We start from the raw sequence: 144,179 nt of genomic DNA, 5'->3' as shown, positions 1-144,179 counted from the left end.
GACTGCAAATACGCTGGATGTATCAACAGTTTCTTTGCACTGTCCTGGTTCCTTCGTCTTATCAGTGGTTTGTAAATCAAGTCATCCAGAAATAGTATATGTACTGCTGTTTACCATCTGTTGTAGCTGAACTGAGTGCTCAGTCTCTGTGAGAACACAATGAAATGGAAGCAGTTCTGTCCCTAGTTCAGGCTTCCAGTCAAGAGTATTGAGATGTATGATTATATAAAAGGAATTTCAAACTTCTAGTTCATTTTGAGGTTAGCTAAGGTAAACGAACCCTCTGTTTACCTAAAATAACTTACGAAGACAGTTCATTCCAATTACGTGCTTACTGTATGTGCAAGGTAGTAGTCCTCTCTGACTTCGCAGTTTGCTTTTCAAACTTCTGGCCAATTAAACAGGTGTCTACAATCATCTGCAAAAATGTACTTTGGTTACATATCACTTTTTTAGGTTTGTTTGTGTCTTTCGGCTTTTCCCAGTTAGGGGTCGCCACAGTGGAACTCCGGTCTGCTAATGATTGGCAGTAGAGTTTTACGTGCTGGCTTGCCGGGCCTAACGCACAACCTTCAACGAATGAACGCCGATTCACGCATGTCGCCACACAGGTAAAAAAGCAATATTAGTCAGCACTGCCTCCATGCTTTTAAGACACATTTCTTTCTTAGTAAAAATGAAGCAAAAATGAAATCCTTTTCACACTAAGTTTACTTTTTTTTGCTTTCATTTCCTTTCTGTTGGTATAGGTGTTCAGTGTCCTAGCAGCGCTGTAGATGCATCATCGCAGTTAATTCTTACTGAGCACCTTTTGTGAAGTCGATCTTTCGTCTGTGCATAGTAACTTAGATTGTGCTCTCAGTTTTCTGAACTGATGCAGTTTAACTTAAATATCGATAACAAAGGATTTCTGTACCTGTATTCCACTCCAGGACTATTGTACCAATATTCCATCATTAGGAGAAGATGCCCTTGAACAGGTGGCATTCTGCCATCATTGCAATATCACTTTGCGTCAGTTTTAATTAAATCAAGTAACAAAAATAACTTTAGAAATCCATTTGTGTGTTGTCCAGTAAGGCGCTCACTACATCTGCTTCCTGAATTAGTGTCATCATCTGCCGCATTTTGATGATGCAAATAAGGATGATGGAAGATTGTTAGCGAGAGAGAGAGAGAGAGAGAGGGAGAGAGAGACAGACTGCACAGCAGCATGGAGACAACTAGGAATGTAAGTGCCAGTAGGAAAAAACATAAAAATATAAAACTCCAAAGTAAAAGTTGTTTGTGATTATTTGTAGAAAAATATGCCTGAATTTTTGGTAGATGTACTTTCTAATTGGCATAGCTCCCCAGAGCCACTCACCGATGTCTATTCTCTGCCTGCTCAATATACCTTAAGTCTCGAGAATACAAGAGAAAATTAAAAAATATATATCTCCCTAGTCTTTAAAAAGACTAACGTGAGAAAACACAGCTTTTTGAAGTAGCACTAAACTAAGATAACACCCACCCAAATCCACAAGTCTGAAAAACAGAAACAAAATTCCTGTGACAGCAGCCATCAGATGTGAATGATTCCGGTAATTATAGTGTACCCAATGACAGTGTGTCGTGAGTGTGACACTGATATGTGTCTGAATGCATGCTTATTCAGAATAGTGCCATAACAAGGGTGAGGTGAACTGCAACTTGTTAAGAATACTGAACTTAAAAAATGTGATAACTTACCAACTGTCAGGTATCTAGTTGTTTCGTTCTCTAAGGGTAGTAAACCAAGTAAGTGATTGCTATCTCTTAATAAACTAACTGTCCAGTTGTTTTCTTTTCTAAGGGTAATAAACTACCTTTAAAAATGGTTGAACAGATAGTTTACAAGTTTTGTAAGTCATCAAAATTGTAATTGATTAATGGCAGCTTGTAAACTATCAGTTTGTTCTTTAAAAAATTTGACAGTTTACAGGCTGTGACAATCGGGGGAGGGGCAAATTGGAGTGCTGCTTAGGGCACAAAATTCTATTATTTCAGCTCTCCTTCAGTATATCGCAAAACACAAGTGTCAAAATAATAAGAAATGCTACCCAGAAATGCTAATTTCTATCTGATTAGTCGGCACGCTGTTTTTTACCCATCAAATAGCAATTTGAAACACTGCTGCATCTATGTGGTTCTCTGCCAGGGTTACATTTTCTTTGTTTGTGTCCTCTACAATCTTGCTAGTTACTGTAATTTTTATCAAAAAGACTCCATGATGATGTACATTAAGCACTCTTAGCTTAATAACTGGCAACCTTGATATGAACAGCTGTACTGGTGCACCCATTTTCCTGTTAGCAGTCACGATAAAGTTGGTTATGGGATTTTCTAAAGTCGTATTTGAGTCCACATGAGCATATGTAGGTCTTTATATTCAGACACCTTGAGAAAAACTTGGCCATTGATGATTAATTGCATTTGTTCAAATCTTCCATTAAAGCTGACTTGCCTGAATTAAAGACTGTCCATATCTGGGCTGTATCTCTCTTGCCTCATCCAACTCCTAGACTGATCCCACAAACTGCCAGTGCTACCTGCGAGTTTTCAAGGCAAAGGGAGGAAGCAGAAGTAGGCTGCTAGGTCTTTCTTACATGTCGCACATGCATGCACTCACACCTGTAGGCAGTTTATTGAGTCTTTTATTCGCATTACTGCATCTATAGCGAACTAAAATTTATTCTTAGTTTATTCTTATTTATTTGATGTGTAGTTACGGTTTAAATTTTTATATTATCAGCATCTGTAGTCTTCCAAAATTCATCAGAACTGTCAAGTTACAAATGTACATGTTTGTAAATAAGATCCCAGTGTGGACTATTGAAGAGCGTCACATCTACATTGTATGTTACCACCTCAAGCTTCATTTAACTTTACAAACCAGAGCATATTCTTCAGATTGTCACAGCTTGTTGCTCCTTTCTAGTAATCTGCTGCTCTTTACTGTTTTTTTTAGTAGTTTGGTTATCAGAGTGCCATGACTAACTGTAGCAAATGGCTGTGACATATATAAAAACAGCAAAATAAGTAAAATAACAGCTCCGGTGCACAAATGAATAATCCACAAAGCTTTATTCCAAACGAAAAGTGAAGTGCTTTTCGTCTACCCTGCCAGTTTGGTAGACTTCATCCAACAAATCAGCACAAGCTTCTGTCATCCTTGTCAGCCATGATGTGTGGGACCTCACATTTGAGGCCCATTCTTTAGCAGATTGCGTTTAATTTAAAGAAAAGCCATGCTAGCAGAGAAGCCTTTGTAATATTTTCACTGGACTTTCACTTCAGCAATAGTACTTATTCAAGTTTGGAGGGTGGGGGGTGCACCTGCAGCCCAAGATGTTTAAACAGAGCACGTACACTTCACGGAGAGGGGAGATGAATGCAGAAGAATAGTATTAGTGTGTTTTCATTTGGAAAAAAGCTTTGTGGATTATTCATTTGTAAAGATGGGTTCTTGTAGTACAAGCATGCTGCTATCAGTCTGTAATACACCTGTCGTTGTAGATGACCTTTTAGTGCTCCTGGTATTATAGGTTTGTATGTAGTAAATAGACATGCATTCCAGAAGAGCACTGAAGAACCCAGAAGACAATTGAAGAACTTAGCCCAGTTTCTTAAATACGACAGAGTGATGTCATATCAGCATCCCACAGCTGGCAAATGAAGGCTAAGGGAGTCAAACCTTAGACTACAGGAGATAGCTCTTTAACATCTCTTAGCCTTAATCCCCCCTGTGCTGACTTCCAGACCTATTAGATTTTCCATGAACATACTGACAGGATTCAACACACGGGCAGGCCTATAACTGATATGATACTACCTGTCACTTTATCTTTTATATATTGACAGAACTAATGCATTCTGTCACTCTGTCAGAATTTAATGTATTTCAGAACAGATCTTGGAAAAATTTGTATTTGTTAAAACGTACATGTATTCAATCATTTCAATAAAGTTAATGTGAAGATTAATCGTCAACCCTCCATTTCCTAAGTGATGAAATGGTCCTTCTCATATGCTTTTCAGTCATGACCCATGCTTACAAGAGCAAAAGTAAATGGAGCACACATATCTGTATCTATAACTTTGTCTATACTTAAACACACTTTAGCTAGTCAGCTAGCATGTTTTTAGGAAGCTGGAAGAAACAAACTGCAGTGCAAGGAGGTACCCCACACTGATATAGGGAGAACATGCAGGCACCACACAAATGATGGCCTCATGTCAGATTTGAACCCAGAAACCTGGAGATGTGAGGTAGAAAGCTTAATACTGTGCTGGCCATGCTGTAAAAGCAGAAAAATAGAAAACAATAGTATATGACTACCACATCTGATCTAGACTTGCATAGGATCTATATATCAGATTGGATCCTAATATGGCTGTTTGCTTTTATCCTTTACTGTTTTGCTTTGTGCTGCTTCAGTATTGTGTTCAGCACTCTCTTCCACCTCTTCTGAAGATGGACCATTCCATGCTCCTGCCACTAATTTATTGGTTCTCTTCTGCAGATTTTTCTTTGTGTGTTATTAAGGTATTTGTGTCATCATCTGGTGTCACAAAGTCTGGAGTAACCTGAAAATTTCAGGTGTATATAGCCACCAACTGTATACATGCAGTACCTGTATGCATCTGAAAAAAACTTTCATAAAGATATGAGTTGTCTCCAATACTCTCTGTTGTAAGCCTTCTCCCTCTGTCATTGTGCTTTTAGTAAAGTCTCCCAAACCAGATGCATTGCCATGATAAATAATCAGTATTTGTATCATCATCCTCTTTTAAGCCATGTGATGTCATTTACTCTGCCCTTCATGTGACACAGCATTCTGATTTGTCATCACTTTTAAGGGCTGCAGTCATACTCCACAGTCTGCCCTCCTTGTGAACTACCCACTTCCCATTTTGATAAAGTCGAATCCCCCCCACCAACTATGACCCTTTACAACTAAATCCTAACCCCATTTCACTGCCATTCTTTACTGTATTTATTCCATGCCTCTAACCTTCCATCACATTCCATCCTTCCACCGATTACATCATCTGTTTCTTTTCTGCTGAATACCTTCAACCCGTGCTACATCCTTTTTTAGGTAAAACGCTCAGAAATGTATACATCAGATCAGGGTTTATCTGAGTCCTGTGCAGACAGGCAAGTAACAGAGACACTGACAGTTCTTTTTTGGGGCACTACATCCCAATAAATAACTTGTGCTAATTCCATTTTGTTTTATTTGCTTGCTGTCAGTTGCTGATTGTGATAGTACAGCTGCAGTTTCCATCTGTTGTACTGCTCCTGAAAGATGTGTTTTAAGTGTTTTATTACTTCACCCTTACCTAATTTAAGCATTGACTGAATAAACCAGATTTCAACACAAGTGCATTTTGACCAATTTCTTTCTCTGAAAGTTATTTATTTATTTATTTTTGTCTTGCATGGATATGCATCCAGAATGCCATTTTTGAATTATGGATGATTTTTCTTATGTCCTTTTAATGAGACTGAGGTGACATTGAGAATCAAGGGGCTTAGCTAGTTGGTCAATGTAAGGCCACATATTTACAGTACAAGTTGGAAGTTGCACTTTATGGAGAGGCAAAGGCCACACGTGTATAACGTCTGCAAATATGATCTTATTCAAAATTGTGTAAAAAAGCATTTTTTTAAGTCAAAAGCTGTGTTTTTGTGGTGTTCTGTGACTGGGTCTAAAGTGTTCATACGTGTGTAAATCCCTTCTGTCAAAAAGCAGTACATAACTAAACTGTTTGCATGGGGATTGTAGTATCTATGTGGTTAGTCAGCTTGAAGGCTGGAGTTTATGGAGGACACTGCCTGAACTGTAACGTAACATGACCCTGGCCTATGTCTGCAAGTTGGAGAGAGTAAAGTTGTTAAGTAACTGCACACTTGTGTTCTTATTGGCAAAGAAAATGTTTAGCATTTATCATCTGTGGAGCTAATAGTGACAGTCAGCTCTTAGCCTAATCGATATATAGACTACAAACCAAGTACATCTGTGGTGGGTAAGTGGATTTTGTTGCCATTATAATGTTGGGATTCTTTTTTTTTCATTTATGTTGTACCTTTTAACCTAACTCCTCAGCATGGACATGAACATACGGTTTAAGCCCAGCCTGAATAATATTTATTGCTAAATCACACAGGGAGACATAATGGAGTTTATCCAGAATGACACATGAGACCTACATCTGTTAAATATGAAACAATATAGCCTTGGGAGGGTAGCTTTCCTTCTGAATCGTGCTTCATTGTTTAAAGCAGTGACAGGAGCGTATAGTGAAGGGCTAACAGCGTGTTTCTGATCCTGACCTTAGTCACTTACTTGGCACTGCTCCACATAAAGAAGTATTTTACAAAATTAAAAGCATTAAATGTCCATCCATGCATAGTTCAGTGAGTAAAACAGGCTGCAACAGTACAGGATGGGGTTACCTGTCATGGGGGGGGGGGGGGCAATAACACTGATATGCTGCATAGCTCCATACTGGAACCTTGTCTTTTTGGATTATGCTTCTCTGTGTACAAGTCGGAAATGGGCTCTGAATAACCAATAATAATCTTCTTCATCTTCTTCTTTTTTCGGCTTTTTCCATTAGGGGTTGTCACAGTGAAACAATGGTCCGCAGAACGATTGGCAGTGGAGTTTTACAGTGTCAAGTTGCCAGCCCACCGCCAAACCTTCCACAGAAGGCACAGACTTGCACACACTCACACATAGGGACAATTTAGAGTGTACAGTCCACCTGCAGCATGTCTTTAGTATGTGGGAGGAAACCAGAGCACCCAGAGGAAACCCATGCGACCGCAGGTAGGATATGCAGACTCCACACAGAAGGCACCCCCAGCCGAGAATCAAACCAGAGAACCTCTTGCTGTGAGGCAGCAAATAACCAATAATAATAATTATAAACTGGATATCACAGTTACTTCAGTGAAAGATGCTGAAGTGTAGGAAATGGGCCCTGAATAACCAATATATTAATAATTATAATTTGGATATCACAGTTACTTCAGTGAAAGACGCTGAAGTTCTCAAAGGCAGTCTACAAAAAATACATACCCGATACAGTACTGTTTTTGTAAACCTTGATGTGGTATCATGGGAATCGTCAAAAAGGACACAAATTGTTTATAAATAAATTGTCAATTCTTAAGAAACAACATTGTCATTAAAGCTGTATGGTCAGTAGTGGACAGCAGTTTAAACTTTGACCTGGATTTATCTGTGAAAATCAGAAAAGCATGTCCTGTACCCCATCTAATTTTAAAGGGCATGTCTTGTCACTCCAGAAAGATAATTGTTACTAGTTTACATTACAACAAGGAAGTATTGAAAACAATGACAGCTACCCAGAACAGCTAGGATTCCTTACTAGAAAAAATCATATGGTTGGAAAACCCAGCTATTTAAAAAAGGCTTCTTTAATTGTTATTATATACTGTTCCTTGGTGATTGCTTAAAGCTGAAACTGTCCTAGTCTGTAAAACTAGTCTGGAATGATTCTGTTTGAAAATATTTGCCTGGAATTCACCAGGAGGGATGTTAAATTCAAAACTGAATCTGGTAATAAAAGTAAAAACCAGTAATACTAATAGAAAAAAATGTGAGAGAGACATTACACAACACCCTCCAAGATTATTGAATAAGCTTCCCCTTACAATCAGAACAAGTTGTGTTCTTAAAAAAATATTCATACAGACATATGTACATACACAGCTTTTGTATACTTGCATGTGTTTGTGAGTTTGTGTCAACAAAGTGTTAGAGCAGTGAAGCCTCTTGAAAGCCAGAAAGGTAGTAAGCTTGGGAGTTAAAACTATGAATGCTGAAGCACGTCACTGCCAATGGATTGCAAGTCATGGCAACATAATTATTAGACACTCTGCCCTGTGCTCCCAGGTCTGGATGAAGCAAGTAAAATCCTGAGGCTATCTCTGTCATGTTAGTGACGGTTCTTGTTAGAGTATACTCCAGCATGCATCAAAGATGGTAGAAACAAGAAACAAATAAAGGTGACCAATTTTTGAAAGCTGCCAGTTGAGAGAGAGAAAGAGATAAATATGATTATTGCTGAGATGACAAACACTGAATAAACTCTATTTCTTTGGGTCTGTTGGTTATTTCCACTGACTGGTCCATTACTTTTTTATTTTCTTAGCTGAAAAAAAAAATCCTAGCCTTTGTATTTTATAGCTTGTCTTATTTCCACTTTTACTGAGACTCCTTCCATAACGAGCAGGAGTTAAGCCTTCATTTTGTACTCTTTATTTTGTAATATTCTTATATTTTGTTATCCATTAGATCTGTGAGCCTTGCTTAATGACAGAGATGTGGTAAGTTCTTTAAAATTGCAGTGTAGTTTAAAGTACATGGTACTCTGGTCTGAACAGACTGTTTTGGCTTCATCTTGTTAGCCTGGATCATATCACCACCTACGGACCCTTGGAGTATATGTCTTTGAGGAGGGGAAAGCTGAACTCATCTTATGTCATTGTTCACTTCTGTCCTTGTTAGTCAATTATTTTTGCCAAGGCCCAAACTCTGGAGCCTGAAGGTGGGGGGTTGTGGTAGTTATTGCTGAGTAGAGTTGGCCCCATAATGTAGATATCCCATGTGACATGGCAGCATAACCAAGACAGTACTCATTTATTTTTGCTGGGAAATTGAACATAAACATCTTTTGTTTTCTGTTTTACTGTATGGCTGTGAGGCAGTCCTTTAAACATCAAAGCTAGGAGTTGGTACCTTTGACAGACATATATTAACTAGGATGGGGTCTCGATTAACTCTTGTTTTTACTGCATATCATTAATAGTTTAGCAGATTGTCAGCATTTTTCCAGTGGAAGGTCATGGTACTGGCTGCTGGGCTGCAGACCCCCTCCCTCAAAAAAAGAAGAATACAAAAAAATGTATATTATTTACTTTTTCTTTTATTACAAAAGAGTAACTTTAGTGTTTCCACTACCATTACCAAGATCTGAACTCAGCACATGCATGAAGTTCTGAGACCTTCTGAGGTCCACTTAAAACAAAAGAACTCTGTTTTCTGCCCAGCACTGTGTCTGCTCCACACTAAGAATAAGGCAGTTGCACTTTATTGCAGTTCTTCCTGCCTTTTGCAGCAGCAGCATCATCAGTAAAAATGACTCAATGGCTTCTGTGTGGAGCAGTGAGAAGCCATTAATATGGGCCCAGCCTACCTTAGGTGACCGATTCAGACTGAGGCATCCTAAAAATAAAAGTAGAAATTACAAGTAATGGATTGCTGCTGCAGTATGAGGGTGGGAAAGAGTGTGTTTTTTAACATATGTGTGTATTTATTTTTAACAAGTTCTCCATGGGCTACTTATCTTGCATGCAAGAAGGTAAGTAATTCATCATGTGTGTTTTTATGTGTATGGGGACATAAATGCTCTGAATTCTCCCTGATTTCACAGAATTTTTCTGATTTAATCTTATATTTTGGGGCTGTTTCTTGCAAAGTTTGTGTTTTTCTGGGTAATCATAGAGGAATGCAGTCACTAGTAATTGATGACAAGCACTAATTTTAAGAGATTCTAGCAGTTTTTTAAATTTGTACGGACAACCTATGTCCCAAATTGTGGTCTCTTGTCACTCATTTTTTTTTTTTTTGGCTTTCTGCTTGATTCTTGAGCTAAGAAGTTGGGAGGTATGTGGAAGAGGAGGGAGTTACAGTAGGTAGATTGCAGTCTGTGTTCTGACTGCAGTAAGCTGAGAAGACACATTTCAGTGTGTCAATTAGTTTATGTATTTATTCATTTGATAACAGTCAAACATCTGGGGTGTACAGTCACAGTCATACTTAAATACATAGCTCTCAACTGTCCAGATTTTCACAGACTGTCCAGATTTTGGCTTTATAGTTTCGATCCTTTCCTCATAAAAAATGTGGTTTTCTGGCAAATCATTGATGATTGAAGTGAGTAAATAATGACATTTAAGTTTCAGCCTTCATATCCTTCAGAAAAATGCATGTTAATACAAAACATGTTAAGCAAGCAAATTTCAAAGTTTGTAAGAGCAATGTTTAAAAATCTGTCCCTATTTTTGGGCCTTTGTCTCCCCATTGTTTTTGGCTAGGCCCAGATTTCTTGCACTAAGATGTTGAGAGATATGCTTAAATACCGTCTCAACTATTGAAGATAAGCTGTTACCTTGTGTATGTAGAAGACATAGGGGACATATATGTCCTTGATTATCAGAAGAATCTTATGAAACAAAGGGACCCAGCATGGAGATATTGGTATCAAATCCAAAGTAATATAAACCTTCACAGAAATTACATTAGTGTAAAGGATCAAGCTAGAATAGCCACTAACTCTGCAAAAGCCAGCTACCTTCAAAATAAACAAGTACCAGCTGGCTTAATCCTAAACAATTCTGGAAACAACTTAAACAAATTACTGGGCATATCCATAGTGGCTTTCACCCCCTTATTATGAACAAATGTAGCAGTTTCAGTAATCATCCTGAAGATTTTAAATCTTTCCATTTTTTTCCCATCCATGAAATCGCTAACTCATTCAGTGCTAACAGTAATAGCTGACAATCTTCACTAAACAACCTTACTGAAATCTGACTGTACCACTTTTGCCGAACTTGCAGCCACTTTCCACATTGAGAAATCACCACAAAGGAACGCAAAAGCGTACTTGATAATCATTCTTCCCTAAACATTCCAAGCTTCACCCCATTTTTCTTAGTTAGTCAGCAAATTGTATTGCTAAATCTCTTACATACTTAAATTTATCACTTAGTACTGGCACACTACCACTTTGCATTAAAGCATGCTATCATTATCTCCCTTCCACAAATACTCTCCTCAAACTCCTACAAAGGCTGCCACCATCTTCATGTCCACTGACTAAAATCTCCGAAAAGCTTCTCTACAAACAATTTCTAGAACATATTAATAGCTATGGTCTCCTATCATACAAGCAACATGGCTTCAGAAATGCTTTCAGCAGCAACACAGCTTTACTTATGGCTGCTAACTATATATACTGTAACATGAATGAAGGCCTCATTATGTGTAGATATGACCAGTGCTTTTGAAAATGTTGGTCAAAATACTGTTAAATGGTTCCAAAGTTATCTCAAAAAGAGAAATTTACAGGACATACAAATAGTCTTGTGTCCACAGTGGATACACTTAACAATAGAATCTCACAAGTGTCCATGCTGGGCCCCTTTTTCATCTATTTTCCTTGTTCATTGGTGACCTTTCAGATAATCTTTCCTCCTTAAACTTTGTACTCTATGTGGATTACATTGTCCTACTTCAAGTAATCAAAATGCCCACATAATTTGCAAATCCATTTACAGCAATCCTTCACCTAACACTGCCACTGGGCCTCAGCTAGCAAACTGCTAATAAACCATAAAAAATGTAATGTTCTTCTCTTCCCCTAGAAATTCCCTCAAATTCCCATATTTTCTATGTCCAACAGTCATAACAATACCATACCTACAGTCACAGAGTATAGATACTTGGGTCTTATTCTGATCAGTTCTCTTACTCTCTCTGACCATTTTGATAACATCGTTCATAAAGTCCACTCCCAACTTAAGCTGTTATAGAATCACTCACCTCCTACAACTTGCTGCTAGACTTGCTATAGCTAAAAATGTCCTATCCCCCAAACTTGAATATTGTCGTCCTCTATCGACTGTTCATTCTTCCCACAAAGCCAACCAGCTTCAGACCGCAGTAAACAAAATCTGTAGATTTGCCCTTCCAGCAGGCAACTCCACTCACCATTGTCATCTTCCACAAAAGCTAAATTGGCTCCCAGTAACTGAAAGATCTACCTACTTAATTGGTTCACTAAAGTATACAATTTTACATAATGGATACTGTCCCCCACACCCCCACCAGCAGTAAAAAGGCACCATCCCATTAGAAAACCAAACTACTTGGTTAGAAATTCACAAGCGAATTAAACTTCCCTTCGTAGACTTCCCTTTAAAGCAGTATTTGCTGAGAGACCCTTTTTAAAGCTTGGTCTTACCATTTGGAACAATCTGCCCACTGACCTTAAGTGGAAAGACATGCGTAACAAATTTCAAAGCAACACTTGCTGAGCAGCTGCATAAAGACACAGCATGTCAGTGTTTCATTGATAATGGCTAAATGGCTAACAATTCTGCCATGTACTCCTCTTTATTCCCTGAAAAGATTTTCACCTGGATTATCTTGTGTGTTATATTCTTTCTGTCATCCAGTACACCTATATATTTGGATATAATCTCAGTCTCTTAAACATGTATGTATATTTATTACTGTACAGTTGTATGTTTCTCTTGTTGTCTTTGTATATTTATAACTGTACAGTTTTTATGTTTATCTTGTCTTTTGCCCTACTGGGCCAGGATTGTAACTAAAAAGGTCTTTTAGCCAGTCTGCCTACTTGGTCAACAAATAAAAAGTAAATAAATAAATGCAAGTACCTGTAATTGATGGTCACATGTGTGTCTGTGTGTGTGTGTGTGTGTGTGTGTGTGTGTGTGTGTGTGTGTGTGTGTGTGTGTAATATATGTATGTGGGGGTTATAGATGTTTTCAACTGTCTTGGATTTCTGAAGCAAGAAATAAATAGTCTTTCTATGTTATAGGGGGCCAGGATGGACAGAAAACAGGTGAAGGGAAACAGGGTAATATATGAGGGTCCAGTGTACAATGGGGAAGGGGGTCATGGAATCCTTTATATAGTGCTACATTCCACCTAAGACTGGCCTTACTGTTTGCAGTCACGGAGGTGCATATAGCCCATAATGTAGTTATAATGCAAAGGTAGTGAAGTAATTTGTGGATGAATGTGTCTGGCATCATCTGTTGTTTGACTGCAGGTGGTAGTCATTGACCTTTTATAATAGAACCATGCACCATTCCAATAAGACCTCACCCCTTCATTTGCTTTTTGCAGGCTCCCAACCTCCTCTTGCTTTGAAGTCACTAGCCACCATTTTTAATATGCAATGATGCAAGCATCAACCAAGTAACCTAGTATCTAAATCTCAAGTACATAAGTGTTCTCCAAACTGGCACTAAAACAGATTTTAATACATTCTAATCAGAACAGTTTTGGACTCTGCAGCTGTCTTGTAAGTGTCCGTTTTTTATACTCAGAAAGCCAGCCCCAAAGCTTCCTTTATTCTTCCACTAGGGGTTCCTCCTACTCCTTTTCTTGCAATGTCCCTATTTCAAATGCTTAATCGGACAGGTTTTTGTTTTAAGGGGTTTACCCAAGAAAAAAGGGTGATCATAAGTCCTCTTTGCAAACATTATAAACCTGTAGAGAATAGAAGAGAACTTCAGCATTTTGTCATCATTTAATCCAGATTCACATTTGTGCCAGTTTCCCAGCTATTGATTTTTGCCACTTCAGAGGCTGTACAGTGGCTGAGTGGAAAACAAAGACAGTACAGAGTATCCCCTAATGAACTGATAAAACATGGAGACATAGCCTGTGCCACTGGCACAGAGGAATGATGCCCTGATTATGTCCCAGGTGAACCAAGCTCGGGCAGTGGCTCAGTTGCTAGATGGTGAAGGTAGAGAGGATGGATGTGCCCATTCTATTTGGGAAGGGGCCACACATACACAAGGTAATTGTCCTGGTGGAGATCCGGGAAACAAATGCAAGGTGCCTCCTTTGGGTGGGTGGAGACAGTCTGTTGACATCAGACCCTTGTGGCAGTGAGGGGTAATTCAGTGCTGACTTAACTCTCAACCTGTCAGAGCAAGAAATCTGGACAAAGCCAAAAATAATGGGGGGGGGGGACAAAGGCCCAAATATAGGGACACTTTTTAAATACTACACTTATAAACTTAGAACAGGTTTTGTATTGTTATGTATTTTCTGAAAGATATGAAGTCTGAAACTCAAATGGCCTTCATTATTTATTATTATTTAGTAACATCAATCTTCAGTGGTTTGCCAGAAAAACACAAATTTTATGAGGAACAGACCAAAAATATGAGGCAAAAATCTGGACATTCTGCGAAAATCTGTACAGTTGAGAGGTATGAGTGCTGATGCCTAGTGCACACTCTACCTGTGGGCTGTTGTTTTGCAAGCACATGCGGTGGTGGGTGGGCATAACAAACAGAAAACACAAACCTCCCCAGAAAGCAGCTAAAATGATGACCCCTTCCAGCTGACCATGGCCCCTGTTGATGGGAAAGTGACAGAACCATTTTGATGGAAGGGGACTGGTTATCATCAGGCACCAGGGGCAAATGCAAAATAAAAAAAAAGACAAAATGTGAAGATTTGTGGAGTCTGCATCACACATGTACAAAGTATTTGGTCTGTGAGATTGATATGAAAGTATAACATTTATTTTTTTAATTGTTAGTGGGTGGCCTGATTTTTATGGAAAGCATTTTTTTTATATTTGTCCCAGTTTTACCCCTGTCTGCCATTGTTCTAGTGCCAGTCCAGTTGCTCCTTTATGAACCCAGAACACTGTTAGAATTGGCAGACATCTTTGCATTCTGCCAGCTGTCAGTGAGAATTCTCAGTCTACAACTAATAGTGTTCCACAGTTAGTCACACTTGTACATGGCTGTCAGTTGTGGTCTCAATCCCAGATGGTCAGAAGTTAATGGATTCTGTCAGGTTCTAAGATTTATATACCAGTAAAAATATAATGATGAATCATGGGGTTACATTCCTGGATCTGCATCTTTTAGATAAAATGCTTAAACCAAGGATCCTTGTCCCCATTCTGGAGACACTGAATATATTAATGATGTTGTAACACTGCCTTGATGAAGAGTGGTGGCATTTATCCTTTGTATACCACCCTGGTACATAAGGGACATGGGTACAGCTTTTGCATACCACCCTGGGAAAAAGGGAAGTGGTTACAGATTTTGTATACCACCTTGGGACATAAAGGAATTAAGTAGAACTTTTGCATTCTGCCCTGGGACATAAGGAAAGTAGGTACAGCTTTTGTATAACACCCTGGGACATAAGGGAAGTGGGTACAGCTGTTGCATACCAACGTGAGACATAAGGGAAGTGGGTGCAGCTTTTGTCTACCACCCTGTGACATTAGGGAAGTGGGTACAGCTTTTGTGTACCACCCTGGGAATTAGGGAAGTGGGTACAGCTTTTGTCTACCACCCTGTGACATTAGGGAAGTGGGTACAGCTTTTGTCTACCACCCTGTGACATTAGGGAAGTGGGTACAGTTTTGTGTACCACCCTGGGATATAAGAGAAGTGTGTACAGCTTTTGTATTCCACCATGGTACATAAGGGAAGTGTGTACACTTTTTATATTCCATCCTGGGACATAAGAAAAGTGAATACAGCTTTTGTATTCCAACCTGGGACATTAGGAAGTGGCTACAGCTTGCACTTACTGTTTAGTTCATTTTGTAATTAAATATCTTCAAATACTTTTTCAAGTAATTTGTTAAGCTAGCTGGAAAACAAGCGAGGAAACATTAAGACACCCTTTAATTAACATCATAATTTCTTTACTGTGTACAGCGTAACATACTATTGTCCACTGCATTACCCTGTACAATAGTTTTATCGACTCACATGAAAATACTAAAAAACAAACTGTATAATTTTCTTACTTGCTAAACTGTGACATTATAGTTTTTCCCAGTGACAATAAGTTGCAACATGTTCAGTTTTAGAACACTCTGGGTCTTTCTTGATGGTTACTGTTTTACAAAAGTGTTCAGCTCTAACTCTTGGAAACTAGAGAGAGAATTAAAATGAAGCCATTAGAGTTTATTCCAGTATTGCCAAATAAAATACCAAGTTAAGTATAGAATATAGACCATAACCTTATCAAACTAAAAAAAGGCTAACAAAAATTGTTACACCCCCATTTTAAACATCAGCATGCTCAGACACATCTGTTCTGGAACCTGCATATTGCATTGTCATATCTGCATGGAAATGGACCTATTTTTCTCTGCCAGTCATAAAAATAAACCTCAGGAAGTTAGCATTCCACTCAGTGTACAGACTCACATATTGTCTCTTCCATCTGTTCCTCAATAGATGGGTGTTCGGATATGACATCGGATCACACTTCAGTCACTCTAAACTCAGGCTCCACCCATTACCCATAATCCACTCATGCCCCCAGTATTACCTCAGATCTTGTTTGCCACTCATTGAGTACAGAAATGGTTCCTCACGCAGGCTTGCCTCAGCTGAATTTATATTCTTCTTGGCTTAGTAGCTTTTTCATCAGTAATTTGTAGCTGCTCTTTCACCTGTTTTTCCCCCTTATCCAAAAAAGAACTGTTTCTTCTGATTCTTCTTTGGCACCCTTTCTTTTTGCACTCTTATAGTTGGTTAGTAGTATCTGTTTACTATTACTTGTGTTATTGTTGCTTTTACACTGTTACTATTTTCTTTAGGGATTTAGGTATATAGCTTTCAGTCATGTCTAATAAACTTTCTGGGTTTAAAACGTGTATGGCCAATGGCCACAAGGTTCCGAATTTGGACACACATCTGAAATGCATGCACTTTTTTGGCGCTGCCCACCTTGATGAAGACTGCAGCATTTGTACTGTTTTAGCCAGCGGGTCATTATTGAAAGGCACGACAAGTTGTCGCTTAAGGGACTTCTCCCTGCCCTTACGGGAAAACTATCCAAGATGATGTTGTATCTTGAACCTCCCCATCTGCAAAAAAGGCCTTCAGACAGGCACAAAAGGGAGAATAGTGGGGACAATCTCCAGGAAAAGGGCAAGGAGCATAGAAAGAACACCCCTGCTCATCGATGGCTTCTCTGTCTCCTTTGTAGAAGCTTCATAAACCTTTGGCTCTGACGCCTCGGTTGGATCCAGTAGCTACTGGATAACGGACTGTTCCCTTGCTGGAGCCTATATTTTCTCCTGAGCCAGTCTCACCTAGACTCTGCTCCCCTTTCTTGCAGGAGAGGCATGTTCACAGCTCCTCTAAACCTCCCTCTCCCTTTTCCTGTGCCAGACCTGTCCAGTCTACCAGGCTTGACAGAAGCTGATGTGGAAAGATGATGAGGAAGTTTCTCAGGACCCAAATTTAGTTGAGAGTGCTCTTGGCTCTGGCCCTTGTCAGATCCATGAGGTTCTGCTCTTCCCCCTGTCTATGGTGGCTCCTACCCCAATTCGCCTTCCAGTTTTGGGGGCTTTGGATCTGAGTTTCACCCAAAGACTGTCCTTGCCAGATCCAAAGTCTTTTTGGCTTCCACTCTGGTGAAATATCTGATCCCACCAGGAGGTCTTACCAGACCAACATAGATCCAGAATTATTCAAAGTTATTTTTGATGCCAAAGAAGAACAGGGACCTCAGGCTAATTTTGGACCTCATTCATCTCAAACAGTATGTCAAACACTTGATGTTCCAGATGGTCACAATATAGTCTATCCTCCCCTTGTTGTGCTTAATAGACCTTAAGGATGCATACTAACATATTATTTTGGACAGGTAGTCCAGAAGGTTTCCCCACCAGTCATTTTCAGTTCAGAGCTCTGCCCTTTGGTCTCACCATAATCCCCCCCCCCCCCAGGTGTTCACCAAGTGTATGGCATTGGTCGTGGCTCACCTCAGATTTCAAGGGTTCCGGGTGTTCCAGTATCTAGATGACTGGCTTATTACTGCTCCTCTCAGGTCTCTCATCATTTGGGTCAGGGGCTATCTGCTCCAAATTTGCTCCAAGTTGGGGATCACAATTAATCTGGACAAATATCAATTTCTTCTGTTTAGATGTTGAATTTCATAGTTGCCTGTCTAGATACAGCAAACAGAATAGCAAATCTGCCAGACAACAGATTGTCCACCCTGCAAAACCAGGCACTAAATTTTTGGTTCTCCAGATTTTGGGATCGTTGGTGGTGTCCATCATCCTTGTCCTTTGGGACAGATATTAGATGACAGTTCTGCAGTGGACACTTGCAGTATGATGGTCCATCAGTTTTTGGATTTGTCAGACAAACACTTGCAGGACACATATAATGTCATGGATTCAGTCTCCCAAGGTGTCTGAAGGATGTCCTTTTGTATTCCACCCAAGGCTACTGTGACCATGGACACTTCACAGCTAGATTAGGGGGCATTATATGGGGAAGATGGCCCAAAGCATGTGTTCTTCTTCAGAGGCCACTCTCCACATCAGTATTCTACAGATGAGGGCAGTTCAACAAGCATTGCAGGCCTTTCAGGATGTTCTCCATTTAGGGATGATTTCTATCCAGGCAGACAACATATTAGTTGTCTGGTACATCAACAAATGAGGGAGAACCCTTTCCTATACTTTATGTTGAGAAGCAATAAGAGTGTGGCAGTGAGTGATTTCTTTGGATCATTTTCGTATATGTACCTGTGAAATCCAATGTTCTAGTGGGCAGGTTGAGCAGGTCTATTCTGCCTCAACAGTGGTCCCTCATTCTGTCAGTGGCAGAATGGAGTTTTTGTTGATGGGGCCAGCCTTCCAGCAATCTTTTTTCCTCTTCCCACAACATGAAGAGCAGCAGGTTATTTGTCCTGATCCCCCAAAGAGGGAGTTAACAAGGGATGGTCTGAAGTATGTTTGTCCTCCCAGTCTTCTTTTAGCCTTTTCTCCTACTCCACTGATCTCAACATTTCTGTAGAAAAGCATCAGAGAGGAAAATCACGATCATCCTCATTGCCCCATTCTGGCCTCATCAGGTGTAGTTTCCCTTTCTCTAGCCTCATTTGATTCACCTCTCTCACTCTTCTGGCATGCCTTATTCAGACATTCAGGCCCTCAAGTTAACTACTTTGTTTTTCCATTTCCAATGATGGCTACTCAGTGGGTGGCCACGGTGGTGCAGCGGTTAGCGTTGTCGCCTCACAGCAAGAGGTTCTCCGGTTCGATTCTCAGCTGGGGTGCCTTCTGTGTGGAGTCTGCATGTCCTCCCTGTGGTTGCGTGGGTTTCCTCTGGGTGCTCTGGTTTCCTCCTACATCCCAAAGACATGCAGTAGGTGGATTGGACACTCCAAATTGGCCCTAGGTGTGTGTGTGTTTGTGTGTTTGTGTGTGTGTGTGTGTGTGTGTGTGTGTGTGTGTGTGTGTGTGTGTGTGTGTGTGTGTGTGTGTGTGTGTGTGTGTGTGTGCCTTCTGTGGAAGGTTGGGCACCGGGCTGGCAACTTGACACTGTAAAAACTCCACTGCCAATCATGAGCGGACAGATGATACGCTGTGGCGACCCCTAACTGGGAAAAGCCGAAAGAAGAAAAAGAATGATTGCTACTCAGTCCAGGCTGACTTCCCAGGAAACCATCTACTAGAAGATTTTACAAAAGTAAATGGAAGAGACTTTTGATTTGGGCTTCCCAAAGGAATCTGGATCCTTGTTTAACTCTTCTCCCTGTAGTCTTAGATTTTCTGGCATCCACTGTCTGGGCTGGATCCAGTTATTGTACCATTAAGGTTTATTTCGCAGCTGGTTCCAATTTTCATGTTGAAGAAAATCATGTGACATTAGCTTCTCTTAGACTTACCAAAGCTTTCCTTCTTAGACCCACCTAATGGCCCTACTATTCCTTGGGATATGACTATTTGTTTCAGGCTTTGACTCAACCTCCCTTTGAACCTGCTGCCATAACTTTAGGGTGGGGCATTACATTTTTGACTTGGAAAACAACTATTCTAGTGGCAATAAGTTCAGCATGGAGAGTATCAGAGCCACAGACCCTGACCTGCAAGTCACCTTAAATCATTTTCCACAAAGAAAAGGTGTCCCTCAGAACCAACCCATTCTTTGTCCCCAAAGTAGCATCTGAGGCCTCACTAAATCAGTGCATGCATCTTCCAGTTTTCTTTCCAAATTTCTCCAGTAAAGGCTAATATATGCTACACTTGCTGGATTTACATCACCAACTTTGCTTCTACCCCCATCATATTAAGGAAGACAAATCAACTATTTATTTCCTTTGTCTAAAGCTAAGATGGGCCAAAACATTTCCAAAGTTTCCTTACCTACATGGGTATCAGACTGTATCTCTCATGTCTGTAGAGTAAAAGACTTGACCCTGCCCAAATCAGTCATAGCTCATTCAGCTAGGTTTGTCCCAACTTCCTCAGCTTTCCATTCCAGGGCCTCAATTAATAACATTTGTGCCGCAGCTACTTGGTCAAATGTTCACACATTTATTTCTCATTATAAGCTGGATTTGATCTCCAGGAACAGGACAGCCTTTGGTTCAGCAGTTCTGTGGAATATCCTTCCATGAAAGGTCTATGTAGCTGGGGACTCTGTCTCATCCATTGAGGAATGGATGGAAGAGACAGCATCAGATATGAAACTTATGTACTTACCATAACGATAAATCTGTGTTGTCTGCTTCCATCCTTCCTCAACTTCCTGCCCTCCTTCTCTCTTCCATTTTATGCAAAATAATCCCCTTTGTTTCTCATATGATAGTATGTGCTGGCCCTTTGGGTTAGTTTCTGGTGTCATTCTAAGGGGATCCAGTTCCTGTCAGCCTGAGATGACATGGTTGATAGACCATGCTGCTTTGTCAGTGATGGTCTTCATCTGTCACCTCTAGGCTTTTAATTACTGGGTAATGCACTTGCCCCCCCCCCCCCCACCCCATGGTGCCTTTTTTAGACAAGGTCTCAAGAACAAAATTTCCAATGTGAAAATTTCACTCACAAATAAATTAAATGCTATGCTGCTAAACACTAAGAGTTTAAATCAGAAACTGCACTATCTTGAAGCACTCCTCTCCCTGGAGGATGTTGACATCTGGGCAGTCACAGAAACTTGGTTCAGGGCCACATAGAGTACCATGGCCTTGCAAGGCTGCAATGTCTTCCACGCTTTCAGACCACAAAATGAACATGTGAGCATCAAAGGAGAAGGAGTATCTCTCTTCATGAAGGATAAATATACCTCTAGACTGATTAGACAGGAAAACTCCATGGAGTTACTCCAAGTTCAACTAACTGTGGGTAAGACCCCCCCCCTTCAAGTCATCATTAGCTATAGGCCCCCTTCGATGAACCAAGATACCCATGCTGTTTATTTGGACCTACTTGAGTCAATCAAATTACAACCAAACACTCTAGTCATGAGCGATTTTAACTGTCCCTCCACTGACTGGGAAACTTATACAAGTACCAACATTCTCACAAAGGTTCCTGGACTTTGTTAATACTAATGCCCTGGAACAAACAGTATGCAACCCCACAAGGGGCTCAAATATTCTTGACCTGGTCCTCACCAACATGAGTGACCTTCGCACCTCCACAAGTATAGGACCCTCACTGGTTAAATCTGATCACAAATCAGTCACATTTGAAGCAGTTGTAACATCTGAACCCCTCTTAGGTGAGGTCAGGCTAAAAAATTTCACCAAAGCTAATTATACCCTCCTAAGGGATGGCATAAATAATTTTCAAACTCCTGTTCTCACAGATGGCATTGACAACTATATTAAGGCATACACAAATGCCCTGTACAAACACAGCTGTACCTAATATGATCAAAACAAGATCATCAAGAAAAAACAAGGCTCCCTGGTGGACATCTAACATTAATAAGTTATACGACAAGAGGAAGAAGTTGCTGCCTAAGAATAAGAAAGAGAGATCTGAGCACTGGAAGAACACCCTCCTCTGCTTAAACAAACAAATAAGACAACTTGTAAAATCCTCCAAGGGCAACTTCAAAAAATAAATAAATTAGCAGCCATAGCTAAAGATAACTATAAGGCATTATTCAGCTATATCTGTAACCTAAAAGGTAGGACCCAGATGTGTGCTGAACTAGCTGTGGATGGCATCACACACACACTGATCCTGTGGAAATAGCTAATCTATTAGCTGACAGGTTTGGTAAAAATTTCACCCCACCCGTCCCCTCCAAAAATTCCACAAAGCATTCCTTCTACATCTTCCCCATCTTGCATCTCCAAAGAGAAAGTCATTAATGCTCTCTCCAAGACCAAAAACAAAGCCTCTATGTTTCCGGGTGTCATCCCAGGTTGTGTTTTAAATAGTCTAAAATATGAGTTAGCAACTCCATTAGGCACTGTCTTCAGCCACCGTCTGAGTTTTGGTTTTGTCCTGATAAATGGAAAACAGCCAGCATCATCCACCTTCATATAGGGGGTACAGCAACAGACCCTAGGAAGTACAGAACCATACCAGCCATATCTGTAAGGCCATAGAACAAATCATCATGGACCTTATAAATAAGAATACAGGTGATCTCCAAACCCTTGATCCGACACAGTTTGGTTTTGTCAAAGGCATGTCATACCTGTTAAACCTGGTGGACTTCTTTGAAAATGTCACCAAAACCACAGACGAAGGGAAATCTGTGCATACAGTTTACCTTGACTTAGTCAAGACCTTCAACTCAATCCCACATTCGGGAATCATTGATAAACTCTCCCAGTTGAATATCAACCCTTATGTTGCCAGGTGGTTGCTAACTGGCTCACTGACAGATCACACTCAGTCAGAGTTAGGGACTTCACCTCAACCAGCAAACCTGTCACCAGTGGGGTTCCACAGGGGTCAGTGCTGGGCCTCCTGTTGTTTAGAATATGCTTCTCAGAAGTTCAGGCCAAAACTGAGGGGATGTGGCTGACTAAGTTTGGTAATGACTGCAAATTAGGTGCAATCATTGAATCCCCAAATGATGTCAATATACTTTAAGAGGGACTTACACAATCCAATGATTAGTGCCAATGCCATGGACTCAAACTCAATGCAAAAAAATGCATTATCATCCCCTTCACTAAAAGTGATATCCTGCAGACTATCATGTAATTAATAATACCATAAATAACAACTCAGTAGTAAGAGAGTTGGGAACGCAAGTTGACTGTAGCCTAAACTTTGACCACCATGTGTCTGCTGTGGTAAAGAAGGCATTCTGCGTTGTACACTTCACTAGCAAAAGCATTGCCTCAAGAGCAAAAGCGATCATAACACTCCTGTACTCAAACCTCAAGCCAATAATTGAGTATAGTGCTCCCTTTGGTATGTACCTTACCAGGCACCTGTAGAAACTTGAGAGACCTCAGAGATTTCTAACCAAGAAAATCCAGGGTCTCCAGCACTTCATACATTGACAGACTGAAGTCACTGTCACTGTATTCAGTAGCATACAGACTACTTAGAAGAGACTTATGCCTGGCCTACAGAGCAATCTCAGATCTAAACCTACAATTCCACATGTCAAATGGGACAAGGGTCACCCACTTCAGAGACTTTAACCTGGCCTGTGACATAAATAGGACCTGCTGGAGAGACAGATATGTCCCTCAAGGGTTGCCAATCCTCTGGAATAGGCTACCAGTTCATATCAAACAGAGCCCCTCTATGACCCAGTTTAAGTATATCCTGGATTACTGGATGGGAAACTGTAAATTCCTGCATGGGATTTCACCTATGACCCTCCTAGATGTAGGCAGTCATTGCTAACTAAGATCTCAAGTTTAGGCAAGATCCTTTATATTGGGGTTCCCTAGTATTATATTGGGTAAACATGGCTAGGCTTATAAAAACCTTCAGGTCAATAGCCCAGTAAACACCTAAGAACCTGTGAACTCTTTCAGCTACAGAGAGGCATCCCTTCAAGGATGTCATATGTATCAGCCTTGGTATCTATCTGTGTGCCTTTCCTTTGCCTGGGGTTCTGGGAAAACTTGTTCTGAGGTTATGATGGGGACAGGAGGGGATCATGGGTAAAAGAAGAAGCATGAGCTACAGATCCTAAAGTCTAGAGTAGCCAAACCTGTATCTGAAGACCTATATGTTGAGGAATGGCGAAAGCAGACAACAAAGATCTATTGTTATGGTAAATATATAACTTTTGTTTCTCATTTGTCCTTAGAATTTATTTATTTGTGTTTGTTATTTTATTATATTTTATTAATCAGGTTAATCTCACTGAGACAAAGGATTGTTTATAGGGGAGATCCAGAAATAGAAACCTATCAACAATGTTATTTTTGTCCTTGGGTTAAGAGAGGAAACCAAATTATCAATTGAAAACCTTCTTTGACATGCAGAAAAAAATGCAGATACCAGCCAAATAGGATCCAGAGGCTAGATATGAACCTCAGTTAAATGACAGCAGGACTAATCACTGTGTCACACAGTGTAAGAAATAAAAATATTTGCCACAAAGAAGACAACCTGGAAAATGTCATATCTAAGAAGTTGTTGTTAGAAGTACTCATTCAACATGTTACTTGGTAACCAGTAATTAATTCTCAATTGTTCCTAATTTTACCTCGTATTTTTACCGTGTTCTTTCTAATTTTTTGAATTTTCTGTAATCCACTAAGAATTATAGTCAGCTAATAATGCCAGACATCAGGGTTTCCTACTTCTTATTCTTCAGAAAATGTATGTTGATGTAATGTTATTCTGTTAACCTTTCTAAGTGAATTAGAGTAATATTTAAAATATGTCTTTTATTTTTGGACTTTTGTGTCTCATTGTTTTGGCTTTGCTCATGATTTTGGTGTAAAGATGTCGAGATGTATGAACCAGTATGAACTCAGCATTGAAGTCAGAGGGCTTTTATTAGCTTGGTATTGGAATGACCCAGATGGGCCCATTTAACTCTTTCAGCCTCAGTGTAGGAATAATATTGGAAATAAGAAAGAAAAAAAGTTATCTACAGAGAGATGGTTCAGGGAAGTACAGATTGTATGTCTAAACGGTATACTTGTACAATGATTTAGAAGTAAAGATAGACTAGTCTGTACACGTAGTTAGATATGAAACAGTGTAAACAGTAAACTCATGCAAGTTATTTATATATTTTCAGAGTTTGGCCTTGTATTTGCAGGGCATTTAGGAGTGGTCTAGGATACTCTGTAGTGTGCAAGTGTCTCAGTTTCTAATGGATGGAATATGGGTACTTTAATTAACCGTAACAGTACTCTGAAAATTTCTGGACAGATAAACAACTTTCTTTTTAAGTATGAGAAAAACATTTACCTGTTTCACCTGCAATGTGGCCTTCTCGTAGTTACCTCTCTGGAAATTTGTGGTCTGTGTATAGCATAAGAAAACATAAACTTATTATACTGTTTCAAGACGTGCACCACTCCAATCTCAAACTATCGTTGGCCTCCATGAACAAACTTCTAAACCTAGCAAAATCTACACAGCTTACTCTATCCATCTATCTATCTGTCTTATCTATCTGTCTGTATGTCCTTTGTTGACTGGGTTAGTGCCATTAGGTTTCTCTCCTCTTTTCAGAGGAGAACAGAGGTGGCATTTAAACTACTAGAGAAATTTGGCCAGGACATTGGAGAACTTCCCCTACTCAATACCATGCTAGTGGTCTATATGGCCAACAAGCATGAACATGCATTCATTCCATTCCTGGTGGACCAGTAGCTGGGAGAGCGATGCAAAGATGGAGTGTAGTATTTCCAGAACTGAGGTGAATGCCAGTTTGTGGAAAAATGAGGAAAAGAGATCAGAGGATGGTTTACTTGAGTCTGAAGAGTTGTTTCAGGCTAAACTGTTTGAATCATTGGAAGGGGAAGAGCAGCAATTGGAAGGAATTGTAATTATGACCCTCCAGTTGGGAGCATTGCAGGATGATGTATTAGAAGAAATAATCAACAGGAAGGAACCAAAGAGTGGAAATTGCATGTCTTGGGGAGAAGTGATGGAACGTATTAGAGAAGAAGAAGGCATTACTGAGAGGATTTCATTCACGGACATTGTAAGGAAAAGTGTAGAAAATAAGGAGAAAGAAAGAAAACTGAGATCTCAGATATGCAGAAATATATAGTGTGTGTACAGGTCAAAGAAGAAAAATCATTGGACAGGTATGTGATTTGGGATACAGTCATTGTACCATTGGGTACAAAACCTCAAGAGGTAAGAGCATTCATTTTGATTAAAAATGAGACTTATTGTGACTTCTTTTTGAAGCAGCTGTGAAACTAGAGAGGCTTTGGGGAAGATTTGAAAAAAAAAAACATTTTTCCTTGGAATAAATATGTTATTAAGGCCGAAAAATAAGACGCCAACTCCTGTCCCACGAATCCAAACTCAATGCAGTTCTTACTAATGTTCTCTTTAAGTAATCCAAAGAAAATGTTCAAGTATAAAATAACGCTTTTTATTAATTCAATAAAAAGAGCGTTTTCGCCGTGGTACTCCCACAGCTTCTTCAGCAATAGTAAACAACATTTGAAAAACCCACCAATTCTTTATATATCCCATTCATGACGTAATAGCTGCTACTTACACTTTTAAAGGAACACTAAAACAACAATTTTATACATTTCTCTATTACACCGTAAAAAATAAAAAATAAATATAACAATTCAAGAATACTTTTAAAACACACATATTACAACTACAAAGAGTTTAACATTCATTAATTTATCTCAACTGTTAGAGTTAAGTAACCCTGAATTTATATACTCTAATTATGTAAACGAAATTTTAAACAAAATCTATATATGCAGAAAAATTGTGGCATTTCAAAACTACCTTTACTTATTTTGGTCCTTTAATTGACAATTCCAAATTCATTATGATTCAAATTCTCCTGAATTTATTAAAAATCAATTAAAATTCAATTAAACTAATGTTTGCTTGTTAATTTTAATAATAATCCTTAAAAATTATTATTAATGTGTACTAAAAGCAGTAAAAAAATTTTTTTGTATATAATATTCATTAAAAATATGTAAAAATGTTTGTGTTACATTATCGTTTGTGTCTTAAATAATTCCTCATTTTCAAGACACACGATATATTACAGCTCTCATTTAGTCCCGGAAAGCAAAAAGAATTTAGACGCAACTGCCATTCTAACTCTCGGACTTCTAACTGTATGTTAATTGGTCCACCCCTCAATGTGTTTTCTACAGAATCAATAGCTAAAAAACTAAAACTATGATCTTCATATTTCTCACAATGTTTAGCTAAAGCATTTTCATTTTTTCTTTTCCTAATTGCATACAAATGCTCATATATTCTGTCGCGTAATCTGCGATCAGTTTTTCCTATATAGTATGCATTGCAACAATTACATGAAGCAAGGTACACAATAGATTTGGAAATGCAATTCAAATTACAATTAATGTGATAGGTGTTGTCCCCTATTTTAAAGGTACTACTATTCTTGACATAGTGGCAATATTTACAAAAACCACATTGTTTGCAACCTTTAAATTTAGTGCTGTTATTGTGTTTGTTGTTACCCTCAAGAATTGATTTTAAATTATCACCTTTTTTATACACAAAATACGGTCTGTCTCCTAATTTGTCTAATAATTCCTCATTATTCAAAATGTAATGCCAATTTTTCAATATTACTGATTGGATTTCAAAGGAGTCACTGTTAAATGTAGAAATAAAGCTAATCCTACTAGTTGAGGTTCCTATACACACTTCGTTATTTTTTACATTTTCTGTAGGGGTTGTGCTTGCTTCCGTCACCATAATATTTAAAATGGTGTTGGTCTCAATGACTCTCTTTTTAAGTAAGGGTACATATAAACCATTTAATCGTTTTTGGTCTACTTCTTTCAAAAGTTCCAAAAATAAATCTGGTGGGTAGTCACGACTTAAAAACATTCCTTCAAGTTTTTTGCATTCTTCATAGAATAATATGTCTCTATTACACATCCTGGCAGCTCTTATTAATTGTCCTTTTATAATTGCTTTTTTCTGTTTAAAAGGATGTGAACTTTTGAAATGCAAAAGTGAATTACAATATGTTTTCTTCCTATATATTGTAGTAGTGTATTCAAAATCTAATTCATCTTTTGAAAGTTTAACATCTAAATAATCTATTTCTTTTCTTGAAAAAGTGAATGTGAATTTTAAAAATGATGTCGTACTATTTAGGTAATCCACTATTGTCATAGCTTCTTCTAATTCACCTTTTAAGAGAATAAACACATCATCTAAATATCTAGTGTATAATTTGATTTTATCCATCACACTGTTATTAAATAGGAAAGTTTTTTCCCAAAATGCCATGAATAGGTTTGCCACAGATGCCCCACATGGTGACCCCATTGCTACACCGTGTGTTTGCAAATACACTTTTTCATTAAACATAAAATAATTAGAAGACAGAATAATATCTAACAATTCTGCTACAATTTCAATTTCATTTTTTGTGGCACCCATTTCTTTTAACATCAGGGAAACCCATTCAAGTGCCTCTAAATGTGGTATTGATGTATAGAGGTCAACTACATCAACCGTCAAGAAATTTAGGCAATTATCAAAGTCAATGTTATTCATGCTATTCAGAAAGGACCACGAATCCTTGCAAATGTGAGGAACTAACTTCAGGTATTTTATCAAAATTGTTTCTACCAATTGGGCACATGGATAGGTGATGGACAAACGTCCATCAATTATTATACGTAAAGGGGGATCATTCAGATCTTTATGAATCTTCGGGATTCCAAAGGCCACAGGGTTTTTAGGCATGCTAATATCAATATAATTATATGTCTCTAGATCAATTCTACCCTCAATAAACAAATCCCTGAAGTAACCCCTAATTCTTGTCTTTGTTATATTCATTTCATTAATTGAAGATGTTTTGTAAGCTTCTCCAGATAGTATTCTTTCCATTTTCTCTACATATTGATGTTCATCTAAAATAACCAAACCCCCTCCTTTATCTGGTTTAACAACTCTTGTGGCTGAACCTCGGAGTTGGTTAAGACAATCAATTTGTTCCCTTGATGTGTTATATTTTAAATGTTTTTTCATTCCTCCTTTACCTTGTTTTAAACTTCTAATATCAACCTCACAGGTTTTTTCAAAGGTAGCCAATGTATTGTGTAATGGGGGGTTAAATGTGCTGGCTAATTTTAGCTTGCCGTCATCTATTAGATTAGTATTGTGAAAGAAAACATTCAAGTTAAGTTTCCTAACGAAACATTTAAGATCTATAATGGTTTTAGCTATGTTACATCTCTTTGTTGGAACAAAAGTATTCCCATGAGCTAATAATTCAATCAAACAAGGATCCAAGTCTAGACTTGAAAAATTGTAAATTTTAAAGTCTCCTTTTGTGTTAAACAGAATTCTTGGTCCTTTGTTCAAAGTCTCTTCTGTTGTTAGCCTCCCAGAATCTGCAAAAATTAATATAGGTTCCTGAATTATTGTTTTTTGATTCAGGTCATTAAATCCTATAGGTAGATTTAATTCCTGGTTCTGTTCCATTTCTTCTGTTGGAACTTGCCATTCCGTTGTCCTAAAAAACGGCCATTATTATAATTATTTTGATGATGAAATTGTCCATTGTTCGTGTATTGTGGGGGTCCATTTCGGGTAACATTCTCTTGTATTCTGTTACTTCTTCTTAAATTCGGTCTTTCTACTTCCTCAAAGTAATTATCAGAATTGTCATTAAAATCACCTTCATTCAAAGGATCAGTTAGGTTTGAACTCGCATTTTCTGCATTATTAACTTTTTGATTTTTGGGGTCATTTAACTTTACATAAGCTGTATTATTCTGGTAAGCTGCCCTATCTCTCATTAATTTCTTGTTTTTCGTTGTTTTTGATTTCTCAATAAAAGAATCTATGCTCGTAAAAATACGGGCATAATCGAATCTATAACGTTCGAAATCCAAGTCTTTCTTTATAGCATTATCCAATCTAGTAATTTCATTGGTTATTTTATTAATTTGAATACTATAATGTTTGACTAAGACTTCTAATAGTTGCAAGCCTTGGGAGTCAAATAACGTAACCAATTCTTGGTTAAAATCAGCGTCAAAAAATAGCCCAGTTGGGCAAAAGGTAGATCTCAGCCCTTTAGGTACTAGTTTCTCAATTTGACATTGTTTGAAGTATTTCACTTCCAATTGAAGTCTCTTTAATTTAGAGAGATGCGAATCAAAATTCTTTAAATTTTCAATAATAGAGGAATTACTTACTGTGGCACTATTCGCTTCATTCTGTATTTGACCATGTCCAAGACTGAAATTCATATTATCCATGTTATTAATCCAATCGTTAACAACGGGCATTCCCGTCGCTTTTAAAAACTGCTGGCTGTTGCCTAAAACCGGAAAATGAATATCATACATCTCACCGGTCAAGGGTATAATGTTTTCTTGAACATTAGATGGTCGTGGTGTATTCTGCCGTTGACCTAAAGGTAGTGAGCCTGTTGTAATACCCCTTGTAGTTTGTGCTGGTTCAGGTTCATCGGATATAGTTTGGGTAGTTGTTAACCTTGCTGGACAATTAATTTGCGAAGATCCATTCGGAACAATGTCACGCTTTTCCAGCTTGTCGATTTTGGTAGAGATTGCATCCATCCTTTGAGACAGATCTTTAAGCAATGCAGCCAAGCTGAAATTATCCATCTCGGCTGACTGATTTCCAAGAGTAGGGCTTCTAGGACTAGGAAGTTGGTCGGACGACATCCTGACAACTTAGAGCAGCAAAACGAGAAAACCACAAACTGTTGAAGAACGAAAAATAAGACGCCAACTCCTGTCCCACGAATCCAAACTCAATGCAGTTCTTACTAATGTTCTCTTTAAGTAATCCAAAGAAAATGTTCAAGTATAAAATAACGCTTTTTATTAATTCAATAAAAAGAGCGTTTTCGCCGTGGTACTCCCACAGCTTCTTCAGCAATAGTAAACAACATTTGAAAAACCCACCAATTCTTTATATATCCCATTCATGACGTCATAGCTGCTACTTACACTTTTAAAGGAACACTAAAACAACAATTTTATACATTTCTCTATTACAACGTAAAAAATAATAAAAAATAAAAATAATAATAATAAATATAACAATTCAAGCATACTTTTAAAACACACATATTACAACTACAAAGAGTTTAAAATTCATTAATATATCTCAACTATTAGAGTTAAGTAACCCTAAATTTATATACTCTAATTATGTAAACGAAGTTTTAAACAAAATCTATATATGCAGAAAATTGTGGCATTTTCAAAACTACCTTTACTTATTTTGATCCTTTGATTGACAATTCCAAATTCATTATAATTCAAATTCTCCTGAATTTATTAAAAATCAATTAAAATTCAATTAAACTAATGTTTACTTGTTAATTTTAATAATAATCCTTAAAAATTATTATTAATATGTACTAAAAGCAGTAAAAAATTTTTTTGTATATAATATTCATTAAAAATATGTGAAAATGTTTGTGTTACATTATCGTTTGTGTCTTAAATAATTCCTCATTTTCAAGACACACGATATGTTACAGCTCTCATTTAGTCCCGGAAAGCAAAAAGAATTTAGACGCAACTGCCATTCTAACTCTCGGACTTCTAACTGTATGTTAATTGGTCCACCCCTCAATGTGTTTTCTACAGAATCAATAGCTAAAAAACTAAAACTATGTTCTTCATATTTCTCACAATGTTTAGCTAAAGCATTTTCATTTTTTCTTTTCCTAATTGCATACAAATGCTCATATATTCTGTCGCGTAATCTGCGATCAGTTTTTCCTATATAGTATGCATTGCAACAATTACATGAAGCAAGGTACACAATAGATTTGGAAATGCAATTCAAATTACAATTAATGTGATAGGTGTTGTCCCCTATTTTAAAGGTACTACTATTCTTGACATAGTGGCAATATTTACAAAAACCACATTAACTCTAATAGTTGAGATATATTAATGAATTTTAAACTCTTTGTAGTTGTAATATGTGTGTTTTAAAAGTATGCTTGAATTGTTATATTTATTATTATTATTTTTATTTTTTATTATTTTTTACGTTGTAATAGAGAAATGTATAAAATTGTTGTTTTAGTGTTCCTTTAAAAGTGTAAGTAGCAGCTATGACGTCATGAATGGGATATATAAAGAATTGGCGGGTTTTTCAAATGTTGTTTACTATTGCTGAAGAAGCTGTGGGAGTACCACGGCGAAAACGCTCTTTTTATTGAATTAATAAAAAGCGTTATTTTATACTTGAACATTTTCTTTGGATTACTTAAAGAGAACATTAGTAAGAACTGCATTGAGTTTGGATTCGTGGGACAGGAGTTGGCGTCTTATTTTTCGTTCTTCAACAGTTTGTGGTTTTCTCGTTTTGCTGCTCTAAGTTGTCAGGATGTCGTCCGACCAACTTCCTAGTCCTAGAAGCCCTACTCTTGGAAATCAGTCAGCCGAGATGGATAATTTCAGCTTGGCTGCATTGCTTAAAGATCTGTCTCAAAGGATGGATGCAATCTCTACCAAAATCGACAAGCTGGAAAAGCGTGACATTGTTCCGAATGGATCTTCGCAAATTAATTGTCCAGCAAGGTTAACAACTACCCAAACTATATCCGATGAACCTGAACCAGCACAAACTACAAGGGGTATTACAACAGGCTCACTACCTTTAGGTCAACGGCAGAATACACCACGACCATCTAATGTTCAAGAAAACATTATACCCTTGACCGGTGAGATGTATGATATTCATTTTCCGGTTTTAGGCAACAGCCAGCAGTTTTTAAAAGCGACGGGAATGCCCGTTGTTAACGATTGGATTAATAACATGGATAATATGAATTTCAGTCTTGGACATGGTCAAATACAGAATGAAGCGAATAGTGCCACAGTAAGTAATTCCTCTATTATTGAAAATTTAAAGAATTTTGATTCGCATCTCTCTAAATTAAAGAGACTTCAATTGGAAGTGAAATACTTCAAACAATGTCAAATTGAGAAACTAGTACCTAAAGGGCTGAGATCTACCTTTTGCCCAACTGGGCTATTTTTTGACGCTGATTTTAACCAAGAATTGGTTACGTTATTTGACTCCCAAGGCTTGCAACTATTAGAAGTCTTAGTCAAACATTATAGTATTCAAATTAATAAAATAACCAATGAAATTACTAGATTGGATAATGCTATAAAGAAAGACTTGGATTTCGAACGTTATAGATTCGATTATGCCCGTATTTTTACGAGCATAGATTCTTTTATTGAGAAATCAAAACAACGAAAAACAAGAAATTAATGAGAGATAGGGCAGCTTACCAGAATAATACAGCTTATGTAAAGTTAAATGACCCCAAAAATCAAAAAGTTAATAATGCAGAAAATGCGAGTTCAAACCTAACTGATCCTTTGAATGAAGGTGATTTTAATGACAATTCTGATAATTACTTTGAGGAAGTAGAAAGACCGAATTTAAGAAGAAGTAACAGAATACAAGAGAATGTTACCGAAATGGACCCCCACAATACACGAACAATGGACAATTTCATCATCAAAATAATTATAATAATGGCGTTTTAGGACAACGGAATGGCAAGTTCCAACAGAAGAAATGGAACAGAACCAGGAATTAAATCTACCTATAGGATTTAATGACCTGAATCAAAACAATAATTCAGGAACCTATATTAATTTTTGCAGATTCTGGGAGGCTAACAACAGAAGAGACTTTGAACAAAGGACCAAGAATTCTGTTTAACACAAAAGGAGACTTTAAAATTTACAATTTTTCAAGTCTAGACTTGGATCCTTGTTTGATTGAATTATTAGCTCATGGGAATACTTTTGTTCCAACAAAGAGATGTAACATAGCTAAAACCATTATAGATCTTAAATGTTTCGTTAGGAAACTTAACTTGAATGTTTTCTTTCACAATACTAATCTAATAGATGACGGCAAGCTAAAATTAGCCAGCACATTTAACCCCCCATTACACAATACATTGGCTACCTTTGAAAAAACCTGTGAGGTTGATATTAGAAGTTTAAAACAAGGTAAAGGAGGAATGAAAAAACATTTAAAATATAACACATCAAGGGAACAAATTGATTGTCTTAACCAACTCCGAGGTTCAGCCACAAGAGTTGTTAAACCAGATAAAGGAGAGGGTTTGGTTATTTTAGATGAACATCAATATGTAGAGAAAATGGAAAGAATACTATCTGGAGAAGCTTACAAAACATCTTCAATTAATGAAATGAATATAACAAAGACAAGAATTAGGGGTTACTTCAGGGATTTGTTTATTGAGGGTAGAATTGATCTAGAGACATATAATTATATTGATATTAGCATGCCTAAAACCCTGTGGCCTTTGGAATCGAAGATTCATAAAGATCTGAATGATCCCCTTTACGATAATAATTGATGGACGTTTGTCCATCACCTATCCATGTGCCCAATTGGTAGAAACAATTTTGATAAAATACCTGAAGTTAGTTCCTCACATTTGCAAGGATTCGTGGTCCTTTCTGAATAGCATGAATAACATTGACTTTGATAATTGCCTAAATTTCTTGACGGTTGATGTAGTTGACCTCTATACATCAATACCACATTTAGAGGCACTTGAATGGGTTTCCCTGATGTTAAAAGAAATGGGTGCCACAAAAAATGAAATTGAAATTGTAGCAGAATTGTTAGATATTATTCTGTCTTCTAATTATTTTATGTTTAATGAAAAAGTGTATTTGCAAACACACGGTGTAGCAATGGGGTCACCATGTGGGGCATCTGTGGCAAACCTATTCATGGCATTTTGGAAAAAACTTTCCTATTTAATAACAGTGTGATGGATAAAATCAAATTATACACTAGATATTTAGATGATGTGTTTATTCTCTTAAAAGGTGAATTAGAAGAAGCTATGACAATAGTGGATTACCTAAATAGTACGACATCATTTTTAAAATTCACATTCACTTTTTCAAGAAAAGAAATAGATTATTTAGATGTTAAACTTTCAAAAGATGAATTAGATTTTGAATACACTACTACAATATATAGGAAGAAAACATATTGTAATTCACTTTTGCATTTCAAAAGTTCACATCCTTTTAAACAGAAAAAAGCAATTATAAAAGGACAATTAATAAGAGCTGCCAGGATGTGTAATAGAGACATATTATTCTATGAAGAATGCAAAAAACTTGAAGGAATGTTTTTAAGTCGTGACTACCCACCAGATTTATTTTTGGAACTTTTGAAAGAAGTAGACCAAAAACGATTAAATGGTTTATATGTACCCTTACTTAAAAAGAGAGTCATTGAGACCAACACCATTTTAAATATTATGGTGACGGAAGCAAGCACAACCCCTACAGAAAATGTAAAAAATAACGAAGTGTGTATAGGAACCTCAACTAGTAGGATTAGCTTTATTTCTACATTTAACAGTGACTCCTTTGAAATCCAATCAGTAATATTGAAAAATTGGCATTACATTTTGAATAATGAGGAATTATTAGACAAATTAGGAGACAGACCGTATTTTGTGTATAAAAAAGGTGATAATTTAAAATCAATTCTTGAGGGTAACAACAAACACAATAACAGCACTAAATTTAAAGGTTGCAAACAATGTGGTTTTTGTAAATATTGCCACTATGTCAAGAATAGTAGTACCTTTAAAATAGGGGACAACACCTATCACATTAATTGTAATTTGAATTGCATTTCCAAATCTATTGTGTACCTTGCTTCATGTAATTGTTGCAATGCATACTATATAGGAAAAACTGATCGCAGATTACGCGACAGAATATATGAGCATTTGTATGCAATTAGGAAAAGAAAAAATGAAAATGCTTTAGCTAAACATTGTGAGAAATATGAAGAACATAGTTTTAGTTTTTTAGCTATTGATTCTGTAGAAAACACATTGAGGGGTGGACCAATTAACATACAGTTAGAAGTCCGAGAGTTAGAATTGCAGTTGCGTCTAAATTCTTTTTGCTTTCCGGGACTAAATGAGAGCTGTAACATATCGTGTGTCTTGAAAATGAGGAATTATTTAAGACACAAACGATAATGTAACACAAACATTTTCACATATTTTTAATGAATATTATATACAAAAAATTTTTTTTAGTGCTTTAGTACATATAAATAATAATTTTTAAGGATTATTATAAAAATTAATAAGTAAACATTAGTTTAATTGAATTTTAATTGATTTTTAATAAATTCAGGAGAATTTGAATTATAATGAATTTGGAATTGTCAATCAAAGGATCAAAATAAGTAAAGGTAGTTTTGAAAATGCCACAATTTTCTGCATATATAGATTTTGTTTAAAACTTCGTTTACATAATTAGAGTATATAAATTTAGGGTTACTTAACTCTAATAGTTGAGATATATTAATGAATTTTAAACTCTTTGTAGTTGTAATATGTGTGTTTTAAAAGTATGCTTGAATTGTTATATTTATTATTATTATTTTTATTTTTTATTATTTTTTACGTTGTAATAGAGAAATGTATAAAATTGTTGTTTTAGTGTTCCTTTAAAAGTGTAAGTAGCAGCTATGACGTCATGAATGGGATATATAAAGAATTGGCGGGTTTTTCAAATGTTGTTTACTATTGCTGAAGAAGCTGTGGGAGTACCACGGCGAAAACGCTCTTTTTATTGAATTAATAAAAAGCGTTATTTTATACTTGAACATTTTCTTTGGATTACTTAAAGAGAACATTAGTAAGAACTGCATTGAGTTTGGATTCGTGGGACAGGAGTTGGCGTCTTATTTTTCATTCTTCAACAGTTTGTGGTTTTCTCGTTTTGCTGCTCTATGTTATTAAGGCCTTTTTTGAGGGACTTAAAAAAGTGAAATATACAGTTTTGTATAGAGACTTTATGTAAAAGAACATTTGTTGAAAAATTTTTGTTCTGAAGTAAAAAGCATTCGATAATAGGGGTTTATGGACTGGGGCTGCAATTGAGACTGCAATGTCATTTTGAAAAAAGAAAATGATGGAATTATTCATAAATGTACAAGGAAACAGAACTGTTCTTCGATACTGGGGACAACCAAAACATATCGCTTTTGTGGGAAGGAGGTTCATTTTATGGTTGACTGTGATAAAAAGATATGTTATGTGTAGGGGGCTTTTGGTCATGATGCTAGAAAATGCAACAGTAATAAACTTGAAAAATCAGAAAAGTCAAGGGAAGAGGGTGATAAGGAACAAAAAATAGAAGGAAAACTGAAGAAGAGAGTAGGAAATTAAAATCACATGATAAAAAAATGTTTTGACAATTTTTGAAGAAATGCAAGATATAGAAAAAATGAAACAAAAGAGGGTGAGGTAGAGTTGGAATCAGATCTGAGTGAAGATTGAGGAATTGATTGGAAAGTAATATGGAAAAATAATTCTGTTGGGAAAAGGTAGAGGATAAAAAAAGGAAGAATCAGGATATAGGTATGAATGTTAAAAAAGGGAAATAGTGTAAGAAAAAAAATTACTTGGATTAAGGAGAAGAGAACTGAATACTCTTAGGATACTGTCAGTTAATTTAAAAAGTATTAAAAGTTTGGTTAGGAGAATTGGCACTTTGGAATGGTGTAATAATTGTGAAGTAGATACTATTATTTTAGAGGATATTAGGGGAATAAAAGATGAAAGATTATAAACAGAGAATATGTAGTGGGGGTATAATTTGGAATTTAGGACAGGATACTTGTTCAGGCATTGGAGTTTTATATAATGCAGATATTTCTATATTGAATGTCACTTTAGTAAGATTGGGAAGATTAGCTGTTGTAGATTTTAGATGGGAGAAGAAAGTTTACAGGATTATAGCAATTAATGCACATGTGACTTATAAATAAAGATAAAGATTATTCAAATAAATATTTGATTATATGATAGTTAATAAGGATATTATAACAGTAGGAGACTTTAACTGTGATTTGATAAAAATAAAAAGGAATGACAGAACTGATAAAAGAGTTATGGAAGACATCATGAGTTGTGGTGGTCTAAGGTTATGGAATTTAAATACAAGGGGAAATAATAAAACAGAGATTACTTTGTATTTTCATGTAGTATAATGATTAAGATAGAACAGACAGCACAGACTGCATTTTCAGATCATATGGTTATAGATAGAAACTGAAGAGAATAATGAATATATCAAAATTGGAAAAGAAATTAAAAGTATTAATGAGACTGATTTATATGAAAAATGTAAGGAAAATATATTAAAATTGTGGAAAGAACATCTGTCCCTGAGAGATTATTATATTAATTGGACAGAATGGTGGTTAGTATTTAAAGAAAAAAATATGAATCAGATTATTTAAAATGTGAAAGTGTATTAAGACAAAAGGGAAAACAAGAATATAAAGAATTACAGAATATAAAGAATTACAGATTTTGAAGAGAAATGACAATGATTATTATATAAAAGAAGCAGAAGTATATAAAAGGAATCAAAAGAAAATAAAAGGAGTATTGTATAACCAAAGGTATTTTTGCAAGGTAAAAAAGAAGTTTCTCCCTGTCTGAGTACAAAAAAGTTAAAAAAAGAAAGTGGGATAATTAGGGAAATGAGAGATGAGAAAGGGGCGGTGGTATAGAGACAAACTAAAATTATGGACATCATAGTGAAATTTGTTAAAAATACAGGAAGTAAACAAAAGTTACAGCTAGTAAATGAATGGAATGTTAAGCAGTTTGCTGAAAATATAAATAAAGGAATAGATAAGCAAATTACTGTAACGGAAATGGACTTAATAATGAATAAAGTTAATATTGGTTTCTTTATAGGTTCAGATGGCATAGGTTATTTATTGTACAAGAATATGGATTTTTGACAAAGAAATATTTATACGTGTATTGAATAAATGTTTACAAGATGGTATTTGCTATATGCAAGCATGTAATGGTATAACAAAATTTATATGGAAAAACAGGAAATAGTAAATTGGAGACTGGTTGTATTAAATAATACGGATTGCAAGATTTTTGTGAAAATTTTACAAATCAGAATAGAAAATAGCATAAAGTGCTAGAAGATAGCATTTGTGGTATTAACAGGAGAGGATGTCAGGAGATATTAATAATTGTTAGAGAAATAGTAGATGATGTAAGACCAGAGAAAAAAGAAATATTTTAGTACATGGTATAAATAAAGCTTATTATACAGTAGATCATGAAGTGTTATGACATTTTTTGAAAAAAATTATAATTTAAGTAAAAAAATTACAGAAAGTAATTTAGTCAGTATAGAAGAATAATAAAATTAAAGTATTGGTAAATGTTAGGTTGAGTGAGGAAATAGAGATGAATAGAGTATTAAAACAAGGATGTCCTATGAGTAATGTTTTATTTGTTTGGTTATGAACTGTATAGTAAAAAGAATAAACAAAGGTGTGATGAAGGCAAATTTACACAGAGTGAAGATATTGAATATCCAGTTATATCATATGCAGATGATATGATTCTTATAACTAAGAATAGTAAAATGATGGAACAAATAGTTATTAGAACATATGACTGTTTGCAAAGTATAGGAATGTGTTTGAATAGTAGTAAAAGTAAAAGATTTGGATTATAAGAAGTAATAAGGGAAATTAAATATGGAATGGGATGGATTTCATTTTAGGAATAACCTTTGGACCAGTTGAGGTTGTTAAGGAACAATAGATTAAAATTCTACAAGAACTGATAGAGATAAGTATTATATGGAGTAATAAATTATCTTATAAGAAACAATACATTTAATCAACTCTATATGGAGGGAAGACTAGCTTATATGGCAAATATATATATATATATATATATATATATATATATATATATATGTGTGTGTGTGTGTATATATATATATATATATATATATATATATATATATATATATATAAAATGCCTAAAGAAATAGAAAAAACAGATTACTGAATTAACGTTTAGATTTATTTGTGATTTTAGGTTGAACCCAGTTAACAGAAGAGTATTGTGTGTGTAGATAGGGCTGCAGGAGGTTTGTTTTTATTTAATCCAGTAGTTTATGGTGCATCTTTAAGTTCATACAGAGTGTTGGATTTGATTAATGAAGATGTGAGTGTTTATATAAGAAAATTGTGCAAGAAGAAATGTAGTAGAGAATGGGATTTAAGAAGATTGAATAAAAAAGATAGAGTGGAGGAATGAAGAAAAAAGTTATAAAAAAGATAATTGTGGAAATTAAATATAGATAATGTTGAAAATTAATAGGAGAAGATGGTATAAAAATATAATGATAGAACATCATTATGTTAATCTGTGGAATAATTTGACAGTAGAAAAAAATTAGAGCTATAAAGCAAAGAAATGTTTGGTGCATGAAAAATGTGGAATGCCAAGATTTTTATGGAGATTACAAATTAGCAGGTTACTGGTGAAGGCAAATATGCCGTATAAAAAATAAATAAAATGGTATGTCTTTATTGCAAGGAATTAGAAACCAGAGATCATGTTTCCTTAAAATGCAAAAGGGTTCAAATCATGGGAAATATTAATAGAAAAACATTTTGAATGAATTTCTAGATTATAAACAATTGAATATGGACATGGTTGAATATGGATTTTATGAAGGTTTAGACAAAAATATGTTAAATGATTAGGCAAGAAAATGTTTTTACTAGTTGGGTTATTTGGAATCAAAGATGCTATCCCAAATAAAACCAAGACTCCTTCCTCAAGCAAGAAGAAACCAGTCTGGTGGACCCCGGCCATAAGCAAACTATACAATAAAAGGAGGAGACTTATATAAAAAAAGGCCAAATCTCAAGTAGGAAAATCATCCCTGATCAGCATTAGTAAGAAATTGAGGGCCCTCATCAAGTCAAATAAAGCCAATTTCAAAAAGAAAGTTGCCAAGGATAACCATAAGGCCTTCAATGGTTACGTCAAAAACCTAAATGGCAACGCTCAGGTCTTTTCTGAGCTAGTACAAAATGGAACAAAATACACTGACCCCACTGACATTGCCAACATCTTGGCTGATAGGTTCAGTGCAAATTTCTCCCCCCACTCACCACCTACAGGGCCTATTACTATTCCAGGGGATTGTGTACCTCCAATTATTACTGATACATTGGTTAATAAGGCTCTATCTTAAGCTAAAAACACTGCCTCCATGGGACCAGATGGTGTCCCGGGCTGTGTCATACGAACACTTGACCCCACACAGTTCTGCTTCGTCAAGAACAGATCATGCCTCCTGAACCTGGTGGACTTCTTTGAGACAGTTACTCAGGCTATAGACAAGGGAAAGGAGGTACACACGGCTTATCTTGACCTTGCTAAAGCATTTGACACCATTCCCCATTCGGGTATTATTGATAAACTCACCAACCTGGGCATAAACCCTTACATCAAAAGATGGATCGCAAACTGGCTGTCAGACAGATCCCGCAAAGTAAGAGTAGCGGGATCTATGTCCGAATCCAGACCAGTAACGAGCGGTGTGCCTCAGGGCTCTGTTCTGGGGCCCCTCCTATTTGGCATATACTTCTCAGAAGTACAGGCAAGCACTGAAGGGCTGTGGCTGACCAAGTCTGCGGATGACTGCAAACTGGGTGCTATAGTAGAGTCTCCGGTTGACATGGATATCCTCCAGAAGGGCCTTAATGAGACTGATGCATGGTGTCAAAGCCATGGTCTCAAGCTAAATGCTAAAAAATGCATAGTAATCCCCCTTTGGAAAAAACAGAGTACCCGCGAACTACCACATAGGAGGTAACCCCTTGAAATCTGAAGAAGTAATAAGGGATCTAGGGACCCAAGTAGATAGTCAGCTTTCCTTTGATAACCATGTTGCCAAGGTGGTTAGAAAATCCTTCTGTGTGACCCATCTGATCATGAAAGGGTTTGCATCAAGATCCAAGGATGTAGTGGTGCCCCTCTACTCTTCCCTCATCAGACCCATTATTGTGTACAATGCACCAATTGGAATGTACCTGGCTAGGCATCTCCAGCAACTGGAGAGACCACAGAGGTACCTCACTAAGAGGATTACTGGCCTCAAACAGTTGCCCTATGCAGCACGATTGAAAAAACTAAGGCTTTTCTCTGTTGCATACCACCTTCTCAGAGGCGATCTCTGTCTAACAGACAGAGCCATGTCCAACCCAGAACTGTTGAACATGCTCCATCTTAAAACCAAATCTACTCGAGCTACACGCTCTAGGGATATAAACCTCAGCACAACAATGAATAGAACATGCTGGAGGGATAGATTCCCTTCACAAAGACTTCCCTTGCTATTTAACAAGGTCCCGATCTACATAAGACAGAGCCCCTCACTAGCACTCTTCAAGAGGAACCTTGACGAGTGAATGGGTAACAGAAAATTCACACCAGGGATCATACCAACAGCACTACTAGATAGGGGCCAAGGGTACTAGCTGCTAGATCAAGGGCCTAGGGAACTAACCAAAGGGGTGGTGAATACCGCACAACGTAGCTGGGCTAATATATGCCTTCGGGCAGATAGCCCAGTACCTACCTATAAACCTATAAGATTGAATGAGATTATGTTTATTGGAAATTGGGTTATTCCAAACATATGAAGGAAAAGTAAGTGGTGGTTGTGGAAAAAGGAGTGGGGTAGATAGGTACATGGCATGGAATGTTGATGCAGTATATGTTTACTTATTTTCTTTTTTTCTGTAAATATGAAAATATCTTCATAATTTATTTTGTATATTTGTAACTACTGAAATTATTTGTATAAATAATGGACCCTAATCTTTGGAGCTGCTAGATGGCAGTGGAGGGCTCCTACAGCAACAAGAAAGAGACCTAATGGAAGCAGCAGCTTGGAAGAGGAAAGAAAAGTTATGGAGAGATTGGGGGTGGAAAGTGAGAATTTGGTGAAAAAATTGTTCAGTATGTAGCTTCAGAATGTAAACAAACTTTCCTGTGTGATAGACTTTACAAATAAGCAGTGTTTAGCTGTCTCCAGGAGAAGGAAGTTTGTCTGTTGAAGTGATGCAGATAACAGAATTGGCATCAGGAGGGCTTGTAGATGATGTTCTGTTAAAAATAAACGAAACAGGATAACTATAAGAATCAATCAGCAGGTTAGAAAGGATTGGGAAGAGAAATTGGATAAGCAATTCACAAAGAAGCAATGGGAGGATATATATATATATATCTCAAATATGCAACATAATATAGAAGATTTAGTATTTTTGCTTGGAAATGTTTACATAGATATCTTCATATCCCAAGTAGACTCCGCAGAATATTTCCTCAGGTAGACAACAAATGTTGGAGGTGTGACGGGGAAGAAAGAGGTACTTGGGAACATATTTTCTGGGAGTATGGTGGGTTGGCGGACTTTAAGAATTCCCTGCGGGCTGCACTGTTTGAGATGCTGGGTGGGTGGATTGATGCGATGAGGGAGATGATCTTTCTGAGCTAAGGTACAGAATCAGAGTAGCCTAGACATGGTAAGACCTTGCTGTGTCTAATTATGATGGCTGCCAAAAAAAGCAATTACTAGAAAATGGAAATCAAAATCTAAACAAACTATATTAGAAGTAGTGAAACAGAGATAAAACTACTGGAATTGAGATCTTTAGAAAAGGGTAGGATCAAACAACATAGGAAAATGGGAATTATGGCAGCAATACATAGAGGGGAACAATGATGTTTAAAAGAAGGCAGGACGTAAATGATCTATGTAATGTTTGACTGAAAATGATTGGGTGTATTATAAGTGATGTGCAATACAGCTGGGATTGTGTCAGTATGTTTTGTGATTTAAAATGCTTGCAACAAGGATTGTGTCGGTGTGATTTGTTTTCATTTATATAAATGTGTGATTGCTTATGCCGTAAGTGGTTTTAATAAAGATGTTTCTTGTATAAAAAAAGGGGCAGGAATTAAATAATTTCTGTAATGATGCTTAGGTTATGTGATATATTGCAGTATATGTGAAGTATAATCTTTGTTAATGTTAATTTGTTAATACAAGTTGATTACTTTTGTATAAATGTAAAATTGCCTATGTCACAAGTGATAATTCAATAAAGGTGTGTTTAAAAAACATAATAATCGAGCAGGATGATCCAAATGACAGTTCTGCTGTTTCAGAGGGTGAGATGGCAGATACATTTTTTGTAAGTGCTGAGGATGGTAGTTCGGAAAAGGAACCAGGTGATGTGGCAGCAGAGAATGCAGTAGTTAAAACTTGTACAGCAGTGACAGAAAGTAAACGAGGAAAGCAGCAACAAACTGAGAAGGTTACTGGTTCTGCAGTAGCAAAAACTGTAGTAATTAGAACATTTCCAGGCAAAAAATGAGAGCAGCAACAAAATGTTAGTAAAACTGCTTTTAAAAAGAAGACTAACTGTAAATAAGAACAAAAAAAAGTCATTGTAATAGACATGTATTACATATTGGACAATTTGGTAACTTCTGGGTTTTAAAGCTCAAAAATATAGTCTTTTATACATGTTATGATGAAGACTTTTTGTGGCTTAACATTTGAAACTGATAGACTATGATGAAATTTGTGGAACTGTGGAACAAAAAGAAGGACATTTATCTGTGGAACAGTTGTTTGCTGGTAGTAACTTAAATGTTAAAAAATGTTACTTGTTAGTTTAGAACTGATGAATAGGAGGAAAATGTTAAAAAATGCATGCAGAATCTGTGTAAAACTGTTGGTAATATTGCAAAAGTTAGGAATGAGAGAAACTTGTGTAATGGAGGGTAGAGGTTGGAAGCTGTTGTGAAATGTGAAAAAAACTTGTTGAAACACTTGCCAAGTATAATTTTTATGGTTAGTCATAGAGAGGTAGTCAAATATGCTGGCTAGCTAGGTTTCTTTTGTGGGTATTTATTTCATTTAATTAATGATTGTGACAAAGTGCAATGTAACCACTGTGGGGAGAAAGGACATGTAGCAAGAAGGTGTGTGCCTGGACACATTTAGATAGATTGTCAAGAGCAAAAAGTAAATAATGAAAGAAAAGAGAAATGGAAGAAAACATACAGGAGGAAGGACAACAAGAGGCTGTGGGAGAGAGTGAAACAGGTGAAGAAGAAACTATAGAGGAAGAAAAAAACATAGAATGGAAAAAATGAGGAGAGAGGGTGTATGCATGAAGAGAGGTCAGGAGAAGGGATTGATACTAGTAATTTTTTTGACGTTCTAGCCAGTGAAAAATCAGATTCTGAGGATCAAGGATTATTAGTACATAAACCCAGAAAAAATATTAAATTGGGGAGAAGAGTAAAAATAAGAAAATGAAAATTAAACAAAATCCCTAAACTACAAAAGAGGGAAAAGCAACAGTTTATAGTGTAGTTTGTCTGAATATGAACAGTATTATTAACACTGTAAGAAGGATCAGGATACTGGAGTGGTATGCTAAATGTGATGTATATATTATTATGTTACCGGTTGTTAGATTCTTGATAAGTGAAGAGATTGCAAACAGAAGACTTATGGGGTGGAAATATAATATGCAACTTAGGAAGTGACCATTGTTCTGGAATGGCTGTGTTGAATAAAAAAAAAAACAGTGAAAATATTATATGTAATGTTGGGTAGGATGGGAAGGTTAACCGTTATGGATGTGAGATATAGCTGTGATGGGTTTTTCAGACCATGTAGCAGTATAAATGGAGGTGATCGAAGAAAGATGGTATATTAAAATAGGAAAGAGGATAAAAAGGATAAACGAGAAATTATAGGATGACATTGGAGAGTGGGAAATATTGCAGTTATGGAAGGCTCATACAACCATGAAGGACTTCTATAAAAACTGGTCTGAATTGTGGATTTAATTTAAAAAAAGAACTATAAAAAGTGTTTTATTTTTTCAATGGGTGGATGATGTAAGAAATGAAGAGTAAAGTATGTGAAAATATAAAAAAAGGTATTTAAAATTTTAAAGAATAATACAAGAAAATATGATATGGAAAAAGAAATATATAAAAGAAATCATGAAAAAGGGCATTGCTGTTTAGGCAGAGATGTTATTTACAAGGGAGAAGAAGGGTGACAGTATCTGCATATCTGGGTAAAATGATAAATAAGGACATTCGTATAACGAGGGAAATGAAAATGTAAAATGAGAGGTAAAAAGAATGCAAGAGCAAATTATGACCATTGTAGTTCAGCACTTGAGAAAATATGTATAAGAGTAAAAAGAAGAAAAATAAGAAAGAATTGAAAGTAAAAACAGTTCTAGAATGAGCTAAGGAAGAATTTGAAAAATATATTAATATCAGTGAATTGGAGGAAGTACTTAGGAAAGCAAATATTGTTTCAGTATCAGGACCAAGTTGTATAGGTTAAAATGATTGAAGGAAGTTTTTTTTTATGAAGAGTTATGTGGTAGGATATTAAAATTTATATGGAAGAAAGATGAGAAGAGTGAAATAAAAAATGAGAGACCCATCACACTAATAACACAGATCATAACATTTTTATGAGAATAACATAGAGGAGAATGGAAGGAAGAATGAGGGATACTATGGAAGAAAGTGTATGTGGTGTAAAAGGGAAAAGGTGTCAAGAATGGTTATTTGTAGGGAGGGCGTGGCCAAGGATGAGCCTTGAGTAGCAGCACTTTCTCTCATCTCTGCCTTATCATATATTTAATGACAGGAATTTTTAATTAGAACTAACTAAAAAACATTTTTTTATATATTTGGTTTCATTTAATAGTCTACTTAGTATTAAAATATTTTTTAATTTTTTTTAACTTTTCCTGTCAAAATACAATAGACAAGTTTCTGGCATCTGACTTCAACATGAGCTTTACTAAAACTTCATATCAGGACTCAGCATTAAAAAAGAGTTCCAAGCTCTTTTAACTACTATTCAGGAGTTATCAACAAAAATTGACAGAATGGACATGAAGATTGATAATTTTAAAGAAACCACTTCACAACAAATGGAGACATTACATCAAGACCTTAAGCAACAGAAGAAACAAATTACTGGTATTGAAACATCATTAAACAATATGGATAGTAGAATACAACAAAATCAACATAACTTAGAATTTCTTTTAAAGCAAAATTCCCTAATTCAAACAAAAATAGATGATTAAGAGAATAGATCACGAAGCAGTAACATCAGGATCTTTGGGCTACCAGACAATCTGGAAGAAAATAATATGGAGAAATTTTTAACCTCATGGCTACCTGAAATTTTACAGCTTCCTGAAGCACTTTCTTTTGGTATAGAAAGAGCCCATAGGTCCTTTTCTACATCTAAAAGTACCAAAAGTAATTCCACAAAATCTGTCATAGTCAAATTCTTATCAACACACGATAAAGAAATAGTTTTAAAGACTGCCTGGTCTAGGTCACCAATGAAATACAAAGATAACATCATAAGTTTTGATAATGACTGTTCTTCGTCTGTCATAACTAAAAGGAAACAATTTTTACCATTGCTTAAAGAACTTAAAAAAACACAAAGTTTCACCTGCTTTTCCCTGCAAGACTGAAAAATCTTCCTTCAAGATGGTCCAAAGATATTTGATCAATACAATATCAAATACATAGAATCCAATAAAATTTTGGAAAAAATAGATGAAATGGACTGGGCTAGTTCAAGTCTTAAAAGAATTGCTGAAAATGGTACCTGGAAAACAGCTGAAGACAAGAAGAAACTTAAAAAATATTTTTTTTTACAATATGGATTTTATGTTTTTTACTTACATATGATCTTTCTTATGACCCAGAAGTCAAGGAAAATGAAAATGGTTCAACAGGTGAGTGTTGTTCTAATCTCTATTATATTGTGTTTTTGGCTTGTGTTACCTATTGACTAGTTAATTAGATTCTTTCAATAGCTATTAGCATTTTGTTTTATCTTATATCCTTATTAATAATTTTAGTTCTCCTTGTCTTAGATAATTCTAAAAATATAATATAGTATATACTCTATATAAACATGCTTTATAAACATTCTGCTTTCTTAAAAAAAAAAAAAAAAATTTGATTATTGCCCCATGCTTGTTTATACTTTTGAATATATTGACTGCACTGGTTTAATATTGTTTTGTTTACAGATATTAAGAAGCTGTATATTGCTTTGATTACATGGCTGTCATTCCCGTTGCTGTCTTACTTCTTTATCTTGTTAAAAAAGTATATATATATGAATGAATTAAGGTCTACTTTTGCCACAGTCTCTTTGCCCTTTTGTCTAATGTTTGATTTTTGTTACATATCTCCTTATGGTTGTAGGGAATATGTGGTAGATATGTTGTTGGTGATTTTTCATATAAATTCCCTGTTGTGATTTTGATTAGTTGCTTGCTTCTGTTTAGAGCAGTTGGCTGTGTACCTTTGTTTGTGGTGCTGAGAAGCGCATTCTCTTTTTATGCCTGTATTGTTTTTATTAAATATTTAATGTTGGTAACTTCATACAGTACCCTTTTGTTTGATATTGTATTTATCTCATTCTGCATTGTTGGTTGGTGGCTTTGGGATTATAACAGACCCGAAGTTACAGTAGACCCAGGAAATTTTTTTTTTTTTTTTTTTTTTTTTGCTTTGACATATAATGGGGGCTTTGGTTATTGCTGGAATGTCTCGAGCAGCTCTTGAGTCTTCAGAAGCCTTTATTTGTTGTTTAAACAGCTTACAGTTTCCCGCTGGAATATTTGAAGCTGTTTATACTTGCTACAACTCGGTGATATGTCCTCACGCATCTCTGAACTCCTTCCACACGACATCATCAACAGCTCGACGGATTTTTTAAAAAGGCAGTATTTAAATCCTTATGTATTTTTGGACTTCTACAGCATGAATTACATCGATTTCGGCTTCTACAAGGACGAAAAACCTTCATAAGACTTCCTATGAGGACTGCTATGTCTTAAAGATAGCCTTTAATTTAATAAGGAGCGCAGCTGATGTAGTCTTCATCTTGGTAGGTAGAAAGGGGTTGATTTTATGTAAAATAATAACTACAGCAATGTCCATCACATTAGCAAAATGACTGTACTGGACCAAAATTATTAAATCTAATAGATGGAAATGTCTTACTTAATTTATAAGTTACCATTTGCTCAGACATTAATTAGCAAGATTTAAATCAGGAAATCATTCTGTATGACATTCTGTGTTATAACTACTCTAAAGCACGGTACTTAGTAGCTGTTAACATTCTTGCATTCTTTGCTACGTGTTGATGACATGAAAATATCAGCAGTAAATGTATTGATGCAACTAATTCTGTTAAAGGTACTGGCGTTTGAATAAGTCGAGGAAAGACGATACCAAACTTGTTCATATTCTGTGGTGTGCTCAGAGCTGGAGGCATTTTATGTAACTTAGTACAAGAAGATAATGTTCTATATTATTGCACAACGCTTCTTTATATTTAAATCAGAGAAAACATATTAAAAAATGTTTTTTTTAAATCTTACTATACTTCTTACATTGACTTTTCTCAGATTGTAACATCTTGGATCCATACTCACTTTATGTGTGTGTGTGTGTGTGTGTGTGTGTGTGTGTGTGTGTGTGTGTGTGTGTGTGTGTGTGTGTGTGTGTGTGTATATATATATATATATATATATATATATATATATATATATATTATTTATTTATTGTTTATTTGTTTTACATTTGTTGGCCGGGATTCTCCAAAGGAGCTGAAGAGCCCTTGTTCAGCGGAGGCCTGGAGAGAAAGGTTCCAACATGTTACACAATTTTCATTATTAATTAGTATTAAACAGCAATGTTACAGAATTATTACAAGGCATTAAATAGAAATACAATTTTATACAGTGTCAATAACCAGGATTATGCTGTTTCTTATTATCAGTAATCTTGTTATTGCTTATCAGCATTGTATAGGTTAGAGGTAACTAAATGTAACAAGACACACTGCAAATACTGTTATACAAAAGCATATCAATGTGCTACTTTAGTTGTTTGCATTTTAAAGTTTAAGTAAGATTTGCAAACTGATTTAGTGTTTTCCTAAACTATATTTTATGGTGGGTATAATTTATGTTGACTGCTTGTGAGGTGCGGATTCTATTTTTCATCTTGGGCTACAATCAAAAATCTCACTTTAGATATATCTATGTTTGGCTTAATCTATATATGCTGTAGCCACTGTAATGTAGCATTATATCTTAGTGACAAATTGTATAGTACATGTTTTGGTTATAACCGAATAGCTTAAAATAATACAATATATTTGTTTAACTGTCATGTGATGCATTCTTGTATTGGGCTGAATGCAGATACTTTAGAACAGTGTAGAGTTATAGTATTAGTCAATGTTTTAACTCTATAGTTTTAAAAGTAATTTAAATTTCATGATTATGATTTCACTAATCAAAGCTTAAAACTGAAACCTAGGATACAACAGCTAAAAATATTAGAAGTAAAAATGTTTCTTGTTGCTGATTTGAATTTCAGCCTTATGGTGGCACAATTACAAGTCACTAGGTTTATGAATAGCCTTTTTTGGGTAATGCATTAATTACCAGATCTTTGATAAATATAAGTCTGAAAGACTTTAAAATGACTTTGTAAAAATTATATTGTTTTCTTGTTTGGATTAAGTCCGATAGACTAATGGCCCCTTTCAGACAATAATGGGAAAATTAGACAGGGTGTTAGAATATTTAGCTCCTTTTGAAAACTGTAAACAGCTCTATATTTATATATATATATATATATATTTATATATATATATATATATATATATATATATATATATATATATATATATATATATATAAATGTTACCATCATTTCTGGTAGATTTTGCTACCTGATATCATGCACCTTATAGTTAATTTTCATATAAGTATTATCCTTCTTTAGTTTCAGCAAATATATTCTTCCTTTCTAGAGACCACCTTTTAAGATAAACTGCAGGACGCTCTGTGGGCTTTCTTCAAAGTAAAATAGGGCCACTTCAAGATTCATTACAACATATTATTTTATATATTTTTATTCTTGAATAAATCTCTGCCTGTTTTAGCTAGCTGAGAAATATTATTACAACAGATATACACCTGACATTTTTTTGTTATCCAACCATCTTTTTATTGTGATGACTGTAGTCTCAGTGGACAAATTCTAAACTATACTAGGAAATGTGACAACTGGGCATTCATATTGATTTACTAAACCTAAGTAAATTGAGTATGCCTTTTGCTGAAGGATATTATACACTCTGTTTATATTTTTTTGCTGACTTTAAACAATACTGGTGTTATTTGTTACACAAATATGTTAGTTAAGTGAGCTTCCCATACATTCTCCAGGTTAACAGTTTTATAGAATTAAAGATCAGTTTTATTGTATTGACTTACTGTATACAGAACCTTTTTGTTATAATTCCCATTCTAGCTTTATTATAGTTTACTGTCAGTTGATCCACAGGTTTAGTCCTGACAAAAAAGTACATTCCTAATTTTATAGCTAACTACGATACCAGACATTTAGCAACTTTATAATATGATATTCGTTGCTGCAATTTATTACTAGTTAACTTGTTTATTAGTTAATCTAATATAAAGTGTATGATGAGTTCTCCTTTTTTGCATAACATTGACATTCCTATCTACAAGCCATATTTTTAATTATGAAATAGTTCATATGTAGGCGGAGCTTGATAGAAATATGCTGCTAGTAGATTTGTTAATTGGAGTGATTAATGTCACTCATATTAGGAGTTTATAACTCCGGGGGGGGGGTTTAGAGGGTTTTATTGTTAGAAGATTTTGTTATAATTTTTTGATAATATTCTTTCTGATGTTCACTAAAACATATATAGTAGAAAGTTATTTAAATATTTTTAACTTTAAATCTCTTTTCTATGCTTCACACACTAAAAATTGCTGTATTCCCTTCATTTTTCTAGTATCATTACATAGACCAAAATTTAATAAAAGTTTTAAGCAATATGTATTACAACCCAAAAAACTTAGAACATGACAACCTTACATTGTATTTCTCTTGACATAAGTGGTCTAAATAACCCCAACAAGAGAAGGTCTTTGAATAAATATCTCCAGTTACATAACTCACAATTAATTTTTCTGCAAGAAACTCATTTGATAGAGGACGACATTTCCAAATTAGAATCTAAGTCTTTTTCAATCCTTATTAGTTGGAAGTAACACACAATTGCCGCTGTCCTCCTAAAGTATCCTGTAGCAAATTCAATGCCATAATTACACAACGAAACTATCAGGACACACCACGAGAACACTGGATTCTTCAAAAAATATATATCCTTTATTCCAATCGATAAAACAAGAATGAATAAGCGCTTTCGCATGCGTCTTGCATGCTTCTTCAGATACAATGTACTATAGATACTTTGTATCTGAAGAAGCATGCAAGACGCATGCGAAAGCGCTTATTCATTCTTGTTTTATCGATTGGAATAAAGGATATATATTTTTTGAAGAATCCAGTGTTCTCGTGGTGTGTCCTGATAGTTTCGTTGTGTAATCCTTATTAGTTCTGAACATGCTCAGAAAAGAGGTGTTGCAGTACTTTGGAATAATAAATTACCACAACCTAAAATAATAGACTCATACAAAGATAAATGTATGGTAGCTTCTATTGTCATAGAGTTTAATAACTTAATATTCACTCTAATAAATATGTACTGGATTCCTGACTTTGGACAGAACTGAGCACAACAACATATAGATCATATTATCCAATTTTCTAAGGGCAATATTATATTAGCTGGTGAGTTTAATTGCATTTTTAAAAGTTCAAACTCTACTTCTAAAGGTAAGAGAAGAGTTTCGGGTTCAGCCAGATTACGAAAAGAGTTTTCAAATTCTTTTTTTATTGAAAGATATTGATAAGTACGCTGACCCAAAATCATTATTCTAAACATTTGTCTCAGACAGACATAACACATTCTCAGGAATAGACAGAGCTTTATATCTCGAATAGTTTAGCAGACTCTTTAAGGAATGATAAAAGTTATTACATGTCCCTTTTCAAATCACAATTCTATAACCTTTGATATATATATTTATTCATGTCCCAATGTTCAGATAAAACAGATTCCAGCATATGTCACTAAATTAAAAGATTTTAACACCTTCATATCAGCCGATGTTCATAGTTTTATAGAATTTAATGCTAACAATAATACATCTGAAATTTTCATCTGGGATGCAATGAAGGTATATTTATATTGCAGAATAATTGATTGGTACAAAAAAAAAAGACTTTCATGGGATAAAGATTTAAAAGAGATACAAACTAAACTTGATGTTTTGAATCGTGAGTAATCAAAAACTCAATAAGAAAAATCCAAAATGGAAGAATTAAAATCTTTAAATAAGAAGTATCTTGAGATACTAAACCATAAAACTATGATTAGCCTAGAGAAATTAAAATTTATTAATTTTTCACTAAATCCCAGATCTTTTAATATTTTAGCCAATAAAGCAAAAAGATTGAACACATTCAATCACATTAAAGAAATATATTCACAACAAAAGAAAAAAATGGTATCTGATTTACATAACATATTAATTGAATTTTGAGAATTTTTTCTTAAATTAAACCAGTCTTCTGCACTAATAAATCCAAAGAAAGATATTCAAGCCTTTATCAATAAAAACTCTAAAAAAAAGTTTAACAGAAGGACAAATTAAATTACTAGACAGGCAAATTACATTAAAAGACATCCAAGAACAAATTAATACACTTAAAGAAAACAAAGCACCCAGTAATGATGGCATTATTCCAGAAATTTACAAAATTCTACCGAATAAAGCACTTTGTTACTTTCAGTCTTCAATACTATACAAAATAAAAATACCATCCCTCCGTCATGGAAATATACATTTATTTCTCCCATTCTAAAGTCTGAAAAAGACCCTACAAAATGTAATTCATATAGACCTAAATCATTATTAAACATGGACTATAAAATGTTTGTCTGTATATGCAAAAAGGCTTAAAAATTTTCTTCCCAACTTAGTAGACGAGGACCAATCAGATTTCATAACAAATAGAACATCATATGATAAGATTAAAAGAATAATAACCTTAATTGAGTCAACTAAAAACTTAAAAAATAACCTAACTATAGTTTGTTTAGATACAAATTGTGCTTTTGACACAGTTAATTGGGATTACCTATTTATTCTTCAACAGGAACTCAATTTTTCAAATCATTTTATAAATCTTTTTACCCATTTATATAACGGCTCTCAAGCTTATGTTAAAATTGGGTCTAATATTTCTCAGTTCATACCTATTACTATTATTAAAGGGACTAAACAAGATGTCCATTATCCCCTCTTTTATTTACTTTAGTTATGGAGCCTTGGGCAAATTTGATTAGAGATAATAGTAATATTAAAGGTTTCGATATGAGTCCTAATAAAGTTTCAAAGATTCAAATGTTTGCAGATGACATACTGATTACTTTGGGAGGTAAGACTCCAACATTACAGGAATTATTTAATGATATAGATTATTTCCAAAAAAACTCCGGTCTTAAATTTAATCACAATAAAACGCAAATCTTATTATCTGGTTCAAAAAAATATAATATTCAAAATTAATTTGAAAAATATATACTGCAGTCCCAACAAATAAAATATTTAGGTATAATTTATTACTAATAATATAAAAGAAATTCAAAAACTGAACTTTGATAAATGTATAACAGAGACAGATAACGTAATACACAAATGGTCTAAAATATAATTCTCAACAGAGGAAAAATTATTAATTATAAAGATGATAGTTCTACCGAAAATCTTATATGCAATTCAATCTATTTCTATTCCTCCACCTTATACAATAATTAAAAAGTTTAATACTATGATTAAAACATTTCTTTGGTACCCAATTAAACCCAGGATCTCTTTATCATATCATATGTACAGCTGGGCTAATGGTCATATTGCATTACCAAATTTAGAAATATATTAAATTTCTTCAGTAGAGTAGCCACGGTGGTACAGCGGTAGCATTGTTGCCTCACAGCAAGAGGTTCTCCTGTTCGATTCTCGACTGGAGTGCCTTCTGTGTGGAGTCTGCATGTCCTTCCAGCAGTCGAGTGGCGTTCGAAAGACATGCGTAAATGGGCATGCCTTCGCTGAAGTTGGGCATCAGGCTGGCAACTCGGCACCATAAAAATCTACTGACAATTATTAGTGGACCGGAGTTCTGCTGTGGCGACCCCTAACCAGGAAAAGCTGAAAAGACAATAACAACAACAACATTCAATTTCTTCAGTAATTAAAGCAATTTTGTATCTTATAGATAGCAAATATTCAGCAAAATGGAAAGAATTTATCCTATCCTTATCACAAAATTTAAATAACAATAATGACTTTTTTGAGCTAAATTTAGTAAATAACAGATTCATATGGAAGCTAAAGGAATTCTTTTCTTTTTGCCCTACCCAAAATTTTAAATCAAATTATATTATGATAATTTTAAAATCCTTTAAAATTTTTATTCTTAGATTTCAGTCATATGCAAGTTGGTTATTCCTATTTCCCCATAGCATACACACAGGGGATTATTTTCTACACCAATTTTTATAAAATGTCAATATTTAAACAAAAACATCTGATTTCTTGACATCAAATGTTGAAAAACAATGAATTGTAATCCATTAATACATTATTGGAAGAAAATTACCTTGATTCAACACTATGGCTTGATTTACAAGAAGCTAGAAATTACATCAAAAATAAACTTGATTTAATACCTTCTTCATTTAAAAATGTAATTCCCACATTCATACAGTATTTGATCATTTTTACTCAACAGAACAATTCAATTAAAATTAGCCTGTCATATATATATATATATATATATATATATATATATATATATATATATACATATATATATATATATATATATATATATATTTATTTATTTATTTATATAAATAAAGTTATTAAATCAGACTTGGATATATTCTCAGATAATTATTGGAAATTTTTCTCTTGACATTAATAATTGTAACCCTTCAGATAAAGATAAATTAAAAATTCTTCAGTCAGCAAGTAAAACCACTTCATCACTTAAATGGAGAATATTTACTTGGAGATTTTTAAATAGATCATTCATCACTCCATATAACATAAATAAGATGTTTAAAGAAAATATACTTTGTTCAAGATGTAGAAGGCACAGAATGCTGATTGGGCACATATTTTCTATGACTGTTTACACATGAACAATTTTCGGGAAGATATTAACAATTTCTTAAAAGCAATATTCACTGATAACTTTTTACTTACTAAATTGTTAGTTTTATTTAACTCTCCAATTCCATCTTGTGTAAAATCAAGTAAGTATTCACTTTTTTGGTCTGTGCTGTCCATAGCTAGGAAAGAAATCACAAGAAATTGGAAGTCTTCACAAATTCCCCCTTTTCAAAATTTTAAAGATCTTCTCTTGGTAGTATCCAAGTTAGAATTGATGACAATCAAATCTAGATCTTCTAGGAATCCAGCAATGTATAACCAATGGATGCATATAATTGATTTGTTAGAAAATCAATAATTTAAAGGTTTTAATCAGCTCTTATTCATTTGTTTAACTTGAATTATTTGTTTATAGTATTGTGAACATCATTGTATTTAGTTCATTGTTTTTTTTTTTTTATCTTTTATATTAGTGTCTTTGTTTTTATCTACTTTATCATAAAATATGTTCAGGTCTCTTTAAATATTTGTATATTTCGGTAATGACTTTAATAAAACTTATTTAAAAAAAAAATGGTTATTTGTTGTGAGAAAAAATTATGATATAAATCAAAAGGAGGATGTGAAACGTATGGTAGGTGATATTAGCAAGACATTTGCTACAGTAGGACATGATGCTTTGAGGGATGCTATGGTGAAGTATGGAATAGGTAATAGAATTAGGAGAGTGTGTAAGTCAGTAAATAAAAATAATAGGATGGCTGAGTAAAGAAAATATGGATGAAGTGTGGTATAAGACAAGGATGTCCCATGAGTGGAATATTGTTTGCATTGGTAATGAATGTGATAATGAGTGAAATACCTTAGAACATCAAAGATGCTAGATATGTGATGCCAAAGGAGGTGGTGATTCCAGTAGTTTTGACATATACAGATGATATATTTGTAGTTGCTAAGAACAAACTATGGATGAGGAAAGAGCTTGTCTGAATGGATGTTTTAAAGGAAAATGGTGTGACCTTGTATAAAGGTAAATATGAGGGTTTAAATGATGTGATGAAAGCTGGGGATGTGTATTTTATACCTAGTAAAGTGTCTTTACTTGGTATAAAATTTGGGAACAATTATGGAGTTATGATGCAATGGGAGGGTTTAGAAAGCATGAAAGAAATATGTCTTCTGTAGAGTGCATATAGATTAGTGTAGCTGGTGAATTCTTTATTAATGGGAAAAATAGCTCATATGTCAAATGTTTATATGATCCTAGAACAATATAACAAGTAAATTGTGCAGTCTGTGTTTTCTTTTATATGGATTTCAAAAATAAACCCAGTGAAAAGAGGTGTGTTGCATATGAGTGAATGTACAGGGGGTTGGGATTTCTAAACCTAGTTGTTTATTCTGCTTCTTTAAACTTGGATAAAGTATTGAATTGGATAGCAGAAGAGAATGAGAAATTAATAGTGAGAAGGTTTAAATATAAGTACAAAAATTTCTGGGAAATGATGAGAATAAGGAAAAAAAGAGAAAAAGAATATGTAAATGAAGAAATTTAAAATTATCAAGGAGAAGTACTAACATGGAAAATAAAAAAATCATTATATAGAGCAAGATGGAAGGATGTTGTATAATAATGTGATGAAACAATATTGTTATGTAAATCCATGGGAAAATTTGCCAGAATAAGTTATTAAAGCCATTAAAGTAAGGGAAAAGTGTTGTACCAAGATAGTAGATTGTCAGAATTTCTTACGGAGACTGGTAATAAATAAGTTACCAGTAAAGGAGAATATGCCATATAAAAAGAAAGATGGATTAGTGTGTTTATTTTGTGGGGAGGAAGAAATACCAGAGCATTTTTAATGTAGAAGTATGGTGAAACTTTGGAAAAAATGTGTAAATATTTTTTCAGAGCATTAATAACATAAATAATATAGATATGAATATGATTATGTATGAATATTTTAAAAACAAGAAGAAAGAATATGTGAGAAGGGCAGATAGGAATTTAGTCTATGTAATATGGGTTATTTGGAATGAAAGAGTGAATGAAATTTAGGTTAATGGAAAATGGCATATATATTGCAAAAAATAGATTATGGTTGTAGAAGAGGGAGTGGAGATCAGTTATGGAAGAAAAACAATGAGGATGTTATAAGAAAAATGATAAACAGTAAACAAATAGAAATGTTTGTATATATCCATCCATCCTCAACCCCTTTTCCCATTTTACACATGGGGTCGGGGTGTCACTTCAGGATATAGATGAATAGATATATATGTGTGTGTGTGTGTGTGTGTGTGTGTGTGTGTGTGTGTGTGTGTGTGTGTGTGTGTGTGTGTGTGTGTGTGTGTGTATATGTGTGTGTGTGCCTGTAAATATGTACATTTTGTAAATATGTAAATATTTTTTTACTCTGTGTTAAATAAGAATCCCTATTTTTTTTGATAGATGTTGTGGGATCTTTTACACTCACCTAAGCTACCACTAACTCAAGCAGAAGGGACCTTGGTTTAAAGTCTCATCTGTAGGATGGCATAGTCAGGACTACATTACCCCCTCATGCTGCATTACAGTGTCATCAGATTTTGAAAATTAATTCAATCACCTCTCCTTCGAATAGAACTCACAATATTCTGGTCTTCCTGTACCAAAGAGGAATATGCTAAGTGTTGACCCATTGACAGTGATTTTATTAAAGCAGTTACCTTCTTACTTTTAAAAATAAACAAATAACTAACCTCTAAGCTACAGCAAAATAAACAACAGCAAAAAATGCTTTCTCCCTCCCTCTACATTCTACTTCTACTATCAGAAAGTACCTACATAAATTCAGACCTACTCCCGTGGCCTCTGACCAGTCGCATGCAGAATACATCAGACCTGCTGCTGATGCTGTACCATGTCCTGTTTCTATCATGGTAAATCTCTCAAACTGAAGAGAGTATGTCCCATCACTCCATACCACTGCACAAAGAGGGCTATTCTTACAGACCTCACAAATTAAGACCTACAGCTATACTGTTTCCTCTGTACAAAATCCTGGAAAGATGCATGTGTTCACAACTCATTAATTGCATTACAGCAAACAACCTTCTTTCTCCAAACACAGCCCAACCACAGTACAACTATTGCCATGCTAAGCTTCACTGACACAGTTAATCAAAGTAGAAATTCAGGCAACCTACTCTCTACACACTTTCTTGAATTGTCTAAATCTTTTGACATGGTCTGCCATGAAACCCTCCTACTTAAACCCTCCTGTTTGGGTTTTGATGTATCTTCACTCCATTGGTTCCACAGCTACCTAGCAAACCGAGAACAGTCAGTGTAATGGGGAATTGATTTCAACTCATTCTTACCTGTCTGACTAGGTATTTCCTAAGGAGCTATACTTTACCCATTCTATTTAATATGTTCATAAATGGAATGCACACTGCCTCAAAGTATGCTGCAATAATACAATATATAGATGATTGAACTCCCATCTGTGTAGCCAAGACCTTAACAATACTTGAAGAAATCACCCTGAAAATGTTCTCCTCTATTGAATCTTAGCTGGACAATTCCCAGCTTTTCTTAAACCTAAAAAAGCTTCTATATACTCCCAAGCAGCTGTGTGACAAAAATAAATATTCACTGTAACTTCAACCAAACAACACAAAAATAAAAACGATTACACATATTAAACCACTATGCATTATCATAGATGACCATATGAAATCTGATCATCATATACATAAAGTAATTTAAAAAACACCAAAAACTAGTCTTCCTATACAGGGAAAAAGCATTCCTCAGTAATGTGGCCATAGCTGCAGTTTACCTATTTCAACACTTCTTTATGCCACCCCAGTCTTTATGAACTTAGACTCTTCTCTATCAAATAAACTTGAGCAATGTTATAACAGTGTAACAAAATTTACAACAAACGAACACTACAGAACTGACCATTGCCTTATTCTGAAACAGCTAAATTGTCTTGAGCTGAAACGTACTCTGACTCACCCGCAGTTGTTAATAGCAATCTAAGCTACTTCACAACCTTGAAAAAATACCCAGCATTAAACAGCATCATTCCGCCATACTATTTGTAGTCACAACACTCAACTGATTTTGTAGAACATCCCTGATTTTGCCTCATGTTTTTCCCCTGTCCCTCATAACATTTTTTATTTTTAGGTAAATAACTGAGGATTATAATCATGCTGTACATTTCTGGTGACCCATTTTTTTAAACTAATTTTGATTGTTCATATGATTGAATATGAAATATATAGAATTATTTTCATTTCCAATTCATAACCTTCTAATATCCTTGCAATTCATTTCCTTCTGGGTCATCTTAATGGTATCAACAAGGTGTGGCATGCTTGTGGAAAAATGGATGCATCACCCTCACTACAACTAGTTGGACTGTTGTATTTTTAAGCTAAAGAATTTGAAGTATTAACTCCATAAGAGGGCAGATGAAAAGTATGCCTTCATTCGGAAGAGAGTTGCTTAGTCAATGAAAAAAGAACAAAATGTTTGTATTCTTTAATAATGCATTTTCTGTTTGTGAGGTTGCAATGTCATTCAGTCTCATTTTTTTAAATCTACAGTATACTGGACTATGGTGCTGCGGTAGCGTTGTCGCCTCACAGTAAGACGTTGTCCTGTTCGATTCTCAGCTAAAGCGTCTTCTGTGTGGAGACATGCATGAATGGGCGTACCTTCGTTGAAGGTTGTGCATCAGGGCTGGCAACTCGGCACGTAAAAATCTACTGCCAATCATTAGCGGACCGGAGTTCCGCTGTGGTGACCCCTAACCGGGAAAAGCAGAAAGACACAACAACTGGACTACTGGGTGCTATTTTTGGTTCCAGTATTGTAGTTTTTGTTAACCAGCATAATTATTTGTTCAGCATCCTCATGTATAGAGGCCATGACTGGACATGATTTGCTCACTCATATTTTTGTGTATGATGAATAGTTACAGATTGTTGCTAGTTTTTCTAATGTTATCCAGCTATAAACATTAAAGGCTGAGAAAACAGTCTTTATGGTTACTAGAAATGTACAAATAAAGAATATTATTCCGTGAACATAACAAGAGGTTTCTTTTACTTATATTCTGCTACCCACTGTAAATTAGATATTACTTTGTGTTCAGGAAATATGGTCATACATGCATAACTGTATCCAGAAGATGAAATTACATTACCATCTAGTTTGCAAGTCCAACTGTAAAATGTCCAAGCTAGTCATCAATTGTGTCCCTTTCGATTTAAGTTACAAAAAAGTATACAGTATTTAAAAAAAATTTCAAATGGCTAGAGTGATGCCTTTTCAATGGAAGACGTTGAAATAACAGTAGAACTTGTCTACGGCTTTGGTGACTGCTTCAAAGAAGTCTATCAGGTTTAGGAGACGCGATCTGCCTTTTACGAACCCAAACTGGGTGAGGTCCAGAGTTTGGAGATTACCAATGTCTTTGTTTAAAAGTTACATGATGATACGTTCCATGGCCTTGCAGACCAGGCTCATTAGGCTAATGGGGCGGTAGTTATCTGGGTTCGTGATGGCTCCCCCTTTGTAGAGTGGGATAAGCGTCGCTGTACACTATTCAGTGGCACAAAGCCTGAAGTGAGGCTATGATTGAACATGGTGCTTAGGTGGGGTGCCAGTTCATTCTGTAGTTTGTGTAGAGCGCAGCCTGGGATGTTGTCAGGTCCCATGGATGCTGTTTTCTTGGCTTTGGAGAGTATGGTTTTTACCTGTGCAGCCATGATTAAGGGAAGTACTATTTGCAAAAAAACAGGTGTTGCACTGGGCTCTCCCTGTGGGGCAAGTTTTGCCAACCTTGTAATGGCCCATTGGGAACAACACTTTGTTTTTAATAACAACACTTTTAAGGGAAATATTTATTATTATAACAGATATTTGGATGATGTCTTTATTATGTTTGATGGTGACATTGCAGATATTCCAAAGTCTATGAAATATCTAAATGATTCCACACAATTTCTGGTTTTTACTCATAACTTGGGTATGGAGAGTATTGTATACTTGGATGTGGAACTATATAGGGGCAAGGACCGCAAAATGTTTATAGCTAAGATCCATAGGAAACCCACCTGCTCTAATTCATTCCTTCACTATACCAGTAGCCATCCACAGTAGCAGAAGAGATCTGTTGTGAAGGGCCAGTTGGTGAGGGTAGGCCACATGGTGTCTGAAGACAATGAGTTCCTGGCTGAATGTCAAACTTTGTGCGGCATGTTTTTGAAATGAGGGTATCCGCCACAATTGTTGAATGAACTGATGAATGAAGTGAAACATAAGAGAGTTAATGAGGTTTTCAGTCCTATCCTAACATTGACAAGATTTTTACAGAACAGTAGTGTAGGACATTGAGTATATTCAACCCGATAGGTCAAGTTTATTTAACATTACATTTGCTACATCTTTTAGTCTGAATGCTCCCATTATCCGACAAATTTTTTATAAGAATTGGAACCTGTTAACTTCGGATGGGGACTTAGGGCTCACTGTGGAGTCAAGACCCAGGATTATATATAAAAGGGGCCCCAACTTAAAAAGTTTGTTGGAGAGGGGAAAGATCATAACAGTCAGAGCCCCTGGTATGTACAAATGTGAGAGCTGTCCTTACTGTAGATTTATGGAGGTCGGGAATACTTTCATTGTTAGAGGAAGAAGATATTCTAGTAACAAAAGGTTCAATTGTGGGTCTAAAACTTTGGTCTATCTGGCTACCTGTAAATTGTGTCCTTGCTTTTACGTCAGCAAAACTGACCGTAAGTTGAAAGACAGAGTACATGAACACATTTACAGCATTAAAAAACTAAAGTTAGAGAACGCGTTGGCTAAACATGTCCAAGAACACCCTGAACATAGTTTCAGCTTTAGAGTTATTGACCAGGTAGAGCAGGATCCTAGAGGAGGCCCCCTTGTTTTAAAATTAGAAATACGTGAATTATTGTGGCGATTAAAATTAAATGCTCATAGCCAACCAGGCTTGAATGATGCATGCTCCTTAGCCTGTGAGGAGTCTACAAAGGTAATGTTTTTTGTTCATTCTTTCACTACAAGGAAGGTGAATATATGTATGGTTATTCTTTCCTCTATTTTGTTACATTTTTTGTACAGCCCTTCTGTACTAATTTTAATTTTTAGATCATGTTGTTAATTATTTGAAGTTCATAGTCTAGTTAGGTCAGGTACTTTCTCTAATTCTGTGTTGATTTTAAATGGTCATCATTTTATTTTATGTTTCTAAAGGTTATAGAAAGTCATAAATGTTCCTTTTTGGAGATATACCTTTTAAGTCATAATTAATATGGTCGTGATTTTTAACTGATTTAAATGGATGAGTTTGGGATGAGTTTTTTGTCTGAAGAAGCTTTCTTCATTGAAGCAAGACAAAAGCGTACTTCACTTGTTTTTTGGGCCAATAAAACCCTTTTGTGGAACTTTCAACTCAATACTGCCAGTGTTTTTTTTTTATTTTTTGAAGTGGTTCTACATTTCTACTGGTTTGTTTTACCCATTTAGAATTGGTAGCAGCATAAGATAATTATATCTGTTCCTGTGACAGTGAATGGAAATCAGGAGTAGTTTAGTTTGAACCTGTGAATGAGGGAGCGTAACTTGACAGTGGGAACATTTCACACTGAAATCTGATGTGTTGCATCCCAGACTGCAAGCCTGTGGCTCACTTTTTATTTAAAGTTTATTTTCTGCCTCCATCCACTATGTCTCTACAACTCTCACTATTGTTTTGAATTCCTGGAGTTAAGGAGATCCGAGAGATTGAGTCAAAAATCTCCCATTCAGTATTATCAGAGGTGACCCAGCAATGGGAGGGGGTAACAAGGGATTTAAATGGTGGAGACGAGAACTTGTTAAAGAACCACATTTCTGTAGTAGGTGCATGTCACACCCTGGATAATTTTAATATTTTTAACTATAGTTCCTTGGAAATACGGGCAGATCATTTTGGGTTATTTTCCAAGGGGTTTAAATTTATTCCTAGTAGCAGGGGTAGGATAGTGGACACCCTAATAAATTTGAAATTATTCCTGAGGAAGAAGAATTTGGAAATAATATATCAAGGACAGAATGGAAATAAAGACAATAATCCAAGGAAAGAGGTGAAGAAAACTAGTACATATAACCCCCCGTTATATCCACAATTAAGAAACTTAAGAGTTCCAAATGGAAAAAGATCTTAGACAGAGTATGAACTGAAAGCGGGGTATAAAGTTAAATCTTACTCATGAAGAAAGTACACTATTAGACAAATTTAAGGATAATAAATATATAAGGGTTATGAAGCCTGATAAGGGTGGGGGTGTGGTCATTATGGTTAGTGTTTTGTATTCCAGTAAAATGTTAAATATGTTGAATATTTTTAGATATGTTGGAGTAACCAAAAATGAAATTAATATTAATTATAACAAATTAGACTTTGTATTGAAAGAGATGTTACAGGACCAACTTATTAGTTTGGACATCTTTAATTACTTAAGGATGGAGAAACGCCAAGTACCCATGATCTTTGGAATTCCCAGGGTCCATAAAAATGTGGAGGATCCACCTTTGAGACCCATAGTGGCTGCTAGAGGGCCTAAAACCTATTTTTAGCTAAATTTTTAGATTTAAAATTAAAGAAAATTTGGACCACCGCAGGAGGTATTTTAAAGAATTTTTGGCATTTCCTGAGAAATATTAAGAAGGAAATATACAGAGACAACATTATATTTGTTACGCTGGATATACAGGACCTATTCAACATGATACCCCACCTAATTGGTCTACAATGGTTTGAGGAAGCATTACATGCATATGGAAATTTGAAACAGGATGAGGTTTTGGTATACCTGGAGCTTATGGAACTGGTTTTAAAACATAATTTCTTGTTTTTTGAAGGGGAGTTCCTCAAACCAACACAAGGTGTGGCTATGGGTGCTTGCTGTGCCCCTACCTATGCCAACATAGTACTTATGATATGGGAAGAAAAATATGTATTTACTTCCCAATATTCTCAATATTGGAACTTTTACAAACGTTACCTAGATGACATTTGTATTTTTTGGACTGGAACAGAAGCCTTACTAATGGAATTTATAGATTACCTTAACCAAACCACCGAATTTTTAAAATTCACGCATCATATTAGTTATAGGGACATGACTTTTTTAGATATCACCTTACAGAAGCTTCCGGAAAAGCAATATTTTAAGTCCATGGTATATAGGAAAGGGACATTTTCCAATTCCTATTTACATTTTTCCAAGTTCCCACCCCTTCGCACAAAAAAGGAGTATTGTAAAGGGGCAGTTTATACATTGTTCCAGAATGACCTCTTGTGATACAGACTTTGAAATAGAAATTAATAAACTAAAGGCTATGTTTACAGAAAGACAATACCCGATTGACCTTATTGAACAAACAGTGGCTGAGGTAAGGTCAGGTAGGTTAGGTAGGTTTTGTCCTATCCTGGGGTTGAATCTGGAGGACAATCAGGGTGTGAACCATGTTATGGTATCAACACAGTTAGAACACCAAGAACCCCAAAGTGGAAAGAACAGGAAGGATATGGAAAATCACCCCGTGGGAATGTTGTCCTACAATATTGTACAGATACACCAGCTATTAGAGGTATTATAACAGAACACTGGGATAAGTTTAGGGATACTCTTATTTGGAAGCATTGTTCAAGGCCCCTTTGAAATTTAGTTACAAGAAAGGAAGGAACCTTAAGGACATTTTGGAGCAAGAAAAGAAGGTTACTAGTCAAAGAAAGAAAGGAACTTATAAGTGTGGTTCTTGCCTACAGTGTCCCTACATTATTAACCAACATAAAGTGTATATTGTGGAGAGAGGGACGATTATTGAAGCTGACACCTATGCTAATTGTAATAGCGAGGGGGTTGTATACCTTGCTCTATGTAAAATATGTGGGGCATTTTATGTGGGCAAGACCACACATAAACTAAAGAGGAGGGTGTGTGAACATACGAATGCTGTAAGGACACAGGATTACAATAATGCATTATATAAGCACACATTGGATTGTAAAAATTCCAAGTGGTCATTTTTTGTTTTAGAAAAGATAGTCCCTGACCCTAGGGGTGGTGCATGGGAAACAAGTATAGAAGTGAGGGAGCTTTTTTGGCAGCTGGTGTTGGAGGCCAACAAGTTCCCAGGAATTAATGAACATCTATCCATAGTACCAATTTTAAAGACGAGAACTGCTAAAATATAAACAAATTGTAAGGAAAATATTTTACCAGTGAAAATAACAGGTTAAAGTTTTGTAATTTTTACTGGTATAATTAGGATGTTTATTTTATACATACCATGTACATTTAGTACACACCTTTTATATATGTATATATTTACTGATTTACTTTTAATGTATATTTTTTAATATATATATATATATATATATATATATATATATATACTTATATATATATATTTATATATTTGATATATAATTGAATTTTATCTGTTGTTGGGGTGTATATGTTGTATTGAGTTTAATGCAATGGATTGGGTTGCATTGGTATATATTTGCCAATGTGAATTTTGGGAGAAATGTATTTCACTTTAAGGAATGGAATGGTTTTAAAGTATTGTTTTTATTGGTTGATTAAATAATTGTATGTGTTATGGGTGGTATAAAAGGAAGACACAGCTTGTTAAACCTGTTATGCATCTGAGGAAGTATAACAAGACGAAAACGCTATTGTGGTATAATTGCATTTATGTAATAAAGCTGTTGGTTCCACATTTTGCTGTGGTAAAGAAATTTGTTTTCCACCTCCTTTGATTGCCAGGATTGTGTTACTTTTGGTTTACTTGTCTTTTTGGGCACTCTTTCTTCCGTTTCCTTTTTGGTTTCACTATTGTTGGTTACCCACACTGGCTGGTACAGGGATGGATATGAACTTTAAGAGCAGTGTTATAATAATAACATTATTATCATGAGTAGTGTTACTGAATGCTCTGTATATAGCAGTATTTTATGGTTGTTCCATCTCTGAAAGAGCATCCCTCCTGCTCCTACTGGGATGGAAACCAAGCAAAACCCTTTGTCTCAGGTTGGTCAGGTGTGCGTGAACCACACATGTGAGTGGTTTGTAGAGTGCGTAGATGACTTCTTGTGTGGTCACCTATTTTCTTCTGTCGTATGTTTTCAGTCGTTGATGACTGCTGTCAAAGAGCTGGCATTTTCTCTCATGCTTCTTCAGAACAGACTAGACGTTTGCATGATACATTCAGTTTCTCTACTAGATAAGATCAGCAGGACTAAGTCCGTAACAGAAGGGTTCATTTGTTCATATTCAGTACTTTCTGCTTCTCTTGTTGTTCTTCATCTTAACTGTATTCACGTTGATTGGCATAAATCTTTGGCAAATTACAGATAACTCAAACAGATACAAGTTGTGCTGTCTTGTTTGTTAGTGTTGATATAGAGTGGTTTATTGATTCCTGTTTCTTGTAGTTCCAACCTGATGAAGCCAGGAGCTTCTAAGTGAATTACTATGAAAATTATATACTTTGGGCTCTGTTGGGGAGAGATACCCTGCTATCAGTTTTGGCATTCACTGCAGTCCATGAGGTGCTTAAATCAAGATTGTGTAATTTTACAAAGGGAACCATCAGTTCTGTATACTTTAAGTCTTCAGAGTAACTAAACTGTTTTTATAGTAAGCTAATAAAGTATATTGACCCTTCTGTGCGAGTGCAGTGATGTGAATCGGAATGATGTAACTGCGATAGCACTGTAGCCGTGACTCATATTTATATACTAAGCTACTTCTCCTTCTCCATCCGTGGTACGCTGATCCCCTGAATTTGTAACTGTCAACCCTCTCACAGTGCAGTACTTTTGTTTTTTTTTTTTGTTTTTTTTTTATTTATTTGTATTGATTTCAAGCTGTTTAAACCATTTCATGTTAGTATTTAAATGTGTTTAGTGTTATTCCTTTGAAAAACAAAAGGCAGTTGCATTGTGTTTTGCCAACCCTTGCTACAATGTTTTTTCAGTGCAGCTGTTTATAATAGTATACACTGTTTATTATAACATGCATGCTACTGTTTATTATAGCATGCACTTTTTATTATAGCATGCAGGCTACTGTTTATTATATTGTGCACTGTTTATTATAGCATGCATGCTGCTGTTTATTATAGTGTGCACTGTTTATTATATCATGCACTTTTTATTGCAGCATGCAGTGTTTATTATAGCGTGCGCAAATTCATATTCAACTTTGGCACACACTGCAACTGCTGCTTATTTTTTCTTGCACTAGACTAGTGCATAGAATCCTATTGATATAATTAGTCACTGGCCTCACAGCTTATCACTATAAAACCCTGACTACAATCAGGATGATCCAAAATTAGCTAGAGAGCTGGAAACTGGAAGAACCAACAGGGGAAGGTGGGAGAGAGTAGCTGCAGTGTGTTCATTATAGTCAGATCATTGTGCACAAAGCTGTACAGGGTGTCACTGGACATCACTGTAGATCCTGATTCAGTAGCATGCTTGTCAGAGCTGTGTGGGATGGGGATTTATGGTCTGAATCGAAGAACCCCTCACAGCTGCCCAGATATTGTCCATGTCACCATTGTGTCTCACTGCCAAATTGAGCAATAAATGTGCCAAATAGTAGTAGGAGGCTGTTTAATGGTTGGCAGATGCAAAAAGACAGTAAAAATGGAAGCAAAGTAAATTATCTTCTTATTTCCTTTGTGTAGTAAACCTGCTGTTTGCCAATTTGCCTCTGGCTTCCAACATGAATATGTTGATAGATAAAAACAGAGCAGTGTGCAGGATGTGTACCCATGAATATATTGATAGATAAAAACAGAGCAGTGTGCAGGATGTGTACCCATGAATATGTTGATAGATAAAAACAGAGCAGTGTGCAGGATATGTACCCATGAATATGTTGATAGATAAAAACAGAGCAGTGTGCAGGATGTGTACCCATGAATATGTTCATGGATAAAAACAGAGCAGTGTGCAGGATGTGTACCCATGAATATGTTCATGGATAAAAACAGAGCAGTGTGCAGGATGTGTACCCATGAATATGTTGATAGATAAAAACAGAGCAGCGTGCAGGATGTGTACCCATGAATATGTTGATAGATAAAAACAGAGCAGTGTGCAGGATGTGTACCCATGAATATGTTGATAGATAAAAACAGAGCAGTGTGCAGGATGTGTACCCATGAATATGTTCATGGATAAAAACAGAGCAGTGTGCAGGATGTGTACCCATGAATATGTTGATAGATAAAAACAGAGCAGTGTGCAGGATGTGTACCCATGAATATGTTGATAGATAAAAACAGAGCAGTGTGCAGGATGTGTACCCATGAATATGTTCATGGATAAAAACAGAGCAGTGTGCAGGATGTGTACCCATGAATATGTTCATGGATAAAAACAGAGCAGTGTGCAGGATGTGTACCCATGAATATGTTCATGGTAAAAAATAGAGCAGTGTGCAGGATGTGTACCCATGAATATGTTCATGGATAAAAACAGAGCAGCTTGCAGGATGTGTACCCACAAATATGTTCATAGATAAAAACAGAGTAGCGTGCAGGATGTGTACCCATGAATATGTTCATAGATAAAAACAGAGCAGTGTGCAGGATGTGTACCCATGAATATGTTCATGGATAAAAACAGAGCAGTGTGCAGGATGTGTACCCATGAATATGTTCATAGATAAAAACAGAGCAGTGTGCAGGATGTGTACCCATGAATATGTTCATAGATAAAAACAGAGCAGTGTGCAGGATGTGTACCCATGAATATGTTCATAGATAAAAACAGAGCAGTGTGCAGGATGTGTACCCATGAATATGTTCATAGATAAAAACAGAGCAGTGTGCAGGATGTGTACCCATGAATATGTTCATGGATAAAAACAGAGCAGTGTGCAGGATGTGTACCCATGAATATGTTCATGGATAAAAACAGAGCAGCATGCAGGATATGTACCCATGAATATGTTGATAGATAAAAACAGAGCAGTGTGCAGGATGTGTACCTATGAGTATGTTCATAGATGAAAACAGAGCAGTGTGCAGGATGTGTACCCATGAGTGTGTTCATAGATGAAAACAGAGCAGCGTGCAGGATGTGTACTATACTGCCAAACTATTACTCATCATACACCTTCTCAGCCTTGTAAAAATCCATTTGTGACATGGCAGCTTATAGGAATCAGGGCCACCAAGACTCAAGCAACTCAGCACATAAATGTTTTCCAGGCCACCAAATCCTCCCTTTTCCCCACAATTATGTGCACGGGATGCCTCACCAGATCTGTTTTCTTACAGCTAAGTGCAGTCACATCTAGCAGCTATCCTCTCCTTTCAGTTAGAAAATGTTTTATCATTTTTTCCTGTTAGAATTTTGCAGAGGTCATATGTTTCTTCACTGATTTTTTACCTTCCCAATAACATCTGACTCTTATTCCTTGATTTTATAGTTAGTAATTTTCAGTTTCTCGCTTTGAAAATTTCCTGTATGTCTTAATGAACAGACGTGTTTATAGCTCAGTATATTCCTATCAATTTTTGGATTTTTTGAAGACACTACTATTATAGTTTGTACTTAAACTGTAAACCTTTAGGAGTTTTACCAGATGCATATAGTGCTTTGGCCACCAGTAGGCTCAGAATGCATGTTTTAGCCCTTTGGAAATGTATTTGGGTTCATGTCTGTGTCATCATTTAATTTCTTTTAACAAGTAATTCCCTTAGCCTTTAAGTTTGTTGCCTTTGGTGTTCATCTGTGCTTGTCCCCCAATAGGCTTCCAATATTTTCTGCTAAGTGTATTGAGTTTGTTTTTCTGTTTCACCCTCTCATCAACCCTGTTCTGTTTGGGTTCATTTGCTAACTTATCTCAGCCTACAGCTTGGACTCTGTGGTGGTGCATGTGGTCCTGTTGTAATCTGGTTCTTGGACACTTCTGGTAATGTACAAGAGCAGGCAAAGGGGTTTTTCTAAATGGTTTCTTTCTTAAGAAATATCTGACTAGCTCATTGTTAGATCCTCTCACCAGCCAGGTTTTGGCTTTGTTGTCAGTTACAGTAATGTTTCAGTTTAATGACATGTAAATACATTGACTGTGGCTTATGCTTGCTTTTACTCACCTAACCCTTCTTGAATGCTTGTACTTGTTCTGAGTTGAATGGCATATTTCTTTCTGGACCCTGTCACCAACACTGTCTGACTTTGGTATCAGTTGTGGCCTTAAGTCTTTTGGGATTGATCTGAGTATATGGCTACCTATGGCTACCTAACTACTCCTGCTCTGATTCACTTTTAGTGCCAGGGCCAGCTGCATGGATGTTCCTTGGGCCATCCTCTTCATATTAAGATGGATGTTGAAGTTCTTGGCATCAGCCCTTTGATAACATTTGAACATATCTCAAGGGTTGAATGTCTCCTTGACCTAGACTGACAACACTGTCTTTGGTGTTGATTTGGATGGAGCAGGTTGGCACCAAGGATGTCCTTCTCCCTGGGTGCTGTTTCAGATATGAGCTGTGGGGTCTCGGTACCAAAGCAACTGTTTAGAGTTATATTGTTTGTCATGGGGTGGGGGTTCAGTCAAAGGCAACATTCCTCAAGCTTGATCTCAAAGAGTCTTTGTCTCAGAAATGACACTATTGCCCCTTTCCTCCACCCTGACATTGAGTTATACAGTTGTAAAGAAACCTAATCAATAACTGCAAGCACAATACTGGTGCCCCTTTTGGGAGTCTGGCAATATTTCATCTAGTTCTGGTACTACCATAGAATAGGGTTTTTGGATTCTATTTTCTCTGCCCTGATTTGGTGCACATCTCACAGCCAGCAACTGAATCTTGAATCCTGTCTTCTTAGGGAAGTATGGAATTTAGTGTTGGCTTGCTTTATTTATTTATTTATGTTTTTGTACAGAGTTGTTGTTATTTTCTGCTGTATCCTATTTTCAGAGACTTATGACTCAGTTACCTACTTGTTACAAGCATTATATCAGAGAGTCCTATACTAAACGCTCTATCTCTCACATTCATGTGACAGCATGTGCATTTTACAAGCTAAAAGTTTGATTATCCCTGCAATTATTTACTATAGGGAGCACTACTTTACATGCAATGGGTGACCCTCATTTCCTTTATATCTCATGGGCAGGTGTCCGTGCTTAGGTTTTCCCAGGCCTACTGCCTGGCATAGTTGACAGTTATACAGATTTTCTTAGCCTCAACCCTTGCCTATATAGATTAATTATGTGGGTGGATAGATCACTGTTCCATATTGCTACTGTGAGTTGCTAATTTACATATTGCCTTCTTGGCTATCATGCAAGCATAGATTCCTGCTTTGGCTTTTCCCAGGATCTATTGCAGTCTGTGATGTGTTACAGCTTTCCAGATCCTCTCATCATATTTTTGTCAGGTACAAACGATAGGTCTCCATATTCCTCAGCTTATCCAGAACTTTCAGCCTCTTTCCTGTCTGGACAGATTGTGGTTGACCTGTAGAAAGAGTTATTCCCTAAATTAATCCTAACTGGGATCAGACAGTTCTGTATCTCTTAACCATTTATTACCTTTCTGTTTGCTAACAGTATGTGATCCTGGAATTCTATCCATTGTATCAATCATAGTTTTTTTTAGTTTCTGGTAAGCTGCGTAAAGAAGGGCCATCATAATGCCGGCTCCAGTGTCAAACCAAACCACGTCCTTAAAAATTTCTTAAATGATTCTAGTGGGATACATTTCTCAGGTGTCTACGGTCCAGGTTCTTCTGGAGATGCTGTCGGTCAGATAATCTTTGCATTGAGCATGCAGCAGGTAATGCTTGGACCGTGTCGTATAGGTAGAGTAAAGGTCCTATCGTTTCTGAAAATGATATGCTTGCATAACAGTAGTTGTGTAGAACAGGACCCTCATCCTCGATGACCCATCCTCCTTTCCCCTGCCTTCCTGTAGGAATTTAAACGCTGGTTCAAAGAGTTTTTCTCTCTTCTTCCTTGGCATCTTACTTTTTTTTTTTCTTGTGTGTTTCCTTCTTCAGGTTAACAGAGATCTGGAGAAGGGTCCAGCTCCACACAAAATTGTGGGAAAAGGTAAGGAATTATGTAGCCTGGGAAACATCTAAGTACCCAGTTCCTTCAGTCCTGTAGTTAGGAAAAGATGGATGTGGTCTTACGTATGTATTATCTATGGTAAGTACAAAACTTTAGTTTCTTTTTTAAAGCTGCATTTTTTTTTCTTTTTTAGATTCAGGTTTATAGAACTATCCTATCATTGAACCAGAGCTTTTTTTCACCAGTTTTATTGTTCACTTTGAATATCCTGAACTTAGTTTTCCTTAAATTTTGTTATTCCCTACTCTTTCTAAGACCTATTAAACTCAATGAAAGCATTTCCAATGCTGTGCAAACCATGATGAGATCCACTCTCACACTTCTTTAAGTCACTGAATATAGATTTTTTTGTAATGAAGTTTTTGAAAAACAAGTATAATTTTTATTAATCTGCAGTGTACCTTCTTCATTTCAAGCAGTGCATCCTTATAACCTAAAATCATGCACACACTTCACAATGAAACCTATTGCTTGTAAGAGAGCAGTATAAAGGTGTGTTAGTCTTTACTCTTTGTGACACCAATGTCTCCAATAAACAAAGGAAACACATTTTGAACCCCATATGGATCTCTGAAGAACTCCTTTGGATATCTCTTCCTTTGATTGGAGCTGGGTTTGACTTTGATTTTTTTTCCTGTCATTATGCCAGTCTTTGGTCTACCTGATTAAGATGGAATTTCTTATCATTCTGGCTGGCTTTAGTGGCACCAACATGTGATTCATAGACTCAAATGCCTCACTGAAATCACTAAAAAGTATATCTGTATGCATGTAGTCATCAATTAAATTAAACGTTAATTATTCTAAAAGAACAAGGAGTTAGAAATATCAGAAGTAGCATGGATATAATTGTGTTGTTGTGTATAATTTTCACATGTTCTAATAAGTTTTGAATGGTAGCCAAACCAATAATGACAGCTGTAATTCAGTTTAAGGGAGTAATATAGTCTCTCTATAAATCGCCAAACTAAGCAGTAATAGTCTATAGTTGAACAATTTTTTTATTCAGTTGTTCATTACACAATTCATTTAGACAATGTTTGTTAAAGAGAGTTGAGGAAGCATGGTCGATGTGACATGGCATGCTGGATATTATCGCCAACTACACTAGTGCCCAGCTTCCATCCTCCACATGTAAATTTTGTAAATGCTCTATAATGTTTTCACCACTGCCCAGTTCAGAAGAACATGTGCTTTTAGTTTTGTAACAGTGTCATCAAACTGTCCAAGCTCCCGCATGCCACTCTTACCCAAGTCCACAAAGTACACTAACTAGAGCTTAATTCACATTCTGGGGTTTGTTAAGCAACAGCAAACCACTGGGACTCAGCCTCAGCCTCATAACCTGATACACTTCTTATCATCACCTTTAGGTTTTGGTAGTTCTGCTCATCTTCACAGGTACTGTTTAGTTCCTTTCTTTTGAGTTGGTCTGCCTTCACTGATTTCAGAATTGTAAAACTAAGTGCTTGTAACACTGTAGAATGTCCCTGCCTTCTTTTTCCAGTAACTGTATAAGATGCCTGTACAGTACAAGTAGTAGCACGTATCCGCTTCTGAAACTGAATATTGCATGTTTGAGGTCAGTTTAGAGACTAAAATCAAATTGTGTCTGAGTGCATTATGGGTATATATATATGGGTGGGGAGGGGGGTTGCTATACTGACAAGATAAGCTATTCTGCCGGTATGACATTAAAACAAGGAACCCCCTCCTGCAATCCCCTCCCCCCATTGCAGGTAACATCATTTTGATTGTTCAGGTGAAAGGACAAGATCCCAAGGCATTGTTTATAAAAGGGAAGTGCTGTTTGTTATTCAGATTTTAAGGAAACAAATTTATAAAAGTATCTTACAAGGAAATATACAAAATGTGATTACACAAATAAAAGCCTTACCATTAAAAACTTATTTTCTGTAAAGCACCTTTCCATATATCTTGTATATAGTCCTACAGTATTGATTCATTTTCCTTATAGCCTTTACAGCTTACCACATTTTGAATTTTAAATTATTTTAAACTTGCTTTAACCTTTTCCAGTACAACTGAGCATCCTATATCCATATGAACTGTTAGCAGACATAACTCATCATGTGCTGTTTTTAAGTAGCCCACACATTTTTGGCCATGAAAAGCCATATTGTCCAGGACTTCTGTTCTAACAAAGGGAACTGACGTTCTCCATTAAAATACTACCACAAGTTTTCATTATATGAATACTTTAAAAACTAACTGTGTAACAGTTGATCCCTTCCTGTCTACTCATTTCACCACTCATACATATTCCTTTGAGAGCGACTTATATTTCATAGGTTCATAGGTCATTACTAGGCTAACGACCACTAAGGCCCTTACAAGCCTAGCAGTGCACCCCAAACCAATTGGGTCCCAAATGTCATGGGTGTCTTTATGAGGGAGAGGGACATGTTAATAGGGAGGTAATTAAGGAATTTTTAGGGGGGTGTTAGGGGTATTAGTCAAGATAATGCTTTTCTTTTTAATGACCTTTGTCTTTAAGGGACATGGGGGCCCAGACCAGGGGTAAATTTACCATCCACAGGTTTCATTTGAATATGGTAAGGGATGAACTCAGTTTTATATGGATGGGGGAGCCCATCCCAAAGCACAGGGATCCTTTGGGACACATTTCTGTTTCACTTGCATGTTCTATTTATGTCACAAGTAAAGTTCAGATCCCTAGATCTGTCATTTCTGGTCTTGTTTGTTTTGTGAATGTGCATAAATTCAATCAGGGCTGGGTCTGAAGAAGCCCATTAAGCCAGGCAAAGATCCCCTCTCAGCAGCCTGTAGGAGACTGAAGTCATAGCCATTAGGCAGTCATTATAGGACTGGGTATTCATGTCCTGAATTCTTCTGGTGAGAAATCTTCATGGGTATTCCAACTGTTGCAAGTGTCTGGTTAGGTATGTGCCAAAGAGGGCATTGTACTGAATGACAGGTCTAATAACAGCTGAGTAGAATGATACTGTAACTTCCTTAGACCTAGATAACATATCCTTGCCTATAATTTGGGTGACATAGAATGATGTTCCTACCATCTTAGCTATGTGTTGGCCAGATTGCTGCCACATATGCTCCCAGATCCCTTACCAATGGTTTGACTGTTAGGGGTGTTTTATCAATGTAGTAATTAATTTGGTTGTGCGGTTTCCCAAAGGGTATTATAATGCATTTTTCTGCCATTGAGTTTTAGGCCATGGCTGTGGTACCAGTCATTTGTCTGTGTCAAACCTTCTTGCAAGATGTTGGTGTCTTTAGAAAATCTAGAATAGCTCCCAATTTACAGTCATCAGCAAACTTGGTAAGCCAGAGGCCTTAAATATTAGCCTTGACTTCCTTGAAGTAGATGCCAAATGAGAGCGGGCCCAGACAGAACCCTGCGGTACTCTGTTGGTGACTGGTCTCTTGATGGAGGTGGTCCCACCAATCCTGATTTATTGGGTCCTACTTGTGAGCCAGCTGACAATGCGGTGAGTTATGTATGGATTTATGCGTAGCTCAGAGAGCTTGTCAGCAATGCCTGAGTGGTGTATTGTATCTAATGCCTTGATCAGGTCAAGATATGCAGTATACTAAATTTAACTCTAATGCTTCGTGTTAGAAACTGTAGAAGATATCCCACATATGCATATGGGCAGTTTAGTGCAGATGATTAAGGCCATAAGCTGCTAACAAGCTTTGTCCTGCAGTCCTCCTTGATTCTAAACAAGTCACAGAACCAGACTGTGCTTCAGGGTTGCCTTCTGCAGAGAAGCATTTTTACCTTACTGGTTTACCCAGTTGTTATATAACTAAAATTAAAATAAAACATACTCTGATATTCTCTTCATAGATCAATGCAAGCACATTAGTTTTTCCTTCATTCTTCCTTACTAAGTATCTATGAAAAATAATTATTTCTTTATGATGATCACTTTCTAGCTTCTATGAGTGAGCACTTCAGTTTCATCTACTTTATACACCTTTATCTTGTTCCAGTAATTTTTTGACAGCTAATGTTCCATTCCTGTTTTCTTGTCGTTAGCATTTTATCTGTGCCATCTTCCCGATATTACCACAAATGAATTTCTATGTTCTGTTCTCTCAACTTCTTTCAACATGATTTACTGTATACATAATGCACACAGAAACCGTAAACAAGCGACAGCCCCAACCCACATTCTGTATAAAATTTATGTAATGTAGCACTCTTAGTGAGATTTAAACAGTTTTTGTGCATTTACTGCAAGCTAGAATTTTTAATTAGCATCCATTTTTAAAGAAAAAGGAATAATAGCTTCAGCAGAAGTTAAAAACAAGCAACAGCAAAGATCATAGCAGGCAAACCTCTGTTATAAATTTGGCATCTACCCAATTTCCATCCCTTACTTTCTACCACAACTAATTTTTTTTCTGAGTTAAGAGTTGATGTATCCTCGTTAAAGTTTATAAAGGCTATAATTATCTTTCTTTGATTATATAAGCCTTCCATTTTGTCTTTTTTTAAAAGTTCAGGTCATCTTTTTTCATGTAATCACATGCCTTCGAAGGCTCCAGTGCTCTTGTGATATATTCTACCAAAACAGACATTACCCATATATGCAGTAATATGTAGGTGTCTGCCTCTCTTGTCCATAGCATATGTAAAGCAAAGCCTACCCTTGCCTCACCCCATTTTATACTTTCTGCATACTAGTCCTAAATACCCAGTAACTATTACTCTACCTAGTACTTATTGATACAGTTACTGCCCAGATTCAATGACTGCTTGTAATTAACAACTTCAGCTTCTCCCACAATCTAATGTGTACCACGTTATCAACAACTTGGTCCTGTGTACCATAAACCTCCCCTTTTGTGCACAGTAACCTTCCAAAAACAGATTTAAGTACTACTAATGAGTCTGTTTTATGTAATTCCTTTAGACTAATTCCTGTAAGATTATCTTTTTGTTATATTTTTGCAGACAACTTTAAGTCTAAGTGCAGTGAAGGTGGCACGTCTCCATTTCTTTAATAAATCAAAATCCTGTCTCATGTCCTGTTTACCATGAATGAGAAGACCAGTTTTTTTGAAGAAATTCCCCCTTTTTCTTATTAATGCCTTCAAAAATATTGCCTCATTATTCACTTATTGTCCCTTAGACTAGATTGTTGGCCTTATAAGAGAGGGCATTTTTTTCTAAGCATTTTATGTATTTTCTGCCTTTTTAGTGGCAACTTCCACTTTTTATTTATTTTGTAATATCTGTGGTATTCTCTTCAGGATTATACATTATTTTGAGCCAACACTGACACAGAGTAAGCATAAGCCAGTGTCAGTGAGCCAGTACTTGACAGAATGCCAGGACATCACTGGATATCACACACATACACTCAAAAAGTGCACATACAAGTGATTTAGAGAATAGACAATTTATCTACCGGCATATCTTTGGGGACGTGAGAAGAAAGTGGAGCACCTGAAGATAATTGATGTGAACAAACTGTACAAGAGGAACTAGTTGTGGTTTGGTCACCTAGTTAAGGTGCCCCCTGGTTGCCTTTTGTAAGAGTTGTAGCAGACGCAGCTTACTGGTAGGAGGCCTAGGATAAACCCAAGGCATGGTGAAGGGACTATATCTTTCAAATGGCCTAGTAACAGAAAGAAATTCCCCTCAGGGTGAGCTGGATACTATCGTTGCAGACAGAGTTGTCTAATCTGTCTTGCTGAACTTGCTACCCTGGTGACCCTCTCTAGGACAAGCAATTAAGAGAAGGATGGATGCAGATGCTTTGCTGATAAGCCACATCTGTGGTTGAACTTGGATTAAATAAAGACTATGCTGTTTGGTACATCTCAAAGGCTGACTGGTTTTCCTTCAAGCTGGAATATACACAGTGCCTGTGGCACTTCGATTCAAACTACACTGACGTATGTTAGTCTGTGATTAGAGTTGTGCCTTACATTTCAAACCCATACCTCAATATTAAGGGAATAAATTAACACACAGCTAGCCATTGTCCATAAAAACTCATATGTTATCTCCTGAGGCTCAGACAGCTCAATGAAGAGGCGCTTGATCATCATAATGAATTGGGTCTCCTGCTGTTACTGCACTCCTCAGTTTAGAAAAGTCAGTATATATACTGCAAGGCCTAGTAAACAAAAAGAACTGACCCCATAGTGCCTTTTTTAGGAAAAGTGATGAGGTTAAAACTATCAACATAAAAATGTCAACAAAACGAAAATTAAAGGTCATGCTGCTAAATGGTAGGAGTCTAAACATGAAACTGTATTCATTGCAAGCATTCTTAACCATGGAAAATGCTGACATCTGCGCAGTCACAGAAACCTGATTCAAAGCTGCGGAGAGTACCCCAGCCTTATCTGGTTACTGATCCTGTCATACATTCAGACCCCAAACTGTGTGTAGTAAAGCCAAAGGAGGTGGAGTTTAATATGACATAAACACCTCTAGGCTGGTCAAACAGTGTGACAAACAGGAGACACTCCAGGTGCAGTTAACCATTGACAAGACCCCTATTCAAATTTGACCCCCAAATCTGACTAAAGTTGCCCACTCCACCTATCTGGACCTCTTTGAATCTATCAAGATTCAACCCTTTACCTTGACCCTGAGTGACTTTAACTACCCAAGCATAGATTGGAAGAAATACTCATGCCAGAATACAAATGCCCAGAGATTCCTCGATTTTGTCAATGCAAACGCCTTGGAACAGCTAGTCAGTACCCCCACAAGAGGTGATAATATCTTGGATTTTGTTTTATCCAACATGAGTAACCACTACAGCATCCCTACAGTACCACCCTCACTTGTAAGATCCGACTATAAAGCGGTCACTTTTGAAGTCACCATCTCCCCAGACCTCCCTCTAGCTAGAATCAAACATAAAAACTTCTACAAAGCTGATTACAGCCTCCTGAGGGATGGCATAAACAGCTTTACAGCCCCCTCCCCCCTCTGTAGGAACTGGCACCAATATCCAAACCTACACCAAAGCACTATACGAGCATTTATATAGATACTTGGAATCAAGAACACCCGACAAGACTAAATCATCCTCCACAAGGAAGAGTAAACCTGTCTGGTGGACATCTGCAGTAAATAAACTCTATAACAAAAGGAAAAAATTGCTGTCCATGACCAAGAAGGAGCAGGTGCTCAATTGGAAGCAATCTCTCCTTAGCCTGAACAAGCAAATAAGAGCACTAGTGAAAGCCTCCAAAGCAAACTTCGAGTCTAAATTGGCCACATCTACTAGAGACAGTCATAAGGCCTTCTTTACATATGTCCACAACCTCAAAGGAAGCACCCAGATCTATTCAGAACTGGTGGTCAAGGACACCACATACACAAATGCCGTAGATATAGCAAACTTGCTGGCTGACAGATTCAGCGAAAACTTCACCCCTCTGCTCCCCGCCCATCGGTAATTCAGGATACCAAGACTCACCCAGACTCTGCTACACTTTGCTGTGAGGGAAAGGTTAGTTTGCTTTTTATTTGTATTACTTTATTGCCTTTTTCTATTTTGAATGCTGTGATTTGTTTTATTTACCTTGTGTTTTACTTGTATTCTGCTTTTAACTGCATATTAAAACTTGAAAAGAGACCACAGCTCTGTCTCTTGTGAATCAGGCAGAAATTTTTTTCCCTACCCTCCCACCCGGTTACTGTAGTGTTCTTAAACACCACTGTCTTTCTAGTTGCCTTCCCCTTATGTTAATTTGACCATATATCTCATTTCCTCTCTGTTTATACTGGTTTGTGTAAGCACAAAATTATCATTCTAGTGCACACTGCAGTGTTTAAGATAAACCATTTTGTTTCATCTTACCTTTAAGCATCCCTGTGACTAGCACTTGCTTTAAAACCTGCTGGAAAGCACTAGGAAGTCTTAAACTGATGCAAGCACTCAACCCTCCTTGTTAATAAGAAGAAATTAATCATAGGCACTAAACAGCCTATAATTGCGAAGTACCTTGCTAAGGTAAGGAAAAACAACTCTTGTAGTTTACAAAAAAAAAAAAAAAAAAAAGCACTAAACCAGGCATGTCCAAGGGTCAGCTTCCGCTGATTTCTCATGTCCACCTGGTGAATCTGGGCATACTGGGGCAATGCAGCAATTGCCTCATGTACACAGACAACCCTCTCCTCCTACCACCCAACACTGCAACCTGCGAGAGATGCACTTACATAGCCAAACTGGAAACAAAGCTCTCTCCACCCAAGATTGTGTTAGACAGTCAAGAGGAGAAGATTAACACCCGCACCTTACCTCAAGCAACACATAGCCCTTCGAAACCCACACCAGCAACATCCACACATAGTAACACTAAACCCACATATGTGGAGGACCTTAACAGTAACCTGCCCAAGCAACAAGGACCTCCGAAGCTGAAACACAAACACCAGTCACAACCAAAGTGACACATAACTCACAACTCCAGTATGCCACCCAACAACAGCCCCTAAGGGAAGACAACATACCCAACACTTTAGTCATAGGTGACTCTATAGTCAGGCATACTGATGTCCCACTCACCAGGCTGAACAAGGAGAAAATTACAGTCAGCTGCCTGTCAGGTGCCAGGATCCGCCACATAACGCATACACTCAAGTCACTCCACAAGAAGTACAAATATGACTGTCATTGTCCATGTTGGAGTGAATGACCTCCCAACCATACCGATTTACTCGGTTTTTACCGAGTTTTGGGGTCCAAATGAAGGGGTGCCATGATTCCCGAGTGGCACCCCTTCAATTCCGATTTTTTTCTTAATGTTTTTTTCCATTTTTGAATTTTGGCTCTTTCGGAGCTGACGTCATCACGTGCGCAATGACGTCAGCTCCATCAGGGCTATCAGCCAATCGGAATTGAGCTTCCGGCTGCAAATGCAAGCGAGCGGGAAATCGGCTTTCACAGCAACAGCACTCGTTGAATAACAGCCAGGAAAGCTTTACAGCTAGGAAATCGGCACTCGTTTATCAACAGCACTGTTAGCATTTGGGACTTAATAACAGCCGTGATTCCGTGAAAGCTTTACAGCACTCATTTGTTCAGCAGCATGCATTTGGGACTTAACTCATTTTGGTTGAATAACAGCACTGTTTGGCATTTGGGACTAGCCGTGAAAGCTTTACAGCACTTGTTTGTGCATTTGAGACTTAACTCGTTTCGTTAACAGGGAAATCCTAACATCAGCTCGGGGACTCAGGTAAGGGTGTGTGTGTGTGTGTGTGTGTGTGTGTGTGTGTGTGTGTGTGTGTGTGTGTGGTGTATCCCAGATATGATCCAACTTGTTCAAAGTGGATAATCACACTTTGAGTGAGTCAGTGAGAGGATAAATGAATGAATGAAGTCTGACTAACCTTGATGCAGCATGTCTGCAATGTGCTAATCTAGACATCATATCTTTAAAGTAAAAGTGATGACCACTGATGCAGTTTAAATTGAAAACTTTTTCCCTCTTCACCAAAACCAGCTTATCACCAACAGCTTAACTTGTGTAGGTAATAATCAGCTTTCTGATTGGAAAATTAAGCTAGCCCTCCATTTCTCATATATAGAGAATAATAATGGTCTCCTCAGTAGGTATTAGATGCTGCAATAGTTGCTTCCCTTACCTTGCAAGCATGCTTAGGACAAATGCAAATTTGTACCAAATGTAGAGTTGCCAGTTAATAGATCTTTAGGTTAATCCCTCTTCCTGACTGTGCAGGCCTCTACAGACATGCTAAGCTGTTCTCTGTTCCTCTGCGCTGCTATTTTGGGTACAGCTGCACTGACCTCCCTCACCCTGCTCAATGCCCATTGCAAAGAAAAAGATAGAAAAAAGGTACTTGATTGGGGGTGGGAGATCACTTCCATGTGAAAACCTGTGATCTCTGCACACCACTCAAATACTGTAATCAGATCTTGGAGTTATTGTATAGAAGAAGAAACTATTTTTGCAGTGACCACCCTCAAAGATTAATTTACAGCTTTACTTATAGTCACACTATGTAACAATACTTTCAAATGGCCACTAATATTTCTTCCAAAATTAAGACATCATAATAGTTTGTATACCTTTACTTATCTGAGCCCTAATACTTCCTAAAAACAAACGATTTGCATGCACTGGATGTCCTTTATAATACACATGGTGGCTAGAGGCACTAAGGCTCAAACCCAGTAACCTGGTTAGAAGGTAAAAAGAGCCTAATGTCCCTAGCCACCACCACTTGTGAAATTTTTGTTCTGTTCCTCATAAACTCTGTGGTTTCAGGTTGTTTGTGACAAATCACTGAAGGTTGAATTTATTGATTAATGACAGGCATTTGAATTTCAGACTTCATATTCTTCAGAAAATAAATGGTAACAAAAACCTTTTATTCTAGCAATTTTCTAAGTTTATAAGATCAGTATTTAAAAACTGTACCTAATTTGGGGCAAGTTTCAATCTTCCTGTCTTTTGGGAAATAAGCTGCTGATTTGGCATAGTGGTATGTTGCTCTGACTGTAGTGCACAGAATCCTGTGTTCAAGATTTGCCAGTGAAATGCATGGTAACAACACAACATTTTATTCTAGCAACTTTCCAAAATTGTACAAGCAATGTTTAAAATGTGTCCCTGTTTTCTGGCCTTTTGTCCCCCCCCCAAAAAAAAACTTAAAATGAAAATAAGTGTAAGAAGCTGTGCAAGATGCCTATGCCTTACACTGCTGTCATTCTATTTTATATGTATATTGTGTGTGTGTGGAAGTAGACTTTTATGATGGAAATGTTCTGAATTGGGCAGTTTTGTCATTACTGTTTCATGCATTTCGTTTCATTGCCTACTGAAAATGTTCAAACAGTAAATTTAAAATGTGCTCTGTCTAACAAGTGTGCTGTATTATACAAGGAATATAATTTACTAAAATCAGGAAGGTGTATCAAAGAGCACGTGTATGTTTCTTGTTTTGTGTGCAAGGGGCCAGTGATTTGAAAACAACCCAAAGATAATCTTTATCTACTGGCCAGATGCATTTTCTTTGGTTGTGGTTTAGGTTTCAATGCTGTTTTAATGAATATGAGTTTCAAGGGCAGAGAAGTTTTAATGTCAAGTCTATTTTCATTGTGAGACAGTATTGCTTTATTTAACAGATGTCTATTGGTGTTTGTGCATTGTGCTTTAAAGTGTAAAAATAAAATCCAAATAATCATTACAGAAGTAAAGCAGTATGCCCACATTAATGTTTATGGTAAATGAAGAAAAATAGCCAGGTAATGGGACATTGGAATGGCTGCAGGGGGACTCTGGTGCCGTAATTTGGTTGTCTGTTCTTCAGTTTGCACAAAAGTTGGTATCCCACAATTCCACTGGAGTGGGTGGGGATACATAATTATTTATGCAAATTTTATGTTAAACAGCGTACAGATTTTTACCTATTTTTCATGGGCCTTGTCCAGATTTTTGATGTTTCAAGGTTGAGAGGTATGATTCAGTGCAAACTTCATCCCCCTCTCACCCCCTAAAGGGCCCATCTTAATACTGAAAGATTGCCAAATTTCGATAATAACGGCCACACAGGTAAAAAACGCACTCTTCAAAGCTAAGAATACAGCATCCATGGTACCAAATGACATCTCAGGCTGTGTACTACATGAACTACAAAATGAACTGGCACCTCACCTAAGTGTCATGTTTAATCATAGCCTCACCTCAGGCTTCCTGCCCACTGAGTGGCGCACAGCTACAGTTATCCCACTCCACAAGGTGGGATCCACCTTGGATCCGGGAACTACCACCCCATCAGTCTGACGAGCCTGATCTGCAAGACCATGGAACGTATTGTCATGGAACTTATAAACCAAGACATTGGCAACCTTCAAACACTGGACCCCACGCAGTTTGGGTTCATGAAGGGCCGATCTTGTCTCCTGAACCTGATCAGCTTCTTCGAATCAGTCTCCAGAGCTGTGGATAAGGGTAAGGTTGTCCACACAGCCTATCTGGAACTCACCAAGGCCTTCAACACCATCCCCCACTTTGGAATCATAGATAAACTTACTAAGCTGGGCATTAAATCCTGTGTCACTCCATGGGTTGCCAACTGGCTTACTGACAGAACCCAGACTGTAAAGGAACCAACCCCAAATCCAGCTCCAGACAAGTGACAAGTGGAGTACCTCAGGATTCAGTCCTGGGACCACTTTTGTTTGGCATCTACTCCTCTGAAGTACAGGCCAACACTAAGGGACTCTAGCTAACAAAGTTTGCAGATGACTGCAAACTGGGAGCCATTATTGAATCCCCAAATGATGTGGATATTCTACAAAAGGGCCTTACAGAAACAGATGCTTGGTGCCAGAGCCATGGGCTCAAGCTCAATGCCAAGAAATGTATAGTCATCCCCTTTGTACCCATAAATTACCATATAGGTGGCAGTACACTAAACACTGAAAGTGTGATAAGAGACTTAGGGACACAGGTGGACAGTAGTCTCACCTTTGATAACCACATTGACACAACAGTCAGGAAATCCTTCCATGTGGCACACCTCATCACTAAGGGCTTTTCATCCAGAAAAAAGGGGGTCATACTCATCCCTCATTAGACCCATTATAGAATATAATGCCCCGTTTGTTATGTACCTCTCCAGACATCTGCAACAACGGGAAAGGCCACAGGAATACCTCACTAAAAGAATCACAGGCCTAAAGAAGATGCCCTATGCTGACTGTCTAAAAAAACTCCACCTATACTCTGACGCATATCATCTACTCAGAAGCGATCTCTGCTTAACATACAAGGCCTTGTCAAACCCAGGGCTGTTGGACATGCTACACTTAAAGAAATCCCAATCCCTCAGAGACACACACTCCAGGGATATAAACCTTGTTATCACAATGAACAAAACATGCTGGAGGGATAGGTCTCTGACCCAGAGACTCCCCAGATTCTGGAATAGACTGCCCATACATGTCACGCAGAGTGCCTCTTTGGCCCTCTTCAAAAGGAGCCTTGATGATTGGATGGGAGATAGGAAATTCACCCCGGGGATCACGTCAGTCGCCTTGCTAGACCGGGGTCCAGGGAAGTAAATACTGTGGGAAGAAATAGCCAGGGAATTGTTATGGCTAGGCTTGTGTAGGCCCTAGGGCCGATAGCGTAGTACCAACCTGTGAACCCAGTACCTGCCCCCTTCCCCTTATATCTAGGGAACAGGTCATCATTGCTCTCTTAAAGGCAAAAAATACAGCCTCCATGGGACCCGATGACATCCCAGGCTGTATCTTACATGAACTCAGGCAGGAACTTGGAGCACCATTAGGCGCCCTATTCAACCAAAGCCTGAGTACCGTCTTCATCCCCGCTGAGTGGAGGACAGCCACTGTCATCCCTTTGCACAAAGGTGGGAGCATCCACTGACCTGGGAAATTATAGACCCATCAGCCTAACTAGCCTGATCTGTAAGGCCATGGAACAGATTATCATGGATCTCATTAACAAGGACATCGACAACCTCCAAACACTCGATCCACAGAGTTTGGCTTCATTAAGGGGAGATCATGTCTGGTAAATTTGGTCGACTTCTTTGAGACAGTCACCAAAACCATGGACAAGGGGAAGATGGTGCACACCGCCTACCATGACCTGGCCAAAGCTTTCAACACTATTCCCCACTTGGCATAATAGATAAACTCTCTCAACTAGGCATCAATCTGCATGTTACCAGATGGGTAGCAGACTGGCTCAATGATAGAACCCACCTAGTCAAAATAGGAGAAGCCACCCCAGGGTTTGGTCTTGGGGCCTCTATTATTTGGGATATACTTTTCTGAGGCGCAGGCCAAAACCAGTGAGCTATGGCTGACCAAGTTAGCAGATGACTGCAAGCTGGCACTGTCATCAATTCCACTAGTGATGTGGACATCCTCCAAGAGGGTCTCACCCAAACAAATGACTGGTCCCAGAAACATGGCCTTAAGCTGAATATCAAAAAATGCATCATCATCCCTTTTGGGGAGAGTGATATCCCCACAAATTATCACATTAATAACAACATCCTAAGCCTCCAGTCAGTCGTGAGGGATTTGGGCACCCAGGTTGATAGCAACCTGACCTTTGACCACCATGTTGCTTCCGTTGTATGGAAAGCTTTCTACATGGCCCACCTCATAAGTAAGGATATCTCATCCAGGGACAAGGAGGTCATGACATTCCTATATTCTTCCCTTATAAGGCTCATTATTGAGTACAATGCCCCTTTCGGCATGTACCTCACAAAGCACATGCAGCAGCTGGAGAGACCACAGAGGTTCCTCACCAGGAGAATCCAGGGCCTCAAACAGCTACCATACACAGATAGGCTAAAAGGCCTGTCCCTCTGCTCAGTTTCATACAGACTCCTCAGAGGTGACCTCTGTCTTGCATACAAGGCGATCTCGGACCCCACCTTGAGGAGACTGCTGCATATCCGCATGTCAAGCTCCAGTCAAGTAATCTGCACATCTGGCCACAACCTGGTCTGTGACATCAATAGGACTTGTTGACGGGACAGATTTGTGTCTCATAGACTCCACCATCTGTGGAATAGACACCCTCTCCACGTCAAGCAAAGTACCTCTTTACCCCTTTTTAAGAGCAACCTGGATAACTGGATGGGAAACAGAAAATATAGCCCTGGGATTCCACCCGTGTCCATGCTGGACAGGGGCATTGGGTGCTGACTTGTCTAATCATGGACTAAACTCTTGGCTAGGCTTATAAGGGCCTCAGGATCAAGAGCATAGTAACTTCCTATGATCCTCTTCATTTTGCTTTTCCTAGTCATTGAATACTGTTGTGGTATAGGGCACACTAGCTCCCAGTTAAAAGAAGAGCTGATTTCGCCTTAAATATAACCTTTTTCATATTAATCCACCGTAATCATTGCCACAGACTTGTTAGCATTTTATCATGCTGATCCCCCACATGTAACTTAAGGTCCACCAGTGAAGGACACTAGATTTTATCTACGCAATGGACTGGCTTAGAGTAGGCAGAAAATCCTTCTTTTCACTTAGGCCTATGTCCTAAGCCTCTTTCCCAGATATAATATTTTCTTTTTGTTTTAGATAGCTGACTACAACCATAAATTTGCTTTCACACATCATGCAAACATAGCTCTCAACTCTTCCTGATTTTGCCTCATATTTTTGCTCTGTCCTTTATAAAATTGTTTATCTTATGGTAACTGTTTTGGGAATTGCAGTCAGTTAAAAATGCCAGACGTTAAGAGCTTCATACTTTGTATTTTTCAGAAAATGCACGCTGATGAAAAGCTCATTCTTTTGCTGACTTTCTAAGTGAGTTAGAGTAATATTTAAAATTTGTCCCTGATTTTGAGTCTGTGTTCATGATTCTTGTGCAATATTGAGAAGTATATGTTAACAGCATATGTTTTGCAAGAAGTAGATGGTACTGCTATGTTAGGGTGTTTATACTTTGTTCTGTCTTGTCTTGTTTGTTGCATTTCTTAAGTTATACTTTGTAGCTTTCTTCTGTCATGTCCTCCTCTTGCAATTCCTGAGTATTATTTATTGTTCTGGCTCACTTTTTATTTGTTGTTTTAAGTTTGCTTTATTTTGAAACATCTGACTGTCTAGTTATATTGTGCCCTTACATTCATGACTGTCTGCTCTGCTCTTATAGTCTGACTTCGAATCTGTAAATTTTTATACTTATTGAATGTACTAGCTATGGGTTCTGTCTTTGTCCTCTGATGCAGATCTATAAATTGTCTATATTTATATAATGTAAATAGTTTTTGGTTACATATGTCATATTTTACTTTTCACCTTTGCCCGGATCATGAGTGATCTGTGATTGATAAGCCCACCAAATGCGTTAAGAAGCAAAAAGAAAATTATAAAAGGACCATCAATATCCCTTCTTGTAGTCCTTCATCATCTTCTTCCCCAATCCTGTCATCATTTGATATATATTGGATTCCTCGACTCGTACTTTAGTCCCCCATTCTTAACCTTTATTATCAAAATCTTTTGCTTATTTTTATACTTTGTGGCTTTGGGGTCTTCCACATTATCCTTCATTTGCTGAACTACTGGCTTATTTTTGTTGGAGATATTCCTGATTCTTGTCATTTTTTATGTTCCTGTAAACCAGAGGGCACAGCTGTTTCTGTTTCACTTGTCAGTTCACTTGTGTTCCCGTATTACACAAACACTATGCATTTCCATCCACCTTTCATTCTTTGCACCTTCTCTTTTAACCTGCTGCCTGGCTTCATCCCCTGTGGTTTTGTTAAATTCAAAAAGAGTGTGTTCTGTATTGCCAAACAAGGTTCATGACATCATTCTAAAGTTCCCACTTAGCTGGCCATCTCTGCTGCATCTTAAACACCGTATTGCCACATTCATGCTTCATGTGTCCTGCCTCTCTGCACCAAAAGCAAGTTTTCTGCTGCCATTATAGTAAACATTTTACTGGTCTAAATGCTGTGTATTGCTGTTTTTTAGTAAATCTTGCTCTACCTACTTACCTATTCAGAAGTCCACTTCATTGAAAACAGGGGATAAGCCTTCCAACACATTACACTGTTTTTGTAGTTGTTGGCAACAAATAATGTCTTCTTTTGACACTTGTTCAGACTTAATCATACCAAATCTCAGAGCTTCAGCATATAGTCACTCACTTTTAAACTGTTCAGACACAAGAGAATTTATTTTTCCCATAACTTTCCAAAACTTTCTAAAGCTTTTTTTTTTCACAAATGTAATATAAAAATTCAGCGTAATCTTCAGTACATGGCCATTCCACAAAATGAGATCTAAACAGCATTTTAGAATGTTTGTTTTTAGCAAAGTCTGTCTTTATTGGGAGGCATGTTTGTTTCATTCATTTTGTAGTACATAGTTTAATTTGTGTTACAAAGGGATAAAGTCCTGACTACAACCCATATATCCTGGGTCAACTAGTGACCTAGGAGCTGAGGAAGTTGACAGTAGAGGTTAGGAATACGCAGTCAGCAATGGCTCGTTCATTCGAGAGGAAGGGAGTCAGTCTATCATGTTTCAACACAAGCACCTACTAGAGAGAGGTGTGCAACATGCCATGTATGGGCAAGGGGAGATATGCTTGGTTCTCCTAAGCTGTTTGTGACATCCTCTTCTGAGCATGTGCTGGAACTCACACAGGGCAAGCCATATCAGACCTTTAAATGTGTGAGCTCACATGTTGCCTGTTGGGAGTGGGGTTAGGCTAGAAAAACTTGAAAACTCATACTTCCCCATAGGTGATGGCTTCCAGAGTTTGTCTTCTGGCCCTGCCCCCAGCTTTGTGCCATCAAGGTTTAGATCCCCCTCACATCAAGGTGATGTGAGGTGATAACAGTACAGGCAGTAGGGATAACAAATGGGTCAGTGCGGCATTTAGGGACCTGATGGTCAGGTAGGAGCAGGGAAGGAAGTCTTCTGAAAATATTACAAAGTGCATTTTTTTTTCATAAAGACTGCCATAGAGGAAATTCCATTTTCCCTTGTGAGGTGCAGAGTCATCATAGTTGATTATATTAGTTAAGGGGTTACAAAGGTGAATCTACCTTGCAAACTGCCAATGGGGTGAGATGCTTTGCTCCACAAACAAAAGCAGGAAACATATTCCACCTCATACCTTTGGTTTCCACACAATCCTGATATTCCTGACCATGACATATATCAAGTCTTGAAAACATGATCATTTTTTGGTGAAGACTTTGACAAAGGTATTCATTCAGTAGGTCACTAGAGACTAGATGTCAGAGAACTTACAGAAAGTAACAGTAGTGTGTTTCTTCAAAGAAAGCAGCAGATCCGACTTTGAAACTGCAGACCAGTTTGCATGATGCTGCTGGTTAGGATGATAGTAGGACATTTGTCAGGAAGGGTTGTTAGTGTTTCTGGAGTGAGTCTAGGTCAAGCATGTGAATCATTGTGGATTTTTTGCCAGAAGGTGTTGCTTATCCAGTCTGATCCAGTTTAATGACTGGGATGAAGAGCAGCTGGATAGGGATGTAGCAGTTAATGTGGTCTACCTCAGTATAATAAGTCATCTGACTCAGTTCCTCACAGGAAAAAAAGAATGCTGAAGTCAGACAGATGAGTTGCTGGAAAAGAAGATTCAAAAGGTGTCAGTGAATAGAATCATATTTGGGAAAAGAAGCGGTGAATGGTGTACAGAAGAGGTCTGTCTTTGGAGTTGGGGTCTTCAGTGTGCTTGTTTTGAACATATCAAAGGGCAATGTGAATAAAAACCTAATTGTAGATGATTCCAAGGTAAGAGCTACAGTAAAAATGGAGGGGAAAGCCCCTCAAAAGATTTGGATGGACTAACAAAATGGGCAGAAATGTGGCCATTAGACTACGTTATAGTTAAATACAGGGTGCTGTCTAACCTGCCGACAAAGTACAAACAGATGAACTTAAGCAAACCCAAAAAAAAGATGGAGGATTTATTCTAACAGCACCAGTGGACCATCAACTGCAGAATGAAAAGTCTTCAGACAAAGCAAATGAGATGCGTATTTGCTTCTTCTGACATAGATTCCCAGAACATGGAAAATTTTCTTCACCTCTGCCTAGTGCTGATCAGACCTCACCTGGAAGCTACTCAGGGACACAGCATTGTTGGGAAAGGTGAAAGGAAAGCAGCAAAGGCAGATAAGGGGAAGGGTGGATGGACTAGCCTGTGAAGAGAGGTTGGTGAGATTGGGTTTGTATATTCCAAACGCAAGAGTAGATGGTGGGACATGCCAGGGTCCATAAAGTCAAGGTAGATATTTAGTCTGTTAAGGATGAAACTTAGGAGAAAGTACTGGGCTGGAGAATAAGAGAGGGCATCATTTGCAAGTAAACAATGTCTGGAATACAGGTTATTTTGTTTGATGAGATGGTTGTCAGTGTGTAGAGTGGATGACCAAAGTAGGTGATGGAGTCCAGTAGTAGGTGCTTTCAAGAGGACTTCAGAGAGATGGAAAAGGGAACAGCTTTGGTTTGTTAGCTGAAACCAACTGCAGACTAGATGAACCAACTGTTTTCTGCTACTGGGAATAATATGCATACATGGTTTACACTTCTGACGCTACCTTTTTCCTCACTACACTAGATGTTATCTTTAAATTTTTTTCAGTTTTGCTGCCATGTCTTTGTAAAGTTCTCATCACTTTACTGTATATGAGACATTTACATACCTTCTTTTGTACACTGATGACAGGGACTCAGCTGTCTTCTCCTCACTGAGCAGCCAAGTCCTCCGGATTGTACAGAACACTCTGCTTTTAACATTGACTTAACCCACTGTTCCACTGTTCTGCATTGAACAGTTTTGGCTCTACGTTGTGATTTTTGATTGGCTCAGATAACACAATTGCAGCCAATCGACATTGTGATGTATGACCCATTCAAGTCAATGCTCCTAAGGTAAAGGGAGCTACTGAGGATGCAAAGAATTCAGCCAATCACCTTCCTCTACTCATTTCCGCACCACTGCAATACCTTCAAAAAATGTATTGCAGGACACAGAAAGAGAGATCGATCATCGTTGTGAAGGTGGAACGTTGCAGGATGCTTTCTATATTTTTACAAGATAATGTTTCTTGTAACAGTATAGCTAATACAAAGTCATATTAAGTTAGCTATATGCAGTAGTTTGTATCTATGTGCATAGCTGCGTGCATTTTGTCAATGTTTTCATGGTCTGATTTGTACCATAGTGTTAGAAGGACAGGAAAAAAATTTGGAGGGTGTTAAATAGTATAGTTGCACCACTTTGGCTTAAACAACAATCCCCATGGAAGACTGATTGCGTCTGCTGTTGCATAATGTTAGTTAATAAGTAGTGGAGAGGCTCTGTCATGGATGGCTTACATGACAAAACGAGCGCTCATTGTTTTGACTTTGCACTAGGGTTAGCTAGTTGTAAAGGTATATTTACCAATATTGTCTGCATTGCGTGTGTTCTGAACTGTTTGCAAAAGTGTAGTCAAACATACTTTTTGTGCTGGGCTGAAAAGAATTTTCCTGTTTCCCAAAAGCGTTATATTAGCTGAAACAAACGTAATTCTACAACTGTCTAAGCTAGTGTCTGCAAATTAGATTTTACATGGCTTGCTGAAGGATAGGACTTCTAATTTCAAAATATTTTTTTTTATAGTTTTAATGATCAACAGCTGAAAAGATATGTGCATTTTCTTAATGTGTGGAGGGAGACATTTGAGAGAGGTTTGTGTATATATAATTTTTATTTTTTAGGAGGAAATAATAAGAGGTTCTAAGGACGATGTGAAATGTTTCTGGCTATACTCATGGCTGCTTGCATGGTTGTTGCCCCGCATGCAGTATATAAGCCATGGAATCCAAATTTAACTTAATGGTGTAATATTATCTCTGAAAAATGCCACAGAGTGTGGCATCTGTTAAATAACTGATTGCACAAGTAAGAGGAGGAGCTTAACTTGAGAGATGTAAAGTTATTGTATTATTAGCTGTCCAACTAAGAGTTCCAGTGCAAAAAAATTAGAACATATTTGTCATAATTAATCCCTATTAAGGAAACAGACCATATAAAATGGGTGATTGTGTTGGTCAGGACTTTAATAAAAATACATGCTGCAACAGATTCACTTAACTTTTGTTTGCAGTATTTCATTTAAAAGTTAATATAAGCAAGTAGGACTTACAAAAATTGCCACCAACATAAAACATCTTAACTAGGAAAAAATGAGCCTAACTTGTACTTCCTGGCAACTCATACCAATAATGAAATTAAAATTGTTCCTCCAAAAGAAAAAAAAAGTACCCTCCAACCCAGTTAAGCAAGAAAAAGGCAACCAATAAATAAATAGTTAAATAACTAATAAGTAAGTAAAACATCACAAGAAATTCCACTCCAAATGTGACGTATGACAAATTAAACCTAAATCCCTGCAATAAAACTTACTGACAGCATTGACTTCCTGCTACAATTAGTACTGTTGCAGAAATGGAACAGTAAAAAACTGCGTCCTAATGACATCAGGGAGCAAACCCAAACCTGAAACAGAAACACATATTCTAATAGATAAATGTAAGCGTCTTGTACTGTAAGGATAGAGTTCCTTGGTTCCCTAAGCAAAGCTTCACACAAAGTAACACAGGCTGAAATCCACTGAACCAAACATGAAAATTTATTTTGTTTCATATTTTAAATACATTTTCGTGTTTGGATCAGTGGATTTCAGCCTGTGTTGTGTGAAGGTTGGTTTTCGTTTGTGTTTGGCTTCCCAAAGCAAAGGCAATTCCAATAAGAAAACGTCTGCAATTCCACAAAGAAAGTAGGCCAATGAGGAGTTGAAGAGGTCTACACCCATTTCCCAATAGAAGTTTTCCCTTGCTATTCCAAATTTGAGGTAAGTATATATAGTATAGAATGCCAGTTTAAACTTGAAATGCAGTGGTGTTCATAAGTTCATAGGCTAATGACCACAAAGGCCTTTTTAAGGCTAGCCATGCATCCCAAATCTCTGGCAAGTTCTGATACCCTTGATAAGTGTAAGCATAGGCCTGGGCGATGAACCATTTACAGGTTATCTGTTTGCATTAGAGACTTAGGTGCCAAACTAGGGATGAATTTCCAGTTTCCCATCCAATTGTCCAAGTTGCACTTAAATTGGGTTAGGGAGGAACTCTGCTTCACATGGATGGGGAGCCTGTTCCATAGACGTGGTAATCTCTAGGACACATACCTATCTCTCCAGCAGGTCCTATCTATATCACAGGAAAGGTTTAAGTCTTTAGAACAGGTAGATCATGTCCTCCCTGTAAGTATTACATGTGGAGTCACCTCCACTGGCATAGAGGAGAAAATCATAATTACAGCCAGGTAACCCCGTTCACATAGAAGCTTATGTGCCTGTTAAAGCAGGTACAGGGAGAAAAGGAGTAATAATGCTTATGCCTGCTTGCATCTATACCGGGCAAGGGGTAGGGGACAGCTGTGCTCATGGGCACACTCTGCATAGTATAATCCCTTGTGGAGACTAGGGGTCATCTGGGAGTACATATCTGCAAGCAGGTAAGCATGCTTAACTGATTACATCACACAGAAGTGTGGCATGATTACAAAGGTCCATTGCTTAACAATCTAGTGGACACGAATAAACAGGTGTTAGGCAGCCACGAGAGATGGTTCTGCTTAGCCCTGACTGACTCCATCCCTTGATTAGCACTGCCCCAGTGATGGGCAATAAGTGGGCCAGTTGACCAAGAGAGAGTTCGATACCCAATAGGCAGAAGGGCTAACAAAGAGAAAAAAAAAGTATTCCTTTGGGAGTTTTAAATTTGCCTGCAGTACATGTGGAGGGAACATTCTGTACTGACAGTGCTGTTGGTGGGCTGCTGGCTGCTGCTGGGAGCTATAACACTGGATTTTTTTTTTTTTGTTCCTGTAGGATTGTTTTTTTCAGAAAATGCATATTAATTCACATTCTGTTATTCTGTCAATGACTCAAGATAAACAGTAGAAATATTTAAAGTGTTCCTTATTAATTTGGATTTGTCCATGATTCTGCTCAGATTTGTCAATGCTCCATGGAAATGGTGCATTTTTGCACAGTGTGAAAATAGGGTGTTTCTCATTTTGATTGTTCATCATGCATTGCTGAAGTCTGTGTTCCACCCTGGCCTCTTAAGAGGCTGGGACATATGCCTTCTCATACTATTATGGTTTGGAAATTATCTCTTCTCCATGTTGTACCAGTGTGTCTGTTTGTAATTCTGTTTAAGGCACACTGTCGCTAACCTGCTTGCTTTCTTGGGCTAAGTGTTTTCCTTGCAACGGTTCACTTTCTCCTTAATACTGCTCCTGACCACCTCTGCTGAACTCTTCATGATGCTTCTTCTGCACGTTGGTGTCGCTGTATTTGGCTGTAATTTGCAGAACACTAAGGATTGTCAGTATTTGAGTGTGTAGCCTGTGGTCAGTGCTGTTCTTTTTATGTTAAGAAACTGCTGTCTCTAATGGAATTAGGGCCTTCCTCAGTGTGCAGCTCCAAATTCAAGTATGAAGTAACAGTAATGGTGGCAGTGCACATGGGCTCTCTCAGAAGTGTGATTTCTCTCAAAGGGATTTTTCTCTGCCTGTCAGTTTGTCATTTCTGAAAAGGTGTCATTCATTTTTCCCTTTGGTGATGCAGTACAACAATATGTAAGTGGTTGCTCAAATATGTTCAGCAGGTTCCAAAGTCATTGTCTTCCCTGGTAATCTGCTGAAAGGAGGGAATGTGGGGGGTGTGGTGTAATTTATCTCCAAAAACCCATGTAAGAGCGGCATTTGACAATGAATGTCTCATATCCTGTCTTTGTTGTGGTCCAAACACCTTTTCCATCACTGATGTTTGTTTAACTACATTTCCTATAAGACCTTAAGAAACTGGCATTTTTTGAGTAACAGAGATACTCACTGTGTCATTCTGAGGCAGTACAACATTATTAGTTTCATTCGAGACATTTTGTTACAGAGCAGCTACAGTGCTTTCTCTGGTGAATCTTGTCTGATTACTGTGAATTCAGGATTGATCACTGCAGGCAATCTAATGTTTCCTTAGAGGACGCAGTGCCCCCTTTTGTTTTTCTGTCCACATATTTGCTTGAAGTGTTACAATTAAGACTTTAGCATGCTCACTGCATAGTCATAAGTTTTATTTGTAAACAAATCTATTTCAGTTGCACTTTGTTTGCAGTGTATTATTTGCATGTGCATTTGAAGTTAGAAGATGTACTGTTTACTGTTTGTTTTGCATTTGATGCATTATTCATTTGTCTCACTGTACAACTGCTAATTTATTTTGCTTTCTGTGGTTTTCCTTCAGTAATTATTACAGTTCAGTCACTACTGCCGTGATGTGTTTTTAGTTCAGTAAGCCTAGTGAAACTAAAAATACTGTTAGATTCTGTACGCAACCACACTAGGAAACAGTTACTCATTTCCCTAAGAAGACAGTTCTGATAATGACTCATAAGCCAGGAAGAAATTTAGCAACATAATTCTGACTAAGCAGCAGTATTTGAGGTCGCGCTTGTCACTTATTTCTGATGTGAGACAGTGGTGATGAAATGCCTGCCACCACAGATGGTGTTACAATAGCCTTTACTTCTCTCATACAGACTATGTTTAAATTGCAGACAGTTACTATTTGCTTAATACCCACCATTTATATATTTGTTTATTTTATCTTTCTTTTGAAAAGCTTCAAGTAAATTGGTTCAAATGACACTTTTCAGCCAACCGTAACCCAGAACAAAGCAAAATCAGACAAACACAGTACAAAATATAACAAGTCATTAATAACAAAGAAATCATAATTAGACATCTAAAAAAGTTAAGTATATTCAGTGAAGTGGTGAGCAAACAACAACTTTGTAGCAGGCTCAGCATGTAAAGCAAATGGTATTGGATTACTAACTCATATAATTTAAACAGGTTGCATTTATTTTACTGATTGCATAGTCTCTTAATTTTGCAGTTCAAGAACTATTTTCAGCTCAAGAACTAATTTAGTTATAAATCTCAAATATTTCAGTGAATTTCTTGACTTTCTAAGCCATGTAGTTCTACAGGAGTATGAGCTACACATAAAAAGGCCCCGTCACCCATTTTTCACCTCTTAGAATATGTCCAAGTGTGTGTGTGTGTGTGTGTGTGTGTGTGTGTGTGTGTGTGTACGTGCGTGTGTGTGTGTGTGTCTCTCTCTCTCTCAAGAAAAGTTTAGTTGAACAGAAATTAGTCCGTTTTTAAGTTGAAGGTGCCAGTAACTTTAGTTATGTTTTTATTTATTTTTGGGAAGGGTAACTTCCTTGGAATTTTATCCTATACTTTCCACAATTATTAACGTTGCCTCCTTAGTAAAAACTGTGACTCCCATCGCTTTAGCCAGTTTGTGCATCTTTAGGGGACATTGTGTTGTTTTTTTTCTCTGCACCAACTTAAAAAGTTGTTGTAGTACAAGAAAAAGATAAACTTAAGCACTTCTTCAGCATGAGGCCCAATCTTAACAGCACTTGGGAAGCTTAACAAAATTTTGTTAAGGACACCTAAGTGCTGTTAAGAACAAGTCTCTTGCTAGGGACTGAAAGAGGTAAATGGCTTTTAAAAGCTGTTAGAACATAATTCTGCCACACTTATAAACTCAGAATTATGGCATTACAAAATGACTAACAGCTTTTAAAGACATTAGTTCCACAGAGGAGTGAGTATGTCTGCTTGCTGTCTGTTTTACAACGCTGAAGTGTTTTATCAGTTTTGAAATCTGGTAAAACAGTACACACTCCTGTGCTCTTTTTCTGTAACTGGTAGTACATGGAGCAGGTAAAGCTTCTTGCACTACAAAAAATTAGGATTGGATCTCTCATCCTAACTCTGTATTGTGTGTTCTGAATGAAGATGCCAAGATTCACATTTGAACTTCACACTTGAAGTGAATTTCTCGGCATCTGTACTTTGAACACATAATAACTTGGTTATTATCAGAGACCCAGCCACACTTCTCTGTGTTCTGCTTATCTGCTCACTTTAGTTGTGTTAATTGTTATGTGAATTTTTATGCTCGTCATATTTCTTCTGATGTAATGACTGTTGTTAATGTTATGTAAATTTCTTGGTGACATTCATGTTTCACTTGTATTCTCTACGACATTCTGTAGCTTAGGTCATGCCTTAAAAGGGGGTCCTCAGACCTGTCCATCACCAGTTAACAAACTGTAAATAAGTACAGAAAGCAACCCAAATGTTGGGACATCTGTTTTTTTTTTCTTTCTTTCTTTTCGTAAGGGGAAAACCATGTACCATCATGAATGAATGTCAGTGGTGCCATATGGGACAAGGATGCGGAAATTACACGTTTTAATCTGTAGAATTTGCAAAAACATGACATTATAACAAAAAACAGCAAGGCATGTAGGTAACTATACTTCAGCTGAGTCATTAATACACCTTCACCTAGTACTTTTGTGGTATCAGGACCCTATGGATCGATTTCATAACAAACACTGTTACCGATCACTGTTTATCTGAAATTTTTATTTTATTTGAATTTGTTTTCCAATGTAGAGCACAGATCTCCATGGACCTTTTCCAGACTCAACCCAGGAGTGGAGTGTGGTTAAGTGACTTGCTCAGAGTCACACAGTTAAGCAGTGGAAGCTGAGAGAATCAAACCTTGCACCACTGGACCACAGGAAACAGCTCATTAATAGCTCCTTAGTCCTCTGAGCCAACTGCCAGACAATGTGAATAAGTAAATAAGTGAACCACATACATTCTGACCAAGGATAAGTCAGTTATCAGATGCATTTTTATTTTTTTAAGTAGTCCATCATACGTTTGGTTTTAATTATATACAGACTGAAAGATGCATCTGTTTAATCTACTTGGCATCTTTTTAAGATCATCTTGAAGTTTATTCTGAATGTGTAAGGGAAATGACCTTCTAGACCGCACATCATGTATGTAAAGGACTGGCAAGCACAGGTGTTCTTGAACAGACAGTCGGTAAGCTAAAGAAACAGAAGTGGGGTAAAGGCAGCTCTATCTGAAATATGGGAGAGAGAAAAGATGGAAATGAGAGAGTAAGTGAGAGAGAAGGTGGGATGGCAGAGTGGGTGAAAGAGAGAAGGTGGGGGTGGGAGAGTGGGTGAGAGAGGTTGTGGGTGGAGACTGGGTGAGAGGGAAGGTGGGATGGGATTGTTGGCGAGAGGGAAGGTGGGATGGGAGTGTTGGTGAGAGGGAAGGTGGGATGGAAGAGTTGCTGAGAGGGAAGGTGGGATGGAACAGTGGGTGAGAGGGAAGGGTGGATGGGAGTGCTGGTGAGAGGGAAGGTAGGATGGGACAGTGGGTGAGAGGGAAGACTGGATGGGACAGTGGGGGATAGGGAAGGTGGGATGGGAGTGCTGGTGAGAGGGAAGGTGGGATGGGACAGTGAGTGAGAGGGAAGGTGGTATGGGACAGTGATTAAGGGAGGAGGAGAGGTAATGATGGGACAGGTGCAGAATAAAATGCAGTTGAAGGACAGAATGAGCAGACTTGTCCCCTTCTGCTGCCAAGCACATCAGATACAATGCAATTTATTCCATTGATCTTGCCAAAGTTAAATCTTGATACAATAGCCCGGTTTCAGTGGTTCTACTAAAACTGTCCACGTTAGTCCTCAAGCCTCAATGAAATATTGGCACATTAGCAGGTATTTTTTCATAACTCTTAAACACTTATATAAAAGGCAGCCCTCATGGTGGAAAGAGGATATTTTTAGAGAAGTCTATGAATCTCATAATGTGTTAACACCTGCTATTAGGTATCTGCATCCATTACCCTTTCAAGACAGATGAAATATGGTTGTGACATTTGTGATCTTTGTGGTAGCAAAAGCAGTAGCAGACTGAATGTAGGAAATGCAAACGAACAGTAAAAAAAAATGTTTTAGGTTCATAGATGTGTACTAGGCTAATGGCCCTGGAACCTTTACAAGCCTAGCCCATAGGATTACCCTGGCATCGTGCCACCCGACCTTAGTTCCCAGTGCCTTTGTCGAGTAGAGCCACTGGAGTGATCCCCGGGGTGAATTTTCTATTTCCCATCCATTCATCAAGATTTCTCTTGAAGAGGGCCAGTGAAGTGCTCTGTTTGACATGTATGGAAAGTCTGTTCCATAGCATGGGCAGTCTCTGGGTTATGAACCTGTCCCTCCAGCATGTTCTGTTGATTATGGTAATGAGGTTGAGGTCTCTGGAGCATATGGTGTGGAGGGATTGGGATTTCTTTAGATTTAGCATTTCTAACAGAGCTGGGTCAGACATGGCTTTGTAAGTCAAGCAGAGATCACCTCTAAGTAGGCAATATGAGACAGAGAATAGTTGGAGGTTTTTGAGTCTGTCCATATAGGACAAGTGTTTAAGGCCTAGGATCCTCTTTGTGAGGTACTTTTGCGGCCTCTCCAGTTGCTGCAGGTGTCTAGTGAGGTACATGCCAAATGGGGCATTATACTCAATGATTGGCCTAATGAAGGAAGAGTAGAGGGAGACAATGACCTGTTTCTTCTTGGATGCAAAACCCTTAGTAATGAGATGTGCCACATGGAAGGACTTTCTGATCACAGTGGCAATGTGGTGGTCAAAACAGAGGTTGCTGTCAACCTGTGTTCCCAGATCTCTTCTAATGCCTTCTGTGTTCAGTAGACCACCATCGATGTGGTAATTCATGGGAACCGGGTTTTTCCCAAAGGGGATGAAGACACATTTTTTGGCATTGAGCTTAAGGCCATGGTTTTGACTCCAGTCGTTGGTCTCAGTGAGACCTGTCTGTAGGGTGTCAACATCACTTGGGGAGTTAATAATAGCTCCGAACTTGCAATCGTCTGTGAACTTTGTCAGCCAGTCCCTTTATGTTGGCCTGGACTTCAGAGAAGTAGATACCAAACAGGAGAGGGCCCAGGACCAAACCCTGTGGGACTCCATTCATGACTGGTCGGCAGTTTGACTTGGAATCAGCTACTTTCACACTGTGGGTTCTGTCAGTGAGCCACTTTGCAACCCACCTAATGATATAGGGGTTGATGCCCAGCTTAGTGAGTTTTTCTTTGATTCCTGAATGGGGAATGGTATCAAAGGCCTTGGCCAGATCAAGGTAGGCTGTATGAACCACCTTGCCTTCATCCACAGCTCTGGTGACTGACTCAAAGAAGTTGACCGGGTTGAGCAGGCATGATCTACACTTCACAAAACCAAACTGTGTGGGATATAGAGTTTGGAGATTCCCTAAATCCTTGTTTATTAGGTCCATGATGATGTGTTCCATAGCTTTGCATATCAGACTCGTCAGGCTAATGGGCAATAGTTCACAAGATCTGTAGTCACTCCTTTGTGGAGAGGGATGACTGTAGCAGTGCGCCATTCGGTAGGGGCAAAGGCTGAGGTCAGGCTGTGATTGAACAGGGCACACAGATGAGGTGCCAGTTCACTCTGTAGTTCATGTAGTACACAGCCAGGGATATTGTCAGGTCCCATAGAAACTGTATTCTTGGCCTTGGACAGTGCTGTTTTAACCTGTGCAGCAGTAATACTGGGTGCCTGGCAATCTACTGGTATTGTGATGGGGCTTTTTGTGGGGGAGAGAGGACTAAAGTTGGCACTGAATCTGTCAGGTAGTATATTGGCAATATCTGTTGGCTCGGCATAGGAGGTACCATTGTGCAGTAGCTCAGAGCAAGTCTGGGTATTGCCGTGGAGATTCTTCACATAACTATAGAAGGCCTTCTGGTTGTCTTTACTATTTTCTGCAATTCTGTTTTCATAGCTAGCTTTAGAGTATTTGATGTGAGATCTCAACTTTTTGTTGATGTTGATAAGGGAGTTTTTCCAGTCTTGGGACTTCGCCTTACTCTGCATCAGTTTCCTCCTTCTATTGTAGAGTTTGTTTATGGCAGGGGACCACCAGATTGGCTTCCTGTTTTTGGAGGAGAGTGTCATGGTTCTGTTAGGTATGGTGAGATCCATGCATTTGTGTACATGTTCATACAGGGCATTAGTGTATGATTCGGTGGTCATGCAACTGTTCTCCATTTGCATGGGTGCCGTGAAGTTAGCCACCTCTGTTTTAGGAGCCCAAAGTTAGCTTTGGAGAAGTTTTTCATGGTGGTTAACTTTGCGGGGTGAGGTGTGGACTTCCAAGGTGAGTAGTTTGTGGTCGGATCTAACCAGAGAGGAGTTGACTATTGGTGTAGAGCAATGGTTGCCCATGTTAGTAATGACCAGGTCAAGGATGTTTCTACCTCTAGTGGGGGTAAGAATGAGCTGGTCCAGGGCATTGGAATTAATTAATTCCAGGAAACATTAGGCAAGTGTATTGGTACATGAATAGTTTTCCCAGTTAATCGAGGGGTAGTTGAAGTCACCCATGTGTGAGAGTGTTAGGTTGGACCCTAATATTCTCCAGGGTGCTTAGGAACGTGGAGTGTGAGTCTTGGGACATGGTTGGGGACCTATAGCAAACTACGACCTGAATCGCTGTCTTACCCAATGTTAGCTGCACCTGAACTATCTCTGATGCGTTATGTTGGGCTACCAATCTGGAGGTGTGCACATCCTTTATGAATATGGAAATACCACCACCTTTGGAGCTTCAGTCCAAGTTCTGGGGGCAAAAGGTGTGGAATGAGTTATAGCCTGGTAGTGCAGGGGTGCTTTCTGCTAGCTTGAACCAGGTCTCAGTTATAGCACAAAAGTCGATGTTCTCCATTTTAAGGAGTGCTTCGAGCGAGTGCATTTCGAGATTTAGACTTCTAAAGTTGAGCACCATGACCCTCAGATTGCATTTGTTTGTAGCTGTTACTGTGGTAATTTGGTCTTTGGAACACTGCCTAAAAAGGCACTATAGGGGTGGCAAGAGCCTTGGCCAGTATCCAGAAGCCCAGGGGTGACAGATGCAGGCAATTTCTGGCAAAGCATCAAGGTTTTTTTACTTTTTACAGTGCTTCGTTTTAAGCATTCAACTATATTTATTTATTTACATATGTAGGTATATATGTGTCTGTTGACTAGCTCAGTCACAGTAGGCCAGTGGCCTCTTTTCAAGGGTAAGTCAAGATGGTATTCACACTGAATGAATTAGTAATAGAATAAATAACAGTACACCTAGCTTTCATCTGAAAACACTGTGTGGTATGGTGTAGTTATGCACACATTCCCAAAATTCCATACATTGCATAAAGTTTTCAGTAGTTATAATAAATCTGTTGCAGAAAATTAAAATAAAAATTGGAATGTAGCACCTTGCCTAGATTCTTACACAGGAATCATGTTATGGCCATGATGATTATTTGCACCTCCTTTCAATGGAAGACTGAGAGATGATTGTTAGCGACTGTTTGCTAGCAGAGCATAACGTACTGCAAGCTAATGGTATGCATTGTAGGAATGATAACATGCAATGTGGATTAATTACTGTGCTATTGTGATTGATTATGATGGGAAGGAATTATCTGACAAGAGCAACACAGCTAAACATTTTATTATTTGTTTTTTTATTTCCATTTGTTAACCAAGATAGTCCACTCGATCAAGTTAAACACACCCTATTCAGTGGAGTCCCAAGAAGCAAAGCTGCACACTTGTGAAAGTAAAGTTAGACTGCTGTACAGCTACAGTGAATGTACAGTTTACACCTGCATGCAGGTGGCATTAAATGACAGAGTCTGTATGTTAAGTTGCATCTAAGTATAATTCCTCTAGTTAAAATGTATAGAGATGCAAGAAGAGAAAAGGGGAAATAAAAAAGAAAGAGAAGCTGAGTTCAGACAGATCATCAGAGTACAAGTCAGAGGCATAGCTAGCTGTTTTTGTGCCCGCTGTCATACAGCAGTCTGGCTCCCCCATCAACTTGAAGTTGAGGAGCAATAAAAAAATAAAAACCTGCTGTTCTCCTTGGACTTGAGGAGCAAATAAAAAACTCTTCTCTCCTTTTAAACTGTAGCAAACTGCTTGCTGCATTTGAGCAAGCAATTGCTACAGTTTGTACCACACATGTAGAGCTACGGTGCTTCAGTTCTGACCACAAATACAATGCTGGTAATGCACTGAAGACTGAGTGGGATCACGGCCCTTAACAGTTGCTTCTGGGGTGAGTGCCTTCATTTGCCCTCCCTTACTTATGCCTCTGGTACAAGTACAGTTATGTGAGCAAAATTGAGAAAGTGGATTCACTACATAACCCAAACAGGGTGAATCAAATGAGTTGAACAACTCAGCTTTCAAAACCGTGGGTGACATTGAAGTAAAAGTTATTTTTCAAGGAAGTCAATCCCACTGCCTCCATACTTATGTTTACTAATGCCACAGTCACACAACCACATACTTATATTTACTAATGCTACAGTCACACAACCACATGCTTATATTTAGTAATGCCATAGTCACACAACCACATACTTGTATTTACTAAGGCCACAGTCACACAACCATATACTTGTATTTACTAATGCCACAGCCAGACAACCACATCTGTATATTTACTAAGGCCACAGTCACACAACCACATACTTATATTTACTAATGCCACAGTCACACAGCCACATACATATATTTACTAATGTCACAGTCACACAACTACAAGGAAAGAGAAACATCCAAAAGCATGAAAAAGGAGCTCAAATAGCTGCAATCTCATATTTTAGCCAAATAATGTAAACAAGCATTCTGGGACTTGTGCATTCAAGGTGAGTGGAGTGAGGTAGCAGTCAGTGCCTTAAGCATTTATTGAATGTTAGATCTCCTACGTAGACATCCAGCAGTCTTTTCCTATGAGTGTGTTGTCACCCATGGCAGAGCCTTTTTTAATCGATCGAATTGGCGGTTTAACCTTACGTGAGGATATAATGGTTGTAATGTTTTATTTGTCTTCCTCAGACTATGCTATTCTCTTAATGGGATATTTAGTTTTGTACTTGGCTGTCTGGTTGCTATTTTTGATTGTTTCATCACTTTGGTTGCTGTGTGGCAGGGATCTTTGTTTTCTAAAATGGAGTATAGTGTCTTGTGGGACTTTTGAAATTGGAGCAGTGCAGATTACTGTGAACGTGAAACATAATTGACTGTTGTTGTTGGGTTATAGTCACCTACTGATGTAGTCACAACTCTTCAAGGAACTTTGTTACATTAAAAAGCAGTGATGCACCACTGTAAATGTTGTACAGGGAAAGTAACAAGTAAGCATATTTCATTTTCACACTGAATAGCAATTATGGATGAAATAAAGTGTCCACCTATAATACAATGTATAGTGAGACTTGAAAGTACAAGTCAGTCTGTAGACCCTTACATGCATTATTAAAAATAGTCAGGCAAGGGATATATGATTATATACAGTCATTCAATAACTAAATTAAGAAGCAATTCCTACATCTCCAGTAAATGTTATATATGGGGCAGCACATTTTGTCAGACAGAATGTGCTACCAGGGCTAATCTGCTTCAGCAGTACATTAAAATACATATGTATGTTTCTTTGCCTTTGCTCAGCAGTCATGATTTAGTATAACATTGCATTAGTTTCTTGGGCATGTTAAAAGTATAGAAACAAACTAATGTAAGGAGCTCAGTGATGTACTGATTCTGCATAAGTCTTAAAGCTTCACCCCTCCTTCTGTCCGCATTTCCATCTCAGGTGACACTCCATTTACCCCATTATTTCTACACCACCTTTTTCTATGGCAAGCTGTGCTAGTGCTTTACTGCTCTCTGTTAAAAAAACACTTCCTTTCACCAGATTCGAATCTATCTTCACAGATGTGTTCACATTTCCTTTCTTTTTCTTGAAAGTCCAGTCTCCTTACTCACTTAGGCAGTTTGATGAGTTCATCTCACGCCTCCTTGCCATTCCCTTCATTCACCCCAAAGTGTACATACCTACTGCCCTACTGCCCTCAGCCTTTCTTCATCTTTCAATATTCATCTCCTAACCATCTTATTGACCTGCATATTTCATTTATGTCTGCCTCTGTATGACATTCACACTGTATTCTAAGTTTAGCCTTACCTATACAGGGATGTATAAATTCAGCTTTTCTTGAGTCACCTTGCACCATACGCAACAGTATTGTAGGTGCTTTCACCACAGTCCACACACCCCCACACTACAAGACCACATTTAGGGCTATTGATTGTTCGCAGACCATTTTTCTCCTCCATCTTTTCTAGATGCACCTTCTGACCCTCTACTAATTTAGGTTGTTAGGTTAGATAGGCCAGTGTGCTTGCGAACAGTTTGAGGAGTGAAATATACAAACTAAGATAAATGTATTTAGCTTTTCTGTTACTCTGCCCTTTGCTGTCCACATCAAGGTAAATCTAGCTGCAGACAACAGCTTGAGCTAAGTAGTTTAAAACAGAAGTGAAATCAGTTTAATGCACCATTTGTGAATCCTTAATTCTCATGCTCTCAGGAAGCTAGAGCTGTGATTCAGTGTAAAGGCTCAGACTAGTGTAAAAATATGAGAAAGCTTTGATCCACATCTAAACCTATAGGAGGTGAGAGTCAGATTACACAAGATGAGGCAGATATGAATAGGTATTTATAACCTTCTTCTGCTTTATTTAAGGTAAAAAAAAAATCTGTTCCTTATAGTGGTGTCGTGCAGTCCTGGAATTGAGATTATTTGTTTGGGGCAAGTTGGTGAAGGCTTTCCCCTTGCAAAATCACAGGTCTGTCTAACATATTAGTTTAATAGCTTGCTTCGGTAAAGTATAGAAACTCAACAAATATGTCAAAGAATCATCCATCATATGCAGCTTTCATTAAGTCCAATTTAGTGAGCATTATTTTGGTGAATGTGTCTGTGATTTAATGGCATGATTCCTTTATAAATTTGGCTCAAGGATTGGGTCATATTGTGTTGACACAAAGGAGAAGTTACACGTGATGCCCTAGGACTTGGTTAAGGTGATATGTGATGTAAAAAAGCCACATTTTCATACCTGTTAAAACTTACTGCATTTATCTAAGCATGGACTAATTCTAGGAGAGAAATCCAAGTTGATGTTCAAACTGAGTAAAGGAAATTCAGCCAGGATACTTCAAAAATTCCTTTGCTCTTTTTAGTAAATGCCATGTGATCTTTTAGATGTTCACAATAAAACAATGGTGCTACTGCCAACAGCATATAGTACACAACGATAACACACCAAAAGAATTTATTCCATAAAGCTTTCGGGTCTACACCCTTCATCTTTTAGATGTTGCCACCAGCTTGGACAGGTGTGGCCTCAGGTTTAACATCCCATCGAAAGAATATCACCTCCTTTTTGCTTTAATACATTATCATTACTGGAAAATAAATTTAAGCATCTTGAGTGGAAGTAGAACCCACAACATTCTGATTTTCCAGCATCAAAAGAATGTTGTATGTGTTGAGTCAGTGACACATCAGCAAAGACTTTGCACAGACTGTGTGGAACTTGGAAAATGACAGCATCAGCAGCAGTGTCACTCCTGGTGTTTGTAACGGCTCCGCTGTCATTACTGTATACTAAAGAATCGATTTGCCACTTCACTTGTGACTTAAGCAAAGCAGGTGATGTAGAAGTTCAACAGATTATTTTCTTGATATGAGGGATCACACTGAATCCACTTTGCCAAGAGCCTTGCCCCTGGAGTGCTCTTTATCTGTACTCCACCCAAATGCCTGCAAGTCTACACTGAACATGGAGGGTCTAGCAGTCTGAACTGTACTAAAATCATTTAAGAAGCTACCCTGGCAGTGTATCCCTTGACAGTCAGAAGTAATTCCCCACCCCAATCAAAGAAATAGCTGCTCAAATGTGTACTTTCGTACCCAGTTAAGCTGACTCAGCTCATACCATAGCATTTGGCACTGATAGGATTTTAAAAATACAGTCCAACAGTCCAGAAAAAGGAGTATGGATTTTAACTGTGTCCCAGAGGTAACAACTTCCAAAAGGTACTCATGACCAGGTAAGGAAAGGTAACTTCAGGTTATTACAAGGGCACGATCTTCACACCAGCCACTAGAAACCAACTTTTTTATTTATACCTGCACTTTAACCAAAAAGAATGCCAGCTACACGCATTTAATGTTAATAAAAGATTGCTGACATTGAGATTACGAAGAAAGTACAGTATATACCCAGAACATAAAAGGTTATGAGTAGGTAGTCACGAGGAAATATAAACCGATCATTTGGCACAGTAGCGTTGCAGAAGGATAACCTGTGATTAGATAAAGCTGTCAATACCCTCTTCTCATTTAACATTGACATGATCTAAGCTACAGCAGCAAACATCTGCTGACCACACACTTTATACTTAAATGTGCAGTACATATTGCTTAAGGCAGTTCATTTGCTGACAACTTCTTCCCTGACTTTAACACAGGCTGTTCTAGGAGATGTCATCTGAAGATTAGATGTTTAATCAGCTCCATGTCTAGCCTTTTAGAAGAGGCTGGTTCTGTGCAGATGACAACCAAGACAGACTGAGGGTCTACAATGCGTGCTGCTTATACTACCAAATAAATGGGGCTGGCCTGGCTCTTTGGAGAGGTGTTTAGGCCTGTGTTACCTTAGTAACTTGTCTTATTTATTTTATTAAATAAATAAATAAAAATAACTTGTCTTGGAGAAATATGTATAGTTTTATGACTCTGACAATATTTCCAGGGGCCTGCAAAGTGTCAAACATTTGGATTTGGGAAAAAAAGAGAGAGGCCCCTATTCTAAGAGATCTGGTAGCAAGAATAGTGAATTCAGTTTTTTGCCATAATCCATTTGTTTTTTAGCTCATGAAAGAGCAAGTACTGTCTTTTCACATCTTCCAAAACTGTAGGTGAAAGAGGAAATATTTTAAAAGGAAAATATACAGTAAGGCTTGATTTCAGAGCAATCTCATTTTAACTCACCAATAGCTGATATATTTGTGCCATTGCCACATCTTTGCCCTTTTTCTGCCTTACAGTTGTACCACTGCATGTCTGGGCCTTTTTCCTGCACTATAATTGTTGAGTTGTACATATGTGCTTTTCCTGCACTATAATTGTGCCACTGCACATGTGTCTTTTCCATGCACTATAATTGTGCCGTTGTTTTTTTTTTTCCCTGCACTGATAACCTGAGGAGTTTGATAGGTTTTATAACAAGATGTAGAGGTCTCACACTTTAGAGCCTGATAATAATCTAAAAGCCAGGTTACCCATCAATGAAGCTGTAGTGAAGGTGTGCGCCATGCATCCTGGTTTGGTAACAGAAGCCGACAGGCCCAGAATTGATTTAAAGCTGACCGGAGTAGAATGATGAACTTCAGTTAGTGTTATTGGCAGAAGAAATGGAGCAGGGAATCATAGACAATCAAGGACAGAGTCATTGGCCAGAAGTACTTCTTTTAAATAAACATGATTGGAAAACTCTAGAACACTAAGTTTTAGTCACACAACAAGACATATGGTAGTCAGGAGGGTACTAACTGACATATTTATAGTGGCTGTGCTTTGAAATATCATGTTGGGGTGCCACCCCGTCATATATACACACACACACACACACACACACACACACACACACACACACACACACACACACACACACACACACACACACACACACACACTCACTCACACACACACATACGCTTGAATGATTGAAGCAAAACACACGCACACGCACACACACACACACACACACACACACACACACACACACACACTTGAATGATTGAAGCAGAACACACACACGCGCACCTCCTTATATGTACTAAAATCACTGGCTACGTAACTGCAGCAAACAAAGTAAAGTAAAAGTAACGTTGTCAATCACCACCAGTGAGTAACGTTGTCAATCACCACCAGTGTTGCAACAGAAACAAATGCCGTCTCAGTTCTGTTCCACAGCTGTTGATGAGCTGCAGCCCTCCCCGGTTTATACAGTTATACTCATTCAATGGTGAAACTGCAGAAATTGTTTTAGGGACAGTCAAGTGAGGCTGAAATCAAATGGTGACTTAAAGACACTTCTAGGTTTTCACAGTTTAAAGTGGAGTGAGTGAGCTGTGCCATTTCAGTTGATAGATTCCAAGATCTGTGCAGTATATAAGGCATGACAGATAACCTTGCTATAAGGTAGGTATGGCAGCTCATAGCAGTGCACAACATCAGCCCTAGTGATTAGGAGTGAACTTCAAGAATCTGTAATTGTGCAGTTAAATTTGGTTTAAGTAATTGAATCGTGGTTTATAAAGGCAATAATATACTTTACTGTAGTTTGCTCCTTTGCACTCCTTATGGAGTAATCTTGGTAATTTCACCGTGAACCATATTAAAACTGTCACGTTGTACTTTTTTCCTTTTTTGCAGTAGGGAATTTTACATAACGTTCAATATTTTCAGTCTTTTCTTCCTGACATACACAGTCCCTTTTTGCTGCCTCATAATAAGTAATTTTCCTTCTTTTCAAATGTTCATATTTAGACAGAATCTTTAATGACAGGGTTTTTTTTTAATATGGCAAGTATTACATTCCCAGTTATATTTTAGTATATTTTAGTATACAAGCTAATTGCCAACACCTTGGAACAGTATTGCAATTTCACTACAACAGCACTACAGCAGTTGTTTAACTTGGGTGACACAGTGTTTACCATTCCTGATTCACTGGTATTCTATCAGCAGTTTGGTTTGGGTGTAGTCTGCAAACCTTCCTCTGTGTCTGCCTGGATTTTTACCAGATGCTTCTGTTTACTCTGACACCCTAAAAATATGCCAGAGGTGAATTAGAGATCCTCCAGATTGCCATCAGGTGTGCCATAATGCCACGTGTAAGTGACTTTGTGTGCACACCCAGTGTCCCATCCAGGATTATTCTGGCTGCCTTTTGCCCATCAAGTGCTGAGTATGGGTCTGGCCCCTGCAACCCTAAAGTGAATTAAGTGGGTAATCGGAGAATAAATAAAACGTTTAACTCACTTATGTTTCTTGATGTAGCAACTGTATATTTACAGTGTCCATCCCCAGATTTACAAAATTGTTTAGCAACATCCTTTAATTGTTATAATATTTTGATACTGCAGAACAAAACACTGACTGATGATGCAACCTTGTTAGAAGATGGTTATTTAGTTTGTTTATTGATTTTCTGATACCTACATTTCTGTAATGTACAGATGGTGGCCTAGCAATGAACTGACCTGTTTGTAGCTGTAACTGCTGAACCACTGTGCTGAACATGTCTACAATGTGTAATAAGATGTCAGCAGCATATATTTCCACACTTTCTGCAATTGAACCCCACATAACCCCAAATTCTGCCTACCAGCATGCTGTTAAACTTTGAGGGCCCTCCTTGATTATCTTAGGCTAGCTAATCCCTGTTACACCATTCTTTTATTATTTCTGGGAGATATTGCCCTCCCAGGAAAGAGTTGCACACTCAGACATGCTGTGACATTGCAACAAATACATAGGCTTGCTTGTCCACTAATTCTTCTTGCTTTTTAATGGAAAACTGTCCCCATGTCCGGCAGTTTAACTCAACCCTTCAGTTTTGTTTCTCCATATAATGTGGTTCCACTGTTATTTAGGTACAAGAAATCTGCTGTATTTTGTACAACTTTTATTTCCTTGCTTTGGAAGGCACAATAAATTCTATAGTTTTCCTGTCAGATACTGTCCACAGTCTTACATACTGTAGGTAGTCACTCATGTTGGCAGTAGCTACTGTAAAAGAAGAAAAAAAACAAGCAGAGTGTTTTGAAACTGTTTTCCACTGCCTTTTTAGAGAGGGAGAGAAACACTATTGTACACATACCACCCATCCCTCTTTCTACAGAGCAGTCCTGATTTCAACAATTTTGTTTTGCATGGGAGAAGGATATATGAAAAACAGCAAATGCCATCATGTTTTACAGTAAATATTGCAAAAAACTATAACATTATATTTAAATCATCCTCCTTCTATCTACAAGTTGTCGGTGCTCCTATCAAGTTACCTGTGGATTAGCCATGAGAGAGGGGTCTCTCTTCCATGGTGGTGGATGACCCTTTGCCTGTTGTTTTCCTTCCTTCCTGGTTACTTTCTGGAGTGTGTGGTTGTTCCTCATCCCTTCAGTGTAGAGATTGCTTCCTGGACCCAAGGAAGTCTTTTAGCTCTGTGAAAACTGCTTCTAGCATTGATGTTCTTTGTGTTTCACTGTTGCAGTCATTACATTTGGGTTATCTGCTTGCAGGAGCCCTCAGTCGGCCTGATTAACAAAGTCTTGGGTCCTGCATCGGTTGCTGTCCCTTCTTCCATGATGTCAGGTCGTCAGGGGTATAAAACATGCAGCTGACACCATTACATCAGTCTTTCTTGCCGTGCAGTGCCTGAAGCAGAAGCAGTTCGCAAGTGCCGGTCGGCCGACTCCTTAAATTTTCATTTTTGAGTTTCAGAACGAGGTCTTCAACTAAAGCTAAGTATCCCGTTGGGGAAACTTTTTCTTGCTCCTTACCGATGTCAGTAAAAGTTAATAATTGCATTACTTGTGGAAAGCAAATACCTCATAAAGATTTTCATTCGTACTGTATTCCTTGCCTAGGCCTTGACCACGATGTACCTTGCTGTCGGTTTTGTGCTTTATTTAGTCAGAGCACTATCCATCGTCTGTATATTTTTGCCTCTGAATATTTTGGTTCTCGGTTTAATTATCCAGAGATGTTGTCGGTTAGCCATCTGACTACCGTGATTTATAAAAAAACGCAAAGATAAAGACAGAGACAGGTCACCGAGGTCCAAATCTGCCGACGATGCTTCTCCTAAGCCAGTACCCAGTTCACCAGTACTCTGTGAGGCGCTTTTGCAGCCCCTGATACCTACTACTTCTGATTCGCAGGCCTCTACTGAGACCCATTCGGAGTCTGGTATGCCACAAGATGCTTCAACTGTGGAACCCGCGGATGTCTCTACCTTGGATGGGTCCAGAGCTGCTGTGCAGGCTCCGGCTTCTGAGGGTGTATTCAGGCCTACGGACTTGCATATTAAACTGATGCCTCCTTCTTCATTTAGGCCTAAATCTCGAACCATGCCTAAAAAACTGACGCCCAGGCTGCATGCTCAGGCCTTTATGCCTAAAAAACAAATGATAAGAATGGCTGAAGATCTTATAACTCTAATCAGGGGAAGCCAACCTTTCCCTTCTAAGAGACCTAGGACTGAAGTTGTTTATGAATCTTCTGACCAGGATTCTGATTTTTCTGATTCTTCTGATGATCTGGATTTGCCCTTATCTACTTATGAGGATTCTGGTTCAGAGGACTCTATTCCCTCTGCTTCCCCTAAGGGAGCATTTCCACTGGGAAAGCCAGGATTTTTCTGATTCAAAAAAAGAGGCTTAGGGATTTCTTACTCCTGCCTCAGCATAGGCCTTTAGCTATTTCTCCTCTACTAGATATTGTTGATGCTTTTTTGGAATCTAGTTTGGCCCCTGATTCTTTGCCTCCTGCTCCCAGAAAACCTGACATATTACAGGGTTCCTGATTCACACAAGTTCCTTTTTAAAAATCCTATTGCGGATCCAGAGACTATTTCACAGGGACCCAAGGGCATTAAGGTTTCTACTACTAAAAATCCTACCCCTACTGATAGAGACTCCAGGGCGCTGGATAGTTGGGGTAAGAAGGTTTACATTTCTGCAACCTTGGCCATTAGGGCTTTAAACTGCCAGTTTCATATGTTAAAGTATCAGCAACATGTTATTGGATTGCTTAAACAGAAAATGATGTTGAGTCCTGACTGTGCAGAAAATAAAGAATTACAGGATTTATTGCATTCTGCTGAACAGGTTGGAAAACATACTTTGAAATGTGGATTTGATTCATTAGAGGCCTCTTGCAGGGCTGTTGTTACTGGGTCTGTGCTCAGAAGGTATGCTTGAGTTAAGGAGCAGTCTTTGCCTGATCATGTTAAAGTAAATTGTTGGATGTTCCCTTAAATCGGGACCACCTTTTTCGCAACAAGGCTGAGGAAGTTCTTAAAAAGATGGAAGATAAAGCTAAATCTATGCAAACTGTTAACGATTTCTTACAAGTTCAGCCTCCTAGATTTAGTAGGCACTGGCCCTCTAAGAATTGGTCCTTTCCAGACCCTTCCAGGTCTTCTCAAGCCAAACCCAGACACAGCAGAAACCCCAGGTTTCAGTCCCAGGTGACACACAAGACTAAGCAGTGGGGGGTTTCTGCACCCAAATCAGGGAGTAGTAAGATTTCCCCTTATGGAAAACTGTCTCATTGACTTGCTTTTAAAACTTCCAAGTACTTCCCAACTGAATGCTCCTTTAGGCGGAAAGATTGGTCTGCAGGCCAAAAACTGGCAACTCATTACCCAGGACAAATGGGTTTCAAATATAGTGTCCCAGGGATACAGATTTCACTTCCACACCTTAGCAACACCAAGCGGGTGGCCAGATCTACCCCCAAATCAGTGGGCAGAGGCCCAAAATCAAGTACTCTGTCGCTTACGCATGGGGGATATTCAGCTGGTACCAGAAGAGGAAAAGGGACAAGGTTTCTATTCAAGACTTTCTCTGGTTCCCAAAAAAGGCAATACATGGCATCCTATCCTGGACCTTTCTACTCTAAATACCTTTCTGGTGATTCCAAAATTCAAGATGCTGACTCTTCACCAGCTGCTTCCTATGCTAGGCAAAGATGCATGGTTGGCAACACTAGATTTAAAAGAAGCATACCTGCACATCCCTATCACAGAGTCTTGCAGAAGATACCTATGCTTCAAAGCAGACTACATGCACTATCAGTTCTCTGCACTGTCCTTTGGCTTATCTACTGCACCCAGGGTATTCACAAAGTGCCTAGCTCCAGTCATTGCATTCTGCAGGCAAAGAAATATTCAAATATACCCATACCTGGACGATTGTCTAATTCAGGCAGAAAGCCAGGACATACTTTTGAATCATCTGGCTTTTGTTCAAATGGTACTGACTTGTCTGGGGTACACCATAAACGAAAATAAATCACACCTGGTACCCTGTCAACAAATTATATTCGTGGGAGCAAGCTTGAATACAACTTTCCAGATGGCTTTCCTCACGCCAGAGAAACGGACTCATTTGACAACCTACTTCAAACAAGTGGCCACGAAAACCCAGTTATCTGCAAGGCAAATACTGCAAGCCTTAGGATTCATGGCCTCCTGCATTCTTCTAATTTCCATATGCAAAGCTACATATGAGGAAACTGTGATGGTATCTCAAAAGCCTATGGTGTCAACATTAACAGGGTCTAGAAGCTATGATTCCTATCATACTTTGCCTACGCCTAGAGTTCCTTTGGTGGGCAGAGGCCTGCCACCAAAACAAGGGACTACCATTCACACTACCCCATGCCACCCAAACCTTAACAACAGACACATCAGACTATGCATGAGGGGCTCACCTGGCAGGGAAGTGCATTCAGGGCAAATGGAACCCAAGTCAAATACACCTACACATAAATCAAAAGAAAATGTTAGCTGTACAGAATGCTCTGACAGCCTTCAAGGACCACATTCTTCCAGGACAACTAATGGTAAAGACGGGCAACACCATGGTCATGTGGTACATAAACAAGCAGGGGGGTACGCACTCTTACCCCCTCTACAGACTAGCCATGGCATTGTGGAACACAGCCTTGAGCTACCAAGTGAATCAACAAGCTCAATTCCTGCCAGGAAAACTAAATACACTGGCAGATGGACTAAGCAGAAACCTCATGGACCCACACAAGTGGAAACTGACACCAAGGATTTTCAACATGTTGACAAACAAATGGGGGAGCCCAGATATAGACCTGATTGCCTCCCCCGAGAACCATCAATTGGACAAATTTTGCACAGAGATTTCCCACAAACTAGCTTGGTATGTGGATGCTTTATCCTTCATCTGGAAAAGGCTATCAGTTTATGCCTTTCCTCCTCTGCCTCTGCTCTCCAAGGTGCTAATAAAGATCAAAGAGGACAAGCCAAGGACGATTTTAATTGCACCTGACTGACCACACCAACACTGGTACCCCTTCCTGTGCAGTGTGTCATGCTTGGCCCTATGGCACCTGCCTCAGCCTCCTTCCCTGTTGTGTCAGCAGGAGAACCAGATTCTGCACCCTCAGCTGAAACCCTGAACCTAGCAGCCTGGCTAATTATCTAATCTCTCCTTTACCACCCCTCAGTAAATCAGTGATGGATATCATTTTAGAGGTTAGGAGGCCTAGTACTAAAAATCTTATGCTGCAAAATGGAAAAGATTTTGTACCTGGAACCAATCTCAAGGGATGAGCACAGCAGTGCCCAATTTACCTCAGATTCCACAATATTTGACTGAGATGCTATATAAGGGCTTGTCCTTTTCCTCCATCAAAATTCATGCCTCAGCCATTTCAGCTCATTATAGCACAGAGCCTCCCCTCTTCTCTCACCCACTGCTCAAGCAGTTCCTCAGAGGGGCCAACAATTTAAGACCATCAAGAAGAGCTCCAACTCCAGCCTGGGACCTTAGCTTAGTCTTGGAGAAACTCACTCTTCCTCCTTTCGAGCCAGCGGCTACTGCAGATTTAAAATTCCTTTCCTGGAAAACAGCTTTCCTTTTAGCAATCACTTCTGCAAGAAGGATATCTGAGTTACAGGCCCTTATGGCAGTGGAGCCTTTCATCATCTTTCATGCGGACAGGGTGTCCCTCAGAACCAATCCCTCCTTCATGCCCAAGGTGGTATCCAGTGTGGCTCTTAATCAGTCCATTCATTTGCCTACCTTCTTTCCTAACCCACAGAACAAAGGGGAATGGATACTGCACTCCTTAGATATGCACAGACAACTTCGATTCTACTTGAACAGGACTAAATCTCAAAGGAAATCTGAACAACTGCTGGTGGCATTTGCTGCAGGGACAGAGGGGAAAGCTATTTTAAAGCAAACCATTTAAAAATGGATAGGCCACTGCATTCATTTCTGCTATAAGCACCATGGAAAACCTATCCTACAGGGCATCAGACCCCATTCAACCAGGGCTGCATCTACCTCTACAACCTTTCTCAGGGGCATCCCTACAAGGGACATCCTAGAAGCTGCTACCTGGAGTTCTGTACATCCTTTCACCAAGCATTATCATTTGCCAATTTTCTCTAAATCCAGAGCTGGTTTTGCCACTGCAGTCTTGCAGGGCCTTATAGCTGGTCCTAATTCTATTTAAATTCCTCCTTCCAACCTTAGCTTTGGGAATCTACCCAAATGTAATGACTGCAACAGTGAAACACAAAGAACACAGTACAGTTGTGAACACTTACCATAAATGTAGATGTTCGAGTGTATTCACTGTTGCAGTCCTGGTTACCCCCCCTCCAGCCCCCTTTCTTCTTTTGGCTATACCTCTACTCTCACTTACTGTGCTCAAAAAGCTTTTTGGTGTATTTGCTTTTTTTGTTGGCAGTATATCCTTGTATTATAGATTTAATTGCTTCCCATTAAGGGGGCACCTGACATCTGGGGCAAGAAAAACTGATGTAATGGTGTCAGCTGCATGTTTGATACCCCTGACGACCTGACATCATGGAAGAAGGGACAGCAACCGACGCAGGACCCAAGACTTTGTTAATCAGGCCGACTCAGGGCTACTGCAAGCAAATAACCCAAATGTAATGACTGCAACAGAGAATACACTTGAACATCTACATTTATGGTAAGTGTACACAACTGTACTTTTTCTTTCCTGTCTACCTGGCAGATCTGTCAGGGATCTTTCTGTCAGTGATAGCTCCACGAGTTTGCTTTTGCTTAGTGGGTCAGAGGTTAGCCACTGGCTAATGGTGACATTGGTTGTTGGCTCCTACCATTCAGGTGTGGTCTTCCACTTCACATTTTCCTACCTTAACACCTGTCGAGGGTGGTGCTCAAAGACAGATGCAACAGATGCATTCTTATTCTATCAGCAAATCTATGTTGAACATCTTCAACAATGAGTCAGACATACCTGTCTCCAGTCTTTGGAGTGTGGGGGGATTTCTTACAGCACATTTCGGCTGGGAGGATCCCTATAAGTTTGGTAAATATATATTTGGGGATCACTTGGTTGCATTTGATATACAGAGTCTTGATTTCCAGGAGGGTGCTTACTTGTGACAAAGTGGCAAACAGGTAGGCATAAACAGAAGAGTATGGTGTCAGAGCATCTCCTGGGAACACCTGAAAAATGATGCTGGATTCTTTACTGGGGGAGAATGGATTTCCTAGTCTAGGAGCTATCAAGGAGTGTCTCCTCATCCTAGATTGAGTGATACTGTTAGATTGCATCTGTTATTTACTGTAAGCTAAAGAAGCCATTCTGGATACTTAGTGTAAGAATCTTTTCCATCCTGATGCATTCACTCCTTAAAAGCCATATATTCCTGTGCAATTTGTCTTCCTGTGTAACCCACCAGTCAAATGAATAGTAGTAATACATAGGCAAGCCTGCCATTCAGTTGCCCAAATACTCCTCTTTAGCCATAATTCTTCATTTTGCAGGTCATTTTCTTTGATTATTAAAATACCTTTCCAAGATGAAAATATTGACCATTGCAACCAACAGTAATTACAGGATTTTTGTGATCTGAAAACCATTTATGTAGTAAATGGCACAAACGGTTATCTTACTCCCTATTCAGCAAAAAACAGTCTCTAATATCCACCTAAGGAGATTTTAGAACTCCATCTCTCACTTCCAGCTTCTTTCATTTGCTTTTAGACCTTAGTCTTCATGCAGCAGTTAAACAGTTTAGCCACTTGCATTTCATAATCAGTTATAGTTAGTCTGCACTTGCCTCGTCTAAATTCGGTAATGTTTCAGAATGGTTTGTAAGATGCACATTAGTCACAGAAACATAAGGCTATCACTCTACAGCAGTAAACACTGGCTTAGTATCCCTTGTGGGAGGGCTGTTCTGGTGCAGAGTTCTCAGGAGAAATAGGAGCTGTTCTTCAGGGAATAGGCAAAGCCTTGTGTGCACATCCAGCGCAGCACCAAAAATGTACAGTACTCTCTAATGGAATATATTTTAGCAGCATGCTATAGCTGCAGGCTAGAATAATGTTCATTTTAAGAGATCTGAGGAAGGCATAGTGGAAGGGGCCTTCTATAACCTCAAATGCCCTTAGTGGCCATGATAGGTGCAGGTTCACCCTTGCCAGAGTTCACCTAATGACTTGGAAAACAGTCAGGTTGGAATGGGCATCAGATGTAATGGCAAAATATACATGCATTGTTAATGCAGCAAGGAACATACCTGAAGAAGAGAGGGTAGAGCAGTAAATAAGACATTTTAGTTGCATGTCAACTTTTCACAGAGAGAGCAGCCTGAGAGCAAATCAAACTCCGTTCCCCTCCCCTCCCTGTGCTTATAACAAGTTCTGGGCATTCCAAGGTAAAAATTAAATTAACTCTTGAGGCAACATTATGATCTTTAGAAAACGTTTTTCATAGATAGCCTTACACCTATCTCATTTATCTGTCCAAAGATGACCTCTCTTCATAAATCTGTTTAAAATCACCTAGCAAGTCACAGCAGAGTTGTGATTATTCCCTAGTTCAAACTAAATCCTAACACTTGTGACAGCTAAATGCTTTAAAATCATTAGAGCAAAGTCTTCTCACCAAACATTTCTTTTTGTGTTGCACTCATGTTCCAAAAACTTTCTAAAGATGACCAAGTCTGAAAATGACTAGATTTCTATAATGTTCTCCCAACCTTTAACCACTCAGATCTGTCTTTATGGAGTCCCAGAGTATTGCACCTTGGATTTGCTTCCATTGCTGCATTTAAATTCTTACCTAGTTTTGCTGCTGTGGAGAGCATTGTGTCCTCTCTAGCTGTGCAATCTATGATGGATTGCATCTGCTGCATCAGTCACAGTGTTATAATCAGGCAACATTCTCATTCCTTGTCAGGAAGCCTCCTGATCCAGACACAGTGCAGACCTACAAAGTTGCATTGACATGCACAGAAAAACTCAAATGTAACCAACAAATGGTGATTAGGCACACCAGTATAATCAGGCACTACAGCATTCCTAACGCCATTCAATTTCTTCTAACATATTATCATCAGTCATTTAATTTGTTATTCATGCATTAATGTTGAATGCTAAGAGCCACGTGAAACAGTTTACAGTCCAAAACAGTTCTGCAAGAGATTCATTATCCATAGTAGAATGTGCAGAGTCACAAGTCACCTGCAAACCATCCCTTCCATGCTTCACCAAGTTTCCTCACCCGTTGACCTCACCCAGCATCTGTGCCAGAGATCAAAAGAGAAGGCAAATTCCCCAGTATCTTGGCTAATAACTCCTTCCACTGTAAGTTTTGCATGCAGTTTCCAGGCTGTGCGTGCATGTGTGTGTGTGTGTGTGTGTGTGTGTGTGTGTGTGTGCACATGCGCGTGCATGTGTGAATGTACTTATGGCTGAGGGTATTCATAGGTTCATAGGTAGGTACTAGGCTATCGGCCCTGGGGCCTATACAAGCCCAGCCAAAAAGGTACCCTGGCTTTTGCCACCCAAGAAAATTATTTTCCTGTGCCACTGTCGAGCAGAGCCACAGAAGTGATCCCTGGGGTGAATTTCCTATTTCCCATCCAATCTTCAAGATTTTTCTTGAAGAGTGCTAATGAGGAGATTTGTTTGATATAGATAGGTAGTTTATTCCAGAGTATGGGAAGTCTCTGGGACAGGAATCTATCCCTCGGGCATGTTCTGTTTATTGTGGTGACAAGGTTTAGGTCCCTAGAGCATGTAGCTTGGAGGGATTGGGATTTCTTTAAGTGTAGCATGTCCAACAGCTCTGGGTTTGACATAGCTTTGTATGTTAGGCAGAGATCACCTCTGAGTATGCGATATGTGACAGAGTAAAGCTGGAGTTTTTTGAGACAGTCTGTGTAGGGCATCTGTTTGAGGCCGGTAATCCTCTTTGTGAGGTATTTCTGTGGCCTTTCCAGTTGTTGTAGATGTCTTGTGTGGTACATACCAAAAGGGGCGTTGTACTGTATAATGGGTCTAATGAGTGATGAGTAGAGGGGAACAGTGACCTCTTTTTTTCTGGATGAGCAACCTTTTGTGTTGAGGTGTGCCACATAGAAGGATTTCCTGACTACTGTGGCAATGTGATTATCAAAGGAGAGACTACTGTCCACCTGTGTCCCAAGGTTTCTTATCACACTTTCGGTGTTAAGTATACTACCACCTATGTTGTAGTTCACTGGTACAGAGTTTTTACCAAAGGGGATGACAATGCACTTTTTGGCATTGAGCTTGAGACCATGGCTTTGACACCAGGCTTCTGTCTCAGTGAGGCCCTTTTGTAGGATGTCCACATTGTTAGGAGTTTTGATTATGGATCCTAGTTTGCCATCATCTGTGAACTTCGTTAGCCAAAGACCTTCTATGTTAGCCTGTACTTCAGTGAAGTATATACCAAACAGGAGAGGACCCAGGACTGAACCCTGTGGTACTCCACTTGTCACTGGTCTGAAGTTGTATTTGGAGTCTGCTACTTTCACCTTGTGGGTTCTGTCAGTGAGCCAGTTGGCAACCCATCTTGTGACATAGGGATTTATACCTAGTTTAGTGAGTTTATCTATAATTCCAGAGTGAGGGGTGGTGTCAAAAGCCTTGGTAAGATCTAGATAGGCTGTGTGAACCACCTTACCCTTGTCTACGGCTTTGGTGACTGCTTCAAAGAAGTCTGTCAGGTTTAGGAGACATGATCTGCCTTTTACAAACCCGAACTGGGTGTGGTCCAGAGTTTGGAGATTACCAATGTCTTTGTTTATAAGTTCCATGATGATATGTTCCATGGCCTTGTAGACAGGGCTCGGCAGTCTAATGGGGTGGTAGTTCCCGGGGTCTGTGGTGGCTCCCCCCTTGTGGAGTGGGATAACCGTTGCTGTGTGCCATTCAGCAGGCACAAAGCCTGAGGTGAGGCTATGATTGAACATGGTACTTAGGTGCGGTGCCAGTTCGTTCTGTAGTTCGTGTAGAATGCAGCCTGGGATGTTGTCTGGTCCCATGGATGCTGTGTTCTTGGCTTTGGAGAGTGTGGTTTTTACCTGTGCAGCCGTGATTACAGGAACTTTGCATTCTTCCGGTATAGAGATGGGCTCTTTAGGGGGTGGGAGGGGGGTAAAGTTAGCACTGAACCTATCTGCCAGGATGTTGGCAATATCAGTTGGGTCTGTATATTTAGTGCCATTGTGCTGTAACTCAGAGCAGATCTGAGTGTTGCCATTGAGATTCTTAACATAGCTATAGAATGCTTTGTGGTTGTCTTTAGAATCAGTGGCGATTTTGCTTTTGTAACTAGCTTTGGAGGATTTTATCTTCTTACTGAGGCTGACCAGGGAGCTCCTCCACTCGTGGGATTTTGCTCTCTTTTGCAACAGTTTCTTCCTTCTGTTGTACAGTTTGTTTATGGCAGGGGACCACCAGATTGGCTTCCTTTTTTGGAGGATAGCGTCTTGGTTCTGTTTGGGATAGCACGATCCATGCACTCATGTAAGTGCTTATAAAGTGCAATTGTGTAGGATTCAGTAGTCGTAACTGTATTGTCCATCTGCATGGGTGTCATGAAGTTCACCACTTCTGTCTTAAGAAGCATGAAGTTGGCTTTGGAGAAATTTTTTACCATGGTTTACTTAATGGGGGGTGGGGGCAGGATGTGGATATCTAGGGTAATTATCTTATGGTCGGATCGGACCACTGAGGCGTTGACTTCAGGTGTGGAACACCGGTCACTCATTTTGGTAATGACTAGATCTAGGATATTGTTGCCCCTGGTGGGGGTGTGGATAAGAAAAACCACCAAATCGAAACAAGACCAAAATACTCTAAAATCCACAGACGAGGAAACCGAAATCAGTACAGACACAGTACAACAAGCGCTTTCGCTCGGTTACTACCGAGCTTTCTCAAGATAAAAAAATCATTCAAATAATGCCCATATATAGGCAATGTTGAGTCACATGATCCAGTAATTAACGTAATTAATAAAATCAACTCTATTACACAAAATGAACCATAAATTAAATTTTTGTAGAAAGAAATTCAATAAAACAACATTACATGTGTTTAGAATAGCAAAAAATAATAAATAATAAATAAAATGTTTCTTCTGGGAATAACTACAAAGCATGAAAAGCCTATTAGTCACTTGAAAATAGATAAAAAATCCCTGAAAAGGGGGAATAAATGTAATAATTGTAAAAGTACTAACTGTGAATAAATCAAAAACAATCTAAAAAATGACCAATAGGACTGAATACTTTTAAAAACACAATAAATTATGATCTGCAAGTCAAAGAAAACAAAAAAATGTAATAAATAAATAAATAAAAATAAATGTGTGTAAAACTGTGTGGCTGTAACATATCTCCATTCGACCAAACCAATAAAGAAGATATAATGCACCATTTAAAGGGAGGGTGTAAAGCCACTCATAACCACTCAAAGCCACATCAATAATGCTGTTACAGTCTAGCTATCCTCAGTTTCAAGATGCTACTGATGTTAATGTTGTCATTGAGACCAGGAGGTCTCCCAGCGTCAAGTCTGAGTTGCCAGAGTAGTTGTCTATATTCCAAGGTGGTCTCCCAATCTCCCCCTCTAGCATCTGGTGTCACTTGTTCTAACACTATAAACTTAAGCTCCATTCTAGGGAAAAAGTGGGAATGTTTGTAAAAGGCGTTGGACTCACTTTCTTTAAGGATGTCGTACAAATGTTCATAAATTCTCTTTCTTAAGGGTCTCTCCATTTTCCCTACATAAAAACTGGAACAGGACATACATACACCTAAATAGACTACCCCTTTGGTGCCGCAGTTAGAGAAGCTGCTGGAATTGAAGAGAAACTTCCTCAATGAAATATAGAGGGTCGAATCATTTATGATAGCATTACACTGTTTACACGCACCACATTTAAAGGTGCCTAGTTTGGAATTATCTAATGCTGATCTTTGAGTGTGTTTCCCTTCAAATAATTCCTTGAGGTTAACATCTCTCTTTCTTACAAACCTGGGATATGGTTGCACCAGATTTTTTAGCTCTTCATGTAGGGTAAGTACTGCCTAATATCTCTGTATCACATTCTCAATTAAGTTAAGAGTTAAGAGAATAAGTGTGGATAAAACTACTAGAATATTCCACATACTCATTAGTATTAAAATCATTTACTGGCGTACTCATGTTACCAATTAGTGGAGGGTATCTGGTGTCCCTGCTGTCTATAACTACCTGAGCCAGAGTAGTGACTAATGAGATAGGATAGCCCCTTTTGAGAAATAGGAACTTCAAAAATACAATCTCATCCAAAAAATCACTTAGGGTACTACACATCCTAGAGGCACGAATGAATTGCCCCTTAACAATCCCTTTCTTTTGGTGAAAGGGATGCCCACTTTCGAAATGCAGGTAAGAGTTAGAAAAAGAAGGTTTCCTGTAAAGCTTAGACTGAAAAGTATGGTTGGGTAAATCTTTAAAAAGGGTGACGTCAAGATAATGTAACTCACGTGTACTGACATTGTAAGTAAAAGACAAAAAATGAGTAGTGGAATTGAGGTAATTAAAAAAGTCGAGAAACTGATCAAAAGTCCCGTTCCACAAAATACAGATGTCGTCCAGGTATCTCTTGTAGTGTGTTATAAGATGGGCCCAAGTTGTTTCAAAGATAAACCTCTGCTCCCATTTGTGCAACACTACATTGGCGTAGAGAGAAGCACAAGAGGCACCCATGGCTACACCTTTCTTTTGTCTGTAGAGTTCTCCATTGAAGTAAATAAAATTGTTTTCTAGCAAAATCTCCATGAACTCTACGAGCAGGCTAGTGATCTTGTTCCCTTGACCGGCTTCTGCTACCAGTAATTCATTAAACCATTCCAAACCAATAGAGTGAGGAATGCTGGGGAATAATTCAATAATGTCGATAGTGATCATCAATAATTCAGGATGAAAAAGAGAGGATTTGATACCCCTAAGAAAATCCCATGAGTCTTTACAAACATGGTTCAAAGTAGAAGCAAATTTCTTTGCTACATGATCATTGAATTTCCCCAGGGGTTCCGTTATACTGCCCACTCCAGAAACAATGGGCCTAAACTTCAGTGGATCTAACCCTTTATGTATTTTTGGAATCCCAAAAATAACTGGAATTTTGGGTTTACTCACATGTAAATAATTAAATAATCTCTCGTTAATGGCCCCTTGTAACAAATGATCAGTTAACAAAAACTTGATTTTAGAAGTAGCAAGATTTACCTCATTCTTAGATACTATTTCATATTGTTCTATGTTATGTAACACACAATGGAGGTGGGTGTCATAATCGGAGTTGTACATTAAAACCACACCACCTCCTTTATCGGGTTTCATGACCCTAATATGTTCATTCTTAAGGTAATTAATCAATTGGACCGCTCCTGCATTTAAATTGGTGGGAGGCGTGTGAAGACCCTGAGGGTGTAACATCCTAAGATCTTTCTCAACCAACTCTTCAAAAACTTTAATGGAAGGGTGTGTAGGGGGATTGAAAGTACTAGCTCTAGAAAGTCCATTGTTAACATAAGGCTGCCCTTTGAAATAGAATGCTAGATTTAGATTTCTCACGAAGAGTTTCAGGTCATCAAGGGCGTTAGCCAAATTAAAAGGACGCAAAGGTACAAAATGGAGACCTCTAGTCAATAAATCAAAAGTGTCTTGGTTCACCACTATCTCTGTGTAATTGTAAATGATAAAATTGTCCTTCTTAATAATGGAGTAATTGTCACCAAGTTCGTAAACAAAGTCTTTGGAAGGACTTACAGCAAATACAGTGTTACCCTCTTCTATTTGCGTCCATTGCTCCATCCCTGCTGATAATACCTCAATCCCCTCCCCCCGCTCTGTCGGGGGCTCGCTGAAAATCCTGAAAGGAATTTTTTCTCCCTTTTTCAGCAAGCCTTTCACTCCTTCGGAGTGGTTCAGCAGGTGGTTTGGGGTGATTATCGGATACGTTGACCTGGTTATTGATCTCATTAGTCTGTCTGTTGTCCCAGTGTGGCTTATCAGGGAGTGGGTAAGCTATTCCCTCCCTATATTCAATTAGATCCCTTTCTAATTTACGTATCTTACGATTTAGAATCTTAACACAAAACTGGTCGACTTCTTGAAAAACATTGTTGTAATTCATTTTTACACTTAAAAAATTACTATCATTAACCAAGGTATCATTCAAAACATACAACTCCCTTAATAGTATATCGGCCATCGCCTCATATTCAGCAATCATGACATTCAAAACCTCTAGACCTGCTCTATCAAAAATTTCACATAACTTATTATGATATATGGTTCCCGGTTGCACATTATTTGGGAACCTGTAGCACCGTAAACCTTTCGGTACACGCTTTACACTCACACATTCTTTTAGATAGTCTATTTCCAACTGGTTGCTCTTGTAAGCATATAGCTTGTCCCTCAAATCATTAAAATCCTGCTCAATGTTAACATTAGCATTAGGAGTAACAGTACCTTGATTAAACAAAAATTGTCGTTCCGCCCATGCGTTAAGATTAAAATCCTTAGGTTGTGAGCATGGTTTGTTAATCCGCTGTGTCTGTATGCTCACAGTTTGCTCATGATTAGGGGCCCCAGTCAATACTGCATTCCCGGAAGTTCAAAATGTGGGCTGTTAGTTGTTCCGGGTGCCATGTTCTGCGTGAACTTCCTTCTTTGCTCCAACTCATGCTGCTGGTTACCAGGCAACCCAGAAGTAGAATTGTCTTTATTGGTGTTTAAAATATTTGTGAGCTGTGTCAATAAAGATAAAACTTGATTAAACTCCGAACGAGTAACTGGACCATCCTCGCGATCATCCCTTAAAAGCTGAGGGGTGTCAGCAAAATTAACTGGTTCAGCTTCCTCAGCCATAGGAACAAGTAGGCACAGAAAAACCACCAAATCGAAACAAGACCAAAAAACTCTAAAATCCACATACGAGGAAACAGAAATCAGTAGATAAACTTTTAATTAAATGGCTACAGACACAGTACAACAAGCGCTTTCACTCGGTTACTACCGAGCTTTCTCAAGATAAAAAATCATTCAAATAATGTCCATATATAGGCAATGTTGAGTCACATGATCCAGTAATTAACGTAATTAATAAAATCAACTCTATTAGACAAAATGAACCATAAATGAAATTTTTGTAGAAAGAAATTCAATAAAACAACATTACATGTGTTTAGAATAGCAAAAAATAATGAATAATAAATAAAATGTTTCTTTTGGGAATAACTTTAAAGCATGAAAAGCCTATTAGTCACTTGAAAATAGATAAAAAAATCCCTGAAAAGGGGGAATAAATGTAATAATTGTAAAAGTACTAACTGTGAATAAATCAAAACAATCTAAAACATGACCAATAGGACTGAATACTTTTAAAAACACAATAAATTATGATCTGCAAGTCAAAGAAAACAAAAAAATGTAATAAATAAATAAATAAAAATAAAAATAAATGTGTGTAAAAGATCAGCATTAGATAATTCCAAACTAGGCACCTTTAAATGTGGTGCGTGTAAACAGTGTAATGCTATCATAAATGATTCGAACCTCTATATTCCATCGAGGAAGTTTCTCTTCAATTCCAGCAGCTTCTCTAACTGCGGCACCAAAGGGGTAGTCTATTTAGGTGTATGTATGTCCTGTTCCAGTTTTTATGTAGGGAAAATGGAGAGACCCTTAAGAAAGAGAATTTATGAACATTTGTATGACATCCTTAAAGAAAGGGAGTCCAACGCCTTTTACAAACATTCCCACTTTTGCCCTAGAATGGAGCTTAAGTTTATAGTGTTAGAACAAGTGACACCAGATGCTAGAGGGGGAGATTGGGAGACCACCTTGGAATATAGACAACTACTCTGGCAACTCAGACTTGACGCTGGGAGACCTCCTGGTCTCAATGACAACATTAACATCAGTAGTGTCTTGAAACTGAGGATGGCTAGACTGTATCAGCATTATTGGTGTGGCTTTGAGTGGTTATGAGTGGCTTTACACCCTCCCTTTAAATGGTGCATTACATCTTCTTTATTGGTTTGGTCGAATGGAGATATGTTACAGCCACACAGTTTTACACACATTTATTTTTATTTTTATTTATTTATTTATTTATTTATTTATTACATTTTTTGTTTTCTTTGACTTGCAGATCGTAATTTATTGTGTTTTTAAAAGTCTTCAGTCCTATTGGTCATGTTTTAGATTGTTTTTGATTTATTCACAGTTAGTACTTTTACAATTATTACATTTATTCCCCCTTTTCAGGGATTTTTTATCTATTTTCAAGTGACTAATAGGCTTTTCATGCTTTGTAGTTATTCCCAGAAGAAACATTTTATTTATTATTCATTATTTTTTGTTATTCTAAACACATGTAATGTTGTTTTATTGAATTTCTTTCTACAAAAAATTCATTTATGGTTCATTTTGTGTAATAGAGTTGATTTTATTAATTATGTTAATTACTGGATCATGTGACTCAACATTGCCTATATATGGACATTATTTGAATGATTTTTTATCTTGAGAAAGCTCGGTAGTAACCGAGTGAAAGCGCTTGTTGTACTGTGTCTGTAGCCATTTAATTAAAAGTTTATCTACTGATTTCGGTTTCCTCGTCTGTGGATTTTAGAGTTTTTTGGGGGTGTGGATAAGGTGATCCAGGGCATTGGAGTTTATGAATTCCATAAAGCGTTGAGCGAATGAGTTGGTACATGAATAGTTTTTGCAGTTAATGGTGAGGTAGTTGAAATTGCCCATTATTAGGGTGTTTGGGTGAACCCTAATATTTTTCAGTACATCAAGAAAAGAGGAGTGGGAATCCTGGGGCATGGTGGGTGATCTGTAGCAAGCTACAATTTGGATTGCAGTTTTGCCAAGAGTTAGTTGCACTTGGATAACCTCGGCTGCATAATGCTGAGCAACTAGCTTGGAGGTGTGGATATCCTTAATGAATATGGATACACCTCCGCCTTTGGTGTTCCGGTCCAGGTTACATGGCCGAAAAGTGTGGTATGAGTTATAGCCTGGTAGTGCAGGGGTGCTCTCTGGAGCCTTGAACCAGGTGTCAGTCACTGCACAGATATCGATGTTCTCCATTTTAAGGAGTGCCTCGAGTGAGTGCATTTTGAGATTTAGACTTCTAGCATTGAGTAGTATCACCCTCAGTTTTTGCTTGCCTGTTTCTGTTACGGTGGTGAATTTGTCATGTGAACCTTGCATAAAAAAGGCACTATAGGGGTGGCAAGAACCATAGCTAGTATCCGGAATCCCAGGGGTGACAAACGCAGGCCATCTCTGGCAAAGCATTGTGGTCTGTTGACCATGTCATCCCAGGCAGACAGATACTGGATCCCTTTAGAATGGCACCAGAAGCTTAGCCAATTGTTGAAGTCAGTCATTTTGTCCTTGTACTGCGGCATAATTCTGGGTGATGGCAGAATGCTACTCAGGGCTAGGGTCATACCTGCCTGGGCTACAAGATCGGAGAACTCTTCCATGTCTCTTTTCATGTAGTCCAGGGAGGTACATCTCAGGTTGTTCACACCAACATGGACAATGACAGAGTCATATTTGTACTTGTTGTGGAGTGACCTGAGTGCATGGGTTATGTGGCGTATCCTGACCCCGACAGGCAGCTGACAGTAACCTTCTCCTTGTTTAGCCTGGTGAGTGGGACATCAGTGTGCCTGACTATAGAATCACCTTATTGGCTGTGGTTGAGTGGCACACTGAGTCTGCGGGCTACGTGTCATTTGGGTTGTGTTGGGGGGTGGAGGTTGCTTGCATTTCTGCTTTGGAGGTCTCTGTTGCTTGAGCAGATTATTATTGAGAGCCTCTGCGAATGTTTTTGTGTTTCTATGTGTGGATTTTGGTGGTGTAGATTTAGTGAGACTATGTGATGAGTGTGGTGTGGTGCAAGTGTTTACCTTCTCCTCTTGACTGTCAAGTTCAGTCTTGATTGGACAGAGCTTTACCTCCAGTTTGGCTAGATAAGTGCATCTCTCACAGGTTGTAGTGTTGGGTGGCAGGAGGAGAGGGTTGTCTGTGTACATGAGGAAATTTCTATATTGACCCAAGATGCCCAGATTCATCAGATAGACAGGAGAAAACACTGGGAGCTGACCCTTGGACATGCCTGAATAAAAAACTGTTTTCCTCTAGCTAAGTGAGGAAAGTGAGTACAAAAGCTGTTTTTCTCTAAGCAAGTGAGGAAAGTAAGTACCAAAACTGTTTTCCTCTAGGTAATGAGGAAGGTTGAGTGCTGTAGTAATTAGTAGGTTATTTAGTGCTTACAAGTTCTGAACAAGTGCTGATCACGAATAAGCAAATTCAAGTGCTAAAACTAAGAGTCTGTATCTGGACTAAACTAGTTACAGGAAAGGGGGGAAACAAGTGCAAATGTGGGCTTTTAAATCAGAAAGTTGAGAGAGATGGAGAAACTGCCCAAACGGCCAATAACTACAATTTCTGGCTCAGAACCACTCCTTATGTGGTAGATAGGTTACCTAGTGCTTACCACTCCCACTGATAAGCTAGAAGGTTTCCCTCCAACACAGAAAGCTTGAGGGGGTGGGGGCTCAGAAGCTTACATACAGTCCTGGATACAGCAAATCTGAATCTGGACTACAGTAGTTACAGGAAAGGTTTTTTTTTGTTTTGTTTTTTTTTTTTTATATATACAGAAAAGTAGCTAAAACAGCAGTTAAAACAATTCAAATGCAGTGCAAGCTAGCACACTTGAGTATGTAGCAATGTTAGACCAAACAGTTTAAAAATGCAATTAAATTAAAAATGACTAAAACAAGTGCAGGAGTCTATTAGGTAGAATGAGGTAAAGAGATGGGACTGGGGGGAGTGTCCCAGATCTATTCTACAGTGGGGGCAGGCAACTGCAAAAGCCTCCAAATTTAAACAACAAGACAAAAATAGGGAGGGTGGGTATGGAAAAACCAACACCTTCAGCAGATATCTGAAAAGCTATACAGTGAAGCAAAAATAACAGTGCACAATTCACATGGACTGCTGCTGCCTTCGGCCATTTTACTACCATTGTGTGTGTACAACATCCTAAGATAACAGAAGCATTTTTGCTTGCAATTTTTATTATTTAATGCAGTGATTAAAACACTGGACTATGGAATAACTTTAAAGTAAGTAAAAAACTTTTTGTGAATTGCAGCTACCCAACTGACAGTCTGTCAAGGAACCACAGAGTGATGGCAATAACCTTAACTGTTTTATCTTGTTTGACATTCAATAATACTGCTAATTTCATTTAAATCTGCTAATATATACTATATGTTTATATCACATTTAATAATAATTTAAAGTTTTGAAAAATTTACCTCCTTAAACCCTACCCTCCTTTCATTAAGAATTTAGGTAGCGATTGGAGTGGCACACCTTGTAGTCAATAATAGAAAATTATAGTTTGCATATACTATTGGATCAAAGATAAGGCTATGTCAGGATATGTCTCTGCATGCACTATATTTGCAAACTGCAAATACCCATGGTTTAGCATTCTTGTTTTTAATCCTGTCCATCAAAGCAGAGCAAGAAGTAAAGGTAGTCAGCTGTGTTAGTGACCATACAGTGATGGGCATGTCTAGCCAGTGTAACTCCATACCTACCTTCCTTTTCTCTACTTCTTTGGTTTCCTGTGACCATTTTGTAGTCCTTATCCAGCTGTACAAAGTCCAAACGGAAGTGTGACTGGTACCTGTATCAAGCCAAATAAATGGGAAGAAGGAACTTCAGACCGTACTCAGTTTTAAGTGATTGCTTTATGAGATCAGACCTCTGTAGAAGCTCAGAGTATGATTGCTTTATGAGATCAGACCTCAGTAGAAGCTCAGAGTATGCTTGCTTTATGAGATCAGACCTCAGTAGAAGCTCAGAGTATGCTTGCTTTATGAGATCAGACCTCTGTAGAAGCTCAGAGTATGATTGCTTTATGAGATCAGACCTCAGTAGAAGCTCAGAGTATGATTGCTTTATGAGATCAGACCTCAGTAGAAGCTCAGAGTATGATTGCTTTATGAGATCAGACCTCAGTAGAAGCTCAGAGTATGATTGCTTTATGAGATCAGACCTCAGTAGAAGCTCAGAGTATGATTGCCTTATGAGATCAGACCTCAGTAAAAGCTCAGAGCAGTATCACTCACATGTTTACATGTAGTCATGCAGCCAGTACTGACTGAATGCATAAACTCTTTTGAGTGAAATAGCACGTTTCTGCAGAAATGGATTTTTGAACCAGTAATTTCAGATACTTGCTGGGCTGACACTGGCTAGATGAGATATGTTACAAGTCAGTGAAATTATTCATTCATTTATTCATCATTTGTTGACACGGTTAGTTCTGTAAGGCTAGTGGCCTCTTTTCTGGGGAAATCTAAGGTGGTGGTCACACTGCTAGGGCATCAGAGAACTTCACCTACTCTTTTTGATAGGTGTCATAGGTGGAGTCTTTTACATCCACCAGAACTAACATCAGTTAAAGTAGATTGGACCATGGTTTAACATTTCATCAGATCACAAATGATCACTAAAATATTGTTTCAAGCAGTAATATAGGTAAAGAGACGTTAACAATACAGAGCTGAAGGACAGGTTTGTCTGCCAAGTCTGCCCTTAACCTTCCCTTTGAAGCTGTTATCATAGTATGTTATTAAACAGCCAACATCCCTAGAAAGGAATAACATCCTTTGAGCAAAGTGCTGCCATTCAAAAATAATGTCTTGTACTTTAGTAAAGTTTTGTATATACAAGTTTATATTTCATGTAGGTCAGCACACTTGTGTTTGTTTGCAGAAGTTATGGTTACAAATAGTTGCAGTTTAACATTACCATAGGTTAATCATATACAGTAAGTGCACTTCTGTTAAGTAGTACATAATTAAAATGTAGTTCTGGATGTGTCATATAATAGCTGGTTTTGGTATATGGATGTGTGTCATATCTCTCAACTATCCAAATTTTCACAAAATGTCCAGATTTTTTTCCTTATATTTTTGGAGTTTTCCTGATAAATTTGTGTTTTTCTAGCAAATCACTGATAATTGAAGTCACTAATTAACAACATATGTTTGAGTTTCAGACTTCATATCCTTCAAAAAAGGCATACTAACACAAATCCTGTTATTCTAGCAATTTCTAAGATTATAAGAGCAATATTTAAAATCTGTCCCTATTTTTCTGCTTTTGTCCACCCCACCCCCAAATTATTTTAGGCTTTTTCCAGATTTTTTGCACTAAGAGGTTTTTAAAGTATGATGTGTGCTTGTGTGAGAGAAAGGACCAGGTCACTGAAAACCAAGTATCACTTACAGCATTAATGCATAAGGGAAAACATTTCATGTCAAAATGAAGAGGTGCTTCAAAATCAGCACTCAAGTTTTCATAGCTTTGACTTCTGCAGTTTTACTTGACTTTTGTCTTAGCATGACTTGTACCTTCAGTATTTGTTAGTTAATTACAACACACACAAACGCACACTATCTGTGCTGTAATGATATTGAATGTAGATGGCTCTATATCACCTTAGATGCTTGCTTAATTCAAATGCACTTCATCAAATGAAAAATTGATGACTGTTAGTTGTCCTGTCATGGAAGTACTTTGCTTTGCCCTGAGAAAGAATTGCTTGAAATACTTTAACCTGAAAAAGAATCTCTTGAAAGATTTATACATTTTTCATACTCACAGCTGTAGCCCATTCAGTGATACATTGCTGAATAAGAATAGATATTACCATGGTGGGATAGGTTGGTCGACATTTAATTTGATCTGGAGTGAGCCTGTTAGAAATTCTTTGCATCATTTTTTTAGCTTGTGGCTATTGATATTTGCAGAATCATACAGCGTGCAGCAGTGCTATCTAGGGAACAAGAGGGAGGGGGTTGTTGCCTGCACATGGGAATAAAATGTTTGGGATGCAGGCAGAGAGCTGTGGCCAGCAGCAAGCATCAATCATGCCTTCTAAGAACTAAGATGAGTTGAAATGAGAACGCAAATCTCTCTCTCTCTCTCGTTCTCTCTCTCTCTTACTGAGCAGGCATTCCGGGTGTAATTTCAACCAGCTTTCTCTTTGTGCTGTAAATAGTTCAGCCCTTGATCTACTTTTGCTATTTTTGTAGTGTTGGGTCAGGACCAATGAGATTACTGCGATTACATGATTACGCAGAACGGTTAGACTTTGTTGATAATATGAGGGCAGAGCAAAGGTATAACTTCTTCCTCTGCCAGTAGGTGAGCATGATATTAAGAAAAGTAGATAGTATTTCACTTGGAACACAGCTTCTGTTCTGTGTGCTACAGACCAGCAGAACTTTGTATGTGGTGGGCCATTATTTCAACTAGAAAGCTTTGCTAAAATTAATTGTTAGTGTGAAAATGTGTATAGTTTGTTTAATATTATAGAGTTCCTTCACAGCTCTGTAAGCAAGTTATTCAGACACAGTCTAATAAACTTTATAGCAAAATCATCAGCATTTGGATTTATAGTCTTCATTTCATAATTTTGTCGTGTAGCAGATAAAGCCTGATAAATGAACAGTATTTGGTGTGTATGTAAGAATGAAAAGGCACAGAGGAAGAAATCAACCAACAGAAAAGTGCAGTTGACTTTAGTAGTTAACCTTAGGATATTCCTTTGATTATTACATTTTACTTAGGATACAGAGTTCTAAACTTCTGTAAAGCCTTCTAGTACTGCAGTGATGCTCATCTTCTGTCTGTATTGACAGCAGATGCTGTTTTATTCTGGATTAGGACAAATAGAATTAAAACTCACTGCTACTGCTCAGAGGCCAATAAGTGTGATGCAATTACCTGGCAGAAAAAGCATGGTGGCCTGAGATGACAGCTGTGAAAGCAATATGGATGGACAGATGAAGACACATTCACCAACTATAAACCATTTGAAATGTTGGGACACACTTTAACAAGTCCCATAATGATGAGAGTGAACGGCCAAAAAAAATGGACTTATATATATATATATATATATATATATATATATATATATATATATATATATACTAAGTCTGAGATAGGTTTATAGGACAATATTAGGCTATTGGCCATACGCCCTTATAAGCCTAGCCAAGAATTTCACCCATGTTCCCACAAAGTCAGCACCTGTTTTCCCTGTCAAGCAGGGACACAGGTGGGATCCCAGGGGTATGTTTTCTGTTTCCCTTCCAGTTGTCCAGGTTCCTCTTAAAGAGGGCTAGTGAGGTACTCTGCTTGACATGGAGAGGGTGTCAATTCCACAGATGGGGAAGTCGTTGGGACATAAATCTATCCCACCAACAAGTTTTATTAATGTAACAGACCAGGTTGAGGCCTTGTGTGCAGGTTGCACGAGTGGAGTTTGACTTACGGCTATGCAGCAAATCCAAAAAGGATGAGTCGGAGACGGCCTTGTATGCCAGACACAGGTCACCTCTGAGCAGTCTGTATGAGACTGAGTAGAGAGACAGGGCTTTTAGCCTATCTGTAGGATAGGTGTTTGAGACCATGGAGTTTCCTGGTCAGGGACCTGTGTGGTCTCTCCAACTGCTGCATGTGCTTGGCAAGGTACATGCCGAAGGGGGCATTGTACTCGATAATGGGTATGATAAGGGAGGAGTACAGAGATGTTATGACCTCCTTGTTCCTGGATGAAATGCCCTTGCTTATGAGGTGGGCCATGTAGAAAGCCTTCCATACAATGGAGGCAACGTGGTGGTCAAAAGTCAGGTTGCTATCAACCTGGGGGCCCAAGTCCCTCATGACTGATTGCATGCTTAGTACATTGTTATTAATGTGATAATTAGTGGGGATGCCATTTTCTCCAAAGGGCATTTCTCAGAATATTCCCTTTTCTCCAAGGTATGGTAATCATGGAGTTATTATATATAAGTTCAGGGAGGGTGGGAGACTTGCCCCCTGCAAAAAATAAATTTTAAGAGGAACAGCTATGTTAGATATTCGCTGTTCTCCTGCACTTTTGGCATGTCATTGTTACAAGTGCTGACATTTCAATAGAGAGCCTCACCAGCTTAGTATCACCAGAGATATCTGTGCCATTGTGGTGATGTGATGGTGGATGTTATGGAAAGGTGAAATGTAAGCAATGTATTGTAGTTTTGCCTCTAGGGAAAATCTCAGATGTGAAGCAGACTGTTTCTGACAGTTTTGTAGAGCCTTGAATATGGTTAGGCACAGAGCAACGGAGACTCAGCTACCTGTATGAAGCTATTTTTAGGACAAATGGGGACAAGCTGTCTGTTATGAGAGATGACAAATAGTCACAGATCTGAGGTTATTACTTCTCATTTGCAGGACTACAGGGAGGTGAAAAACATAGTGGTAGTCAGGGATCCCCTCTACTGGAAAACCTTGAGAAAGATGAAATGTGATGTCAAAAGTGGCAGAAGGTAATGCAGTTCCCTGAAATTGACTCAGTTCATCAAATGCTGATGTTTATCCAACAGTCTGTAGTCATTTCACTAAGGAAAGCCACGAGCAACAGATTCTACAATCTTCAGGATTATGTTCTGTTGAAGGATCTCTCTGAAACCAGTAGTAACAGATAAATCTATTGGTAGTGTAATCAGCACAAAATGGCCATTATAACTATATATATATATATATATATATATATATATATATATATATATATATAAATGTGTGTGTGTGTGTGTATATATAATCAGAAAGTAGTTAAGAGTGGTGGATGAAAAAGCAGACCGTGTGCAAAACTAAAAGAAAAAATACTGGATCACTATTAAATTATCTTTATTATGGTTTAGCAGGAATGGGTAGTGCCTGTTGGAGTCAAAGATGCTGAGATGCATTTGTCTATTATTTCATTCAATTAATCTCATTCAAACATCCAAGGTGTACACACTCAGAAAGTAGTCATTTGGGGGGAATAGTAGACTGGTAAGCAGGCTATGTATGACAGAAAGGGGCAGATGTTCATCATAGTGTTCAGTGTTGCAGTTCCCACTTTTAGGGTATGCCACAGCAGCCTAGTCTTTCAGAGTGCCCCCCCCCCCGATTCCAGCCAACACCCTCTTTCCTTCTGGAATGGAGATGTTGGTAGTATAAAGTCTGCAGTAGCCAGATCCATCTTCAGATCTTTTTTGCCTTGCAGTTTTTTGATCATATGCATCTCCACATCACACGTAGTCCATCAGACTTGTTCCTTGGGCAGATAAGTACCAAATAGGCAATTTTTTCCCTGTCTTAGTTGAATGTTATTTTTGCACCTTATCTTTGATTCAGAATGTAATTTATAAGAATTATCTGATAAAGTAAATAATTATTTAGTGTTTGGCAAGCAAGATACCCCATTAGGGCTTCCAGAATAAGTGTCTTTTTTGCCTTGGCGTGGAGTATGACATGGTCTTCTGTCCACACTGTGAATCTCTCACTCCCCAGGACAGACTGATATCATCAAAAGTCTCTGCAGGAGTTTACTGCCAAAAATGAGGTGCAGACCTGGTTTTGTGCTACTGTGTAATCATCCAAGGCCTCTGGAAGCCCCCCTCCTATGAAAACAACATACAGAGACATGGGAAAAGATTGATGATTGAATATAGACCCAGTATTTCTAGGTGGAGTCATTCTTTGTGTGAAAACAAGTAATTGTTATTTTTTAGAAACAAGATGTAATACATTGCTGCAGACATTATTCCTTTTAGCTGATCACAGACGTCAGCAGTGTTCCCATTCAGAAAATATACATACTTGTGTTGTAAATGCTGATTAGTCTGGCTTCTCAGGGACAGTATTTATGCAAAATAAGCTGAAATACATTACTGTTGCCAACATTTCTTTCACTTGATCTCAAACATTGCCTGTGCACCCACCATAAGAAGGTGGTTATTGGGGGTTGGGACGTAATCATATTGACTTGTTGGGACAACAAACATTTGTTCATTTGTGTGAAAAAGCTGAAATGTAGTAGCTGTAATTATATTAATAGTACTAACATGTTTGTATATTCAGAGACTTTTAAGGACTATTGTTTTAATGTCTGTGGCAACCATAAGTCAAAATATTTGGAAAAAGTATTTTTATTTCCATCAAAAAGACAGTCAGTACAGATGCACTATTGGCATTTACTGCATTTCCCATGATTAAACATCAGAAGTGTATCCAGTCAGAAGAAGGTATCATTAGCAATATGAAGGTTTGGGGGATCTGTTTATGAAAAAAAGTATTATATTTTATTTCTAGAGAATTTGTATGGCTTTGTCACAATCAAAGGAGATGTACCCAATTAGAAAGAGAATATTCTAATCAGTCTGTGTTCAAAATGGCAGAAGCTGGTGCTTGTGGTATTTTATGAACATGGTGAAGGCACAACCAGCATTTTAGGTTTCAGTTTATTACTGTATTATACAAGTTGACAGCATATCTACTGGAAGTATCTTTTAGTTTAGAACACACACTATATTTTCTTTTTGTTCCATAAGAGCAAATATATAATAAATAAAAAATATAGACATGTTGTGCTTTTATACCATAATAACAAAATCATTGTTAATGAAAGTGTTTTTTTCAAACATTTGAAATGTTCAGCAAGACATTATTGGGAATTGTGGACATGATGCTCTTCTGTTACCTGTGCACCTAAAAACACAGCGTAAATACCATGCAGTTTATAAATATTTTATTAGAAAAAGTCCTGTTTCAAAGATATAACCCTGCATTGATAGGAACGCAGTCGCTCTAAATGGTCATTAGAATTTGCAAGCCTGCTACATTTATTTAAATATGGTTTCTGTAGGGGGTACTGTATGACTTCTGTTGTTGTTGTTGTTTGTCTTTCGGCTTTTCCCAGTTAGGGGTCGCCACAGCAGAACTCCGGCCCACTAATGATTGGCAGTTGTTTTTTATGGTGTTAAGTTGCCAGCCCAATGCCCAACCTTCAATGAAGGCACGCCCATTCAGTGCATGTCTTTGTAACGCCCACTCGACCGTGGGGAAGACATGCAGACTCCACACAGAAGGCACTCCCAACCCAAGCCGAGAATCGAACGGGAGAACCTCTTGCTGTGAGGCAACAACGCTACCGCTGCACTTCTGTACAAGTGGGAAATGTGGTTCATCCCTAGAGTATGTCTGTAGTGATTGTCTTTATACTGGAAATATAATTCTTTATATTTTCCAGACCATTTGACTTATGGTTGCTACAGCCATTAGAATAATAGTTCTTAAATCTCTCTGGATGAACAAAAATCCTATCAATACTGTCACAGTTGATGTAATTAGAGCTACTACACTAACTGTTTACTGTATTTCTTGCATTCAGTTTAAGAGAGGTAGAAACACATATTAGTGGTTTAAAGTGATCACCCAGATCATTCCCCATGTATAAGTTAACTGTGATCTTATTCCTGCTGTTTGTCTGATAGTGTGATTGTTCACCAACAAAATCCCATTCTTGGTAATAACCTTTTATATAGACCTAGTTGCATTACTGTAGTAGGTGATAAAACATGGCTATCATTTTTACTGTCCTTGGGAAAACACCATTGCTCTGTTGCCACTATCAGTAGCATAAAGTGTAATATTACCCCTTTAAAATCCATTCAGACATGCTGCAGTTGTTTGTTTATTGTACATTAAACTTAATCTCTATTCAAAAATCCTTTGAATTTTATTCTCTAACTCTTTTTATAACCCCCTCTGCACACATATTGAGGACAACCTACATAAACTATCCCTTAGAAAGATTAAAAAGAATGTACATACTACTGGGTAGCAGACAGTGCATTTCTGTAGAGACTGGAAATAACATTTCACCCTGATTATAAATAAAAAGATCAAGGATTTTGTGCCCTCCAGATAAGGCTTCAGTAGGTCCAAACTTTCAGGTAAAAATTCACTTTGCGGCTCTAGTAGGCTGCCCTCTCAACACACAAACATCTAAAGTTTATTATCAGTAAAGCAGAGAAATAATTTTATATTTGCAGTAAATAGATTAGTATCATATAAATGTATTTCTTACTTGTCCACAAAGTAAGAAAAACTCAGAAAACTTGCTAGCATGCTTTCAAACAGTAACTTGTTGAACCTGGAAAACTGGCAGTACAGCTGATATAATATTAGCTGATTGAACGTGCCAGAGGTTGATATTTGTGAGATCATGGTACAGTGGAGATTGGAGAATTTGCCCTTCCCCCAGTGTAATGCAATCACAGAGTTGATATATATATATATATATATATATATATATATATATATATATATACATACACACACACACATAAATATATAGAGTCTATATTATTTCCTCGAATACTTCATTGACCCTAAAACCGCGAACTTTCAAAATATCGAACTTCCATATAAGTGATTTCTTTCCCTACAAACACCAACAAATAACCACAAATACTACAAAGTGGAGGGCTTCACCCCCCCCCCAACTAAATATACCAACTCCAAGATCGCACTACAGCAGAGAAAATGGCAAACTGACGAGGATGGCCAAGCAATTTCTTTCCCAAGGAAAGAAATCGCTTATGTGGACGTACAATGTTTTCAAATTTTGTGGTTTCATGTTCGATGAAGAGGCGAGGAAATAATAGGAACTGTATAAATATATATGTGTGTGTGTGTGTGTGTGTGTGTGTGTGTGTGTGTGTGTGTGTGTGTGTGTGTGTGTGTATCCCCTGAAAATATTTACCACAAAAAAAGATCATATTATTTTGCGTTAAAAAAATAACAAACTCTTAACATTTGTTTGACTGCTCGCAGACCTGCTGTATGCTCTATACTAGAATACAGAGCTTCAGTGTCAAATTTCATCAAAACATTTCCATGACTGAATTCAGTGTTACTTTAATGGTACACAAAGTGTTAACTGTTTTTTTATCTAAAGCCATGTCATCATAACTAAAAGTTTTAATATAGTGACATAGCTTTTCAAAAATACCCTTTACTTCAGAATGTTGGACATTATGATGGTGTTGACTAGGACTTATGAACTGTTGGAAAACCAAATCAAATATGAAATATAGAAGTGTCTACATTTAGATATCTTGTTTGGAATACCAAATGAAAGAAAAAATGTGGTAGTGTCTGCGTTTATAGATAGTCATGAATTTGTTTCAAAAACAGTCCTGAGTATAAAAAATAAATAACAGTGCTTTCTGTCATGTCAAGCTGCTGTATATGACTTTAAATAGTATACATTGAAATGCTTAATCTACTAGTAACATGACAGAAAGCCTGTTTAACATAATAATCATGAACCAAAATAACTGCAACTGCCTGCCTCCTAATCAGCTTGTTTAATTGTAATGTCTTGGCTGTGCAAAGTTAATACATGGCATTCTGTTCTAAAGTTAACATATTATGAAAGTAAATTATAAAATCATTTTATTCCTAATTATCAGCTCATCCTTCAGGTAACATTGTTCTCAAATGTTTACCATGGTGATTTGATGTACAGGATCTTCCAGAGAACATTCCATATCCATTATCAACTTCAGTTGGACAAAGAATTTTCTGTCAGTAAAAATGTCATTGTCATAGTCTGAGATGAGCCTTGAGAAGCACATTATGTCTACAGTGAGAACGCATCTTCAAGAAATAAAAAAGTAGCCATCAGTTCCTAATGTAGTCTATGAAACTGTGACTTACTACACTTTCATTTCAAGTATACCAGCTACCAGTAATATAGTCTTTCAAAGCACTGTAACTACTAAACATAATATACTGTATAATTATGCTTTCTGACTTTAATTCAGTGTTTGCCACTACTGATTTTCTCTTTTAATTATCTTGCTTTTTTTCATTTTGTCAGCATTTTTGCTTTGGTATGTAGTATTGTTAGATTTACCAGCTGCATAGCATAAACAGATAAAGGCCTGAATATGCTATATGTGTCCCAGGTTGGCTAAGTGGTCTAGGGTGGGGAGAGAGAGAAAAGTGTGACAAGGCACTGCTTTCTTACCTCTCTTTAATGTTGTGAGTGTGGGTACACATGTCTAGAGGGCACATTCCATGTACAGTCCATAGTGGGGAACAGAAATCACACAGTGGCTGTTACTGAAAAGGAGGTGATATCTTTGAGACTGTAATCGCTCGTGGAAGCAGGTGTCACTGCCCCCAAAAGCCTATTATTCATCTTGCCATGGACTTGATTAGAAATGCGCAGAGGGAACCAAAAGGCATAACAAGACAGCCCCGTTATTACTGGCTGAATGCCAGCCACAAAGTGACCATGCTATAGCCCGTTAAATGTGAATGAATGGGTCATATTAACCTAGGTAGTTGCTTTATAGTTGACAGGAGCTGGAGTAAAATATGTTGTTAGACATGTAGTTTATTTATGGTTAAAATCATTTCATTTAGGGACAATATGTTTGCAGTCCTCATGCATGGTATACTGCATTCTCCCCATGGCAAGTGGTCCATTATTGATTATGTAGTACCATTACTGTATGATCTTAGTTAGAGTCAGTCCAATACCTTTATTTTACTTTCTGTGCACATATTTATGATAGCACTTGTTTATTCACAAGTAGCAGACATTCACTCCTACTTCTAGTCAGTCATTGTCCTCTCATGATGATGTTTTAGATAATATCTAGTCTATCCCAGTTTATTTTGGTATCCTAGTATCATCAAAACCATTTTCTCCTTGCCTTCGATACTAAATGCTCCTACATCCTCCATTTTTTAACTTTAATGTTTCTGGAGCTTTTCTCTCCCAGTCCCTTCTGCAAATGTGCTTTGCCTGGTAAGATTAACCTGAGTAACAAAAATTAATCAGTCGATTTTATTTCACAATAGTTTCACTTTTTTTTTTTTTTTTTTTTTTTTTTTTTTGTGGGGTACAAAAATTCTTAGGTTTTTACACTTTAGGATTGAATTGAGATCAGCAGAATTATTAAAATGTGTTTGACATTCATGGTTTTGCTATATCTGGAAAGATCCCATAAAGTCACAGAAAGGGCAGCATTTGTTGCTGGAGCAAAATTCAAGCTCTTTCTTTACAACCAAATTTGCTTCACTTAATATAAACCATGGTAAATTAGTAATGCTGACAACACTAAAATGATCACAAGAAATCTGAACAAAGCGAAAAACAAAGGGGAGTCAAAAGCCCAAAACTAGGGACGAATGTTAAATATTGCTCTTACAAACTTAACAAATTTGTTAGAATAAAAGGATTTGATTTACCATGCATTTTCTAAAGGATAGGAAATCTGAAACCTGAATGTCTATCATGTTTTAGTGAATTCAGTCCTTACTGATTTGTCATAAAAACATTGTTTTTATAAGGAATGGACTGAAAATATGAAGAAAAATCTGGACAGTTGAGAGGTATGTTTGCATTCATAACAAATATGCTCAGCAACAGAACTAGTGGTTGCACAACT

The sequence above is a fragment of the Protopterus annectens genome, chromosome 1.part0 (assembly GCF_019279795.1).
Source record: "Protopterus annectens isolate FY-2018-M chromosome 1.part0, PAN1.0, whole genome shotgun sequence".
In the NCBI taxonomy this organism is placed as follows: Eukaryota; Metazoa; Chordata; order Ceratodontiformes; family Protopteridae; genus Protopterus; species Protopterus annectens.
This window is presented reverse-complemented; position numbering follows the sequence as displayed.